General features: G+C 43.0%; 2 protein-coding genes across 9 annotated transcripts; both read left to right on the forward strand.

The window, feature by feature from the left end:
• The first annotated feature begins 4,789 nt into the window (after positions 1-4,789).
• On the forward strand, positions 4,790-76,668 carry LVRN (laeverin). Of its 5 annotated transcripts, XR_011446622.1 has the most exons (22): positions 4,790-5,935; positions 27,475-27,617; positions 29,009-29,148; positions 33,178-33,304; positions 40,160-40,314; positions 41,594-41,707; positions 49,041-49,184; positions 50,176-50,241; positions 50,335-50,400; positions 51,037-51,209; positions 52,780-52,856; positions 53,228-53,367; positions 55,596-55,651; positions 58,975-59,128; positions 60,622-60,716; positions 62,644-62,751; positions 63,942-64,109; positions 64,324-64,464; positions 72,003-72,078; positions 74,898-75,045; positions 76,158-76,317; positions 76,511-76,668. XR_011446622.1 is itself a non-coding variant. In XM_070292483.1 (21 exons), exons 1-20 carry the CDS (start codon positions 5,247-5,249, stop codon positions 75,036-75,038), a joined length of 2,973 nt encoding a protein of 990 aa, XP_070148584.1. In that variant the 5' UTR covers positions 4,790-5,246; the 3' UTR covers positions 75,039-75,045; positions 75,626-76,668. The 5 variants fall into 5 exon arrangements, 4 of the variants coding, with proteins under 4 accessions (XP_070148584.1, XP_070148585.1, XP_069453647.1 ...); XM_070292483.1 differs by having other exon boundaries at positions 75,626-76,668; XM_070292484.1 differs by having other exon boundaries at positions 76,158-76,668.
• Positions 76,549-108,008, forward strand: ARL14EPL (ARF like GTPase 14 effector protein like). 4 transcript variants are annotated; one of them, XM_069597547.1, is made up of 5 exons: positions 76,549-76,634; positions 77,970-78,084; positions 99,399-99,500; positions 101,632-101,771; positions 107,220-108,008. In XM_069597547.1, exons 3-5 carry the CDS (start codon positions 99,408-99,410, stop codon positions 107,440-107,442), a joined length of 456 nt encoding a protein of 151 aa, XP_069453648.1. In that variant the 5' UTR covers positions 76,549-76,634; positions 77,970-78,084; positions 99,399-99,407; the 3' UTR covers positions 107,443-108,008. The 4 variants fall into 4 exon arrangements, with proteins under 4 accessions (XP_069453648.1, XP_069453650.1, XP_069453652.1 ...); XM_069597549.1 differs by lacking the exons at positions 76,549-76,634; positions 77,970-78,084 and adding an exon at positions 83,171-83,892; XM_069597551.1 differs by lacking the exons at positions 76,549-76,634; positions 77,970-78,084 and adding an exon at positions 95,084-95,890.
• Positions 108,009-133,593: the final 25,585 nt, after the last annotated feature.

Consider the following 133,593-nt stretch of genomic DNA (forward strand, 5'->3'; position numbering starts at 1 on the left):
AATATATTTAAAATAGCTAATTTAAAGTATTTGTCTCTTAAGGCCAAAGTTTAAAAGTCCTTAGGAACATTTTCTATTGACCATTTTCACCCCTGTGTATGGGCATATTTTCTTATTTCTTTGGATTTCTCATAACTTTTTTGTTGGAAATATATTTTAAATAATGTGAAAGCTCTGAAAAAAAATATTTTCTTGCTTCCTCAGGGTTTGCTGTTGTTGTTGTCATTTGTTTGCTTAAAGACTTTTCTAAACTAATTCAGTAAAGTCTGTATTCTTTGTTAAAGTAGCCACTGACATCTATGTTCAGTAAGCTTTTTGGTCAGCTGATAGCTGGACAGAGGTTTCCTTGAAAAGCTAGAATCGGTGCGTTCCCCAGTTTTTTGCCAAGGGGTTCTCTGCGTGTGTCGAGGCATCCCTTTAACACTCAGGCAGAGTCGGCAGTTCTGCCACAGCCATCACATCTGCCGAGAGCCGTGCCTCCAGATTAGCCAGATGTGAGTGTTTAGGGCCTTTCCATTGCCTGTCTGAACATGGTCATGTGCACAGCTGAATACGCCCATGTGCCCTCTAGATTTTCGGGAATATGCTGGAGCTTTCAGAGCCCCCTATAGGTGCCTAATTCCTGAATTTTTCTTTTAGGCTTTCTATTGAGCTTAATGTTTGCCTCAATTGTTTGCCCACCCGGGCAGTTGCAATGTTAAACAATCGCCTATTTTTATTGTCAACCACCGCCCCTGGGGAAAGGCTGTTTGCACTGAATCAGCCCCGAGTCAGGTCAATAAAGACAGCCGTGACAGTAGAGTCTTCCAGGGAATCACCAGATGATTCAAATAAATGACAATTCTCTTAGAATGAGGCTTTAAAGGAATTTAACATTGATGGCTGCCAGACTGCTGGTTTTCACCATGATGCCAGGTTGATTTTTAAGTCTACTGCAGAACTGAAGAGAGGAGAATGAGAATAAAGCAAGTTAAAATGCCATAAAGGTTACTGATTTTTTTTTTTTAACTGAAATTCGGCCGTTTTTCTTGAACAAACCCTCTCTTAATGGTTGCAAGCTTTTGGCTACTTTCTTGAGTTCTGAAATAGTTAATTCTGACCATGTTTCCAGTGTTCACATTGGTTTCATGGAGGAGACTTTCAGTGATCCTGGCCCTGCCTTCTTTCTGGATATCTGATTTTTGACTCTTGATCAATTTATGATGTGTTGATTAAGGTCTAAAATTTTCCTGGGAGACCCTTAGGGTCAGTTTCTTTACTGACAGTTTACAACTGGATTTATGGTCTGACTAACCTAGCTTGATTATTTCAAGAGCTTCCCAAAGAGTTTCTCCTTTGAGCCCTCTGTAAACAAGATTCCTTTCACAGACCTTAGTGGTTCTAGTTGGTGACATGGCATGGCCCACTTAGGCAAATAAGGGCCCTGGAGGAGCTTGCAGATGGGAGGTCTATCAGACTTCCTATGCTTGCCTGTCTTGTCTTTCTCTTCCTGCACCATATTATTTTTCATTTAAATAAAAGCTTAAATGAAAGTACTCTGTGAAAGCTGGTGAATCCTTTCAAATGACCTAACTGGGAGATATTGGCAATGGTATGGACATACAGTACAATAGCATGCAGCTATGGAAAGGAACATGAAAGGTATCTGCGGACTGATATGAAAAGACATCCAGGATATATTGTTAAATGAAAATGCAAGGTGCAGAACTGTATATCTGGTATACTACCTTTTTATGTAGTAAAGAGGAGACATACAAGGGTATATAACTGTATTTGCTTGATTTGCATAAGGAAATAATGAAAGAATACAAAAAACCTATTTAAATGAGTAACTATGGAAGTAATGGAAGCAAGATACAATTTTCATATTGTTTTGATTTTGAAACTTATGAATATTCCCATTCAAAAAATTAAAATTTCAAAGTAAATAAAGAAAAAAGGAAAATAAAAACTAGGTCAGGAATGATGCTGAAGCTGAAACTCCAGTACTTTGGCCACCTCATGCGAAGAATTGACTCATTCGAAAAGACTCTGATGCTGGGAGGGATTGGGGGCAGGAGGAGAAGGGGACGACAGAGGATGAGATGGCTGGATGGCATCACTGACTCGATGGACGTGAGTCTGAGTGAACTCCAGGAGTTGGTGATGGACAGGGAGGCCTGGTGTGCTGCGATTCATGGGGTCACGAAGAGTCGGACACGACTGAGTGACTGAACTGAACTGAACTGAACATGTGACCCAAGGGGGATAATAAAGTATTACAGAGGCCTATAATAAATACCAAGAAAAAAAAGATGGAAAAATAATTGACATGCCAAACAATAAACGTAAATAACGAAAGTGAACAGACACAGATACAAGGGAGAAGTTTCACTTGGGTGGCATAAAAAAGGCTTGGATTCTTGCTTAGCTTAGGATTTCTGAAGGGCAGCACTGACAATATTTTAGGTGGAGTATTTCTTCATTGGAGGAGACTGTCCTGTGCCTAGGAAGTTTAGCAGAATTGCTGGCCTCTACCCACTAGCTACCAGTAGCACCACCCCTGAAACATCGTGACAACCAAATATGCCTCTAAACATTGCCGAATGTCCAGGGAAGGGGGACACCAGAAGCACCCCCAGTTGTGAATGACTGCTTTAGCTGATCTGATTTAGCTGATTTTCTGAGCAACTCATTAAAACTTTTTTTTTTTTTTGTAATTTTCTAGTAACTGTTTTCCCAGCAGTTGATCTGGGTTCCAAAACTGCTCTTTCATGGAAATGTCAAATATTGCATATAATAGTATTTTCCAGTCCTTTAAAAATTAACATAAGCATGACTCAATCAGTATGTTATTTTGCAACTTCTTTTTAGCGACATTAATGGTTTATCAGAACTATTTTCCCTTTAATAAGATATTTAAATTGCTCAACCACCTGACATGATTTTATGACTTTTAGGCTTTTTGTGTGGTAGCCAATCTCTGTTTCTTCAATGATATTAGAGGATTGGAAATAAATAATCAGATCCAGGTAGACACTTTTCAGTAGGGTTTTTAATTAAAAATGAGGGGAGGGATAGCTCTAATGTTAAGTAATTCTGTTCCTGACTCTTTTTCTTTTTCTTTCTACTCTTTCCATTTCCTTTCTTCTCTTTTCTATCCTTTGTTTCTTAATCTTTCCTTGGAAGTCTGGAATCCATCAAAATGCTTCAAGAAATTGTCCAGTGAGTGGTAAGGCCAGTAATTAATCAGCTCCATATCTGTGGCGATCCCCATCTGGCCATGACCTACACCCAGAGGGCCTTCCTAGCTCAGTTCAGTTCAGTCGCTCAGTCGTGTCCGACTCTTTGCGACCCCATGAATCGCAGCACACCAGGCCTTCCTGTCCATCACCAACTTCCGGAGTTCACTCAAACTAAGGTCCATCATGAGAAACACTGGGCTGGAAGAAGCACAAGCTGGAATCAAGATTGCCAGGAGAAATATCAGTAACCTCAGATATGCAGATGACACCGCCCTTATGGCAGAAAGTTAAGAGGAACTAAAAAGCCTCTTGATGAAAGTGAAAGAGGAGAGTGAAAAAGTTGGCTTAAAGCTCAACATTCAGAAAACGAAGATCATGGCATCTGGTCCCATCACTTCCTAGCTCAGTAGCTCGCAATTCTGACAGCCTGATGGCGCTAGGTCCTGTCCAGGGTAAGGAACGGAGCTTCTCCCTCACCGCTTCCCAGAATCTTCTGAGAGTGGTGTGCGTGATCCTAATTATTTTTAAATATGATTATTCCCTCTCTGAAGAAAGCAAACCCCACCTGTAATCACAGCACAACCATTGCACAAGCTTGGTGTTAAGTCCCCCCTCTTGTTCCAGAGGTCTTTTTGTTAATGTGATTAATTTCAGTTCGAGTAACTGTGACGATCACAAGGCCCAGGAGAATCACTTCGGGTTACCCCGACTCTGACCTCTGGTGAAAGGGCTTCCTCACTGGAATGGAGATACGGTTCCAAGCAGAAAAGCGAAGACTTTTTAATGGCTGCGAAGAAAAAAACTCTTCATTCTGAAAACACAAAAACATTGAAGGAATCTAAAGATGGGGTATGTCCGGAGCAGAATCTTCACCCACCTCTCCCCCTTCTTCCCCAGCGCCTCCTGGGTCTTCCCAGTTCACTCGAGTGCGAGTCACGTAGGTGGGAACCCGGCTCACAGCACGCGGAACTCCCCCGGAAGCATCCGGTAAATAGCAAACAGATGCCCAGGACGCCAAAGACCTCGCTGACCAAGGCTCCGCCTGGAAACGAGTTCCAGCCGGCTGTTTTCAAGTGGAAAGGCTAACCGCCGGACTGTGCCGTTCCCTGTACTTGAAACCAGTGGGTTTCGAAAGCAGGGCGTCCTCTTGCCCCAGGCAGGGTGTGAGGAGCCAGTCCGAGCTCCAGTACTGAAAGCCCGTCCCCAGCCGTTGCAGAGCCAAGACACAGCTTTATGCCTGGTTTCTTCCCGAAGTAAAGCAGCCTTCACCTGGAGACGCAGACGCCACGCTCGTCTGTCTGTTTCCCCTCTTCCCGCCCCTCCTCCCAAGCTGGGAAGAGGCTCCGGGACACCCTGGACTTTGTTTCCAACCTCGCACTTGTTGCCTGGACCGCGTGAGTCCCGAACTTATCTAGAAAGCTAATTTACGGCCAAAATTTTGGTTCCGGAAGTTAGTTCAGACAGAGGGACTGTCTCTTGGAGGATCATCTCAGAGCGTATCCTCCAAAGTCCTGGTCCGTAAGTCGCTACCTCGGCGCCTAGCTCTAGAATCCCCAGGTGGGGGGCTGCAGGTGTGCAGCCCGAAGCGCATCGCTACTGTCAGGGAACCGAGGGTCCTCTGTAACTCTTTTGCGACAGCACTCGGTACCACACCGGGGCAGCCTCAACAAATCCCATGAATCCAGATACCCCCGTCAGAGATGCCCTCTTTCCAGTCTGGTCCGACCGCGCCGATGCTAAAAGCCTCTTCGGCGGCGTCTTTCGCTGCGGACTCAAGAGGCGCGCGCGCTTCTTTGCGCGCGTCCGCCTCCTCCCCCGGCCCTGGCGGGGGGCGGAGGGTGGGTGGGCAGAGGACCTGGATCCGATTAGCTGGGAGGGGAAGCTGCGGTCCCAACCACTCTCTCGAGTGTCCTCGAGGAGGAGGGAGGGACGGGGCTCGAGAGGAGGGGCAGGGGTCCCATCACTGAGCGCCCAGGCCCGGGGGTCTGGACGCTCACGTCTCCCCAACCCTGGGCCGCGGCCATGGGACCCTCTTCCAGGTCCGGCTTCTACGTGAGCCGCGCCGTGGCCCTGCTGCTGGCGGGGCTGGCCGCCGCGCTCCTGCTGGCGCTGGCCGTGCTCGCCTCGCTGTACGGCCGCTGCGCGCGCGTCCCGCCGTCGGAGCTTCGGGACCGCGGGGCTCCGGCTGCCGCGCCCTCCCTCCCCGGCAAGCAGGAGCCGGCCTCGCGGCCCGGCCCCACTCCGGAGCCCGACGCGGCGGCCAGCCCGCCCACCTGGCGACCCCCGGGGCCCTGGGACCAGCTGCGCCTGCCGCGCTGGCTCGTGCCGCTGCACTACGAGCTGGAGCTGTGGCCCCGGCTGCGGCCGGACGACCTCTCGGCGTCGGCGTTGCGCTTCACTGGCCGCGTGAACATCACGGTGCGCTGCACCGCGGCCACCGCGCGGCTGCTGCTGCACAGCCTCTTCCTGGACTGTGAGCGCGCGGAGGTGCACGGACCCCTGTCCCCGGACGCTGGAGACGCCACCGCGGGCCGGTCATCTGTGGTGGAGACGTGGTTCGCGGTGGACATGCAGTACCTGGTGCTGGAGCTCGGAGAAGCCCTGCAGCCCGGGAGCCTCTATGAGCTGCAGCTCAGCTTCTCCGGCCCAGTGAGCCAGGACACCAGGGAGGGCCTCTTCCTTAACCTCTACACGGACCAGGGTGAGCGCAGGTAAGGGCAGACCGGCGTAGGCCTCATCGATCCCTGGCTCGAGGGCCCCCGCGCAGGCTGCGGGTCTAGCTGCCTCGGGGCGCATCTCTTGGCCCTTCGCAAAGATCGCCAGCCCAGCCCTCGCGACGTTTTCTTCTAGAGTCAGAGGGTGAGCGCCTCCTTCCTCCCATCCCTCCAGAAACTGCTCGGAATAAAAGGCTTTGGAGACTGTGGTGCTTCTTCCGGCCAGGTTTCAGCCCCCATCCTTGCCCATCCAGATTGTTCCTGTCTTTGTCCCTTTTAATTTTCTTGTTCTCTCAGAGAACCCCTTTACCTCTAATTCAGGACGTTCTCTAACCCAGATTATCCTCAGGGCAATGAGTAAACCCCTTGCTACTCAAAGTTTGGTCCACGGACCAGCGATAGGTGTACAGTCTGGGAGCTTGTTAGAAACGCAGACGCGTGGGCCCAGCATCGTCTAAGGGGAACCGAATATGCATTTTAACGGAGGTCCTCTGGTGATCCGCCCGCGTTCGAGTAGAAGCTCGGCGCTGGAGCACCCTTGAGGCTCTTCCTCTTTAGCGTCTTTCTGCGCTTTTCCTGCTCTGTCTCTGTTAACTGGAGGCGCCCTAACTGCTGCTCTTGCAACAGAGACACACGTCCGAGCTGTTTGTGTCATCGCTTTTTCTTTTTTTTTGCCAAGGTTCTCCCAAAACTTCAGAATCACCTTTCATTCCTGCCCTCCCACCCCTGCCCGGCCCTGCGAGTCGTTTTGCTGGTGAGCAGCGGACATCCCTGCTCTTTGACCGGCTCTGTGCCAGCGTTCAAGAAAAGTAAAAGCAATTACGGGGACCTCCCCTCTGCGCCTGCAAGCCCACAGAGTGTACATGTGTGTTCTCTTACACTCTTCTGCGATAGTGTCTCCCACACGGAATGTTTCCAGCTCAAGAATTGCCTCTTGCCACGCTCTGGGACCACATCACTGACCTCAAGCAAGCACCGGGGAAACTGATTTTTTTTTCAAACTTGTGAGCTCCTGCTTCACTCACGTACTCGTGGAGCATTTGCGGTTTATACAACTGCATGTACTTTCCCCTTTATTATTAGACAAAATGTTCTCAGATGTTCTCTGAGGGAAAGAAACCCACTAAATTACCCCCTAAATCTTCTGAACTATTTTCAAAACTTCGAGGGTTTAAAATAAGTTTAACAAGCTGGCCTAGGTGGGTGTGTAATCTGTAAGTTTTGTGTTTTAGGACAGCATGCTTGATTTTTCCTTAAAAATGCATCAGTGCTCGAGGAAAAGTTTTGAAAAGCTTCTCCTGAGGGTCATGCGTTCCTGTACTTACGGGGCTCTGGAAACCTTTTGAAATAACTGAAAAGGGGTTGCTTTTTACACACCTATCTGCCGGTGGTTTCTGCTGTCAGTAAATTTTCAGCTGTTCACCACTCTCTTCCTTCCTCCTGTCTTCATGAGGCCATGGCCAGGACAAAGGACCCTAGCAGACACAGGAAAGGAAAGTCCCCTTTCATTTTTCTCTTGTGCTGCCAGCTCTAGCAGTAACTAGAAACTGTATTTTGAGAGCATTCAAATTCAAATAAGCAGAAATTTTAATGAAGTCCTACAGGTGTTCATAGACCTATAGGTGGGGCTCCGGGACTGTGGCATCTGGGAGGAGCAGTTGCCTGGAAGTTGTTCTTGAGTCTCTGCCTCTGAAACCAGGAAGAAGAGAAACCTGCTGTTGTGTTTGAAGCCAAGGTCACAAAGAACCTGAACAAAATGATGGCTTGTGATGGGGCAGAGTTTGGAAGCCCAGCAGGCTTGAGTCTTAACTGTGTGACTTGAGCGAGTCTCTTCACCTCTCTGAGTTGCCTCATTCATGGAATAGACATAATAACTGTCAGCCTTTAGAATATGAGAGTTGAATGGGAAAGGGGGGATCCTGACTGGTATATAAGCTATGTAGTGGTGGCCACTAGCATTAGCTCGGGTGTTATTATTAGGCACAGTCTCCTGTTATCTAAGCATGAAACCTGCCACGTTACTGGTAGATAAAATTCTAAGACTATTTCTACATGCGAAGAAATTGCCTACTGTCTTCACATTTTTCTTGGGTGTCTCTAATTCCAGTCACAGTGGTTGGGACATGCTTACTTCTGCTCCTAGATGGTCTCTTATCACATTCCAGACAGGCTAATGTTTTTAAATAATTTTACTCAACTCTAAGGGAAGAGAGATGCAGCTTGCATCCCTAGGTCAGGAAAACCCCTGGGAGGAGGGCATGGCAAGCCACTCCAGTGTTCTTGCTTGGAGAATCCCACGAACAGAGGAGCCTGGTGGGCTACAGTCCATGGGGTCACAAAGAGTCTGGCACGACTGAAGCAGCTTAGTGAACACACACACACACACACACAAGGAAAGAGAGAAAGTCAATCTAGGAAATACAGAGAGCATCACTATTTGACACTTGCAAAGTTTAGGGAATGATTTTCTAGCTTCAGAAGTTGCTGGGGATGGCTTCTCCTCATTCTCAGCCTTTATTTGACAGGTGACTTTACGTCTCTGCCATAGGATCCATCTACTGGATGCCTTGGACAGGCGCGTCTTCCACGTGTGGAAGGTTGAGAGCAAGATCCAAACGTTAACGTCCCTCTAAGCAGCATTTCCCAAGCTTCATTGGCTGTATCAATGTTCAGATTTGGCTGTATTCATATGACTCTGGCGGCGTGTGCTGTCACTTCAGTCATAGCTGACTCTTTGTGACCCCACGGACGGTAGCCCACCAGGCTCCGCAGTCTATGAGATTTCCCAGGCAAGAATACTGGAGTGGGTTTGCCGTGCCTTCCTCCTCCAGGTGATCTTCCCTACCCAGGGATCCAACCTGTATCTCCTGCTGCATTGCAAGCAGATTCTTTACTGCTGAGCCACCAGGGAAGCCCATCTCTGGCCATATTATTTGCTTACAAAAGCTTCTTGATTTAAGCATAAATGTTAAATAGATTTATTGAAGCCACTCTGTATCATTATTATAGATGAAAACCCACTTGAAATTTACAGAAAGGAAGGGGCACAAATACAACAAAACAGAACATTGTTAATATGTTCAACCTATTATTATTGCCTGCTGAAGGATCTGAAGCCTTTGAATAGGAAGACTGTTGTCTCTTTGTTAAAAAGGAAAATTAGAATTAGTTGTTCAAGACAAATAACACCAAGCCAATGCTTTCTCTTGACCAAATCAGAATGATTCATAAAAATGAAAAAAGACTGACTTTATCATGTGTGAGCTTGATCTATGTAATAGTGTGTGTGAGGGTTACCAAAAAATTTTCTCCTTCTATGCTTTGGGAAATCTTGCATTGCAGTGTGGTTCACACTTCAAGGTGCATCAGGAGCCCCAGAGGAGCTTGTTAAACATGCAGATTCCAGGGGTACACCCTCAAAAATGCCAGACCAGTACGATGATGCTCATAGCAACTGTTTTCACAGGAGCTATAAGGTAGAAGGAACTCAAGTATCAATTTATGGATGAAGGGAAGAAACAAAATATGGTATATACTCAAACAATGAAATATTTTTCACCCTTAAAAAGGAAGGAAATTCTGACCCATGCTACTACACAGATGAATCCTGAGGACATTATGTAAGGACCTAGAACAGTCAGATTTATACAATCATAAAGTAGCATGGTAGTTGCTAGGGGCTGGTGGCATGGAGAGTTTTTGTTTGATGAATATAGAATCTTAGTTTTGCAAGATGAGAATTCTAGAGACTGGTTGTACAACAATGTGAATGTGCTTAATACCACTCAGTGCTATACTTTAAAATGGTTAAGATGGTGAATTTTATGTTATGTGTATTTTTGACCATTTAAAAATTTCAAAAGCAAAAAATTTCTAGAGCAGTGAGTTTTGAGTGAGGGTTTGGAAATCTGTATTTTTTAGCAATTGCTGCAGATAATCATCTTTTCATGCTTATTTGCCATCTTTATATCATTTCAGTGAAATGGCTCTTCGCGTCTTTTGTCCATTTTCTAATTGAATTTTGTTTCTTTACTGTTGAGTTCTGTTATTTCTTATGTATTCTACATCTGAGTCCAATGTGAGATATATGGCTTACAAATATCATTCTCCTAGTCTGTAGCTTGTCTCTTAATCTTCTTAGCAAGGTCTTTCAGAAAGCAAAAGTTGTAATTTTAAAGAAGTCCAGTTTATCAAAAATGTTTAATAGAACATGCTTTTGGTGTCATGTCTAAGAATTCTTTTTTTTAAGAGAGAGACTTGTTTTTTTAAGAGAAGTTTTAGGTTTAGAACAAAATTTAGAGGGACGTATAGAAATTCTTCATCTGTCCCCTGCCCCAACACATGCATAGCCTCCCCCCATGATCTGCTGCTGCTGCTGCTGCTGCTAAGTCACTTCAGTGGTGGCTGACTCTGTGCCCATAGACGGCAGCCCACCAGGCTCCCCCGTCCCTGGGATTCTCCAGGCAAGAGTACTGGAGTGGGTTGCCATGGCCTTCTCTGCCCGCCATGACCAGGCAATCATTAAAGTGACACTTTTTTTAAAACTGAGGCTGCATCTATAGAAATACATAGTTTACCTTGAGGTTCCCTTTTGGTGTTGTGTGTTCTGTATGTTTGATCTAATATATGATATATCCATCCTTATATTATATACAGAGTGTTCTCACTGCCCTAAAAATCCTGTTCTCTGCCTGTTCATCTTCCCACTATCCACTCTGCCCAGCAACCACAGATCTTTTCACTGCCTGCATAGTCTTGCCTTTTTCATATGCCACATAGGGGGAGTCATACAGCGTGGCTTCTTTCACTTAGCAGTATGCATTTAAGCTTCCTCCATGTCCTTTCATGCCGCAGGAGCTCCTTTCTTCTTAGTGCTGAATAATATTCTGTTGTCTGGATGTACCACAGTTTATCCATTGACTTACAGAAAAGGACATCTTGTCTGCTTCCAACTTTGGCAATCATGAAAAAAAACTCTTATGAACTCTATGGCAGGTTTTTGTGTAGACATACATTTTCAACTCCTTTAAGTAAATACCAAGGTGCATAATTGTTAGGTCATATGGTGAGCATGCGGAGAAGGCAACGGCACCTCACTCCAGCACTCTTGCCTGGAAAATCCCATGGACAGAGGAGCCTGGTGGGCCGCAGCCCATGGGGTCGCTAAGAGTCGGACACGACTCAGCGACTTCACTTTCGCTTTTCACTTTCATGCATTGGAGAAGGAAATGGCAGCCCACTCCAGTGTTCTTGCCTGGAGAATCCCAGGGACGGGGGAGCCTGGTGGGCTGCCGTCTCTGGGGTCGCACAGAGTCGGACACGACTGAAGCGGCTTAGCAGCAGCAGCAGCAGCAAGGTAAGCACGTGTTTAATTTTGTAAGACATTGCCAAACGGTCTTCCAGAGTGGAGGTACCATTCTCTAGTCCCAACAGCAGTGAGAGTTTCTTTTGCCCCATATTCTTGTCAGCATTTGGGGTACCAGTGTTCTGGATTTTGGCCTGTTTTCTAGTAAGTATCTCGTTGTTTTCATTTACATTTCCCTGATGGCATATGAGGTAAAGCATCCTTTCCTATGCTTCTCTGTAGAGTTTCTGTGGTGAGTTATCTGTTGAAGTCTTTGGCTCATTTGTTAACTGAGTTATTTGTTTCCTTTCTAAAATTTATTTTATTCAAGTATAGTTTATTTACAATGTTGTATTAATTTCTGCAGTACAGCAAAGTGATTCAGTTACACAGACATAGAACGGAGTTGTTTTCTTTTTCTTCCTTGGGTGTGAGAGGGACTGCGCTGAGAAGCTTGCAGGATCTTAGTTCCCCAGCCAGGAATGGAAACGAGGCCAAGTCAGTGCAAGTGAGTCCTAAGCATTTGGACCACCAGGGAATTCCCCCTTGTTTTTTGATTGTTGGATTTTCAGGAGTTCTTTGTAGATTTTGGATGACAGTCCTTTTTCAGATGTGTCTTTTGCAAATACTGCCAGTCTGTGACTTGTCCTCTTATTCTCTTTATATTACCTTTCACAGAACAGAAGTTTTTTACTTTCAGTGAATGGTGAAAGGTGAAGTCGCTCAGTCATGTCCGACTCTTTGCGACCCCATGGACGTTAACCTACTAGGCTTCTCTGTCCGTGAGATTCTCCAGGCAAGATTACTGGAGTGGGTTGCCATTTCCTTCTCCAGAGGATCTTCCCGACCCAGGGATCGAACCCGGGTCTCCCGCATTGGAGGCGGACACTTTAACCTCTGAGCCACCAGGAGAAGTCCAGCTTATCAATTATTTCTTTTATGGATCTTGTACTTGGTGTAGTATCTTAAAAGTCATCGCCATACCCAGGGTCATTTAGATTTTCTTCTGTGTTACCTTCTAGGGGTTTTATAATTTTACATTTTACATCTAGATCTGTGAACACTGTGAGTCAGTTCTTACGAAGGGTGTAAGGCCTGAGTCTAGATTCTCTTTTTTGGAGTGTGGTTGTCTAGTAAGAGGTTTTCTTTGCTCCGTGGTTTTGTCTTTGCTCTTTGCCAAAGATTAGTTGACTATATTTATGTGGGTCTATTTCTGGGCTCTCTATTTTAGAAAGCCCAGAAATATTTAGAAGTATTTCTGTTTCTACTTCTGGGCTATTTTATGCCCTTGGCCTATTTGTCTGTTCTTTCGTCAGTACCACACTGTCTTGATTATTGTGGCTTTAAAGTAAGTCCTAATATCAGGTAGTATAAATTTTACAACTTTGTTATTTTCCTTCAGCATTGTGTTGAGTATTCTGAGGTTTTGTTTGTTTTTGCGCCTCACTGTAAACCTTAGAATCAGTTTGTTCTTAACTTGCTAGGATTTGAGTTGGGATTGCACTGAATCTATGGATCAAGTTGGGAAGAACTGATATGCTGATAATATTGTCTTCAAATCTGTGAATATGAATTTGTTTAATTTGTTTAGTTCTTTTTAAAATTTCACACATCAGAGTTTTCCATTTTTTTCTCTACCTAGATCTTATACATATTTTGTTAGATTTATACCTAAGTATTTCATTTTTAGGGGCACTAACGTAAATAGCTGGGCTTCCCTGGTGACTCACACAGTAAAGAATCTGCCTGCAATGCTGGAGACCCAGGTTCAGTCCCTGGGTCAGAAAGATCCCTTGGAGAAGGGAATGGCTACTCACTCCATTATTCTTGCTTGGAAAATTCCATGGACAGAGGAGCCTGATGGGCTACAGTCTATAGGGACTGAATGACTTAACACTTTTACTTTTTCAGTGTAAGTGGTATTGTGTTTTTAATTTCACATTCCATTTTTTTCATTGTTGGTATATAGGAAACAAATTGACTTTTGTGTATTGACCTTGTATCCTGCAAATTTTCTATAACTGCTTATTAGTTACAGGAGGATTTTGTCAATTCTTTTGGATTTGTAGAAAACCCAGATTATGATGTAATCTGCAAATAAGACTGTTTTATTTCTTCCTTCCCAATGAATACACCTTCTATGTCCTTCCTTGACTCATTGCATTTGTAATGACCTCCTGTACAGTGTTGAAAAGTGGCAAAACATCCTTGTCTTGTCCCTGATCTTAGTGGAAAGCTTCAAATTCTCACCATTAATTGTGCTCTTAGCTGTAGATTTTTAGGACTGAGTAACTAACACTTTCAATTCATCAAGATTAGGCAGTCCCTCTCTATTCCTACTTTACTGAGACATTTAGTCATAAATGGGTGTCGGAGTTCAGCAAATGCTTTCTTTGCCTCTATAAAGTGGTGATCATGTGATTTTTCTGTCTGTTGATGTGATGAATTATACCAATAGATTTTTTTAATGTTGAAAGCAGTCTTGCATACCTGGGATAAATCTCACTTGATTGTGGAGCATAATTCTTTGTATGCCTTGCTGGATTTGGTTTGCTAATATTTTGTTGAGGAGTTTTGCGTCTGTGTTCAGGAGGGCCGTTGGCCTGTAGTTTTCTTTCCTTAGAATGTTTTGTTCTAATTTTGGTGTTAAGGAGAGGCTGGCCTCATAGAATGAGCTAAGAAGTATTCCTTCTGTTTCTGTCCTCTGAAAATGATTGTAAAAGAATTGATACTCCTTAGATGTTGCTAGAATTCACCAGTGAATCCATCTGGGCCTGGTGATTTCTGTTTTGAAAGGTTATTAATTATTGATTCAATTTCTTTAATAGATATAGGCTTTCTCAGATTGTTTCTTCTTGTATGAGTTTTGGTAGCTTGGTTCTTTCTAGGAATTGGTCCATTTCATCTAGATTATCAAATTTGTGGGCATAAATCAGTTCATTCCTTATTATCCATTTAACGTCCATAGGATCTGCAGTGATGTCTCCTCTTTCATTTCTGATACTGGTATCAATGTAATGGGATGAATATATACCATAAGGGTTACTTTTTTCTATTTTTTTCCCTTGTTCTTTATACTTATTTTTGTCTTCCTCTATTTTCCTGCTTTTCTTTACTATGTTGGGTTTTCCAGTCTATGAACATGAAATAATTGTTCATTTATTTAAATCTTTAATTTATTTCATCAGCATTTTATTTTCAGCATATAAATCTTATACCTGTTTTGTTAGAGTTTTGCCTAAGTATTTATTTTTACTTGAACAATTATAAACAGTATTGTACATTTAATTTTCATTTTCATGTATCTGTTTCTCCTACATAGAAGTGCTGAGTTTTGTGTACTTATCTTATATCAGAGGACTTGGTGATCTCACTTGAAATATCTAGGAAAGTTTTTTTTTTTTAATAGATTTCTCATGATTTTCTGTGTAGAGCATCATGTCATCTGCTTATACAGGCAGTTTTATTTCTACCATTCCAATACATATGCCATTTCTTTTCCATTCTTATCTTACTTTGCTGGCTGAAATTTCCAGCACTGTGTTGAATAAAAGTGGAAAGAGTGGAGATTCTTTTCCCTAATGTTAGGGAGAAAGTTTTTAGCCTTTTACCATTAAGTATGATTTTAGGTGGAACTTTTTGTGTGTGCCAGAGAAGGCAATGGCACGCCACTCCAGTACTCTTGCCTGGAAAATCCCATGGATGGAGGAGCCTGGACGGCTGCAGTCCATGGGATCGCTGAGGGTCGGACATGACTGAGCGACTTTACTTTCGCTTTTCACTTTCATGCATTGGAGAAGGAAATGGCACCCCACTCCAGTGTTCTTGCCTGGAGAATCCCAGGGATGGCGGAGCCTGGTGGGCTGCCGTCTATGGGGTCGCAGAGTCGGACACGACTGACGTGACTTAGCCTTAGCCTTTTGTATGTGCTCTTTATTAAGATGAAAAAGTTCCTGTTGAGTCATAGTATTTCTGGGTTGCTTTTTTTTTTTTTTAAATCGTGAATAGGTGTTGGATTTTTGTCACACATTATCATTAGCTGTCACAGGATAGGACGTGATGGATTCTGGAGCATACAGCAAAATTAGCCAAAGGGCACCTGAGGAAGACCTCAGAGCAAGACCCTTCTTCTTCCCTTTATGGTGAGCGTGGTTGGCAGTCAATGTGGCACCTAATTTATATACTAGAAATGGCTTAGGCCAGTGGGCCCTGGATTGTGCAAGTTATCTTTGTGATTTATGTGAGACCTGAGGGAATGTAGAATTTTTTACATGGGATAAGGATATTGACTAGGGAGCTAAAGAGGGGCCGCCATGCCAGGGATCAGAGTAACTGTGTTGCAGTGAATGCTGTGGAGTGGTTGTGCAAGGTACGCACAAGCTTCCAGAGGGAGCTGCAGCCAGGCTCAGAGGACTGGCCTTGTGAGCAAGAGCCCAGATGAGCGCCATGCTATCAGTGAGAGCTGCTGGACCTTGACTGTCGTGAAGGAATTGTTTACAAGTCATACCAGTCAAGAGAATGCAGGTAAACCAGCATGGCAAATCCAAGAAGTCCTCTGCTTTCAAGAGATCTCCTCTTTCTCTGCTGACATTTGGGTGTAGGAGAAAGCATCTTAGTTCTCACGTACTTGGGAAATAAAAGATCCCTGGAAGGTAATTTGGATTTTGAATGACTATCCCTGCAAACAAGACTGTTTTAAAATTGGTAACAATGAGTAACCTATAATTGGCAAACTTGCATTTTTTTCCTGTACCAACTTTGAGTACAGGGGTTCCAGAGTATGAAGTCATAGGGCAAGATTGCTGTACATATCTGAGTTTTGGTAAGTAAATTTCGACAATTAGTTCCCTTCATGTAAAATAAAGGTTTCCTCCAACATGAATAAGTAGAGCTTATAACCTTTGGACTCATCCAAGCTTTCTAAACCATTCTTCTCCATGAAACAATATTTCATACCTGTTTCTTCTGACCTTTGGAACCCATTGCAGAGAATACTTAGGCTAAATGCCAGTTTCTCGGCTCATGAAGCTTTACTTAGCCATCTGATAACAGGCATATTATGAAAATTAAAATTTAAAACATATTCTTTTCTTTCCTGGTAAGTATGAGTCACTCAAATGGCCTTGGACTACAGAATGGCTAACAGGTTGCGTTTGGCTGCTTTAAAGATGTAAATTGGTCTTTTCTAAAATGTCTTTCTGAGGGTAAAATTGGCTACAGCAGTATTGAGAATATTAGGGCACCATGTTCCACTTATACCTCTTGAAGATGAACTTGGCCTTCCCTGAGATGCTTGCCCATAATCACTAATTCCAATTAATAAATATACACCCTTTGCCATTACTAGTTATGAGAATTATAAATATGCATCTCTTCGTTTACTGTGTGCAAGATTTATGTTAGGATAGGGTGGACATGAGAAGCATGGAATCTAAGTAACTCCATGAAAAGCAGTTTAAAACCGTGACAGTACAAGAGCCACCTCCTTATTAGCATAAGTAGATTGAGAGGGCTTAGAATGTGTTTAAAAAGCATAATTCAACTGCATAAATGTAAAGATGTTAGTGGCTTTATTCAGTGATGCATAAATCAGGCAGTATCCCATCTGGCAGATAAGAGAAGTGCCCACAGGAGCGCTAAAGAATGAAAGGCGTACTGGCAGAAGTGGGCAGCACAGAGAAGTTATACTGGCAAAGAGCTGACTGTTTACGGCAAGGTCATCTTTCTCCAGGGAACAGCTAGGGTCTATCAGACACATAACCTCTCTAGTGATAACTAGGGTAATTCCAGGCTGAATGGTTTAAAATTCCATTCCTGGGAGAGGCTGAGACTATAATTAAGTATTCAAGTCTTGGTTTGGTAATGTGGGCATAGGACAATGACTCCATCTGGGGCCTGTTCAGTTCAGTTCAGTCGCTCAGTTGTGTCCGACTCTTTGCGACCCCATGAATCGCAGCACGCCAGGCCTCCCTGTCCCTCACCAACTCCCAGAGTTCACTCAGACACGTCCATCGAGTCCGTGATGCCATCCAGCCATCTCATCCTCGGTCGTCCCCTTCTCCTCCTGCCCCCAATCCCTCCCAGCATCAAAGTATTTTCCAATGAGTCAACTCTTCACATGAGGTGGCCAAAGTACTGGAGTTTCAGCTTTAGCATCATTCCTTCCAAAGAAATCCCAGGGCTGATCTCCTTCAGAATGGACTGGTTGGATCTCCTTGCAGTCCAAGGGACTCTCAAGAGTCTTCTCCAACACCACAGTTCAAAGGCATCAATTCTTCCGCACTCAGCCTTCTTCACAGTCCAACTCTCACATCCATACATGACTACTGGAAAAACCATAGCCTTGACTAGATGGACCTTAGTCGGCAAAGTAATATCTCTGCTTTTGAATATGCTATCTAGGTTGGTCATAACTTTTCTTCCAAGGAGTAAGCGTCTTTTAATTTCATGGCTGCAGTCACCATCTGCAGTGATTTTGGAGCCCCCCAAAATAAAGTCTGACACTGTTTCCACTGTGTCCCCATCTGTTATCTTGTTTTTAACAAATAAAATATTTTAAGTTTACTGTGAAGAAAATAGCCCCCTTTTGTTTGAAAAAAATCTGAAGGTCAAATCTACATAGAAACGACAACCCTTGCCTGACCTGCTCATGGCACTTTTGAGAGAATGTGCCCTGCACGGGCCATACCCCAGTGATCTTCTCCCTGTGTTCCCGTTCCAGCTTTCTTTACTATGTACATGATACATCTTTTCTAAAGTTTTACTTTTAACCTCTATGTGTCTTAATAATAAAAATGAATGTATTATCGAAACCTAGTATTGGGTCCTTTTTTTGTTTTTTTATTCTACCCGTTTGTTGTTACCAGGCCCTCTCCCTCCACCCTCTGCATGCTTGCTCAGTCATGTAACCCCGTGGACTGCAGCCCGCCAGGCTCCTCTCTCCATGGACTTTTCCAGGCAAGAATACTGGAGTGGATTGCCATTTCCTTCTCCTGGGTCTTACAGTCTGACAATCTCTGCCCTATAATTGGGGTGTTTAGACTGTTTGCATTTGATGTAGTTATTGAGTTGATTGGACTTAAATCAACTATCTTGCTATTTGCTCTTTATTGTCTAAACTGTTTTTTAATTCTGTTTTTCTCTTTTTTTTTGCATTAAGTAGTTTTTAGTATTCCATTTAATATTAACTCAGCTGATTAATTATGTCCTTTTGTATGTGGTTGAGGTAGGAAGTAGGGAAAGAGGATTGCTCTGAGGTTTATAATATGTGTCCCGAACTTACCACAGGCTAAAGTCAAATAAAATTACTTCTTATATTATGTATCAGTCTTAGAAGCATATCCTTTCATTTTACCCATCCTCTACTTTGGGCTATAGCTGCTACACATTTTACTTTTACATAGGTTATAAACCCCACCATATACTGTTACTGCTTTTCCTTTAAACAGTTAATTGCTTTAAGATAAATTTTTACAAAAGAAAAACATTTTTTAAAATTTACTTATATATATACCATCTCCAGGGCTCTTCATTCCTTTGTGTACAGTTCAGTTTCCATGTTGTATTATTTTGCTTCCACCCAGAAGGCTTTAATATTTCTTCAAGTTTAGGTGTACTGGTGATACATTCTCTTGGTTTGTGTCTGTCTGAAAATGTCTTATTTTTCCTTCATGTTTGAAAGATATTTTTGCTCAGTATAGAATTCTAAATTGGCAGGTTTTTGTTTTTAATTTCAGCAGTTTAAGGATGTTACTTCATTGACTTATGAATTAAATAATTTCTGAAGAGAAGTCTAGAAACTTTAATTTTTATTCCTCTGTATAAGATTTGCTCACTGAGATAAACATATGATTTTTCTTTTTAAATTTGTTAATATGGTAAATTACACTGACTGATTGACTTTCTAATATTAAACTAACTTTCTACTGCCGTGACAAATCCCACTTGGTCTTGATGTATTATCCTTTGTATGCTTTGTTGCAGTTTACTAAACTTCTGCTTGTGATTTTTATCTTTGCTCATGAGACATGTAGACTTGTGGTTTTTACGTTGCCTTACTTTTTCCTTGCAATGTCTTTGTCTGGTTTTGGCATCAGAGTAACACTGGCTTCAAATAATAAATTTGGAGGTATTCCTTTAATTTTCTGGAAAAATTTATGTAGGATTGGTATTATTTCTTTGTTAAATGCTTCATTGCTTTTCACCAATGAAGCCACCTGGGCCTGGAGCTTCTTTGTGGGATGGTTTTTAACTACAAATGTGTTGTTGTTCAGTTGTTTAGTCATGTCCAACTCTTCCTGATCCCATGGGCTGCAACACGCCAGGCTTCCCTGTCCTTCACCGTCTCCCGAAGTTTGCTCAAACTCATGTCCATTGAGTCGGTGATGCCATCCAACCATCTCATCCTCTGCTGTCCCTTTCTCCTGCCTTCAATCTTTCCCAGCATCAGGGCCTTTTCAAATGAGTCAGTTCTTCACATCAGGTGGCCAAAGTATTGGAGCTTCAGCTTCAGCTTCAGTCCTTCCAATGAATATCCAGGACTGATCTCCTTTAGGATTAACTGGTTTGATCTCCTTGCCATCCAAAGGACTGTCAAGAGTCTTCTCCAGCACCACAGTTGGAAGGCATGGATTCTCTGGTGCTCAGTCTTTTTTATTGCCTAGCTCTCATATCCATACAACTGAAAAAACCATAGCTTTGACTCTACAGACCTTTGTAGGCAAAGAAATGTCTCTGCTTTTTAATATGCTGTCTAGTTTTGTCATTGCTTTTCTTCCAAGGAGCAAGCAAGCGTCTTTTAATTTCATGGCTGCCTTCACAATAGAAAATTAAGATCTTTATTTGGACAGATTAAGATGAGGATAGCATGATCAAAATCAATCATTTTGTGCAGGTGTCTTATTAAAGAGTGAACAGTGAATTGAAAAAGACTCCAGTTGCTTTTTATGCCAAGAAATCTGGCACAGTCCTCAGGGTGTGACACATAAGAGAGAAATTGAGTAATATTAGGGAAGAATTTAAAAGTCTCAAGACAAGTGCCAGGCACATGATATCGTTGGTGTCACAGAGAAAAGAGGTCAGTTCATTATCTTATAGAGGTGTTAAACCCATGTATTTTCTGTGGCTGAGTTGTTTTCTCTGGGAGATGGTTTACTCTGCAGGGTTTTAGAGCTTGTTTTTTTGAAAACAAGTGCAACTAGCATATTGAAAAAGCATACCTCATATTTCAGCAAAAGTGCAGTCATTTTTCTCTCACTTTCTCTTTACAGTTTTATCTCCTGCCTGAATCCTCTAATATTATATATATGAAAATGCAGGTACCCTCAGTCATTTCTGACTTTTTGTGACCCCGAGAACTGTAGCCCCGCCAGTCTCCTCTATCCATGGAATTTTCCTGGCAAGAATACTTGAGTGGATTGCCGTTTCCTTCTTCAGGGGATCATCCTGACCCAGGGATCGAACCCACATCTTTTGTGCCTCCTGTATTACAGGTGGATTCTTTCCCACTGAACCACTGGTGGAGCCCCACATGAATGCTCTGCTGCTGCTGCTGCTGCTGCTGCTGCTGCTGCTGCTGCTGCTGCTGCTGCTGCTGCTACTGCTGCTGCTGAGTCGCGTCAGTCGTGTCCGACTCTGTGCGACCCCATAGACGGCAGCCCACCAGGCTCCCCTGTCCCTGGGATTCTCCAGGCAAGAACACTGGAGTGGGGTGCCATTGCCTTCTCCAATGCATGAAAGTGAAAAGTGAAAGTAAAGTTGCTCAGTCATGTCTGACTCAGCGACCCCACGGACTGTAGCCCACCAGGCTCTCCACCCATGGGATTTTCCAGGCAAGAGTACTGGAGTGGGGTGCCATTGCCTCCTATGACGAATGCTCTAGCAACCCATAATTGTCTACTAATTCTTAAGTAACAGAAGATCTATGTTCACTAAGTTACAATCATTATCCAGATGCAAAAAACTTAGAAAATCCAGTCTTGGATGATACTCAAAACTCTGAACTTTAGTTACTATTAAATCTCCCTTTTTCTCTCCAACATTACTTCTCAGAGCTTGGGCTGACTTCAGAATGGAAGCCTGTGGTGAGATAGAGAGCGGTGGTCCTTCCTTCCCGCCACCTCCTATTTTGAGTCCCCCATCTCCGTCCTGAGAGCTGTTGTTTCAACCTCCCAGGTCCTGGGGGGAAGACAGAGGCAACACATGGGGCGGCTTTGACTCAAACCAGTCCTCTCATTGTTTGCTCTCGCTCTGGTCTAGCAGATGCCTTTTTCCCTTGAGATGTCATGTTCCCAGACTCTTCAGAGCTTTCTCCCTGTTTCTTTTTCTCCTACAATTCTCTTGTCCCTGCAGCATTTTTCTCTTATTTCTCTGTTCTGAGGGTCACTTGGGACTCCTTCCTCAGGTCCTAGACACACAGTAATGCCTCTTCAAACTCCTCCAAGTGGCTCTATCGGACAGAACCCAGGCAGTCTTCATACTGGCTCACTGTGTGTGTCAGGGACCACAGCTCTTCCAAGGAACACTCATACATCCCTTGCCCAAGGCTGATGTGGGTGGCAAGACAACAACACTCTCCTGGTTTTGCCTCCAAAACAGTCGGTATAGATTCCTACCTGATAGGAGTTCGACTCTAGCCAGTGTCAATTTCAGCTTTCTCAAGAGTGAATTAGTCCCTCTCTCAGGGCTTTCCTGGGGGGTAAAGAATCCACCTGCAATGCAGGAGACCTGGGTTCAATCCCTGGCTTGGGAACATCCCCTGGAAAAGGGAATAGCAACCCACTCTAGTATTCTTGCTTGTAGAATTCCATGGACAGAGGGGCCTGGTGGGCTGCAGTTCATGGGGTTCCAAAGAGTTGGACATGACTGAGAAACTCACACACACACACACACACACACACACACACACACTCTAAGTCTCTCAGCCTTGGGAAGCACTTTCTCTGCTCTCTGAAGGATTTTTTTCTGCCTAGCTCAGGCTTAGAGAGTAGCTGCCTGAATGCAGGACGACTTGGCAACACAATGTCCCTCCCCATCAAGGAATCTTTTCTCTGATCACTCTTCCCTGACCCTTCTCCTGTGTCCTCAGTGTAGCTGAGAATCCCAAGATTGGCTCGGAGGTTCTTGAGGCCATTTACTTTCAAAATCTTCATAACATGGTTTGGCACCTTTCTTTGGAATTTTACATCTATTATGTTTTGTCGTCGGGTGGAACCTTCAGTTTTAAGATCGTATTACATAAGTAATAAACAAACATGATTCATGGGCCAATCCTTGAACCACAGTCCAGTGGTGTACCATCTGTCTTTACTAAACATTCTGGTTTCTGAGTGTTGTTACTGTGTTAAAAAAAAAAAAAAAATCAGGGCTGGGGGAAAATGCTCCAGAGCATCTTATTTAATCTTTAACCAGCCACGTTTTTTAGCACTTCTTAACTAGAGCTGTAGGTAGACAGCGTTCATGAAATAATTTGGAGTGAAATACTGTACTGAATGGGTGTGTTTTCTATGAGAGTAAATGAATCCCCAAGGGCATTGCGTATCTTGCCTGCTAAGACTTTTTCCAGCACAAGAACGTGGTGAGTCCACAATTCTCTGGCTATACGAGAGGGCGGGAGAGTGGCTTTGCAATACTGAGCCACTGGGAGACAAATTCTCCAAAATTAACTCTCTCCCCAGCTGACCACTCTAAACCCAGACTTCATAGGCACCATAATAACATGGTTCAGTAAGGTTTGCAGGGAGGAGAGGGTGGTGGAGGTTCTATATTCTGAGACCAGGATATCCTCACAGGGTTGCTTGAATCCGAAGCAGAGAGAGAAGGGAAATAAATGTCAACCTCGGGTCCTGATGCGGCATAACCAGATTGTGTGTGGTGCTGGCTGGCCCTGACCTTTGTGGTTAAGAATTAGCCAGAGTGCCTCTATGTTGTAGGGCTTTCCCCTTTTTTGTTTGTTTGTATGAAACCAGGGAGGGAAATAATTGAGTAAAACCCAAGTGTTTTTCTTTCATTTCACTTCTCTGGAGACCTTAATCACGGAATTGGAAGGACTCGCTTGATGGATTTGTTAACGCAGTGACTCCCTAAACTTGTGTCTCCTAGTCTTTTTGAACCTGCAGCTCCTTCGGGTGAGCATGAAAGTTTCCCACCTCCTTGAAGAGTCTGATTTTCTCCCTCCTCCCCACCTTGCCACCTCCTTGAGATCTGCGTGTTTTGGGAAGTCATGGCAGCAGAAAAGATGTTACCAAGCTGCATTTTCTATAGTTTCCATTACAAAAACTACAGGCATGTGTTGGCTTTCCAAATATATAAGCGTGTGTTACATAAGTGAATGTGCTTTTTCACCTTACATTGACTTTTCATGCTGACAGATCACCATTTGTGCAAAGTATCCTGCTATTTGAGAAGGCTCATAGATCTTCTGAAGGTCATGTGTGAAAACTCCCGAGGGGACTGTTTGTCACCACCCCAGATGGCTCAGTCTTGGCCACCTCATGGGCTCTTTTTTCTCTCCTGTTGGAGTCTTTATCTCTGTTGGAATCAGTTTTAGAGCTGTAAGTGGACTTACAGACTCATCTAGTCCCATCCCCGCATTTTACAGAAATGGATGTTCAGAGAGTTTAAGCAGCTTTTCCAACATTACATCACTATGTTTACACGGCAGGTCCTGAGCCATGACTCAGGTTGCTGAATCCCCTGCTCATTTTTTCTTTTTATTGTATTGTTCGTTACTCGCATATTTCCCATCCCCTTTAAAGATACCAACCGATACTACAAAGCAAAGAAATGCCAATGAGGCATGTGGCACACTCGACCAAAATATTTCATATTCTTCTGCATATATTAATATCAAGCTTCCTTTACTTTATAGTAACTCCAAGGCTGAGAAAATAGTTGCTGTGAACCCATATTTTTGCCAAGTTTTAAAAAATCATACAAAAGAAAAATATATAATACCTAATTTCTGGTAGTTTAAAATTAACTGGGGAGACAAACTTGGTTTATATCCAGCTTATGGCCACCTATGATCTCTGGAACTCTTTTTTTTTTTTTTTAATTTACAATGTTATGTTTAATTTCTGCTGTATGGGAAAATGATGGAAACTTTTTAGACACATTTGTAATTAGTGATTTCCACCTCTCCACCCCTAATCTGTAATTTATCCCTCCTTGAATTCGTCTGTGGTTCATCTATATCAAGAACAGTTTGTGAGAGCGGAAGGAGTAGAGAGAATTCACAGATCATTTGTTGCTAAATTAAGTTACTAATAATATAAAGCCTCAATTAATAATGAAACAGAGCTAGTGGAGTTATTTTCTAGAAGGGGAAACTGGGGCTTAGCAAGGGTACATAACTAGTTCAGGGTTATCATTACATAGAGCAGAGTCTTGGAACCGAAGTGGCTGCTGTCAGAGGCTCAACTCCTTTCAGCCCATGAAAGTAAGAGTGTAGTAAAGTTGGAAAAAGCAAATAAAGCAAAATAGGCCTGTTGAAAATTACAGTTTTGTCACTGTGACATTGAGAGCCCATCAAACCAGCTGATGGGAAACGTTTGAACGTGACCCTGTTCTGTGTGCTCTTCCGAAAATTGTGTGAAGTTTCATGTGAGCAGGGCCCTTATCACGGTGGAGGAGGGATTTACAGAGGCGGATGATGGGTGGGCTGAGCTTTCAAGCTATCTGTGTTGAATTCACCTTTTATTTATCTAAAAACTGGTCTGGAACTTCCCCAGTGGGTCCATTGGTTGAAACTTTGTCCTCCAAGGCAGGGAGTGTGGGTTCCATCTCTGGTTGGGAACTAAGATCCCCCATGCCTAATGCCCTAAAAACCAAAACACAAAAACCGTACCATAATGTCGACTAAAAAATGCACAACTGGAGAGTTGCAAGTTAAGTTTTACTGGGGGCAAAGCTCGGGAGACAGCACATCAGAGAGCTCTGAGAGACTGCTCCAAAGAGGCAATGGTGGAAGGTCAATATATAAGATTTTGGTGAAGGAAGAGTTCAATACAATCAAGCGCTTACTTTACAAAAGGCTTTCTGCTAGTCGTGAGGAGCTGATGTCACTATGAAGGGATTTAGTTATTTTCTAGATACAAAGAGATGCAAGGATTTGGATCATGAAATCAGTTCCTGAAAATATCTAACTAAAGATCTAAACTACCATAACTAAAGCTATGACCAAGTTAGCATACTAAAAAGCAGAGACATTACTTTGCCAACAAAGGTCTGTCTAGTCAAAGCTATGGTTTTTCCAGTAGTCATGTATAGATGTGAGAGTTGGACTATAAAGAAAGCTGAGTGCTGAAAAATTGATGCTTTTAAACTGTGGTGTTAGAGAAGACTCTTGAGAGTCCCTTGGACTGCAAGGAGATCCAACCAGTTCATCCTAAAGGAAATCAATCCTGAATATTCATTGGAAGGACTGATGCTGAAGCTGAAACTCCAATACCTTGGCCACCTGGTGTGAAGAACTGACTCATTAGAAAAGATCCTGATGCTGGGAAAGACTGAAGGTAGGAAGAGAAGGGGGAAGACAGAGGATGAGATGGTTGAATGGCATCACCATTTTGATGGACATGAGTTTGGGCAAGCTCTGGGAGTTGATGATGGACAAGGAGGCCTGGCATGCTGCAGCCCACAGGGTCACAAAGGGTCGGACATGACTGAGTGACTGAACTGAACTGAATTGAAAGATTTGTTCCACCAGATTCCCTGGAGCACAGAGTGCCTCACTCCGCCCTGAACTCCCTCCGCAGTTGCTGAAGGTCAGCAGCAGCAGCTGCACAGGGTTCAGTCTCCACAGAGGCATTTGGCAAATCCTCTTGTTGTTCACTCGCTAGGAGGTGCTCTTGGGAAGTGCCAATTTGTAGTTGACAGTAACAAATTCCTTAAAGACTTAAAAAATGGTCCACATTTAAAAAAAGAAGAAGTGGGCCTGAAGCTAGAGTGACATTAGCGTGAGAGACATTAAGTCTCAGCACCTGAGGAGAAAAAAGGGAATTTAGCATCTGTAATTGTCACCTAAAAGCAACTCCCAGGTCACAGAGTCTTGGAAAATGGGCTAACGAGACTGCACATTTCTTCGGAGGAGAAAGCACCCATGGTCTTGTCTCCAGCAGTGTTTACAGAGGGAGAAACTGGCAACCTCCATATTTCCTCAGGGTACTCTTGTTCCTAAGCTTTTCCCTGTAAATCACCAGTCCATTGTGGGATAATGTCACTTTGGAATTTTTCCATGAAGATGCAGGAAGGAGCAGTAAGGATCCGATTGTTGTTCTTGTTTAGTCGCTAAGTCGTGTCTGATTCTTTGCGACCCCATGGACTGCAGCACGCCAGGCATCCCTTCCCTCACCATCTCCCAGAGTTACCTCAGATTCATGTCCACTGAGTCAGCGATACTATCTAACCATGGTATCCTCTGACGGAGACTGATGCTGAAGCTGAAACTCCAGTAGTTTTGCCACCTGATTCGAAGAGCCGACTGATTGGAAAAAGCCCTAATGCTGGGAAAGATTGAAGGCAGAAGAAGAGGGCAGCAGAGGATGAGGGATTCGATAAATCCACCCATATGCAAATGAAAGTTGTTTTGTTCAGTTGGGATATGTCTATATTGTTTAGCACCAAGGGTATGCAAAATAAAACCTTTTAAAATTTCCAACCAGGAAAAAGAAGGAACATGTGAGAAAAAGATAAAAATATAGACATTCTTCTTCTGACTTGCACTTTGGTGGGGAATGAAAGCAATAGGCCCTCCCCAAAGAATTAATCCTAGTTTAAAAAAACCCTTGGTTCTCAAAAGCCTGGCATTGCATATTTGTTCCTATTTAGTTTGTGAAAGGGTTTAAAGGCATATGATGTAATGAAGGAAATGTTATTTTGTGGCTGAAAATTAAAGAGTTCTTTTGTGTTTTAGGTCTTACAGGAAATCTCAGGGGTAGTGAGAACTGGAATATGTGTATATTATGGGAAGGGGAATAAGGAAGATGAGGGGGAAAACATTCCAGCTCCTTTCTTCAGATAATTTTAAGCCATAATCCATCTCTCTCTCTCTCTCTCTCTCTCTCTCTCTATATATATATATGTATATACATATATATGTATATATACACATATATGTATATGTATATATACACATTTGCTTACACTGGTTTAAGGTAAAAATAAGTAGATTTGTCCCCCAAATGTGTTTCAGGGCCCTGTTAGCATCTCAGATGGAACCAACATTTGCCAGGAATGTTTTCCCTTGTTTTGATGAGCCAGCTCTGAAGGCAACTTTTAATATTACAATCATTCATCATCCACGTTATGTGGCCCTTTCTAACATGCCAAAGCTAAGTAAGTAATGTTTTCTATCATCTTGTATCTATATTTTTATATATATACTTATATATTTGTATATGTGCACATATATTTGTGTATTACATGTTTTATATATATGTGTGTGTGTTTAACTCTGTAATAGATTTTACAGCAATAGATTTTCTTGGCAGTGTATTGAGAATGTGTTTTAATTATGGTATATTATAACCAGAGAGGGCGGTCACCTAGGATATGTGTCAGCACCCACATCTTGGCGATGGTAAACCCTGATCCTTTTTGTATTAGGAGCTGGGAACATTGTACTATTTTCATACATTGGTATCCTGTCTGCCCATTAATTTGGGTTTCAGTCTCATAATCATTAATGATAGCAAGCTAGTGGATTTAGTCTAAATCTGGTACATAGATGTGGGTTTTTTGTTCGTTTCAGTTTTTTTTTTTTTTTTCTTGTTTCAAGGTTTGTTTGGTTTTTTTTTTTTGCTGTTAGCTCACAGCACTTTTTTTTTTTCCTTTTGGTTGAATTAGTATGCAACTTAAAACAATTCTGATATTTCTCTTAAAAGTTAAAATTCTTCGTTTTGGGGGGAAACTCAGGCCACCTAACAGCACTGGCCCTGCACTTCCTACCTGCCGGTTTGGCTGCGGGTGAGAAGAGGCTGCCCCCTGTGGTCCCCAGCCCGCCCTGTTATGGACATCAGCCCGTTCACACTGAGCACCTGGCCCACACAGGCCTTTGAGTTTGTGATTTCAGGTTCAGAGACCCCAGCGGGACTCCACTGAGGACCTGCCCCAAGCCTGAGAATGGCAGAATTGTGCCTTCTTGACCTGCCATGGGTCTGGGAAACTCTAGATTAAGTGCTGAGAGAGACGGGCTGGAGTAGGAAACAGCAGTGGATGGAAAGAGAAAGCAGCTCACAGGCCTGACTGACAGCTGCTGGTGGATTTGCCCTCCACCCAGACCGTATTATTCACGGTGCTAATTCAGAACCAGGAATCCAGTCCTTGGCTTGGTGATGGTTTAGTCGCTAAGTTGTATGCGACTCTTGCGACCCCATGGACAGTAGTCTACCAGGCTGCTCTGTCCATGGGATTCTCCAAGCAAGAATACTGGAATGGATTGCCATTTCCTTCTCTAGGGGATCTTCCTGATCAAGGAATTGAACCTGGGTCTCCTGCATTGCAGGCAGGTTCTTTACTGACGGAGCTAGGAGCGAAGCCGGACGCTGTCCTTAGGCCTTCCTAATAGATAGCTGGAAGGCAGAAAAATCCAAGCCACTGAACCGTGCGGTGTAGTTGGGAAGACCGTAGATGCTAGGTCGTCGAACTTGGCAAATTGTTTCAAAGGTAGATAATTGTGTTCCTTATTGCTTATTTACAGTGATTTGGACTAAAATCAATTTCTTTAGGTCAGTCTGAGAAAGAAGATGTGAACGGAAGCAAGTGGACTGTTACCACCTTTCACACCACGCCCCCCATGCCCACTTACTTAGCTGCCTTTGTCGTTTGTGACTATGGACACATCAGCAGGATTGAGAGGGGCAAGGAGGTGAGTGAGGGAGACTCCAGGTGCGGGGACGTTGGTGCTGGCCACGGACCGTTCGCGCCCTCCTTCGCCTCAGGGGCTGGGCCTGCACCCCTCACGGACCTCTCCTGGTTCTTCCCCGAGCCCTGTCACTGCTCTGGGCGAAACACTGCAGAGCGGAGTGCAGCCCTTCCCGCTGGGGCTCTGCGGCGGGGTTTCTATGGAAAGGTTGCGCCTCACGTCCCCTGGAGGCAGGTTCTGAGCCCCCTCTTCCAGGGCCCTCGCTGCCTTTCAGAGCGCAGAGAGAAGAGGGCAAGGGGCCATGCTGGCTTCTTGAAGCTCAGGTTATGTGTTGTGTGCCTTGCCTACACGCTCCTGATGCCAGCTGAGGCAGCTGCTCTGGCTGAAATGCAGGCAGGTTAAGCACCGTCCCTATGAAGGACCGGGCCCGCTGGGTACGAACACTTCCCCAGAGCTGCGGAAATAGGTGCTCTGTCCTGGAACACCTAGTTTTCACCCAGTTGTACACTTGTTACCTAACAATCCTTTGGGAAAATATCAAGGTGACTGTAACAGTATTTTTGGACTGGTTCACTCCCTATGTAGAATGTGGGGTAGGTAGGGCCAGTGCCTTAGGCCCAGTTCTTTCTAATCAGATGGGCCTCATCAGGCTAAGGCTGTCTCCCGGGCCTGTGAACTTCCAGGCTTGTGCCTTTGGCTTGTGCAGATAAGCAAGCTGTAGATGAACCAGCCCTTATCACCGGGGGAGAATTGCTCAAAGTTTCTCCTCCGAAGGATGAACGCACCAGATGCAAAGGACAGCTCATTATCACCCTCAGCTGTTGGCTCCGGCCTGATTTCCCTTATTGAGTAATCACTGCTAGATCCTTGATATTCACAGATAGAACTCAGGCCAAGTCAAACATTCATGACGTGTATTGATAAATCCACTCAGACACGGTGTGGAAGCCTATGCTTTGTACCTGGTATGAAGGAGTGACTTGGAGCTCGCGAGCGATGGAGATGGCCGTCAGCATCCTCGTCTCCGCTGGCTTGTTGCTCTCAATGCTGCTGCACGGTGAATAATTCTTATAAACGGATTGTATGTTTCTTCCTGAAAGGTCACCCTGAAAAGAAAGCTGCCATGGAAGCAAAGAGAAAATGGAACATGCCTAAGAAAGTACTGGTCTTAGCCAGAAAGTTGAAATTTGGGATGAGTTTATCAGTGGAATGTTGTGTTTGGCTATGACTCAGTTCTGGAAAGCTAAGGAATCCACCATATACTCTACAGGGAACCAGACTGTACTCTTGGAATAGCACCCAGACTCTACAAAAAGGACTCCCTAAATAAGAGAAAAAATTTAGCAAAGTTGAAAATGTGGTTCATGCGTGGCACGAGGATCAATATAAGACAATTGCAGCCTTCCAGTGTGAGCTGGTGAGCCCTGAGGGAACTCAGGAGGGAAGAGAATAGCTGTCATCTAGGAGCCGTTAGATGACAGCCCCTCCCTAGGGTGAGCCCCAGGGGAAGCTCAGGACTCACTCCTCCCCTTGCCTCCTCAGAGCAGTTCTCTCTGGTTGCTTGAGATGCTATCTCCCGGGCTTGAAGCCCTAAAAATTTCTGCCATAACTCTCAGCTTTTAGGTTGCTATATTTTTTCACTCGACCGTTATGGCAGCCATGAAGGGACAGGAACCCTCAGCTATCTGGGACCGGCACCCTGTGTTTTCACACCTAGAGCTTCCTTGGGGCTGCTCACCATGGGGAGTGGCTACAGTCTGACGGCTGCTAGTGGCCAGGCGCTCTTTACCTTGCTGTCTTCTCTCGGGGCTCCTCGGCTCGTGCGGGAGGGCTGCAATCATTGACGACTAAAACATCTTCATTTCCTGATACAGCAGGAAATATTCTGTTTCTCAGAAATAACATTTTGGGTAGAATTTATCACACATGTGCACGTGTAAAGATACTTTTCCTTTAGAGGGTGAGGTCTGCTGGGTCTAAGCAAGACCACAGGAACACACTGGTGGGCTAGGTGTGATTTGGAAGGAACTTTTTTTTCAACGTGTTCCGCACATATTTGTGATCCTCATTGCCCTGGCCCTCCCCCACAGCTTGAAGTCATCATTTGCCTCCACTGTGGCTTAGAGTGGTCATTTGTGGGAGGAGCCTTGTGAACTGGAAATTTATATACACACTTTATTACTGCCTTTCCTCCCAAAAGGCTGCAGTTAATATGTGCGTATTATCCTGAACATGGTGACTGTTGCCTCCGCTCAGCAGTGTGGGCTCTGGTTTCGATGTCCTCCTGACCTTGCCTTGGAGGTGAGGGCTTGAGACGGGGCAGGTACCGGGAGTGTAGGGGCAGGACTGAGGCCTTGGGGTGGAGGAGGCTGGAAGAAAGGAGAGCATCCAGGCAGGAGGCTTCTAAAACAGGCGGTTGCATTTTGTGAAAGGGAAGCATTCCGAAGACCTCACGTCATGCAAAAGTCACAAAATGCAAGACAAACTTTCCAGCAGAAATAAAAGCAAAGACAAGTGAGCATTTGGTTGGGGGACAGCAATCTGCAGATATGATGCTGCTTTTGGTTTTCTTCACGGTGTCTCTTGTGTTTTGTAGAGCGCTCTTTCTCAAATTAACTGCATTCACAATCAGGACGATTATCTCAGTTCCCTCCTTGCTAACCTTCATTCTAGAGTTAGGTGTTTCAGACGTGTTTTTAAGCACTAACACCAGCAATGCCATTTAAAAGTGCTCAGATGGTGTTGTTGAAGGAGTACCATGATTTCAAAATAAAATGACAATGGATGGTAAAACAACATCGAATTAGTCACCCAGATAACACAAACAAGTTCAAGCACCCAAACAACAATACAGTCACACTAAACTAACAAAGCATGGCAGAGCTTTCTTTCCATCTGCTACTAACATGGAAGTGTCATATACAGAGGCTATAATTTGCTTACTTCAATAACTGTAGAAGTCATGAGACTTTTGATGCACTTTTTAAAATTAAGGAAATTAACCTTATTTCGAATTTTGAAAATAAGATGGGACTGTTCATGTTTTGGGAGCTTCCCGTGTGGCACAGTGGTAAAGAATCCACCTGCCAGTGCAGGAGATGCTGGTTCAGTCCCTGGGTCAGGAAGATCTCCTGGAGTGGGAAATGGCAACCCACTCCAGTTTTCTTGCCTGGGAAATCCCATGGACAGAGGAGCAAAGAGTTGGCCATGACTGAGCGCACTTGCGTTCATGTTTTTTATTAACAAGTCATTTTAAATCTGCATGATTCACATTTGTTTCATATGTTCTATACTGCGTAACCCCTACTAACTGCACAACTCTGTTTTGAATCACTGGAAATATGTCCTGAAAAGGGAAGCTAGCATCCAAAGGGCCCTTTTACTCTAATATAGAATCCATGCTTTCTGTGGGGGTAGATACCACTCCCCAGGATTTTTTTTTTTTTAATTTATTTTCTATGCATTTTTGGCTGTGCTGGGTCTCTGTTGCTATGCAGGCTTTGCTCTAGCTGCTGCTAGCGGGGGCTGCTCTCTCGCTGTGGTGTGTGGGCTTCTCATCGCTGTGGCCTCTCTCGTTACGGAGCACGGCCTATAGTGCGGCTCCCGGGCTCCAGAGCACAGGCTTGGTAGCTGTGGTGCACGGGCTTAGTTGCTCAACAGCTTGTGGGCTCTCCCTGAATCAGGGATCAAACCTGCATTGGCAGGCTGACCCTTTACCATTGAGCCACCAGGGAAGACCCCCACCCCCACCCCCCGCAACCAGGATTATTTTTGAATTATAGAAGTTTTACACATTATTGCAAAAGATTGAAACAACACACTCTCTGGAGAGTCACTGTTCCCAACTGAATGAGGAGCCTCCAGGGCTTTTCTCATTGCATGGACACATGTAAACATTTTGTCATGCAACTTCTTCTGAAAAGATAACCTTTGGCTCCAGAGCATCAGGAAATCGGAGCAAGCAGGCTGCCACTTTCAAACATCACTGTACATGTTGCGTTTCCTAATCACTGCTTAATTGTTTCTGTCTAGATACGCATCTGGGCCCGGAAAGATGCCATCGCAGAGGGAAACGCAGACTTTGCTTTGAACATCACAGGTCCCATCTTCTCTTTTCTGGAGGATTTATTTAATATCAGTTACCCTCTTCCAAAAACAGGTGAGGTATCTTCCCTTACAATGGGTTTGATTTCCTGTTATGGGTGCTCTAGGTTGAGATCAAAAGATACCTAGATGGGCCTCCAAGGACCCGTTGGCATTTTGCTGTTTTTGCTGTTTTGGAGTCAGCCCTGCTGGCTTCCCATCATTGTCTCCTACATGTTCCTAAACACGCAGAGGCCTGTCTGCTGCTTCTCTGCATGGTGCCGCGTGACTAGCTGGTGCTCAGAGGGCTCCCGGCTTCAGATTCCTCCTGGGTGCTCACTGGCGGCTTACCTCCTCCAGACCTTGCCTTCTCCCTGGCTTTCTGTCCTTTCATCTCATAGTGCAAGCATGCAATGCAATGTTCTGGATCTTTCTAACCGCTTGCGCGAATTACTCCAGTTCCCTTTAGGAAGGTTTTGTTGTTTTTTGCAACGTCTGTTCTTTAGCTGTGAGTCATTGGATTAGAACTTGGGGGTCCCATCAGTGAATTTTTATTGTATAAAATTGGAATCATGTGCGAACAGAATACGATCCTCGAAGGAATATGTAAACATTTTATTTCTCGTAGATCTGCATGGAATGCCCTTAAAATTATGTGAGCTGCTCAGCTCAGAAAGTTGTTCCCTGTTTTTTCTTGCTCGCTTAAGGGTATCATGTCAGTGTGTTTTGTTCCTCTGAAAGGTTATTTAGTTGAAGGCTTGGGGGAAAGTATGCTTGGCCTTTACTGGCAGACAGTGGAAGAAGGTGGGGAGTAAAAATTAGGGCGCTCCAGGCTCCCGAATGCTGCGTAGCCAGGGCCTCTGCCGCTCAAGCCTGGCTGAGGAGGGATGGGGAGTGAAGGAACGGGGGCCAGCTGTGGCCTGCTTGTGGATCCCAGAGGTTATACCTGTCACTTAGAGAGTTGGAGGCAGGGACTTCCCTGCAGGCCAGTGGTTAAGGCTCTGAGTTTTTGCTGCAGGGGGCACAGGTTCGATCCCTGGCCAGGGAACTAAGATCCTTGATCCCACATGCCATGCAGCACGGCCCAAAAAATACTAGAAAAAGAAGGAAAGAAGCAAAGAAAGTTGGCAGCAACAGGAATCTGAGCATGGAGACCAAGTTTCTGGTACTTCTGTGGCCGGAAGATCTCAAAATGACCCTTGTCTAGGCAAGAAAATTTCTCTTTATCTTTATTTAGATAAGGAGAAGTCCAGAGTTATTCTTGATATCCTCGTCTGTCAAAACATCTCCTCCATCCAGTTAGTTGCCTCCTTATTATCTCCACCTCCACCCACTTCTTCCCCATCCCTCTCATTCTCCCTAGTTCATATCACCAAAGTCTCGACCACAACTGACCTTGCTTAGTTTGACCACCGTCCCTCTTGTCTCCTCCAGTTCATCTTCCACACTGAGGCCTGAGGGATCTTTCCAAAGCAAAATCTGATCGTGTTATTGCCCTGTTTAAAACACTTCTGTGGCTTCCCAATGCCCTGGGGATAAAGTCCAAAGTTCACACCGTATCTTTAACAGTGCATCTCTTGCCAACCTCTAGGGGCTCTGACAGTTTCTCAGAGTAGAAGGGCTTCTCTAGCAGCATTTCTGTCCTCTTCTACACTTTCGTCTTCTTCTCCTCTTGGTCAGGCTCTTGCATATTCAGTTTGCGCATCCTGCCATTCCTTTTACCCAACTTGTTGATTCTTGTATTTCTCAACGCAGTGCCTCCTCCTCCAGGAAGTCTTCCCTGACTCTCTCTCTCCCAAGCTTCCACAGCATCCTGTGCATCCCTGTATTCAAGTTCTTGAGCTGCTAGATCCTAATCATCTCTGGATTAGGTCAAGGGCAAGTTGAGGGTCAGGGTCTGGACTGTCCTTTTTTAAATACCTTCTGAGCCTGTGATGCTGCTTTTCTCAGAGTTTTTGTTTAGTTGCTAAGTCATGCCTGACTCTTTTGCAACCCCAGGCTCCTCTGTCCATGGGATTCTCTAGGCAAGAATGCTGGAGTGGGTTGCCATTTCTTTCTCCAAGGGATCTTTCCAACCCAGGAATCAAACCCACGTTTCCTGCATCGGCAGATAGATTCTTTACCACTGAGCCACAAGGGAAGGCCCTCTCTCAAACTAGTAAACAGTAAACATTTTTTTTTTTTTTAGTGGGGGGAAAATATGTTCAATGAGTTCCGTAATTCCATGTAAATTCTGCCTAGATTACCAGCTCCTGGAAGTCAAGGTTATGTTGGCACTTTTTTTTTTTTTCTGTATCTTTCATAGCATCTGAGCCAGTGTTTCTCTATGAGCACGTGTAGGTGGTGCGTAGTCAAAACTGCCTTTTGATGGACAGATGATTACAATAGAGTTTCTCTGTTACTGGATCTTTAAGAGAAAGATGAACTACTGTCTCCTAATTACTTTGACGTTTGGTTGAGTCATTTAAAAACAAAACAAAAAAACTATTATAGCCGCTGGTGGAGTTGGTTGTTTAGGTTGTTATAAGCTTTAAAAGAAAAAGTGACATCATGATGCTTTTAGGAGTAAGTATGGGCAAGGGCACCCCGCTCCAGTACTCTTGCCTGGAAAATCCCATGGATGGAGGAGCCTGGTAGGCTGCAGTCCATGGCGTCGCGAACAGTCAGACACGACTGAGCGACTTCACTTCACTCACATGGGTGTTTAAGTTTTGCAGACTTTTAAAACAGCAACTTCCCTTTTAAGTTTTTATTTTTCTTAACTTATAACCATAAGGCTAATGATATATATGGTACATCTCAGCAAAGTTTGAATTTTTGAAGCAATAAAACTCAAGTACTCTATAAATCATAAAGCGGTGACATGATTACCATAATTAATGAGAATCTACTGAGTAAATGAGAACCACCTACTACTTATCTAGGTGCTCTCTGAATGCAGAAGCAGTAGATGGCAGAGGCTGTGTTCAGGTAGCTGAGTTTGGCAGATAGCTGCTGCTGCTAAGTCGCTTGAGTCGTGTCCAACTCTGTGCAACCCTTTAGACAGCAGCCCACCAGGCTCCCCCGTCCCTGGGATTCTCCAGGCAAGAACACTGGAGTGGGTTGCCGAAATTTCCTTCTCCAGTGCATGAAAGGGAAAAGTGAAAGCGAAGTCGCTCAGTCGTGTCCGACTCTTTGCGACCCCATGGACTGCAGCCTACCAGGCTCCTCTGTCCATGGGATTTTCCAGGCAAGAGTACTGGAGTGGGGTGCCATCACCTTCTCCGTTGGCAGATAGCATCTACATGTTAAAAACAGGAGCAAACAAATTGTGAAGGAGGAGATAGCACTGACTCATAAAGTCAGCATGAAGTCTCAGCAGAAAGAGGCCTGTGTGGCAGAAACCAACACAGTATTGTAAAGCAACTGTCCTTCAATTACAAATAAATAATAAATAAATTTTAAAGAAACAGTGAAGCAAAAAAGAAAGGACAATAAGTGGTAATGGGAGTACCCCAAATATATAAAGAACACCTACAGATAAATAAGAAAAATACAATAGAAAAAAAACAAGTAAAAGATATATGAATAGATGTTATACAGAAAAGGAAACACATGTGGCTAACAAACTTATGAAGAAATATTTAAGCTTATTAAGCAGTCTGAGAAATGAGCACGCAAGGTCACAGTGACAACCTACTCAGTTGTCAAAGAGTAGGCATTCTCACAAATACAAGTGTTAGAAAGTGACACTGTTGAAAGGAATATCAATCGTTACAACTTAGAAAGCTGTCTGTTGTCTTATAATGTTGATCATCAGAATACCTTAGAACCCAGAAATTCCATTCCTAGATATATCTTCAAGAGGAATTTGAGCACATACATGCCAGAAGACATGTGCAAGCATGTTTGAAACTACACTTTTCATACTCGTGCCAAACTAAAAGCAACCAAAGTGGTCACTGATAGAATGGGTATGGGTCATTCACACAATGAAAACCTGTCCAGTAGAATGGGAAACTTCGGCTGAGGCAACTAAGTATGTCGAAAGATAATGGAGCATTACCTGTTGAGGCTATGCAGTGACCTGAATATTTCTTACTATACACTGTCAGCTTCAACCAAGTGTAAAGTCAACTAAATTACTGAGCGTAGCATAGCTAAAGCATTCATGAGGCAGACGTAGCATGGACTATAGCAATGACATTTCTTTCACTAGCAAAGGAAAATTTTGAAACTTGCATCATTCTAGTTTTAGAAGTGACAAATGATCACACTGTAAAAAATTTGGAAAGATAAGGAAAGCACAAAAAGGAGAAGCAAAATCTCTTGGAATGCTGCAATGCAGAGATGACCATGGGTAACGTTTTGATGTCTAGTTTCCCCAGTATCTGTCTTTGTCTCAATTTCCATCTTTCTCTGTATTTGCTTCTTTGTTTTTAACAAAAATGACACCATGGAATTGATACTATTCATTGATTTAAAAAAAAAGAACAATATAAAGCAATATGATCCAGGTAACTGTTCTTTTTTATTGTCATTTTAACGCTTAGACTGCCTACATATCAATTTGACAAAATAATTTTTTTAATCTTCAGTGGTTGAAAATTTGGACTGATTTTTCTTTCTTGAGGGGGAGCAGGCTGCTTTTAAAACACGAAAGAAAACATAAGGAAGTGTTTACAAATATCCATGCTATTTGCCTTAGTAGAAATTGCAAAATTTGAAAGGCTAGGAACATTTTTAAAAGTTACGAAGCGTTTTGCTGGTCTGCTCCAGAAAAACTACTAGTTCACACCCTCACCAATAGGCTATGTGTCGGTTTTCCCATACCTAATTATAAATTCTAGCTGATACTAATTATTATATTTGAAAATGTATTTCATGCATTTGAAAGTTATATCATGGTTTTAATTTTTGTTTTTGATACTAATGAAGCTGAAAATTTTAAATAAGATTTTTGGGTGTTCGAATTATTTCTTTATTGAATTGTTCACATTTTTCCTTTTTGATTCATCAAAGTTCTTTAAGTATTGAAAAAATATTATCTAGTTGTCATATAGGCTGCAGATACTTACCCCAGTCTGTGTTTTGCCTTTCAAATTTGTTTGTGGTGTTTTTGGTGCACTAAAACATTTAATTTTAAAGACACTTAATTTTTTTAGAACAGTTTACGAAAAAAGTGTGCCCAGAGTGTGAAGAATCCTCATATATCTCCTCTCCCTCCCCTTGCCCCCACCTCTAGTTTCTCCTCTTGTTAACATCGTACATTGGTGTGGATTTTTAAAAACTATAGTTGATGAATCAGTACTGATATATTTTTGTAACTAAAGTCCATAGCTTACATTAGGGTTCACAGTTTTTGTTGTACAGCTCTGTGAATTTCAACAAATGCACACAGTGATGAGAGCTTCTCCGGTGAGTCGGCAGTAAAGAATCCTCTTTCAGTGCAGGAGACACAGGGGACATGGGATTGTTCGATCCCTGGGTCGGGAAGATTCCCTGGAGGAGGGTGGCAACCCACTCCAATGTTCTTACCTGAAGAATCCTGGTGGGCTACAGTCCAGTGGGTCGCAAAGTCGGACCCAACTGATTTGACTGAGTACACAGTAGTGACATATGTCTACCGTCACAGCATCAGACGATAGTTTCACTGTCTTAAAAATCCCCTGTGCTCTACCTGCTCATCCCCTCGTTTCCTGCAGTCCCTGACAGCCACTGATCTTTGTACTGTCTATATAATTTTGCCTTTTCCATAATGTTAGGTACTAATGGAATCATACCATGTGTAACTTTTTCTTATTGGCTTCTTTCACTTAGTGGGATTCCCTGGTAGCTCAGCTGGTAAAGAATCCACCTGCAATGCAGGAGACCTGGATTAGATTCCTGGGTTGGGAAGATCTCCTAGAGAAAGGATAGGCTACCCGCTCCAGTATTCTTGGACTTCCCTGGTGGCTTACTTGGTAAAGAATCCGTCTGCAATGCAGGAGACCTGAATTTGACCCCTGGGTTGGGAAGATCGCCTGAAAGAAGGCATGGCAACTCACTCCAGTGTTCTTGCCTGGAGAATCCCCATGGACTATGAGGTCGCAAAGAGTCAGAGACCACTGAGCGACTTTCACTTTTCTTTCAGTTAGTAACATTCACTTAAGTTTTATCCATGTCCTTTCATAACTTAATAGCTCATTTCTTTTTATCACTAAATAGTACTCTGTTGTATGGCTGTACTACAGTTTATTTATCCATTCACCTATTAAAAGACATCTTGATTGCTTCCAAGTTTTGGCAGTTATGATTAAAGCTGGTATAGGCATTCACGTGCATGTTGCTGACTTCAGTTGTGAACTCATCTGGGTAAACCCTTAGGAGCTCAATTGCTAGACTGTATTGCCAACCTGTGTTCAGCTTTATAAGAAACTACCGAATTGTCTTCTGAAGTGGCTGTGCATTTTGCATTCTCACCGCAATGAATGAGTGTTTTTATTGTTCCACGTCTTCTCCAACATTGATGTTTTGTTTTGAACTGCTGTATCATGGTATCTCGTTGTTTTAATTTGCAATTTCCTAATGACATATGGTGTTGAGCATATCTTTATCTGTTCATTTGCCATTTGTGTGTCTCTTTAGTGAAGTGTCTCTTTAGTGAAGTGTCTCTTTAGATCTTTTGCTAATTCTGTAAAGTTCTCTTATTTTTGAGTTTCAAGTGTTCTCTGTATATTTTGGATATAGGTCTTTAATCAAAAGTGTTTAATTTTCATATAGTCAAAACAATTTGTTGTCTGAGCCTGTCTTCTCTATGTCTTTAATGCCTTTCTCCTGCCCCTTAAGTTATAGATATTCACTTGCATTTTCTTTCAGTAATTTTATGATTTCATTTTGAGATGTTGTATCTGGAACTCTCAAATCTTTGGAAAGAGATGATTCATTTTTCCCTCCATTTAAATCCACTTAGATATAATTGCTTTGCCTACTTTTGACAACCGTGCAATGGAAAACTGGGGACTATTGATATTTGACGAGTCATTATTGTTGCTGCAACCAAATGATAAACTAACAGAAAAAAAGATCGTGATCTCCTTTACTGTCTCCCACGAAATCGGACACCAGGCATGTGGTAAAATGTTCTTTCTTATTTCACACGAAAATATTCTCCAGCTTCTGTACCAAAAGCAGCAAAAACTCCTCAAACTCTACCATACAGCAAATTTCAAAAATAACTTGAAAAGTGGTCCAGTGAGTGAAAACAAGGAAGGATCCATGTAATCAGATCCTGGGTGGGTTTGAACTTTTGGTGATAGATCATAGTGATGAGAAATCTCAGAACATTAGCAGGTCGTGTATTCAAAGAGTGAGTAATTGTGTGCCACAAACTTCACTTCAGGAAAAGTAAACCAAGCAGACCTATGATTATCTGCTTTTCATTCCATCTTAAAATAGAGATATTCAAAAGAGACGCCAGAAGATATTCCATTTCATCAGTAGATTGTCACAAACTTTTTTTTTTTTTTTTGCGAGAAGTTACAAGTTAAAGGATTATAGTCAATTTGCTAGTATCACTGAGGTGACGACCATCTAAACTGTGAAATTATCTTCTTGTTATATGGACCCCTAAGAAGTTTTGGAGAGGAATGATTTACTGTGATTAAATTATACCCTGTTACACAGTCAACACATACTTTCACAAGTCTTGATCATCACCCAAAGTGTCATTTTTTATTATAGCCTAAGTGACACGTTGTTTTGGAAAATAGGGTGCTAACTATTAGTACATCACAGCTATTATAAGAATTTGGTTAAAAACCAGGGTGTGGATTTGTTGGTTTTGGAAATTATTGTGTTTTTCTTTCCTGATTCTATTCATCATCATGTGACACTTTCCTTCTGTTAAGCTCAAATTGAAAATAATTATAACTGGACCACTTTGCAGAAATGAGTACTTGAGTGATTCTTACATGGTGCAGATCAAATTATGTCCTTAAAACATAATCGACTGCTTACAGCAAAATTCTGATGTAGTCTGTTTAGAGTATGAGATGCTGTCATTAGTAGGTGTTAAGTGGACATTCAGGCCTTCTCCTTTAACTTAACTTTGGAGTAAAGTGGACAATTTAAGAAATGCTATTCTAGCTTACTTTATTTCTGAGCATCACAGTTTTAAAGCAAAAATTGCTTCCAGTTGTTGGATGTGAAATTTTACAGAAAAAAATAAATGGTTTCATGTTATTAATAAAACAATATGACTTTGGAGTCCTGTTTTCAAGTTTTATCACTGATAGCAAATTACATTTAATTTTGTCTTTGACCTTATATTTATTTAACATGTAATTACAATAAATATTACTTAAATTGAAGTTAAGATTGTTCTTTTTATCCCCAACTCCAAAAGTGGTTTGGAAACTTGGTTACCATGAATTGGTGGAATAATATCTGGCTCAATGAAGGTTTTGCATCTTATTTTGAATTTGGGATAATTAACCACTTCAATCCTAAATTCCCAAGGGTAAGTATGCCTGTTAAATTAATTTATAATTTTTCTTCTAATTATAATAGTAGTCAATTTTCATTGTTGAAAGTGTGTAAAATACAGAAAAATACAGAGGTAATAAATTGCCTGTAATATCAGAGATGATCAATGTTGTCTTTTTGATTTGTTTTCTTTTGTCAGGCTTTTATGATTGTAAATATTCCCAGAAGTGAAAATTACACAGAAATGTGTAATGCCCTTTCTACTTCATACTATATCAAGAGCTTATCCACAGGTCATTAGATAATCCTTGAAAATAAGATTTTTAAGGGTTGCCTAGTATAATCATATAACTTTATAAGATGTGTGTATATGTGTGTGTGTGTATATATATATATATATATATATATATATAAAATATTTTCCCTACTGTTAGATTTTAGGTCATTTTCATTTATTTCTACCTAGACTGACTTTTAAAGCACTTGCAATCAGTAATCTACAACTTTAATAATAAGTAATATGCTATGTTATATTACCCATAATGTAGCTGATATTGCATATGATACTCATAGCTGACATTGTATCTATTACAGCTGATAATCTTTTGCTATGTTGAGTAAATAGTAACATGGAAAATTAATTTATGTGTATGCAAATCTGAATTGAAAGTTATATTTCCAATATTTTATTTAGAGTAGTTAGGTAATGCTTTCAGAATGGCATGATAAAGCTAAATTGATTTAAGTGTTTAAATGTTTAGATTGAATATAATCTTTAGACACAGACCTCATTTCTTCCCAGCAAGTCAGGGTTTCTTCCTTCCTCTCTGTTCCTGCCTCCTGCCATCCCTCTGATGCTCAGAGCTGCTCTTTCTGCTGCTTTTCACAAATCTTTTTCTCCTCTCCCCTCCCAAGTGTTTCCAAGGCTCTACTTCAAGCTTCTTTTCTCCTCTCCATTCCCTTGCTCATTAGAGTGTGTTGACGTTTGACATGCTGATTTCCACCGGTCAGATATGCACAGGCTAAATTTATTCACTTTGAAGGAGAATCTAAGATTGTTCTTTCTATTATTATGAAAGTGAAAGTCCCTCATTCGTGTCCAGCTCTTTGCGACCCCATGAACTATGTAGCCTGCCAGGCTCCTCTGTCCATGGAATTCTCCAGTCAAGAATACTGGAGTGGGTTGCCATTTCCTTCTCCAGGGGATCTTTCCAACCCAGGCATCGAACCAGGGTCTCCCCCATTGCAGGCAGATTCTTTACTGTCTGAGCCATCAGGGAAGCCCATTAATATATTGGTTGTAAATTTTTCCCTCTTTTATGAAAGGAAGAAGATAGTAAGTAGATGATATTTATCTTTTGTTTATTAAAAAGTTGGCAGAAAAAAAAATTGACAGACCTCTCTTGGCCACACAGAAACTTTAAAAAAAAAAACAACTTTTTTTTACCTGTTTGTGAAATTGTAGCTTCTGAGGAGCACTGATGTAGCAGTCTTTTACTGCCCCAGTTCCATGCCACTTTGCAAGTTCAGTTCAGTCGCTCAGTCATGTCTGATTCTTTGCGACCCCATGAACAACAGCACGCCAGGCCTCCCTGTCCATCACCAACTCCCAGAGTCCACTAAAACCCATGTCCATTGAGTTGGTGATGCCATCCAACCATCTCTTCTTCTGTCGTCCCCTTCTCCTCCTGCCCTCAATCTTTCCCAGCATCAGGGTCTTTTCCAAATGACTCAGCTCTTTGCATCAGGTGGCCAAAGTACTGGAGTTTCAGCTTCAACATCAGTCCTTCCAATGAACACCCAGGACTGATCTGCTTTAGGATGGACTGGTTGGATCTCCTTGCCGTCCAAGGGACTCTCAAGAGTCTTCTCCAACACCACAGTTCAAAAGCATCAATTCTTCAGCACTCAGATTTCTTTATAGTCCAATTCTCACATCCATACATGACCACTGGAAAAACCATAGTCTTGTCTAGACGGACCTTTGTTGACAAAGCGATGTCTCTGCTTTTTAATATGCTGTCTAGGTTGGTCATAACTTTCCTTCCAAGGAGTAAGCATCTTTTAATTTGATGGCTGTAATCATATCTGCAATGATTTTGGAGCCCCAAAAAATAAAGTCTGCCACTGTTTCCCCATCTATTTGCCATGAAGTGATGGGACCAAATGCCATGATCTTAGTTTTCTGAATGTTGAGCTTTAAGCCAACTTTTTCACTCTCCTCTTTCACTTTCATCAAGAGGCTTTTTAGTTCCTCTTCACTTTCTGCCATAAGGGTGGTGTCATCTGCATATCTGAGGTTACTGACATTTCTTCCGGCAATCTTGATTCCAGCTTGTGCTTCTTCCAGTCCAGCGTTTCTCATGATGTACTCTGCATATAAGTTAAATAAGCAAGGTGATAATATACAGGCTTGACGTACTCCTTTTCCTATTTGGACCCAGTCTGTTGTTCCATGTCCAGTTCTAACTGTTGCTTCCTGACCTGCATACAGGTTTCTCAAGAAGCAGGTCAGATGGTCTGGTATTCCATCTCTTTAAGAATTTTCCTCCTGCCCTTTGTGAACATCCTACAAAATGCCCACCATCACACAGTCCAGCCACTCTACAGTACCTCTGCTCTTCCTCCCCTGGGCTAGACGTCATTATGTAGATCTGCAGAATGAAGTACTGAAACGTTAATTGACTTGCCCAAGGTCATTTGCCTGGTTGAGGGGAAACTGTGACTACATTCCAGTGATCTGGGTCTAGGCTGAAGATGAGGATAATGATGATAATAAATATTAATAGATAATCAAAAATATTATTTAATACCATTCACTGAGCACTTGAGACTTAAGTGCCTGGTAGTGTGAGTCTAATATATCATCTTAATCATCAAAATAATCCTATGAGTATAGTTATTATTTTTTCTATCTTCTATTGAGGAAACTGAGGGTATAAGTACTAGGTAAGTTGTTCAAGATCTCACAGTCATTAAAGGTCAGAAATGAGATTCAGTCCCAGGTTTCTCTAGCTGCAAAGTCCGTGCCTTTAACCCTGGGGAGAAAACACCTGGTAGTGTGCTCGTTCTCAAGGGGCTTATGGTGTGTGTGAGCGTGTTCATTGTGACGCTTTTCATATATGTGAACTATATATGCATATAGTAAGTCTTAGTCCTTCCATATATGCTACACCTACAACATTGTTCATATCTCTCTTTTATAAAGCAGCATCTGCATGTGGCTAGTGTTATCTGTAACTATTTTTGAAAGCATTTGGTTGTACCCCAAATTACCCCTGTGCTGAGAGTCAATATGGAAAGACATTCCAGTCCTTGAAACAATTAGATTCACCCTTATGTCCCTTATAGACTGTACTAAAAATATCAATCAGTTCAGTTCAGTTCAGTCGCTCAGTCATGTCTGACTCTTTGCAACCCCATGAATCACAGCACGCCAGGCCTCCCTGTCCATCACCAACTCCCAGAGTTCACTCAGATTCATGTCCATTGAGTCAGTGATGCCATCCAGCCATCTCATCCTCTGTCGTCCCCTTCTCCTCCTGCCCCCAGTCCCTCCCAGCATCAAAATCTTTGCCAATGAGTCAACTTTTAATGCAACAAAAATGGCTAAGATATTATCATTTCTGGGAAACATTGATGAAAACATGTTACCAATGTTTTTGAAGCTAAAATGGTAAGATTATCGTCTCATACCATTTAGTTTTATTTTTTTTATCATTGGTTCGTAATCACTGTTTTCTGAGTGTACATTTCTCAATCACTTGTAGAGCTGAGTGAACCATAACCCTTACCAGAAGAGTATCAGATCTTGGAGCTTGAAAAAATTGCCATGAGCTTTGTTTTTGAAAAGCTTAAGGCTTGTTTCAATGGTCTTTAAGAAATCAGAACTTTAGCTTCCTTTGAATCAGTCGTTAGATTGAAATTAAGTAAAGAGCATCACAGAAACATATGCAGAAACATTTCCATTTTTTCTAATTCTGGTCTAATTTCAGCTGAAAGTTATTAACATACAAGATGAATGGGTCATGGTCAAATATTCAGAACATTCCAGTTGGGTTCTTGATCCCTGAAGCTCCAGCTTTAACATTGCTACTCCCTGACTTTTCTGTATCCCTCTTCTGACTGGTCTAAGGAAGCAGCAGATCTCATGAAGGGAAAGGGCACGTAGGGGCCTTGCAACCAGTCAGGTCTTGCTATGTTTTTATGATCACTATAAGCTGAGGCAAGTAGTCGAACACGTGTGAGCATTCACTCCTCACCTGTAAGATAAAGTTTCATGCAGTCATTCAATAGATTGAGTATTTAGTGGGCACTATTGTGACAGCCATCATTTACTAAGCATTCATTATGTGCTTAGAGTGTATTAGGTGAAATATCTGATTCGCCCTTCTGAAGAACTGACGATGATGATATAATTACAGTATATTACAGTATAATTACAGATATAATTACAGGCTAACCCTTATTGAGCATATTCTACTTGCCAGTCGCAGTGCTAAAAATTCTATGTAAATTAATTTAGACCTGATAATAATCCAGTGAGGACAGTGTTCCTCCCATTTTCAGAGGTGAAACTGAATTTCCGAGTGATGAAATTAGTTGCCTTTTGTGAGTCAAACAACCCCTAAGAGGCTGCACTAGGATTCAGACCCAGGTAGCTCGACTCCAGACCCTGTGCTTTCAACTTCAGTGATAGTCCATACAAATTTCATGATAAATACTGTTACATTTCTTAGGATAATCACAGATTTGATAGAAATAGGTTTGTTTTCTGGGATCTCACAGCTTGCATGAAGAAAGAAATGGAAAGTGTACGGATTCACTTCATCCAATCATTATATGCAGTAGCTAGATAATGTTTTTTAAAAAGCTGATATTGCTTTTTACGTAGAGTTTCCCTTCCACAAGACCAGAACAGACTGGGACAAGCATCACCTTATGGAAGGCCCAGAGTAGAAAAACCGAGGAATGTTGAGTAAGAGGTGTTCGCCTCATTCATCAGTTATCTTGTGTGATTGGGAAGAAACCAAGAAGATTATATAAACCTTATGCTAGGCAGGCGCAAGAGAGACAGACAATCCATTCTGAAAGAAAAATATGGAAAAGGTTATGTGTACAAAGGTATTCATTAGTACTTTGTCTATAACAGAAAAAACAAAAAACAAAAAACGACTGGAAACAACTTAAACGCCTACCCAGTAGGGCAATGACTAAATCAGTTATAGTCCATCAACCTGAAGGGGTATTATGCAGCTGTGCATTTGTTTATTTTAGTGTTTTGCTTTTGCAAAAGTTGTATCTTCCCTGAGAGAATCATGATTAAGTTTGGGGTTATTTCTTTCCAATTTGTATTTGTTTCATTTATAATACAGCAGCCATTATTAGGAATAGTTATGAAGATAAGATAGCAAAATTTCTAAATGACTGTGATAATAAGTGAATGAACAAGATGAAAAGTTTTTACAACTGTAAGAATGAATAAATGGGGGAAAAGATTAGAAAGAGCTGGATTAACAGCATTCTAATGGGAGTTATTGCAGGGTGTGTACTTAACGGGTGTTTTTTATTTTTGCTGTTTTCTTCATTGGGTTTATATGAACACAGGAGTTGACAGTGCACACTCTCAAGAGCTCTTAGGTGTTAAATTAATAAAACCTATACTTAACGAGTAAGGTGGGACTTTATGCAGATGTCTCCTGTAAATCTTTGCTACGCAAAGTGTGGTTCTTGAGCTATATACCAACATCAGCATCACCTGTTCATTTAGTAGAAATACAGACCCCAGACTGTGGTCCAGTGGTTAAGTGTCCACGCTTCCACTGGAGCGGGCATGAGTTTCCATCCCTGGTCGGGGGAACTTTTAAGATCCTGCATGTCTCAAGGTGTTGCCAAAAAAAGCCCAACCCCAGCACAGACCAACTGAATTAGAATACAATTTGACAAGATCCCCAGGGGATCCTTATGGACAGTAAAGTTTGACCTGCATTTCTCTAAATGACAGGCTTTCTCATTTTGAGAAAAGCTCAGTTTGATGATAACGTAACCAAAGTATTCATAAATCTAAACATAATATGCTAACTAGAGAGGGTTGGTTGAAACATTGGCAGATGGCAGTGGGGCAGAGTTTGAAAGCTTATCTGACACAGTGGAGGGGTGAGGGAGTCAACCTGGAACTACAGAGAGAATGCCCTGCGAGCTGAGACTTCCCGTGGTTTCCAGGTGCTCGCCAGGGTATATCTCTGCCACCCCTGCGGCGTCTCCATGGCCCTTTCTTTATCTCTGTCTTTGCACGCACCTCTTAATTCTTTGGTCTTCCTTCTAGCTTTCCTTCCGAAAGAAATGACCCTTCTCATGTGACTAAGAGAGATCGAATCTTTCGGAGAGTTCTAGACCTTACTGAAATATAAATAACTGCCAGTTTCTCTGGTGGCTCAGAGGGTAAGGAATCTGCCTACAGTGCAGGAAACTGGGGTTTGATCCCTGGATAGCAAAGATCCCCTGGAGAAGGGGATGGCTGTTCACTCCAGTATTCTTGCATGGAGAATTCCATGGACAGAGGAGCCTGGCAGGCTGAAGTTCCATGGGGTTGCAAAGAGTCAGACATGACAGAATAACTAATACTTTTACAGTAAAAAAAGTTCCTAATGCATGAGCTATAAATTACATCATCCAGTTTGTAGATTTATTTTGATTTATTTCTAATAACTGATATTACTACATCATCATCACTGTGAATTTGTAAATTTGGCATTGCTTTTGGTTTATAAATGTCCATATAAGAGACTGGTAGATTTTAAGGGATTACTAATAAAGTTACCAATAAAACTCTAGAGGATTAAAACCACCTAGAAATGCCGTTCCCTGGAGGACCTGTCTGGATGGTCAGGGACCTCCTTACGTAAGGAATGTGTTGGGTTGGCCAAGAAGTTTGTTCCATCTTATGGAAAAGTCAAACAAACTTCTTGGCCAATCCAATAGATGGCTGTCTTGGAAACCACATTAACTTTTGTAATTGATTTTTCAAATTGAAATAAAAACGGAAAACAAATGGGAAGGAGGGTATCACAGAGTTTTGTTATTCAAGGACTCCTGACTTACTTGGCACACTGTAGCCCAAAGTGAAAGTGAAGTCACTCAGTCGTGTCCCACTCTTTGCGACCCCATGGACTGTAGCCTACCAGGCTTCTCCATCCATGGGATTTTCCAAGCAAGAGTACTGGAGTGCGTTGCCATTTAAGGGCTACTTCTCAATTATTGATTTCTTCCCCTCTTCAATGATAGCTTCTGAAAATATTTTAGGAACATTGAACTTCCTGTTTCTGTGATGCCTCAGAAGTTAGTGTGTCTCAATGTTTTCCTTTTAGAATGAGATCTTCTTTTTTAACATTTTACATGGTGCTCTCAGAGAAGATCACGCCCTGGTGTCTAGAGCCGTCTCCGTAAATGTGGAAAGCTTCACAGAAACCAATGAAATAAATGAGCTCTTTGACTTATTTACTTACAACAAGGTAAAACAGTTTTACATTTATATTCATGCTGCACTCTTGCAGAAAGCTACATAAGATGGGTTCTTTGGGTTCTAGACTAATGTGCTACTACACAATTTTGGTACAAAGACCTTAGATGGATTTCAGAAAATGTGGTTAAATCAGTTCTTATCTAGTAAATGTTAATCTATAACAGGTGCTCAATGCCATCTACCTTTTTTAATATAGACAGACAGCTGGATACTTTTAAGGTGAACTCCTCTGCCTGGTGGAAATTTGTTCCTGTGTCCCTGAAAGAAAAGCACACACCATAAAAGCTGTGTTATTCAGGAGCCTGACTGAGGACTCTAGCCCAGGAGACAGCCTCTGAGTATTCCGAGAAACTGTTGCAAAGAGATAAGGGAGGAGCCAGGATATAGCGGAAGGTTTGGTTTTGTGTTGTTCCTGGGAAAAACATCCGGTCAGGTATAAAAAGACGACTGCTAGTCCCAAGGAACATCCCAAGTGAATACTTTCAGTGCTTTTCTGTGTATGGAAGGATGCCAGAATCTGGGGTCATTGAAAATTTTCTTTAGATATGTATCTGAACTATCTTGGCATTCGTATATTCAAAACAAAGAATGCTTCCTAGTTTTCTCCATCCTGAATCCCCCCTGCCCGCCCCCTACACCACCCAGGGACATTGTCAGTAGGCAGCCACAGCGGCTAATTGCTGATCCTTGTAGAACTGGAACAACAGGCAACATTTATTTATTTATACCTGTCTTGTGAGTATCTCGATTTAAAAAGTTTTCTGTACCCTGAATTCTTATACGTAGGACATTTTCTCATCTTTTATCTATTAATTAGTGACAGTTTATTTTATTAGCACATTTTGGGTTAACCCAGACATTCAATTGAGGTATACGACGCAATGAGGAGCACAGCCCAAAATCTTGCATGCCAAAATGGAATGTGTCAGTATTTAGATACTGAATTTTGTTCAAATAATGGACAACTTCTTATGTCTTAGGGAGCGTCTCTGGCCCGGATGCTTTCTAGTTTCTTGAATGAGAAAATATTTATCAGGGCACTTAAGGTGAGTTTACAAAATTGTTGTTACCTAAAGACAGTAAACATGGATTGCTTTGGCAGGTTATTCATCTTAACCTTACCTTTTCTATTTTAACAGTCATATTTGGAGACTTTTTCTTACGCAAATGCGGAGCAAGATGATCTATGGAGACATTTTCAAATGGTAATTCTCACTCTCTGCCGTGTGTTTGCTGGGTTGGGCTATAAGATCGTGAGGCCACGTGTGTGTGCTGATGCCACAGGAAGACCACCTTCCCATGTCTGTGACACTCCTTTAAGTCAGAGGTTACTTCTTTAGTTTTCGCCACTGCATTTCCAGGCTTCCCTGGTGGCTCAGAAGGTAAAGAATCTGCTTGCAGTGCAGGAGACCTGGGTTCAGTCTCTGGGTTGGGAAGGTCCCCTGGAGAACGGAATGGACATCCACTCTAGTATTCTTACCTGGAAGATCCCATGGATGGAGGAGCCTGGTGGGCTACGGTCCACGGCGTTTTGAACACAACTGAGCGACTACTAACACACACACTATGTTTCCAGTGCCCAGAATAGAGCCTGCATGTATTAGATCCATAAAAATTGTGTTCTGTGATTGAATGAATGAGTGAAAGGATGAACTAAGGAACCACTCATATATACAGAGATGAACAGAATTAAATTTGGTCCAGAAATTCCCCACTGGGTTTTACTCTATAAATGAGAAATACAATTGCTATTATTGATAGTTTCTTTTAGGAGTTGGCTACCTCAAAAGATTTGGATGGTGAGTAACCGCTTTTGTGATGATTTTTTTTAAAAAAAACAGGCCATAGATGACCAGAGTAAAATTCTTTTGCCAGCAACAGTAAAAAGCATCATGGACAGTTGGACACACCAGAGTGGTTTTCCAGTTATCACCTTAAATGTATCCACGGGCGTCATGAAACAGGAGCCATTTTATCTCGGAAAGGTTAAAAATCAGACTCTTCTAACCCACAAGTAGGTAGATTTGCTCCTGTCTTCACCTTCCTTGGGGTTGAGCTCTGATCAAAAGGAAACCAGCCTATGGATGAGGACGCATAACTCCCACTGGATACACACCCCTCCATGAGATGACTTGGGGATGGTGACGCGGTGCTCCATGCCGGATGCCACTGTGTGCTAGGACGGGGCAGAGCCCTGAGGTCCTGAGCAAGGCCAGAGACCTGCCTTAGGGATTCTTGCAGTGTTCCTCCCCTGGGATTTAGGGCCACAGCCACAACCAGAGCTTTGAGTGCTAGGCATTCTTTTCTGTCGTTTAGACAGAGGTAATGAATTACTCAGAATCCTGTGTGAAAGCCAGTGAAATAGAATCTGAGTGGCCTTATGTTAATTAAGAGAAAAGGGGATATGGTTGCCAGGTCGTCTTCCCTGCTCTAGAAATGGAACTGAATGGTGACTATATCCTTGAGGAATAATTCTATGCATGTATGCCCACACATGAACGTGTGCTTTTGTAACCATACGTAAAATGTTAGAGTTATAGATCCCAAATTCAAACCTTAATCTTATTTAAAATCTGAGTTTCAGTTTCCTTATCTATGAAGCAAATGCAATAATACAAACCCCAGGGGATTATTGTAGAAGTGAAATGAGATAGTAAGTATACTGTGGCTTAGCATTCATCACTTTCTCCTTCCGTTTCCTTTTCTTTCTTAACTTATTAGGTAGTTTTCAACTGTTTTTGATAAAGGGTTTGATTCTCAGATCACATTGTATTAAGTATAAGCACAAATGAGTAATTTATTTTCATGTACCATCACCCAGAAGTTTCAGGTTGTCCCACTCTTTCTTTAAAACTCCAGGGGAGGAAATAGACCTGCAGGTCCCTTCTCCCTGTGACATTTCATGACTTTTGAGAAGAGGTGGCCTTAGCTATCATATGAACAAAGACTCTCAGTTCAAAGTCTGAGAAGCCAGACGTGCGAGCACTTGAGCAAGATTGGAAATATTGTCTAAATTCCGAGTAATGTGTGTCTTCAGATGACTAATGTCCCCCTCGTGGTCAATGACTTCATCCAGGTCACATCCACCAACACGGGAGGAGTGCCAGCATTCAGTGAATATGAATAATCTGGCTGATTGCTGTTCACTTTTCGAACTGGGAGACAACTTGAGGTGGAAAAGCATTTTGAAATGTTTGTCATGCTTTTTCTTCTTAAATGATTATTCAGTTTTCTTGGCACAGATAGCTTGGGTATGTCTGCAGCATTTGAATGACCCCTGAGTAAGGCCAGATGGCTATAATTGAATATAAACAGGCCTTGAAAATTTCAGATACAGGAGAACCTTAGAAGCTACCCTGAGTTGCAAGAAGAAGCAAATCTGTGAGGCACAAGAGAATAAATAAATAGCCAAAGCTGGCTTGTAAAACAGCAGTGAATAATTCTAAGAGCAAAGTCCTGTATATCCACAAGGAATGACTGAAGAATTTGAGTTCTTTTATTTTATCATCTTATTTAATATTGGCTCAAAGCTTTTATTCTTATGTGTGAACAATAACTGAAGTTTCCACTTTTTTTCCAAAAAGTGACACATGGATTATACCTGTTCTTTGGATAAAGAATGGAACTACACAGTCTTTAGTCTGGCTAGATAAAAGCAGCAGTAAGTAACAAATTTTTAAAAATACCTTCACATATATATGCAAATATATGTGTGTATATATGTATATATATACACCCCACACACATATATATAAAAGCAGAGAATAAAATATTAAAATGTCTAGCTTTTGAATAGCTTATTTAAAACTAAAATATTATATCATTCTTGTTGAACATAGAGCTTTAAAGAAACATTTCTAATCAAAAGACATTGTATGTGAAAAAATATATGGTAAGATCAATACATATTTTGGAATATCTTTACTTTTTGTTTTACTGGATTGCTGTTTAGAATTAAGAGGGCAAAGTAAAACATGTAGTGAAATATTTTTAAAATGTACCAGTTCAAACTGTTCATGTACTTCTTTGCAGAAGTATTTCCTGAAATGCAAATTTCAGATTCTGATCATGACTGGGTGATATTAAATTTGAATATGACTGGATACTATAGAGTTAACTATGATGAATTAGGTTGGAAGAAATTAAATCAACAGCTTGAAAAAGATCCTAAGGTAAGTTTTATTTTTATACCTTTTATTGACTATTGTTAATACTGTACTCTCTAGAATTTATAGGCTGAGCTTTTATTAACCTGACTGGTGGGAACCTGACCCCTTTGCCACCCCTCATACCAAGGCATGCTGGATTTTTTTTTTCTTAGAAAAAAGAGGTTTTGGTTGAATGTATTGTGTTTTTGAACATTTCTCTCACTTTTCCACAGTAATTTTGCCTTTCTAAGTGAAAATCAAAATAATTTCCAGTTAACTGTTAACTTTGTGATCTTAGGCAAGTTACTTAAATGTTCTGCTTCAATTTCTTCACTTTAAAATGGGCATAATATCGTATCTTTCTTATTCCTTATGAGAATTAGAGGTAATGTAAGTAAACGAATTGTCTAGGGACTTTCTCAGTAGTCCAGCGGTTAAGACACTATACTCCCAATGCAGGGGACACAGGTTCAATCCCTGGTCAGGGACTAAGATTCCCCCGTGCCACCTGGTGTGGCCAAAACAAAAAACTTTCTAAGCCCATAATAGGTGCCAGTACATAAATGCTAGAAAATGTTAATTGTCTAAAAATTGTATTTTCATCTTCTGGCCAAGGAGATAATTTAATTCACAAGATAGCAATAATAATCCAATATCACTTTAAATTGTCAAATAACTAAATTATTATACAATATATAAAAATTAAAATATTGGCTAGCTCTTCTCAGTCAGACTTGATTTGGTTGAATTAAACCAAATCTCCATTAGTGGAGATGGATGCTGGCTTAGAAGTCTGTAGAGTTGGCTCTGCTGTGAAATCTGGGGCAGCTCATTTAGACTCCATTTGTAAAACTAGTGTGTTGAACTAAAAGATGTCTTAGGTGTCTCTGTCATCAGAATTTCTGTGAGTCGCCCAGTGAGTCTGGCAAAAGAGGCAGTGCACAGAGCTGGCCGAGCTTGGCTTCTGGGTCAGATCAACTTGCGTTCATACTTTTGAGCATCATTTACCAGATGTGTGACCTTGGGTCTCTTATTTAGCCACTCATGCCTTGGATTCCTTGTCTGTATAATAATGGGTATAATGGACCAATGTTACAAGCTTGTTGTGAAGAGTAAATAAGATGATGTATGTATGATGTTTAACAGAAGCCTAACCCTATTCAGGCATTTAGAATGTGATCAGTAATTTTAAAAGATTTATCATTGGGCTTTTGAATAAAGTTACAAAAACCAGCTGTAGAAATACTTTATTCAAAAATCTTTTTCAGAGTAGCTAAAATTTTTTAAATTTCTAAGGGCAGTCTTAGCTGTGGAAACACTAGGTCATGCCATTATAGCAATGATTTCTTGAAGCCCTTGTAGATTTTACTTACTGAAAACCTGAAATCAGTTATTCCTACAACATAATTGCTGAGCAAACAAAACATTTCTACTATTAATATTAATCTAGAAAATGTAAGTATTATTATTACTGCCAGAAAAGATATGTGACTACTGCCAAGGAAAGAATTAAGCTTGGCTTGTTCAGATGCTCAGAGGGATGCTGTGAAGATAAATCTTCTGAGACCACATATATATACTTGGCGGGGGTGGGGGGTGGGGTGCTGCTGTTGAAGGAATGCTGTAGGAAACCTGGGGACTCTTGGGACACAAGCTGAGATAGTCTTGTGGCCTCGAAGTGCCGGGGGGTTCAAACAGGAGCGTGAGAAGCTAGGCTGGCAGTTGACTCCTTTTCAGGATTTTCAGGATTCAGAGGGCTCTGTTGGTGGTGCTGTGTTGAATTACTAAACTCTTGAGAAGAGAGATACCACTGAAAAGAGCACCTCAGCAGTGCCAAAATAGTGCTAAGTAATATTTATTTAAGGCTTTCTATGCCAAAAAGTCCCCTGACAACAATTTGGACATTGTGATACAATTAATGTATACTTTTTGTTTCGGAGAGGCCCCTTAAACTTGGCTTCCTGTTTTATTTTTTAATATGCTGTTTTTCACAGAGTATTTTGGCAGAACTCTCAGCCATATTGAAGCCATATGATTGATGTCCAAAGGGATCGCTTATCAAAAGCAGATGTATAATAAATAAATTATGGAAATTATCCCTAGAAATGATCATTTCTCTGTACATGAGATAATGCACATGAAAGTGCTTTGTAAGCAGCAATGATCTTGAAATGTTGTTATTATTTTGAAAGTTATTTTTCTACTAAAAATGTTCTCATCTTTTCCTGAGCGTTTTTGGATCTCATCTGCAGGCTATTCCTGTTATTCATAGACTTCAGCTGGTTGATGATGCCTTTTCCTTGTCTAAGTGAGTATATTTTCTTCTCTCGTCATTTAACAGTGTAGCTTGAGAAATTTACAAAAATAATAACCTCATCCCTACGAAGCTGGCTCTTTAGTTTATACAAGCCTTAACTTATTAAGATTAGGGTCAAATTCTGTGGTTATTATGAAATTTTATGATATAAAATTTGCTGGACAACATGAATGGACCTAGAGAGTGTAATTTTGAGTGAGACTGAGAAGAAATATCATATTACATCCCTTACATGTGGAATCTAAAAAGAAATGATACAAATGAACTTACTTACAAAACAGAAAGAGACTCAAGGACCTAGAGAAAGAACTTAACGGTTGCCAAGGGGAAGGATGAGGGGAAGAGATAACGGCGTTCGGCACGCACATGTACACATTGCTGTATTTAAAATAGGTAACCAACAAGGTCCTACTGCATAGCACATGGAACTCTGATCAGTGTCATGTGGCAGCCTGGATGGAATGGAGTTTGGAGGACCTAGGATACATGTATATGTATGGCTGAATCCCTTTGCTGTCCATCTGGAACTATCACAACGTTGTTAACTGGCTATACGTCAATACAAAAGAAAGGGTTTAAAATTTTTTTAAAGTTGATGGAATATGCAACAACATGGATGATCCTTGAGGACATTACGTTATGTGAAATAAACCAGTCACAGGAAGACAAGCACTGTATGTTTCCATTTATATGAGCTACTTAGAGTGGTGAGAATCTCAGACAGAAAAAGAGTGGTGATTGCCGAGGACTGGGGCGGGAGGGTGGGGGGCATGGGGAGACCCTGTTTAAGGGGTGCAGAGGTGCAGTTTCACAAGATGAGAAGAGTTCTCTAGATGGCTAGTGATGACAGTTGGACATTATAAATGTACTTTTAAAAAATTTTATTGGAGAACAGTTGATTCACAGTGTTAGTTTCTGCCGTGCAGCAAAGTAAATCAGTTTTACATATGAATGTATTTAATACCAGGGAACTGTACACTTTAAAGTGGTTAGGAAGACAAACTTTATGTTATGTGTATTTTGCAGCAATAAACAATTTTTAAAAAGACAATTCAAAAAGGTCATCATCAGGAAAGAGCAATAACATCTACTACAAATAAAAATGAAAGCCGCAGGATACAATATTTTTTATAACAATTTGACAAGAAGGAATAGATGTTCTTTGTCAAGTCAAAATTTGGTGGTTAATTATATGAAAGTCCCATGTATTTTCGATTAGATTAACTTTGGTAAAATAAGATTTAAACTGATCATGGAGAAATTTTGAAAGGCTCTTAAGGGAGCAGCAAAGAAAATTTAAAGTTTTAAAGGGAACTCCTGAGGGGAAGGGAGGGATAGACTGGAGTTTGAGATTGACATGTACACACTGCTATATTTAAAATAAAATAAAATGCCTTTCTGTGATAAAAAAAAGGGGGGGAAGCCCTTAAAGGAAAACCTTTAGAAGGATGCAGTAGAGATGATGTAAATAGGAAAAAGTAATAGTGTTTAAATATTTATAGGATTATTACAAAAGGTATAAGAATCATCATTTTAAAATCTAGATCGAGTGAAAACTTAGGTAACATACATGGAGTTCAGACTTGGATTTGTAAAGACTGTTAATGTTCAAATGGATAAATTTAGGAAGATTATGAAAGATATTTTCATATCATTCTAAGATATTGGAAGTTAAGGAAATAAAGTAACTGATTTATCCAAAATAAAGAGTTTCTGGAAATAAATAGACTACCAATTAGGACTTTGAGTGATTTTTGCTACCCAAAGCTAATGCCTGTATATATAATTTTAATGAGCCTATATTCTAATGTATTACAGAATTATTGATTTCATTGATAGTGGATTTACTCTACTGCTAAGTTTCTAACCAGGGAAATGAATGTATGTTTAGAATTTAAATTTTTAGACAGTAAAGTTAAGGAGTACACATAATAAATTATCCAGGGTATTCTCTCTTTGCTTCACCTGTTGTATTTCTTGAATGAATGTCTGCCTATTTTATCCCTCCTTTTTTTTCCTACTTTTCCCCTCTTGACGTAGAGCACATTTCCCCACCCCCTGCTTCACTGAAGCATTTCTCTGAGATCACCATGAGTTTGGTGTTGTTAACCACACCCTCCTGCAAACCTCTTGTTTGACTTCCTGAGACTGCAGTGTGCAAATGTGGTTCCCCTCCAGTATCTGACTTCTTTTTCCAGCTGCCCTGAGCATCTTTAAGGCCAGTCATGCTTATGTTATTTTCTTCTATCTTTCCTCTGAGTAATTCTTGCCTTCTTATGGTTTCAGTGGTCATTTTATTATGTATATGTACAGTGCCCACCAGATATAAGGTATTCAATAAATGTTTGTAAAGGATATGTTGATGACTTCTAAATCTATGTATTTACTTGTCTTCTCCTGTCTTCTGTTCATCCTGAGGTTATTTAAATTCAGTACCCAAAGTGCTGAACTTTATTTTGGCCTCTAAATTGCTACTATCAATCTCTCTTTGTCAAAGGTACTACTATTCTTCCCATCTCCCCCACTTGAAACATTAGAGATATCCTTGACCCTCCTGTCTCTCTCCATCTCTCATCCAGTCACTGTGTCTTATCTATTCATTCTGGGGATCTGGGGAATGTCTTTTGGATTCTCACCTCACTCATCACCTTCATTGTTTCCTTGCTAAGTCAAATTTGCATCACCTTTTGCCTGGCCTGTCACCTTAGCTTCTAGCTGTTAGTCCTTTAAGAATTCTGTTCTGTCTTCTGCAGCACAAACTGAAACAAAGTTTTAAGGCATCAGTTTCATGATGTTACCCTGATTGTTTAAATACCTTCCCACCAAATGTAAATTCTTTATCCTGATAGTCAACCCTCTCCACACTTTTGACTACCTATTAGTCCCCATCTCTCAGTACACACCGAAGAAATTCCCTGCCTTGGTTAAGTCGGTCTGCCATGAACCCCCTCTTTGTCCTAACTGCCTTCCTCTATCTTTCTGCTTATTCCAGTCCTATTCTTCCTTCATTCTTTTTTCAAGTTCCTCCTCCAGAAAGCCTTCCCTGTCCCTCCCATCACATACCTATATTTTTCTTCTTTGCTACTTCATTGTATTCATTGACCTTGAATCTATCAAATTGAAGTGGAGAGCCTGTCAACATTGCTTGGGTTCCACCGTATCAACGAGGTGGGACCTTTGCCCTCTAGCTTCTTGGTTTCATATACCTTCTTGGAATCAGGCACTGAATCGTGTAACAGACATGGAAAGTGTGCAGATCATTTAGCAAAGAAAGGCTTTTTTGAATCTTTGTTGTTTTTTTAAAAACCAAACAGAAACGATTATATCGAAATTGAAACAGCACTTGATTTAACCAAGTACCTTGCTGAAGAAGATGAAATCATAGTGTGGCATGCAGTTTTGATGAACCTAGTAACCAGGGATCTTGTTTCTGATGGGAACAACTATGAAATATATCCATTGTTAAAGGTAAATTCATTCTTTGTGAGATGGTTTTTAAAAATAATTCTTTCGTTTCATCTTCCTTCCATATTTTAGGTAGCACCTGTGAAACTAGTCTTTCCCCAAATAAGAGCCTGTTAGTTCTGTATATATTCATTTTCTTAGGAATAGTTGCTTATTCTTAAAAGAAAATACCTTGGTCATAGATCTGCCCTGGGAGATGTATGTGAGAGAAGGTACTGTGTTCTTGCTGAGGTGTCAGTGTGTCTTAAGAAACCAGAAGTGGATGGAAGCGATATACTTTTCTTTTTTATATAAAGAAAGGATAGTGTCTATTAACAACTGTTTTCCTAAAAGATTATTGGTAAACAGAATGACTTTTCACAGTTCTATATCCACAATTTATATACTCTGATTTATAGGGCCAGCCCTTGAAACCAGAGAGCCATGTTCTAGAAAAGTAGATATTTTGAAGCTGCTTTTGATATTGGGAAGAGAGCTGTGGAAATCAGAGTCAATGAATGAAGAAATGACTGTGCCAGCTTGTCCTTATAAAAGGGGAAAATAGCATCAATAAAACAGGAAGTTTCCGTTATTAGGTCTTTAACAGTGATCCGGTGATCATAAGATAGATAGCATAGGAAAAGCCTAAGCTTGGGTGCAGCCCCTCGGAGATTTGGGGACCACACGCAAAATAGCAGGTGTGTTAGGTAAGGATTTCAGGTGAGTTTCCAGGGCCATCTGAGAGCAAAATCACAAGCACCTTGGAGTTCCAGACTTTCTTTGATCTAGTGTCTAAAGTGCTGATGTAAATGTGCTTGAATGTGGGCATAGTGACCAATAGGATGTCTGTGGGATGTCTGTGGGGTTGAGGTGGCTCACTGAAGACATCTGATCTTGGACGGTGAGTAAAGAAGTAAAAGCTTACACTTATTTTTTTTGTTGTTTTTAAAGAATTTCAATGAATAATACTGTTCTGAGGGATGTAAATATATGACTGTAAAAATGCTGTTATTTACCAGCCAATAGCTCAGTTGAAGAAATCTTATTTTGCATCCAGGGTTTACATTTGTCCAAGGCATAAATCAGTGTTCCTTGTTTTCATATATACACATATATGTGTGTGTGTGTGTGTGTGTATATATACACACTAAGCATGAAAGTTTGAAAGTTTCAAGGTAGAACATTTGTCTTATATTTTTTCCCCTTTTCTCCCTCTATTTTAAAGACAACTAGAAATTTTGGGGTGATAGCAGTGAGACTGGCTAATACTGATTAAGCTCCTACTCTGTGCCAGGCACTGTGCTTACACAGATCATGTTGTTTACGTATCACTTTCTTATGAAGAAAGTGAACCTAAAATGTTAAAAAAAAATCAATTAAACATTTAGTAACAAATGAAGTTTATTTCTGAAGAAATATCTGTCACCTCTCTGTTAATGTCTTTTCAGACAAGGGAAAAGCAGTGCAAATTGAGTGTTGTGAGCAGAACTAACTAATATTCTCTTTATTGTTTATAGAAGTATCTGTTGAAGAGACTTATCTCAATATGGAATACTTACTCAACCACGATTCGTGAAAATGTGACAGCTTTGCAGGAGGACTATTTAGCTCTGTATGTACTTTCTGAACAGTGACTATTGAATTAAATGATTCTTATTAATGGACAGGTTTCCAGATTCATAAAATAAGATCCTAATAGTTAACGATTCACTGAGAGATTTGTGTGCAATTTGAGAATAGTAGCTTTGAGATTGGTGAGCTACATACATCTTAATGGGAAATAGTAGTTAGGGATCTTAATTTACCTGCAAAGCACATACGGGTACACACAGGAGTTTATAGCTTTATATTCTCAACTATTATGCTCCAGGTTGAAATCTTAAGTAAGTTGTACTTTTGGTGAAAAGTTGTGCTAAGCAAAACCAGCTGGTACAAATGAAGGGTATCGGAAGGCCACAGAAGAAAACATTCCACTCTGTGTATTATTGATGAAACAGGGAAAAGTTCTATTATGTGTGTCAAATAGAAATTCTAACATTATGCAAATATGATGAGGGAGGTTGATGACTAGTGATCAAATCATCAAACATCATACAGTGACCTGTATCAATCATCGGTGTGTGAGCATGAGCAAGTGTTGTGAATGACATTGGTTTGGTGGGGGAGTAAGCCATAATGCTAGTCTGGGAAGGGGGTGAAAGGCAAGACAGGGCTGCAGGACCCTGTGACAGAAGGTAGGCTGGGCTTCCAGATTTGAAGAGGGGATTTGTGATCAACAATGAACGGTGCAGGAATTCCATCTACAGCTCTAGTCAATATCAGGCTGAAGTCAGTTAAACCAAGCAAAAAATACAAACTACACAAAAGGTGATTATTCTCTCTCACGAGTTCCCTTCTAAAAGGGGAGAGATTTTAGCCTAGAGAGTGTGACTAGAAGGACATGGCGTTGGATTTCCAGATGGATGGAAGACAGGGGGAGCTGGAATGGAGAGTGGATAGGCAAGTGGATAGGTGAGCAGAAAGGCCCAACCAGGCAGCACCTTTGTTAACCAGCTGTGGCCTTGGCTCTCCTACACTGGCCTGAAATGACCTGTTTTTTGTAGCATCCTGGGGCCAACCTCGGGAGTTAGATTGTGCTTCCAGAGAATTCCTTCTTGCTGCTGCCAGCTTGGGAAGGGTGGAGAGAGGAGTGAATGTGTAGTGAGTGGTCAGAGCTGTCTCTCAGAAGCCTTCCACCCCTGTCTTACTACTACTGCTTATCAGAAGGTCAGGCCAGGCAGAGAGCAAACCAGAGGGAGGGTGGAACAAAGGAGATTTGGCTCTTGTATTTTCTGGAAAACTTCTGACCCTTCTGAGTTCCTTTACCTCTGACTCCAAACTGCAGAGTGTGAGGAGTCACACGTCACACTTACCTGGATTTATCATTGTTCCTCTCCATGTTCTTTTGAACCTACTTTCTTTGCAATCGTAACACATACCTCTGCTCAACTATAAAAACAAAACAGAAGCCTCCGTTCCTTTTCTGGGGATGACATTAATAGCTAGGAGGGGCAGAGGGAAAAATGGAAGCTGAAACGAGGGAAGGCATAGCATCAGAGGAGAGAAATAAACCATTCCCTCTGTTTTCATGTGTAGAGAAAGAACTTTATTTTTAAGTGTATTATATCAGGTACTCTAAAGTCATTTTCTAAAATCTGTAAGCCAATTGTTGTATGAGAGAGAAAAAATAAATTGATAACAGATGTGGTGTGCGTGTACACCATGTGTGTTTGAGGGAGATGAAGGATGGCAGTAATTTATTTCATACCTTCAGAAAAATACCAGTCTGAGAGCTTATTTGGTGCCTGAGAGCGTCTCAGCAAATATTTCCCTGAACCTTAAATATAGTTGCCATCCACAAAGGCTATTTTTTAACAAACCTGATATTATTGGAAGGATGTTTTTAAAATACCCATCTTTTTATGAAACACATATTTTTGGAAGCAGAAAAATATAAATGTAGTAATGAAAAATAAATGTTCTTTGACTTTTCCTTCAAGAATATTACTGGAAAAAGTTTTTGGAACTGCATGTTGGTTGGGTCTTGAGGACTGTCTTCAGCTGTCCAGAGAACTCTTCAGAAACTGGATGAACCATCCAGAGAATGAGTAAGAGTCATATTATAATTGCTCTTCTTTTTGCCCTCTTTCAGCACCAACAGTGTCTCTCAATGTTTGATGCTTTTACTCTGGAAAGGAACATTTTGTTTTTACTTACATAATCTCTTTCTCTTTTTATTTTTTTTTCAAATATCCTTTAAAAACAGATACACACACAGAATTGTCTCATGAAGGTCTGTGCATAACAATCAATTCAGTCCAGTCACTCAGTTGTGTCTGACTCTTTGCGACCCCGTGGACTGTAGAACGCCAGGCCTCCCTGTTCTTCACCAACCCCCGGAGCTTGCTCAAACTCATGTCCATTGAGTCAGTGATGCCGTCCAACCATCTCATCCTCTGTCGGCCCCTTCTCCTCCTGCCCCCAATCCCTCACAGCATCAGGGTCTTTTCAAATGAGTCAGTTCTTCGCATCAGGTGGCCAAAGTATTGGAGTTTCAGCTTCAGCATCAGTCCTTCCAATGAATATCAGGACTGATTTCCTTTAGGATAGACTGGTTGGATCTCCTTGCAGTCCAAGGGACTCTCAAGAGTCTTCTCTAATACCATAGTTCAAAATAGATCAGAATTTATACACTGAATTCTCACCCAGGACCTCTCATTACCAGTACATTCCCTAATAAGCACCTGTGCTTATTTAGGTTGTACTTTATGGTTATTTATTCATACATATAAAAGTGCATCTCTAAGTTTTCAGCTTCATTGACAGCTGAGACCAATACTCAGTCATTTTGGTGTCATTATAGTACCTTGAATATATGCCCTCAGATGGACTCTTAGAAAAGGTGATAATAATATATGAAATCAAACAGAATTATCAACATACACTGTTTGTACTATTCTAATTTGTTTCTCCCTCAAATCTCCTTAGTTTCTAAACTAATTTGATGACTTCAAGATATTAGTGTGAGTGACAGTTTTCACAGTTGCTTTTCTAGATTCCAGCTTTTGATATTCATATCTGAGATGGCGGACATTTTTCTAGATTTATACTTCAGTGTTCTTGCCTGGAGAATCCCGAGGACGGCGGAGCCTGGTGGGCTGCCGTCTATGGGGTCGCACAGAGTTGAACACGACTGAAGTGACTTAGCAGCAGCAGCATAGGTCTAAATATGTGACAACCTAGATTAACATGTAACTTAACTGCTATGAAAAATATCATTGCATGTTGTGTCTTACAGAATACCTAATCCAATTAAAAATGTTATTTTATGTTATGGCATTGCTTTGGGAAATGATAAAGAATGGGATTTTTTGTTAAAAATCTACAATAATAACACAAAGGAAGAAGAAAGGATTCAACTTGCTTACGCAATGAGCTGCAGTAAAGATCCATGGATACTTAACAGGTGATTATTGTAACTTAACTTGAAAAAGTTCTTGGTGGAGGAATGCAATTAATAAACTAAAGGGAGAAAAACAGACATGAGCTAATGTAAGAATTAATATGAAACATATTTATGCACCACTAACTTAGAACCATATGGGATTTTTAACTCCACTTATATTCTTTCTATTGAATAATTTTTACATATTTATTTTCTGCCAAACACACTTTTGCAGATATATGGACTACGCCATCACTGTGTCTCCTTTTGCTTTTAATGAAACAAATGTCATCGAGGCTGTTGCAGAAGCATCTGAAGTTGGCCGATATGTTGCAAAGGACTTTTTAATCAACAATTGGCAAGCTGTGAGCAAAAGGTGAGGGGGAAATGTGAAACCACCCTTTTCTTCATGTCTTCCAGCTGGTGAATGGCTCAGGTTTAGTCTGGCCAGGTCCCTAAAGGCCTTCACGTTGCCTAGAAAATCGGTTATTTTTCCTGCATTTAGTCTCACCACACACCAGCTTCGTGGAAGATAAGATCACTTATCCTTGGTTTTGGCTTTCTTTGTGAATGTAGTTTTGCATGAGATATTTATCTACCTCAGTTTCCCCATTTTGCCCACTAAGAATCTTGTCTTCAGAGACACAGATTAGAGTAAGTCGTGTGTTTTGGTATGAGTGTACACTTTTCATTTTGTTTTGTGAAATACATCGCCGTATCTTTAAGAAACAACATATGCAACATCTTACTACATATGCTTGGATGCTGAGCTTGCGTCTTTTGTCAGATTCCCTTCATATATTTAGGTTCCATATTATTGAACATTTTGTGTTTTTCACCTTTTAAGATTAAATATGCTTGCTTCATAGCCTGTCAGGTAAAATAGACATTGAAATGCACAAATCAAATAGCTTGCCTTTAATAATTGCTTTTTTTAGAACATGACTCAAGCATACGTTCCTTTTTGGAGGGGGAGGGAATGAAGCTATTTTACTGATGGTCTTCGGCGACCATCGAAGGGCAGGACAATGAGGTTCAGCGCCCTTCTCCTGGCTGAGACCTCCCCAGCTTCACAGTCTCTGAAAGCCTTAATTAACCATGCCTTCTTAAAAGCCCAGAATTAAGACCCAGCTTCACATTGCTTCCCAGGCTCAGTGCTTCCTAGTGCCGGGCACTGGTGTGTATTTGTAAGTGTTAAGGGTCTTTCCTATTGTGTCTGAAGGTGACATGGTGCCTGTCAGTCCAGGGTCATATCCACACTCAGACAGGGGAGCACAAGCACATACCTGCCCCTTTCTAATGTTGCATGCCTAGTCTAGTCTGACTCTTTGCAACCCCAGGGACTGTCGCCCACCAGGATCCTCTGTCCATGGAGTTTTCCAGGCAAGAATACTAGAATGGATTGTCATTTCCTCCTCCAGGGGATCTTCCCAACCCAGAGATCAAACTCAGGTCTCCTGTATCTCCTGCAATGGCAGGCAGATTGTTTACCACTGACTCGCCCCCGCCCCCGCCCTCGGGAGGTAGAGCTTTGTAATCACCTGGAGTGTCTGATACATCTAAAGGCTTCCAAGCCCACCTACTCCTTAAAAATCAGAATCTGTCAGAATAGGGGCAAAATCTATACCTTTTGACAGTCCCCTGAGTGACCCAGGTGTAGTTTAACAAGGAACCAACTGGCACCAGATTAAAAAATTAACTAAGGCTGCATTGCTCAATACACTGGCTACTAGCTAACATATGGCTGTTTAAATGTAAATTAACTGCAATTAAATAAATTTAAAATTCAGTTCAAGGCAGTTGTACTAGCCTTGTTTTAAGTGCTCAGTGTGGCCAGTAGCTACCGTAATAGACCAGAGAGCGTTTCCATCCTGGAGAGAATTCGATTGCACAGCACTGCTCTATGGGGTAAAACAGCCCCTCGGTTCATTTTCCCTCTCTTTCTATACCATACAAAGCACATCTAACTAGTGAAGCTCTTGCAAATGGCTTGATCAACCTATGGGAAAGATTGCTCTTAATTTAAATGTGTTTTAATTTTTATCCCTCAGAAGAATTTTTTTCTGCATTTGGAGAACAGAAGCATGTTTGCAATACTCTAAAAAGTCCATTGTCTAGTAATTTATTTAAATGATCTAACTATATTAAACACAAGTATAGAAGGACTTCCTTTGTTTAAAAGAACAATTCTAAATGGATATTTCGTCATCCCTGAGTTCTTAGAATAATAAATGCATTCACTTTTAACCATGGCTTAAATTTTTTTATCTTTTAACAAAATGCTATGCTCATAAAATAGATGCTTTTTTTTCTATTTATGATAAATTAATCTCAGTTCACTTGCCCATTCTACAAAACTTCTTTGAGACTTGAGTTAATTTGCCTTCTACATCTAAAAGATTTATTTTTAGGATTCAATTTATAGTCACCAGTCTTGCTGAATTTTGAAAATGATTTTGAATAGTAATAATGTATGCGGATTATAAGAGGACATAAAAGTTCAAATTAATATTCAAATGTTTTCTACATTAAAATGGCACCAGGATGCTTACCTTATTCTTTGTATAGCAGAATATTTACTTCTCACTTATTAAACAGTTATATTTGACACAAATAGTTGTGTCACCAGTCTTCATAAAATGATATGAGACAAGTAAACAAATGCTATGACAAATTTAACATTTATCATATTTAAGTGAACAGGATTTATTCTGAATTTGCTAAAATGTGACTGATCACTTGTGAGTTAGCTTTGAAACTCGTGTTTCTCCAGAGTGTTTCAGTTCAGTTCAGTTCAGTTGCTCAGTTGTGTCCGACTCTCTGGGACCCCATGAATTGCAGCACGCCAGGCCTCCCTGTCCATCACCAACTCCCGGAGTTCACTCAAACTCATGTCCATCGAGTCAGTAATGCCATCCAGCCATCTCATCCTCTGTCGTCCCCTTCTCCTCCTGCCCGCAATCCCTCCCAGCATCACAGTCTTTTCCAATGAGTCAACCCTTCGCATGAGGTGGTCAAAGTATTGGAGCTTCAGCTTTAGCATCAGTCCTTCCAATGAACACCCAGGACTGATCTCCTTTAGGATAGACTGGTTGGATCTCCTTGCAGTCCAAGGGACTCTCAAGAGACTTCTCTAACACCACAGTTCAAAAGCATCAATTCTTTGGTGCTCAGCTTTCTTCACAGTCCAACTCTCACATCCATACATGACTACAGGAAAAACCATAGCCTTGACTAGATGGATTGTTGGCAAAGTAATATCTCTGCTTTTTAATATGCTGTCTAGGTTGGTCATAACTTTCCTTCCAAGGAGTAAACGTCTTCTAATTTCATGGCTGCAATCACCATCTGCAGTGAGTTTGGAGCCCGAAAAGATAAAGTCTGACGCTGTTTCTACTGTTTCCCCATCTATTTGCCATGAAGTGATGGGACCAGATGCCATGATCTTAGTTTTCTGAAAGTCACTGAGCGTTATTCATGGAAGATACTGACAAGCCTTCTGTAAACAAGGGAGGCAGTAGCCCAATCAGTTTGGGAACTACTTTAACTCTCTCAAATTCAATTCTCAAATTGTGTATGTTAGCATCACAAAGCTCCGAGAAGCCCTTCAGAAGGAAATCTAGCATCTAGCCCAGCGTCTTGTCACTGTGATCCTGCTTTGTACTGTCTGTGCTGACATAAACTGTCATTCTGCCGGTACATCAGTTGTTCCAAAACAAAGACAGATGAGAAACTAAATTCTCTCACCCTCTTATCTGGAACTGAAACTAGACCAACCTTTATTTATTGATGGCCCACTAGTTAAGTTTTAGGCCTTGGTTAAAAAGTTGTATGAAATGGAAGAAGTTGTATGTGATCAACTGTAAGGCTTTTCTGGTAATAAATGTTCTAGTTTTTCTATGCCAAGGCACAGTTGGTTCAAGCTGTTGTAGGGGTTATAAAGTGATGAAGACATGGTGTCTGATAAATATTACAGAGGACAGATGGAAAGGGCTCTGGGGATTGAGAGAAGAAGGGGGCTTGAGTTGGAAGAAACCCCCTTCTGTGTGGAGAGGAGGACACCAGTAAATGCTGGGAGGGCAGGGCTGAGAGTCTGACTGGGGACAGGCCTGCATAACTGGCTGGAGCGTAAGGCCCTGGAAAGTAGCAGGTAGGTAGGGCTGGCCAAGCGAAACAGTTGAGACACTGCCAGTAGCAGTCCAGGAATGTCTGTTCCCAACTGAGCCCAGGGAGCCTGATCTGAAAGTGTATGTAGGACTATTTGCTTGAGCACAATGGTTTGCTCTTGCTTCTCTCACTCCCCTGTTCAGGGCTCTGTACCGGCAGTCACGGGCCATTTAGTTCATTGTTAGCGAGAGATCTTTTGGGTCCTGATCCCAGTGAAGGAGCTTCCATTAGCCATAAAGACATCTTTCAGGTTATAGAGAAGTCATTATATATACCTGCAGCTGTGGACAGACCCTATGAAAGAACACGTAAATAGCCATAAAGCAACACGATTTTTTCGTGATGTTTCGTTGGATGCAGTAGAAACGTTATTTGTATTATCCTTGTTACCTTGCTTTTGGCTTTTATAAAACAATGTAGACTTTGTGGCCTATAGGAAAACCCTAGTTTTACTTGAATATAGAATACAAAGTATCATCTGTTTCAACCTGAATAAATCTTACCCTCTTCCTCACCAAATGCTTAAGTTCTTCTCCAGAGAAGTTTTTTAACTTCCCAAAACTTTGTGCCATTTTATTTACTTATTTAATTTTTTTTGTGCCATTTTAATTGGCAGCACTTTTCTCTTTCATTTTTTGATTGCTCCAGTTTATTTCTTTAAATGTATTATTTATTATATGTAACAAATATGTTTAATAATAATATATGAATTATAATAATATAAATTATGTATATGTTGGCTGAGCCACACAGCCTGCAGGATCTTTGTTCCCCCACCAGGGATTGAACCCCCTGCAGTGGGAGCATGGAGACCTAACCACCAGACCAGCAGGGAATTCTCTCCAAATGTGTTACACTGGCTGAAGTCTTAAGCTTAAAAGCTTACACTCATTTTAACTTTACTCTGTTCTATTTCATGATGGGGAACATGGAGCTGAAAGGGTTAGATTGGAACAACCAAGAGAATTAAGATGTTATCAGAGTGGCATGCTGAGGCACGGGAGGGCCCATTCCCATCGCCTGTCACTGGGTCATGCTGGATGCTTGAGTGCCTCCATGCTTGTTGCAGGAAGCCAGATGTGGCAGGAGAAGGGATGGGAGAGGAGGACGGATGCGAGAAAGGAGGGAAGAGGAAGGCGTGTAAGGTGAGATGGACTAACATTCCAAATCACCCTGGCTAGCCCTGAATGTTGGAGAAGGCGATGGCAGCCCACTCCAGTCCTCTTGCCTGGAAAATCCCATGGGTGGAGGAGCCTGGTGGGCTGCAGTCCATGGGGTCGCTGAGAGTTGGACACGACTGAGCGACTTCACTTTCACTTTTCACTTTCACGCATTGGAGAAGGAAATGGCAACCCCCTCCAGTGTTCTTGCCTGGAGAATCCCAGGGACGGGGGAGCCTGGTCGGCTGCCGTCATGGGGTCGCACAGAGTCAGACATGACTGAAGCGGCTTAGCAGCAGCAGCCCTGAATGTTACCAGTTTCTTGAAGGGGCAGTCATACCGACTAACACTGGGTCCTGCCCTCACGTCAGTGCCCTACTGGCAGATAGACTGTTTGTAACATGTATTTTTTTGTTGAGTGCTATTTCAGAGAGATTACTCTTTCAACAGGAGTAAGAAATCATCTGTCTCAAAAATATCTCCTCTTTAAACTTTCAAGAATAGGAATGAAGAGTGCTGTGTACCCTAACAGGCGCTTCAACACACATCATCGCATTCAGTGTCCACACCGACGCTTTTAACTGTATGTGATTCCCCATTTTGACAATTTATAAGTTGTCCCAAGGTGTCTTCAAACCCAGCTCAGCTTTTAGCATAGCTTTTCTCTTTATTTGGTAGAAAAATCACACATTTAGCAACGTAAGTAGTTTTCTTCTATTTCCTACCTTTTTTTTTTCTTTTTTTAAAAAAAATTTTATTTTTACTTTATTTTACTTTACAATACTGTATTGGTTTTGCCATACATTGACATGAATCCACCACGGGTGTACATGCGTTCCCAAACATGAACCCCCCTCCCACCTCCCTCCCCATAACATCCCTCTGGGTCATCCCTGTGCACCAGCCCCAAGCATGCTGTATCCTGCTTTGGACATAGACTGGCGATTCGATTCTTACATGATAGTATACATGTTTCAATGCCATTCTCCCAAATCATCCCACCCTCTCCCTCTCCCACTAAGTCCAAAAGTCCATTATACACATCTGTGTCTTTTTTGCTGTCTTGCATACAGGGTCATCATTGCCATCTTTCTAAATCCCATATATATGTGTTAGTATACTGTATTGGTGTTTTTCTTTCTGGCTTACTTCACTCTGTATAATCGGCTCCAGTTTCATCCATCTCATTAGAACTGATTCAAATGTATTCTTTTTCATGGCTGAGTAATACTCCATTGTGCATATGTACCACAGCTTTCTTATCCATTCATCTGCTGATGGATTGTTTCCAGGTCCTGGCTATTATAAACAGTGCTGCGATGAACATTGGGGTACATGTGTCTCTTTCAATTCTGGTTTCCTCAGTGTGTATGCCCAGCAGTGGGATTGCTGGGTCATAAGGTAGTTCTATTTGCAATTTTTTAAGGAATCTCCACACTGTTCTCCCATTTCCTACCTTTTATTTTTTAAACTCAGTTTCTTCGTAAATTTTGTCAAATTTCTTGAGTCATTTCACAGGCTTTTTATACCTGGCCAGCAAAACTGAAGAGCTAAGAAACATTTCTTCTTTCCCCATAGAAACAGGTTTGCTTGCCTGAATTATATGTAGACGGTCGCTTGTTCTCCACTGTGCTGAAGTAGATTCAGTGTACCTTACAGCTGGGAACTTGAAAAAGGACGAAAGCACTGTCCTCTTCCACCTTCGTCACACAGATGCCAATGTTAATGCTCACAAATTTTAGTTTCAAGTATTCATTTTGGGAGTAAGTCAGTCGTGTGAATCAGCTATGAATAAGACAATGGTAGTTCAATCCTTTCTTGTCCATTCCATTATATTAACCTATTTTAATTTTCCTTCTTTTTTAACGCATCCAAAAGTCTTTCTTTGCTTTTTTAACCACAGCAGCACTCTGAGCAGGTATGTATCTGCTGTCTTTCCACAGCAATGCTTCGTGGCTGTTTGTCAGGCAGTTCTTGTCAGGTATTCAGGGTCACTAAACTAAAAGGGAGGTTTCAGTGGCCAGGCCTCTTGAGGGAGCTCAAGGAAACCCAGAGTACTTAGCCATCAGGGAGCACCAGCATTTTGAGAATCTCTGAAGATATGGATCCTCTTTTGAAAAAGCACAAATAAGAAAGTTTCAATAAGCTTTCATGGTATTTAAGTCAGAGCTTCTGAAACTGATTCTATATTAACTACATTTTTAAGGAATGTACATTGAATATTTCCTTGTTCTCTTTTAAATGTTCTTAATTTGGGGTGTGTGACATCTATTCTAACCACTTCATTTTAAAAGATAAATGCAGTTGCTGTTACTGTTTTTAAGAAGAGCTTTTTACATTTATATGAAACTTTTAAAACCATGTGTTACATAAATCAGTATTTAACTGTAATTACTTCTTTGTGCTAATAGACTTTTCTACAGCATGAATTTTCTATTAAAAGATGAAGCTAAACTACTTTATATATGTTTTGCTTAGATTTGGGAGAGAGGGATTAATAGGGACTGTATACTTAGCATTTACCTGCTGTGTAGCTTTGTCTTACAAAACATTTTCCACTCCTGATTAGCGGTTTGTTGCTTTGTAGGTATGGAACGCAATCATTGGTTACCCTACTATATGTAATCGGGAGAACCATAAGTACAGATTCACAGATCTTAGAGGTAAGTAGTATAGATAGTGTGAATTATGATAACGTAGAAGCCATTTTTATGTAATTTGGAGTTGCTAAAATTAAAAATAATAAGCTTATCTGAATTGTTACCTTCTGTGCTCTATCGGTGCTATTATCGCTGTGCAGGAAATGTCTTTTAATTCTGCCTTGCTCCCGAAATAGAGACCATTCTTATTCATACTGCTGCTAAGTCGCTTCAGTCGTGCCTGACTCCGTGCGACCCCATAGACAGCAGCCCACCAGGCTCCGCTGTCCCTGGGACTCTCCAGGCAAGAACACTGGAGTGGGTTGCCATTTCCTTCTCCAGTGCATGAAAGTGAAAAGTGAAAGTGAAGTCGCTCAGTCGTGCCCGACTCTAGCGACCCCATGGACTGCAGCCTACCAGGCTCCTCCATCCATGGGATTTTCCAGGCAAGAGTACTGGAGTGGGGTGCCAATGCCTTCTCCGATTCTTATTCATGGAGGGTTGGATTTCACCATTTCACATCTGAGTCATTGCAACAGAGTGCGGCCTCAGCACCCTGGTCCTGTCTTCCCTCCGTCCCATTGCCCTGCTCATCGTAGTTCTCACAAAAAATGTAGAAGTCTTTTCATTAGCTCACAAGACCCTTCATAATCTGGCTGCCTTACTCTCCATCTTAAGTTTTGCCTTCTTCACGAACTGTTTCAGAGAATAAGAACATAGGCACCTCTGCACACATTTCCTTTAGTTACACCATTCCACTTAGAAAATTTCTTAAATTATGTCGTTGTACATTTCCTAGATTTCAGAAACAGTCTACCTCTGTCTCATGGCTTCTTCATGCCTGTCTTTGGCTGGATAATTCCTAATCATCGTTTCAGACCCTGCTCCAAACACATACTCTGGGACACTTCTAATTAACTGATTGACACCCTCTCCTCCATGCACCCAAATCATCCTATGTAGTTGTTACTGTGAGAGAGGAAAAACTGATAATTCCTGGAGGAAGGATCTTTGCTTGGGTTTTGGCCTGCCTGAGACTGAGCTGTCAGGACTTAACTTATCAGGGATTCCCCAGACAAGAGAGTGAGGGGCACACCCAAAAATGCTGAAGTGGCAGCTCCTACAAGCAAAACTGAGTTTGTGTGTTGATCTCTTCAAAAGTGCCTCAGTTCAAGTTTATCTCTACAGAAGCCGGGAAAGTGTTCCCGTTGTTATTGAATGAGTGAGTGAAGTTTGTATAACTTTAGCACTCCTCAAAGTTCCAAAAGTATTCAATCACTGATGGTTCATTTTTTTTAAATGCAGAAATGGATTTAGTAGTGGTTCAATTATTGCAATTTTGAACACAAGTAAGTTAGCTCCCATGAATATCCTTATCAAAAAGCTGTTCATGCCCAACAGTCCTGTTTGTATCAGGTCACATGGTAGTATCGAAAATAATTACTAAAAAAGGAAAATGAAAGTCACATGAATCCCTTTTCCCCTCCATACCAGCAGTTTTTATCCACTCTCACATCTCTTGATCTGGTCTTTCTTCTCTTCTCTGCTGGAGCCTGGCCTCTCTCGTGCTCTCAAGCGCCTATGAAGCCCCCCACAGTCCCACACTCCTCTCCCGCCCCCTGCAGACTCAGTCTGGGACAATGCTGCTGGCATGTGGCTCCCACTGCCTGGCAGGAATGCCCAGGTGTGGGGAGGAGAGAGAGGTTTGCTTTTTCCCCTCAATCTACTTTATCCTAGAACCTTACTTTTCTTCTGCATTATATAGTTAGGCATGACAACCCTATTGTTAATTAATTTCAAATATATTAAAAGTTTAAGTGACCTTTTGTGAAGTGTGTTGGCTCACTGGTAAAGAATCTACCTGCCAGTGCAGGAGATTGGAGTTTGATTCCTGGATCAGGAAGATCCCCTGAAGAAGGAAATGGCAACCCACTCCAGTATTCTTGTCTGGAGAATCCCATGGACAGAGGAGCCTGATGGACTTTAGTCTGTGGGGTCACAAAAGAGTCAGACAAGACTTAGCGACTAAAAAACAGGATCAGTTCAGTTCAGTCGCTCAGTCCTGTCCGACTCTTTGCGACCCCATGGACTGCAGCACGCCAGGCTTCCCTGTCCACCACCAACTCCCAGAACTTGCTCAAACTCATGTCCATTGAGTCAGCGGTGCCATCCAACCATCTCATCCTCTGCCGTCCCCTTCCCCTCCTGCCAGGAGGAGAAACAGCAGGGTACACTATCATTTTATGGTAACGTGTGTTCTGAGTTCTTATCCAATAACACAGAAACAGACTTTTGACATATATCTTATCCATCGCTTGGCATCTGGCTTGTATGTGATATTGGAGCAAATGTTCTTATAACTGAATGCCTGACCTGACTCAGTGAAGGAGTTTAGCCAATGGACGATCCACTATAAGTACTCGTAAGGATAACGTTTTTAAAGGAACAGATGCTATGTACTGGGTTTGCGCTTTGGAAATTACATTATTTTTGAGAAGAGGGAAGGTCTCTCTGTCCACAAATCTGGTCTAATATCCAACACGAATCAGGAAGTCTTTGTTGAAGACCTACTGTGTGCTGCTGGGGGAATAGAGCAGCAAATAAAGTAGACAAATTTTCTACTTCCTGGAACTTCCTCTCTACATCGGCTTCTTCAGGACAGGCATATTCTTCGTCATATTTTCTCAGTTGCAGTCTCCTCAGGGACACACACTTCTGCTCATTCCAGCTGCCATTCATCCGTTTGCAAGATCACGCTACTACCTCACATGAGCTGTGTCTTGCTGTGTCTAAGTGAGAAGCCCAGCGGCACTGATGGGCTGACCATCTATTTGTTCTTCCAGCTGCAGCAGTTTTGCAGTAACATGTTGGAGGAGCACCAGAGACTCACAGTTCAGGCCAAGCTACAGACAATAAGGAACGAGAATCTGAAAGGCAAAGAGCGAAGTGCCAGGATAGCGGCGTGGCTGCGGAAAAACACGTGATTTACTGGTGACTTTCGGCCTTTCACTTGCATATTATAATGTGCTCACAGTTTTGTCTTCCAATATTCTTGGAGTCTGGAAAACCCCACGTTTTGTTGTTTGCATTTCAGTCCCATGTGCTGCTCAGAGTCCTGTTCCTCCCATGTTGTCGCATTTGGCTCTGTGGCTCAGCGACTGTTGGGGATTTGGCCAACCGTGCTGCATTTCTGGGGAAGATTTTGCTTCATGTCAGGCTACAAACCACACAATTTACTTTAAATGCCTTGGAAAAACAAATTTACCTTGCAAAATTTCGCTTACTCTTGTTGTGAAGGCCAGTGGAATATTACATCATTCGGTAAATGAGAGCATTCTTTTCTGAGGGAAACACAAATTTGCAATTCTAGGGTTTATTTAGTTCAGTACTGAAAAGAATAATCAGCAAATGGCACAACAGCGTAATGAAATAGAAACCAGAAAAGTAATATTCACTGGCAGACAGAGAAAGCCAAAGAAATGCAACTTTTTAAAAGAGCAATTTTATGAGCCACGTTAAGTGCCCCAGAGGCAAGAAATGAGTCTGCTCCTGCCCCTGTCTCTCCCCCCAGTGTCTGCTGCGTCGCCTCACACTTTGCTGGCTACTGAACCTCCTGGTGTCACAAAGAGACCGGGTCATAGCACCCAGGAAGTCCCTGGAGGACCGCTGTTGTGGAGACCAGATGGAGACCACGGCTCTGCTGAAGCTCTGGACTGTATATTTCACCTGTGGGATGGACTTTCAGCCAAAGTGTAGCCACAAAAATAGTGATGTCAACAGACAAACAGCAATTATAGGCTCATCTCTGGTGCAAAGGAAAATGGTCAAATAAAGAGAAATAGAACTAACGGTTTAACCAGAGCATCATCATCTTTACAACTTTTCACTCAGGGGGATTAAGTTCGAAATGGGGTTTCAATTGGCCAAATTGAACTTGTTTGTAGTCTGGACAACTTTAAATGTTGTCATCAGTCCCCATGTACAGAATTAGCTCAGTTTTGTTACCTCTGATTTAATCAGGACCGCTAAGGCAAATCACCCTACTCTAGACTTTGTGTGTCTACTGTTTTAATTCTTGTTTAATTTTGATTTTGTTTTTACAGAATGGGGTAAAACTACACATCTCCTATCTACCTCAGAGTGATGCTGTAAAGACTAAGGATTATGTCGATGGAAAACCTCTATTTTTTAAAATTGAAAAGAAATTGGAATATAATTGCTTTACAATGTTGTGTTGGTTTCTGCTTGCCACATGAATCCGCTGTATGTATGCATATGTCTCATCTCTCTTGAGCCGCCCTCCCGCCCCTCTAGGTCATCACGGAGCACCAAGCTGGGCTCCCGGTGTTACATAGCAGCTGCCCTTTAGAAAAAGCTTTTAAATATGTCATATAAGCTCAAGGCAATGTGATCTAAGGGTTTTTTTTTTTAGCTCACTTTCATATTCACCTTACAGGAAGATTCTCCCTGCAAGGGAGTGGGAAACTATGGGGCGTGAGAACAAGCCAAAGCTGTCTGCGCAGACTTGATGATGAATTGTGGGTCCAGGAGACTGTTCTTTAAGTTCAGCAATTTAAAATGTAAGCAATAAACTGCCTCCATGGCTTCGAAGTATCACTGTGCACTATTGCCCTGGGTTTTTTTAAATGTGCATTCTCTATTTCCGGTGTCTCTCCCAATCGTCCGGCACATCTCTCCATCACCGTGTCACGTATCCTCCCCACTGCTCTCTCCTCCTCTCCTCTCCTCTCCTCCACTTCCACCCGCTCTCTCCCCTTGGGTTCCCCTGTCCTTCCCCCTTTCCAGGCATTTCAGCTGTCCTTCCACCTGCTTGTCCATGTCCCCCTCTCCTTGATCTTCCTCCCCTCCTGTGCTCTCACTCCACCAAGTGTACTTGGACGCTGGTGCCCGGGGGTCCGAGTGGGCCCTGACGCCTGTTAGTAGGTGATGCCAAGCCCACCAGAGGAGCACACCAGGTTCTTCAGACCATTTGTTGACCAAGTCCTATTATAGTATAGCTTCTGTAGTCTTTACACAGCACTGAAAACGTTTATTCAAACCAAATGCCCAAATATTTTGCTGATAGTCCTTCCTCTAAATATGAACAAGAGTTTTGAACAATATACACTTTCTTGTACTTGGATGAAGCCAGTTACTCCAGATAAGCATTTTATTACATTTTATTAAATCGTACCTTATATTTAGTATAAAAAGAAGTAATTATTGGTTACTGTGATAGCAGTAAGTCAGGCAGTGACACCGTGGCAGATTTGTCTAAATGATAGAAATACTTTAATGACCAATGAACCAGCTTATCTGCTAGCACCACAGCCGTAACACAATTTTTTGACCCATCCAGTTTGCTTTGTACTGTTCATCCTAAAACAGGTTCATAAGATATGCAGTGTATTCGTGATTTTTTTCAATTTGACAATCAGAAATTAAAGTTTTCCTTACAATCTTATCGTTTTTTGCTCCTCAGACCCATTTGGTGACTTTCCATTGTTGACCTTAAGTGAAAGAACAAATGTCTTAGTCTTGAGGACTCTGGATGCTCCGTAACTTAGATCTCTGGGGCCAGTTTGTACAGCAATTTATTCTGAAGAAGGAAGAAGCAAAACGGGCTTTTAAAAGCCCTGCTTGATTACTTTTCCTGTTTACTCCAGTAAATGCTATCTTTTTTTCCATCCAGACTCTAGCAGGATTATCTCAAGCTTTAAGAGAGGCTTAAAAATAAATATAACTGCTCCTTTGTATAAATGAATTATATACAGTAGTCAGCTTTAGAAACTACACATATATTGCCTCCAGCCCAATCTTCTGTCCAATTACACAACATTCAGCAAAGATGTTCTTCACTGTACATGTGTTGAAGAGTTATTTGGACTCTCCTTTCCCCTTCCTTTCATAAACAGGTCAGTCCTAAGAGTGAGGCATCAACATCAGTGGGAGCTGAGGGGCAGCTGGAACAGGGTGTAAGAGCTTGAGTAGGTGAAGAGGGAATCCAGCCAGCAGGGAGCAGCTTGAAGGGTGAGTAGAGCGGTCACACGGTGCAAGGAGCTAGCTTATGACACAGACCGTCAGAGCCCAAACAGGGTGAGAGTCGGGGAGTCCCACAGTGGGGTGGAGAGAATGTTCAGATTGGAGGGGGGTTCAGCATAAGGTATCAGTGCCTGAGGAGAAAGAGGAAGTCGTTCTATGGGATGGGGGGCAGGCAGAGATGGAAGCATGGTTACCACTGGGGTATGGATCAAATAAGACACTTTACAAATGACAGTAGGGTGCAGATTTCTCACTGCTGGAGAAGGGAGTTGCCGATAGGCAAAAGGAAAAACCAGAATGAACACTTTGTTGTTGGATTGAAATTGAATGTATTGATGGCGGTTCTCAGTAACTGGATAGATTTACACACATGGCTTTCCAGGTGGTGGTAGTGGTAAAGAACCCGCCTGTCAATGCAGGAGATATAAGAGATGCGGGTTTGATCCCTGGGTTGGGAAGATCCCCTGGAGGGGGGCCTGGCAGCCTACTCCAGTATTCTTGCCTGGAGAGTCCCATGGACAGAGGAACCTGGCAGGCTACAGTCCATGGGGTTGTAAACATCCATGGTCTCACATAGACACAAAATTAAACAAGTAGAAAAATTTTTTTTCTTGTGATGAGAATTCTCCATTTACTCTCTTAACTTTCATATATGATACATATAAAGTAGTGTTAATTATATTTATCATATTATACATTATAGCCTTAGTATTTATTATCTCTGAAAGTTGAGATAGTTTATCTTTTAATCATATCTTTAGAATACCTTCAGGTAACCACTCCATCCATGCCACTCTCCCCCATCCCCTACCTTTGGTAATCATAAAAATCTGATCTCTTTTCCAGGAGTTGGTTAGTTTGTTTTTGAAGTATATGCTTAGTCGCTTAGTCCAATTGGACACTTTTGGACCCCATGACTATAGCCTGCCAGACTCCTTTGTCCATGGGGATTCTCCAGGCAAGAATACTGGAGGGGGTTGCCATGCCCTCCTCCAGGGGATCTTCCCAACCCAGGGATAAAATCCAGGTCTCCCACATTGCAGGCAGATTCTTTACTGTCTGAGCTACCAGGGAAGCCCATGAATACTGGAGTGGGTAGCCTATCCCTGCTCTAGGGAATCTTCCTGACGCAGATATCGAACCAGGGTCTCCTGCATTGCAGGCAGATTCTTTACCAGCTGAACTACTGGGGGAAGCTCATGTTTTTAAAGTATAATTTACTTAAAACACTATGAGAGTTCCTGGTTCACAACATGGTGATTTTATATTTCTGTACATTACAAAATGGCCACTACAATAAGTCCAGTTATGATGTCACCATATGAAGATATTATAGAATTATTGACTATATTCCCCATGCTGTGCACTTCCTACCTGTGACATTTATTTACTAGCTGGTAGCTTGTACTTCTTCATCACCCTTACCTATTATTCTCCTCTCCAGTATTTCCTTCCCTCTGGCAACCACGACCTGTTCTCTTTATCAGTGACCTTGTTTCTGTTTCCTTATGTGGGTTCTGTTGTCCTGTTTTCTAGATTCTCGGTCTAAACTAAATCATACATTATTTGTTTCCTTTTGACTTACTTCTCTTAGCATAATACCCTCTGGGTACACCCATGTTATTGCAAAATGCAAGATTTCCTTTTTTTGCAGCTAATATTCCATTATATGTATATACACCACGTATTCTTTACCCATTCATTCAATAATGGGCACTTGGGTGTGTGCGCGCTCAGCCGTGCCCCGCTCTTTGTGACCCCATAGACTGTAGCCGGCCAGGATCCTCCATGGGATTTTCCAGGCAAGAATACAAGAGTGGGTTGCCATTTTCTACTCAGGGGTTCTTCCCTACCCAGGGATTAAACCTGTGTCTCTTGAATCTCCTACATTGGCAGGTAGATTCTTTACCACTGCACAGTTGCTTCCGTATTTTAGCTATTGTAAAAAATGCGGTTATAAAGGTAGCTCAGCTGGTAAAGAATCCGCCTGCAATTCAGGATACCCCGTTTTATCCCTGGGTCGGGAAGATCCCCTGGAGAAAGGCATGGTAACCCACTCCTGAATTCTTGCCTGGAGAACCCCCATGGAGAGAGGAGCCTGATGGGCAAAAGTTCACGGGGTCACAAAGAATCAGACATGAGTGAGCCAGTAAGCGCAGCACACAAACATAGGGAACATATATCTTTTCTAATTAGCGTTTTTACTAATTAGAACAGGGAGGGGCCAGGGCTAGTACCAGTCCACCAATGGACACGCTTGGGGGGTGGGGGTCGCTGGCTGTGGTGCCCTGGGGTAGTGGGGGCTAGTGCCAGGCCTCTGGTGGGCGGGGCTGTGTCCTGACCTTGCTGTGACCCCCCCGGGAGTTCAGGGGGTCCTGCAGCAGCCGGCCTGCTAATGGGTGGGGCTGCGTCCCTTCCCAGCTGGCTGCTCAGCCCCAGGCCGTCAGAGCCAGTGCAAACTGGCTGGTGGGTGCGGCCTGGACCGGCACTAATACGCTGGAGGCAGCGCCCTGAAACGGTGTTTGCCACCTCCAGCGTCCTCGTGGCGGGACGGGCTCCCACAAGTGGCTGCTGACAGTGCTTATGTCCCCGGGGTGAGTCCCAGCTGCCTCCTGCCCCTCCGGGAGGCTCTCCCGAGATCAGCAAGTGGGTCTGGCCCAGGCTGCTTTCCCATTACCGTCTGTGCCCTGGGTCCCCGAGAGTGCGAGATTCTGTTTGCGCCCTTTGAGTGGAGTCTGTGACCCACGGCCTTCCGGCCTTCCTGAAAGTACGCCCCGCTGGCCTTCAAGACACGTTTCCCGGGGGCTCCTCTTCCCGTGGCGTGGCCCCTGGCTGACGAGCCCGGCGTGGGGCTTGGCTCCTCAGCCTCGGGGAGAGCCCCTGCAGTGGTGACTGCCTTCTCATGGGTCAGTTGCTGGGGCGGGGCCCGGGACAGCTGGTGCTGGTAGTTCTGCGGGGACACGTTGGGCTGGGCCTCGGGGACGGAGCGTGGGTGGGGGGCCCTGAGAACTGGAACCCAGCAGCCCCCGCGGCGAGGAGAACGCGTTGCTGCAGAAACAGGAAACAGCCGGAAGGCGCACGCGCGCTCGCCCCGCCGGCCTCCTGTCGCCCGCCGGCGCCCCCTGTCGGCAGAGTCAAACTGGTCTGCAGAAGCGGGTGCTAACGTCTCACCGCGGGGGCGAGACGGTGGATTTGGAGCTGAGAGACGGCCGCTTAGTCACCCGCTCAGGTCAGTCTGACTGTTGTGATGTTAGCACCCGGGGAAACAGGCTGAAGGCCCCAGTGCCGGGAGAGGCGGGCGTGTGTGCTCAGCCGCCTCAGCCGTGGCTTAGACTCTTCAGGCTCAACTCTGAGACTGAACTCTTCAGTCCCGTCTTCAGACTCCCTGCCACCCCATGGACTGCCGGCCGCCAGGCCCCCTCTGTCCACGGGACTCTGCAAGAACCCCGGGGTGGGTAGCCATTCCCTTCCCGACCCAGGGATCGAACTCGCGGCTCTTCCGTGTCTCCTGCGTTGGGAACGCGGGTTCTTTACCACCTGTGCCACCGACAGCAGACGTCAGTGCGTGGTGTTTTTTTAGGGCCCACCGGCGTCCCGGGCCGCACCCGGACTGGACCTAACATCTGCCGGTTCCGAGGCAAGCCTCGGCCTTGCTTGCCTCACCGCTCCAGGCGCGGCCGACGCGGTGGCTGCCCTGTCAGGGAAGCACCCCTCCCCAGAAGTCAGAATTTAAGACCAGCTCATTTACTGCCAAACCCTGTTTACTTCGGTGTTTGTGTTTTGACTGTCCGCTTGAAAGTGAAAGTCGCTCAGTCGTGTCCGACTCTGCGACCCCAGTCCATGGAATTCTCCAGGCCAGAATCCTGGAGTGGGTAGCCTTTCTTTTCTCCAGGGCATCTTCCCCATACCAGGGATTGAACCCAGGTCTCGCGCACTGCAGGCGGATTCTTTACCAGCTGAGGTATCAGGGAAGCCCCTGACTGTCAGCTTGGAACATGGTTAATATGCTGAGAAGCCACAGGTGAAACCTCTTAATCCATGCCGTCTTCCGTTAGGGAAGGCACAAACCTGTGCCTCTTACGTCTCCTGCATTGGCATGGGAGTTCTTGACCACTAGTGCAACCTGGGAAACCCTAATCCACAACCTTACCATAAACCAGACAGCGTGGCTCAGACGGTCAAGAACCCACCTGCAATGCGGGAGACCTGGGTTGGGAAGATCCCTTGGAGGAGGGCATGGCAACCCACTCCAGTATTCTTGCCTGGAGAAACCCCATGAAGAGAGGGGCCTGCCGGGCAAAAGTTCATGGGGTCACAAAGAATCGGACATGACTGAGCCAGTGAGCACAGCACACAAACATAGGGAGCATGTTTAGTTCAGTTGCTCAGTCGCGTCCGACTCTTTGCGACCTCAAGAATTGCAGCACGCCAGGCCTCTCTGTCCATCACCAACTCCCAGAGTTCACTCAGACTCATATCCATCTCATCCTCTGTCGTCCCCTTTTCCTCCTGCCCCCAATCCTTCCCAGCATCAAGGTATTTTCCAATGAGTCAGCTCTTAGCATGAGGTGGCCAAAGTACTGGAGTTTCAGCTTTAGCATCATTCCTTCCAAAGAAATCCCAGGGCTGGTCTCCTTGCAGTCCAAGGGACTCTCAAGAGTCTTCTGTAACACCGCAGTTCAAAAGCATCAATTCTTCGGCGCTCAGCTTTCTTCACAGTCGAACTCTCACATCCATACATGCTTGTATCTTTTCTAATTAGCGTTTTTACTAATTAGAACAGGGAGGGGCCAGGGCTAGTACCAGTCCACCAATGGACACGCTTGGGGGGTGGGGGGTCGCTGGCTGTGGTGCCCTGGGGTAGTGGGGGCTAGTGCCAGGCCTCTGGTGGGCGGGGCTGTGTCCTGACCTTGCTGTGACCCCCCCGGGAGTTCAGGGGGTCCTGCAGCAGCCGGCCTGCTAATGGGTGGGGCTGCGTCCCTTCCCAGCTGGCTGCTCAGCCCCAGGCCGTCAGAGCCAGTGCAAACTGGCTGGTGGGTGGGGCCTGGACCGGCACTAATACGCTGGAGGCAGCACCCTGAAACGGTGTTTGCCACCTCCAGCGTCCTCGTGGCGGGACGGGCTCCCACAAGTGGCTGCTGACAGTGCTTATGTCCCCGGGGTGAGTCCCAGCTGCCTCCTGCCCCTCCGGGAGGCTCTCCCGAGATCAGCAAGTGGGTCTGGCCCAGGCTGCTTTCCCATTACCGTCTGTGCCCTGGGTCCCCGAGAGTGCGAGATTCTGTTTGCGCCCTTTGAGTGGAGTCTGTGACCCACGGCCTTCCGGCCTTCCTGAAAGTACGCCCCGCTGGCCTTCAAGACACGTTTCCCGGGGGCTCCTCTTCCCGTGGCGTGGCCCCTGGCTGACGAGCCCGGCGTGGGGCTTGGCTCCTCAGCCTCGGGGAGAGCCCCTGCAGTGGTGACTGCCTTCTCATGGGTCAGTTGCTGGGGCGGGGCCCGGGACAGCTGGTGCTGGTAGTTCTGCGGGGACACGTTGGGCTGGGCCTCGGGGACGGAGCGTGGGTGGGGGGCCCTGAGAACTGGAACCCAGCAGCCCCCGCGGCGAGGAGAACGCGTTGCTGCAGAAACAGGAAACAGCCGGAAGGCGCACGCGCGCTCGCCCCGCCGGCCTCCTGTCGCCCGCCGGCGCCCCCTGTCGGCAGAGTCAAACTGGTCTGCAGAAGCGGGTGCTAACGTCTCACCGCGGGGGCGAGACGGTGGATTTGGAGCTGAGAGACGGCCGCTTAGTCACCCGCTCAGGTCAGTCTGACTGTTGTGATGTTAGCACCCGGGGAAACAGGCTGAAGGCCCCAGTGCCGGGAGAGGCGGGCGTGTGTGCTCAGCCGCCTCAGCCGTGGCTTAGACTCTTCAGGCTCAACTCTGAGACTGAACTCTTCAGTCCCGTCTTCAGACTCCCTGCCACCCCATGGACTGCCGGCCGCCAGGCCCCCTCTGTCCACGGGACTCTGCAAGAACCCCGGGGTGGGTAGCCATTCCCTTCCCGACCCAGGGATCGAACTCGCGGCTCTTCCGTGTCTCCTGCGTTGGGAACGCGGGTTCTTTACCACCTGTGCCACCGACAGCAGACGTCAGTGCGTGGTGTTTTTTTAGGGCCCACCGGCGTCCCGGGCCGCACCCGGACTGGACCTAACATCTGCCGGTTCCGAGGCAAGCCTCGGCCTTGCTTGCCTCACCGCTCCAGGCGCGGCCGACGCGGTGGCTGCCCTGTCAGGGAAGCACCCCTCCCCAGAAGTCAGAATTTAAGACCAGCTCATTTACTGCCAAACCCTGTTTACTTCGGTGTTTGTGTTTTGACTGTCCGCTTGAAAGTGAAAGTCGCTCAGTCGTGTCCGACTCTGCGACCCCAGTCCATGGAATTCTCCAGGCCAGAATCCTGGAGTGGGTAGCCTTTCTTTTCCCCAGGGCATCTTCCCCATACCAGGGATTGAACCCAGGTCTCGCGCACTGCAGGCGGATTCTTTACCAGCTGAGGTATCAGGGAAGCCCCTGACTGTCAGCTTGGAACATGGTTAATATGCTGAGAAGCCACAGGTGAAACCTCTTAATCTATGCCGTCTTCCAAGGGGTCTTCCGTTAGGGAAGGCACAAACCTGTGCCTCTTACGTCTCCTGCATTGGCATGGGAGTTCTTGACCACTAGTGCAACCTGGGAAACCCTAATCCACAACCTTACCATAAACCAGACAGCGTGGCTCAGACGGTCAAGAACCCACCTGCAATGCGGGAGACCTGGGTTGGGAAGATCCCTTGGAGGAGGGCATGGCAACCCACTCCAGTATTCTTGCCTGGAGAACTCCCATGGAGAGAGGACCCTGGGGGGCTGCAGTCATGGGGTCACAGAGAGGACAAGATTGAGCTGCTAAGCCAGCTAACCAGCCAGGCAACTCTTAGAAATAACAAGCAGTGCTTCAGGTAATATGTTGTTCAAAACAAAGGGGAACTTTCTAAAAATAATTTCTTAAAGCTAAATTTAGACTTGCATTGAAAAGAAACTCTAGGCGAATGCATTTAAATAGGTTGTAAACATTATTTAGTCAGATCTTTATGGAATTCCAAAAGTTCTAAAAAAAAAAAAACTAGTTTCTTGCTGTCAGGTCCCTTTTTGCACGGTTTATAATTGCATTTTGCAATATAGATGGTACAGAGAGTACAGCTTGAGTATTTTATTGATACAAGTAAACTTTATTGATACAAATGAATGTGCTTATCCAAGAATATGGTTACATTTCTAACGAAAGCTTGCTTTAGCTACAACGCTGATTTCCCGTAGGTTGCTTAAACCATGGAAAGGATTGTGAAAAGGATTTTAAATCATAAAAAGGATTTAAGTGAATCCAAAGTTAATTCAACATAAATTTTAATTGCAGATGTCAAATGTGTGGAATGTATGAGTATTGAATTTATTGATGCATTTTGAATGTCCTTACTGATTTTTTCTTTTAAAAGCAATTAGTGGCTTTTTTGGGCTTGTTTTTATGCATGTTTCCATTTCAAAGCGGAAACTCCCCTCCTCTGAGGAGAATGGTAAAGTGAAAGTACTGCATTGCCCTTAGGGGGTTTCTCTAGGGCTTCTTAGAACTATTTGATGGATTGCATAGCTGTTGATTAAGTATAGCCTATGCTTGATTATGGCAGCTCCGGGTTCCGGGGTGGGGAAACTTGGACAAAGAGTAGGCTCAGGATGGCTCTTGTCCCTAACCCCCACTCCAGTTAGAATAGCTAGAGTTTTATTGGCTCAATATATTGGGGTTTACTCTGAGAAAAATCTAAAAAACAGTGTGAAAACTGATGGGACTCTACAACCTGCAAAACCCTTTGCAGGTGTGACATCACGTTGACACTCTATAAATCATCTTATGTCGCAGCCTCTGGAAGGTCCATACGCCCCCTCTTTATAGTCTTCTTCCTTTCCTTTCCTCCTTGCCTTTGGCTGTAGAAGAGGGCAAACAGATTACTTTCGAGGAACACAAATTCTAGAGCCAGCGTGCACGTTGACTGATCTGTGGTCACCAGGAAACGTCCCCTCCACATGCGCTTTCTTGAAGCAGTAGGGTTATCATTTTTTATTAATCTATTTTAATTCTGGATTGAGGTTTTGCGCCATCTGCTGGACATATTTTGCCACACTGCAAGAGAACATTTATTCTCAGAAGTGTTTTTTGAAATATTACTTCAAAAAAATTGTAAAAGGCATGTTTATTACAGGAAATGGATAAGTGTAGGAAATAATATAGCTTAAGACAAAGATTCAGAGATAACTACTACTAATATCTAGCAGTTTTTTTTTTTTTTTAATACGCATGAGAATATGTCCCTGGAGTAGGAAATGGCAACCCACTCCAGCTCTAGTATTCTTACAGGGAAAACTCCATGGACAGAGGAGTTTTGGTGGGCTACAGTCCACGGGGTTGCAAAGAGTTGGACACGACTAAGCACACACAGCCTACGAATATGTCATCATTAGGTTTGATTTGTGTTTTCTGGGGTTTTGTTTTGTTTTTATTGAAGTAGAGTTCGTTTACAGTGCTGCGTTAGTTCCAGGTATACAGCATATACATATACACACACGTATGTGTTGTTTTGCAGATTCCTTTCCATTATAGGTTACCACAAGCTTCTGAAATAGTTCTCTGTGTTATACAGTAGGTGGTAGTTATTTATCTATTTTCTGTACAATAGTATATATGTGTTAATCCTAAACTCCCAATTATCCTTCCCACTTCCCCTTTGGTAACCATAAGTTGTATTTCTATGTCTGTGAGTCTGTTTCTGTTCTAAATAAGAAAAAAATTTAAGTTTGAGTTCCGCACTCTGCTCATTTGGGTGGCAGCTGTTGTAAAAGGAGAGGGCACTTTGCAGAGATGAGGTTCATGGGGTGGGAGTGCTCTTGGGTTCTATTGTGTGTGAACCTTAAGGTTTGCTTTGCGAGTTATGCGAGACAGGGATCTTATTACCTTTGAACTTACCTGGGCAGCGTGGGAGGGGGTACGGGTAGGGGTGTGGGTTAGACCCTGGGGAAAGTGTCTTTTATTGCTTGGATTCCCAGGAAACAGCTCCCTGAGTTGCTAGTCCAGTGCGGCACTGCTCCTTTATGGCAGTGACCATGTGCTGAGCCCCAGTGTGCTCACGGCCATGACATACGCTGCAGAACTGAAGAAGTCTTACTCTCTCCTTGCTTCCAACAGTTCTTGTAGTATGTCGATATTATTTATTTACATAAAGCTCCATTATCAGCACAGCTATATTGGGACTATATATCGTTTATAAATACAAAAAATGATGCTCTCTTGTCCTTCCTAATTCTTTTCATCTTAAAGTTTGAAATTAAGATTGCCAACTGTATGTTTTTTGTTTGAATGTTTTCCTATATTTTTGTGTATTCTTTTGTTTTTAGCCTTTTTGATATATAATTTAGAATATTATGCTAGCAGATACAAGAGTTTTATTTTTATTAAATGTGTCAGTATGTTAAAAAGGAAAATAAATGAAGAAATCTGTTGCTTTGAGATAAGTCCAGTGCCAGAGACCAGTATATAGACAACTGACTCTGACACAGGGCTTCCTTGGCAGCTCAGTGATCGAGAATCTGCCTGCCAGTGTAGCAGACCCAGGTTTGATCCCTGGATCTGGAAGATCCCCTAAGGAAATGGCCACCCACTCCAGTATTCTTGCCTGGAGAATCCCATGGACAGAGAAACCTGGCAAGTTATAGTCCATGGGGTCACAAAGAGTCGTACTCACTTTAGCAACTAAGCAACAACTACAACACAAGCTTGGAAACACAGAAGCAGGGTGCTGGCTCTTAATTGCGCAGCAGGACTGAGGAGAGGATAGTGACATTCAGTGCCAGGTTAACGGAAGGGTGCAGTGACCGTGAGGCTGGAAGAGCAGACTTAGGTCATGTATCAAAGGGTGAGGATCACAAAACTCCACCGCCGTGGCGGAAGGAAGGTGACACGGTGTAAGGCGATTTTAGGAGGATGACCCTGGTAGTCATGTGTGGAGATAGCAGGATTGAAGGCAGATAAACTAGGCTAGGGCCCCAAGCTGGCCTGTTAACTTTGTGGAGTATGAAACAGAGATGAAAATGCCTTATTCAATGTACTTAGGAATCAGAGTAAAGTAGAAAATCACATCCCATGACTAATTACTGCTAAATAAAGTAAAATTTGGACCCAATTGTGAAAGAAATCTGAGAGCAGATAAATGTTCTGTGGATCTGACTTCCCCAGTGGCTCAGGGGTAGAGAATCTGCCTGCAGTGCAGGAGACCTGGGTTCGATCCCTGGGTCAGCAAGATCCCCTAGAGAAGGAAATGGCAACCCACTCCAGTATTCTTGCCTGGAGAACTCCATGGCCAGAGGAGCCTGGTGGGCTACAGTCCATGGGGGCACAAAGAGTCAGACATGATGGAAGCGACTGAGCATGCAGCACTGATGGATCCTTAACAATATGCGGAGCCTTCCAATACGAAGTAGCAGACCCTAGGGGAAGCTGGAAACCCTTCCCTTAGAATTGAAAGCCTTCAATAGTCTTCCAGTACATCCTTGGCACCTGAGCGACCAGGAAAATGGGGCAGAGTGTGGAGACACGCGGAAGCAATGCTTGCTGTTGGAGTGGTAGGATGGGGGAGGCAGGGTGGCAGTCAGCCGTGCAGTTCCTAGTCTTGATCAGTAAAAGGACCAGGGACATTCCAAGTCAGGGGAATTGCAAGCCAGGAGCACGTGCAAAGCCAGAAAGAATGGCCTCCATGCTATGACCAGAGGTAATCAGAAATTATTAGAATGGGACCTCTGCAAAGGCATTGGGGGAAAAAAACCAAATTAACCGGTGAAGAATACACAGCAGAACACATACACCATAAAGAAAAGAAAACATGAACAAATTTCTCCATGGAATAAAAAAAAGTTTTGGAAGCATTCCTCTTTGAAATGAGAGGTCAAATCAGAGATAGCACTCTTTTAAAGAGATGAATCATGTCTTATTTGTGTTTTCATCTTTCACAGGGTGCCTCACCAGTATTTAATCAATGCTTGCTATGTGAGTGATTCAAAGAGCAGTCATAATAGATCCCAGTGAGCACCTCCAGTGATAAGCCACTGGTCCTAGTTCAGGTTATCAGCTTCATTCACTTCTGAACCTTCATGTTGATTCCCACTAGGAAGTCTTTGCTTTCAAAAGTATGACTCAAGAGTTTCACAACGGAACAGTACCTTAATCAAACGATAACCTTCAATAATGGTACCAGACAGTAAGGATTCATCTCATTGGGATCCTTCCAGTAGAGGCTTAGATAAACCCACTGAAAGCCTGTTGAGTAGCTGCTGAGAAAGATTCTAATGCATTTAGGAAGTTAAACTAGAGAGTTTCCTACTGCAGCCCCTTCCTCGATGCTCCTGACTCTCAAAATCAGTGACTGTTTAATTACTTTATAAGCCACATCCTGTATCACATTGGGTTTATTAAAATTATTTGGCTGCAAGTAACAAATTTTGTTATATACCCTTCTTTCTCACATGAAGGTAGTATACTTTCTTACATGAAGGGTAAATACTCATTTGTGCTATTTTTTTTTTTCAGTTAATAGAATATTCTGGAAATTACATCATAAAGATCTTCCTCATTCTTTTTCACAGCTGCATAGTAGTCTGTGTTTACAGTACATGTGGCTACATCATACTTTGTTCAACCACTCCTGTATGTATGGACATTCCAGTATTTCCCAGTTTAAGAAATACTACAATAAATAAGTTTGTGAGTGGTGTTATTTTTAAAGTAACAGTTGAACTCTTGAACAGTGTGGGAGTTGAAGTGCTGACCTTCTACAGTGGCAAAATTCTGATCATAGCTTGTAGCCAGACTTGCATATCCAGAATTCCTCTGTGTCCAAGGTTTCTCAGAATCCATGGATTCAACCTCCAGCAGATTTAGCTATCCGTGAATCGTGTGTGCCTGTGTTCTAAGTCGCTTCAGTCGTGTCTGACGCTTCGTGACCCTATAAGCTGAAGCCCAGCAGACTCCTTTGTCCATGGGATTCTCCAGGCAAGAATACTGGAGTGGGTTGCCGTGCCCTCTAGGGGATCTTTCCAACCTAGGGATCGAACTCTCATTTCTTACATCTGCTGGATTGGCAGGCAGGTTCTTTACCACTAGCATCACCTGGGAAGTCCGTGGATCATGAATATAACTTATGAATATAAAGGATTTTACACTCCAGGAATTAACAGGTAACTGAGAAATGTTTTACTGTGTGAATTCTTAATTTTAAAAAAGCAGCCAATTGTGAATTACCTCCACTTAAGCTCTAAAATACCAGAGAACATCTGAAGAGAGAAAATTATTTTCTTAGTCAAAGTCATGTCAAAGTGCAATACATTCAGGACTAGGAACTTTAGCAAGGTATAATTCACTTTACAAAATACTATCTTCCATCTTTTAAAATCACATTGTTATCTGTTTAAAAAATCATGTAAAGTTCCTCTGAAACTTTGCTAGCTACATGATTAGTTTGCAATGCTTTAGATTTTTTTTAACCAGGTCTCCCTTTTATTTTTTTTAATTGAGATGTGGTTAATTTACAATGCTGTGTTAATTCAAGTGCACAGTGATTCAGTTATGCACATATACTTTTTCAGATTTTTTTCATTATAAGCTATTGTAAGATATATAGTTCCCTCTGCTATTAAAAATATCATTAGATTTTGCTTGAGGAACTTGAAAATTATACAGGAAAATAATTTTGTGTAATTTATATCTTTTTAAAATTGAAGAAGTAAGAGGAAGCGATAACTTTTGAACTTGTGGCACACATTTCTTAGCACTTAAATTTTTTTAAAAGATTCTCAGTTGGGACTTTTCTTGGTTGACCGTAATCCATATCCTTTAGAGGATTTTCCTTCAGTTTTAGAGGATAATCCCTTGTATGTGGCCCTTGATGGATGTTCTTTCTGTAGCATCTTGTGTGGTCAGATCAGTGAAGAGTACGTTCTCCTGTTATGCATGTAAGAACAAAGCCAAACCTTGACCAAAGATGTATTTTTGTAAGGTGTGATTGCCTGTGAAAAAATCTGGTAGGATTTTTACCTGATTTGAGGATTGTTAATCCTTAACTGGCAAGATGGAACTGGCAGTTCTTTCATGACAAGATGACGTATTTTTAATGGGCAAAATTTACTATGTAATCTCAAAAATACAGCCTTTGCCTTATGGTTATAAAATTCAGGTCAGAAATACCTAATTCTGATACCACCTTAAGGTTTTACATCACTGCCAAAGGGATTGCAAGCTCTTATAACTAAGATTTTGTTTCCCTTTTCCTTGTTTTTGTGGCAAAAGTTATTAGGAGTGAAAGGATGGTTTTTACCATGTAATTCAGAAATGAACGAGGCACGTGTTAATCTCTCTGGAAAGTGGTTATAATGACTCACATCACAACATCTGAGTCCTGGTGACGGAGGCGAATGATTAGAGGACTGTAATTTAGAGATAATGTATGACTTAGGCACAGCTTATAAACATGGTTTAGTTTCTCATTGAGAAGTAGGCACTCACAACACAGTTTTTTACTAAATGGTTATTAGCTTAAATGTATATATATACATTTAGATGCAATACTTACTGTGTAATCTCAAGAATATAGCAGTTACTTAATGGATATAAAGTCCAGGTCAAACGTACTTAATTCTGACACCACCTTCAGGTCCTGTATCCCTGCAAGATGCAAGATGGGTTGGAAGCTCCTGCAACTGACAGTTTTGTTTCCCTTCTTTGTTCTTTGCAAGATTACTCTGTGTGTGTTGTGTGATAGTCACTCAGCCACAGTCCGACTCCACAGTCCAGGGACTGTAGCCCACCAGGCTCCTCTGTCCATGGAGTTCTCCAGGCACGAATACGGGTGTGGGTAGTCATTTCCTTCTACAGGGGATCTTCCCCACCCAGGAATGGAACCTGGGTCTCCTGCATTGCAGGCAGATTCTTTGACCATCTGAGCCATCAGGGAAGCCTTTACTACGTATATGTGTCTATAGTATATATATTGGTCTGTTTACACTGAAGTATAAAAATAGCTAGGAAACAGTTTACTGTTAACATTAGTTGAATATCTGAAGTCGAGATATAACATTCAGCAGTAGAGTTAAATTGTGGATTCTTGATTCATTGCTTATTGCAGATTGAAGATAGGTCAGCAAATGAAATGGTCATTGCCTGATTTTACATGATTTTAGATAGACTCATGGCAGAAGAGATAGGTAACAATTAACCCACCCTCCAGCCCCTCCGTTTTTCCACCTCTCCTCTCAGCCACTCTGACAAAGCGTTAAATTGTAGGAACACCTTAGGGGCCTTCTGACTTTTCCCCCAGAGGGTTCTGCAGTCTCTCAGCAAAACAAAGGAAACCAGGAAGTACAGTTTCTCTTTGTCCGCTATTCTTCTCTTCTTTATCATCCAAACGTAAAGGTATGTGTGCTTTCTCTTTCCCACTGCTTTGGCTTGGCAAGGCAGCTCTCATTGCGAAGTAGGCACTCACAGCATTGTGAAAATCATCACTGGAAAGACCCTCCTTTTCAAGTGATGCTCCTGAGTCCCTCTGAGGCTGGCGAAGGAGAGGTGAAAGCAAGCCACAGGATGTCGATTCTGAATAGATACCACCACAGTCCATGTGGTGTAGGAAGAGCAGAAGAAAATCAGGGTGCTTCTGTTGCAGAGCATCGTAAAACAAAACCGAAAACTAAGGAATGAGCATACAAGGGCCTTAGGAAAAAGGACCTCCACACTTGAAATTTGGGATGAGGGGTTCTGAAGTATGTTTACCAGGACACATTTGAAGGCATACTTAGCAGCATCAGGCTGAAATGGCCCAGGCTGTTGGTCTCATAGACCAGTTTTCTTCTTTCTTTGCTTTCCATTGATGGGGCAGAGTCATCAGGCAGACATCTTTTTTTTTTTTTTAATCCTTAAAATTGCAAGGAGGAGTATAAATGTGTAACTCAAGAAATCTAGATAATGAGTGAGGTGTGAACCCTTTAGGGGCTTTGGTTTCATTCAGAATGACGACAGAATGCAGCCTTCCTGGCACTAACAAAAAATAGAATGAAAGCAACAGTATGGTCGCACAGCTTATCATATTCTCTTCTGAGTGCATTTCACATTACTTTATGATAGCTGTTTTCACATTATTTTATACTGGGCCATTTTGCATGTGTATGTGTGGCAAATCCAGCAATAAAAATGTTCCTAGGAATCATTATACACTGCAAATAAAGTTGTTTCTAAAGCATTAACGTTGTTTTAAAAACACTCTGAAAGACTTGGATCAAGGTAACTTTTAATTCTTATGGACAAAGGGCGAGGGAGATTTTGTTGGAGATATTGAGCAATTTTGTGGCTCTGAATACAACTGAGTCAGCCAGGAGGGAGCAGCAAGGAAGTGGCCTAAATTGATCACCAGCACCAAAGTTGCTGCTTTTCCCGAATAGGTCCCTGGTGGAATTTGGCTCTCCTGTCAATTATCTCAGTGATCTGTCATTTTCACCAAGAATGGGAATTGAGGCTAGAGACAGAATGTGATTAAGATAGCTTGACTCTCTTCTTCAAGGGCATTGAATGAAAACATGTGTGTGTTTTCCTTCTAAATGTTTCCTGAGGAGTGTCTGACTGAGAGCGTCTCTGAATAAACCCCTTTATCTGCTACTGAGTAAAAGTGGAGACCAACTTTTGAGCTAGAGCTTGAACTGAAGACTTTTCTTTCCTCCCTTGGAAATGTGAAAATACCCTTAGGGATAAAAGTAGAAACAGCTTTACCTTGTGCAAGATACCATCAGCTGACTTCAACCATACCGTGTTGGAGGCAACCCGAAGAGAGTTAAGTGCTTATGGTGTGAGTCATTGCACTGCATTTCCCTCGATGACGGGTGCCTGAGAGTGAGCAGAAATGCGGGGCTCAGGGCCCAGCGCAGTTTCTGGGGTGACCTAATTCTGGAGGCCTCCACAGAGTGAGAAACTTGCCAGGGTGTATGGATCTGGAGTTTAAAGGTAAACACAATTCCATCATGCTGGCTCCTGTGTACGTCGAGTAGTACTAGTGTGTGTGCTCAGTCGTGGCTGACTCTTGGCGACCCTACTGCAGCCCGCCAGGCTCCTTTGTCCATGGGATTCTCAAGGCAAGAACACTGGAGGAGGTTGCCGCTTCCTCCTCCAGGGATCTTCCCAACCCAGGGATCAAAGCCCTCTTGCTCTGCATTGGCAGGCAGATTTCTTTACCACTGGTGCCACCTGTACATATGAGTCAGCTGTTAATACCTCATCTGATTCCTAACCTGAGAAGCTGGAGGAAAGCCTGTCTGTCCAGGGCTCTTCCCAGGCAGCATTTTCTGAAAGGATGTTTAAGAGTAATCTTACCTGTCTGTAACTTTCTTCTTTTCAGCTGACTTCTGAATCTAATCCTGAGGTCAGTTACGGCTCATGTGTCTGAGATAGGAGCCTTTCCCAGCACATCTTGGAGGTGTGTGCTGGGACAGAGAGGTGGAAGGAGGCGGACTTGAGTTGATGTAAATGCATCTTCCCCGGTTCCTAGTCCAGCTTTCATTGAAAAAGCTCCGTGTGGCTCAGGTTGATTATATCCCACCACTAAACGATACCCTGTGGTCATCATAAAAACAAAGCTTGAAGCAGTGTAACTTCCTGAAAAGGGCTTAGTTTAGGGAGTCAGACAAATCTGGATTTTAAATCCACGTGGCTTACATGATCTTTCTGGGCCTTAGTTTCCTCATCTGTAAAACAGGGATAGCAGTATCTAGTTCAGAGTGCAGTAGTGGAATTAAATAATATATGTAGAATGGTGGTTAACAAAGTGCTTGGCACATAGTAGGAGCCTAATAATTAGCATTATTAGCATGATATTAATGAAATATTTATTGAGTACTAGCTGTGTACTGGAGAAGGTAATGGCACCCCACTCCAATGTTCTTGCCTGGAAAATCTCATGGATGGAGGAGCCTGGTGGGCTGCAGTCCATGGGGTTGCTAAGAGTCGGACACGACTGAGCAACTTCACTTTCACTTTTCACTTTCATGCATTGGAGAAGGAAATGACAACCCACTCCAATGTTCTTGCCTGGAGAATCCCAGGGATGGGGGAGCCTGGTGGGCTGCCGTCTCTGGGGTCGCACAGAGTCAGACACAATTGAAGTGACTTAGCAGCAGCAGCTATGTACTGGGCTTACCAGGTGGCTAAGTGGTAAAGAATCTGCCTTTCATTAAAGATTCAGAAGATGCAAGTTCAATCCGTGAGTCGGGAATATACCCTGAAAAAGAAAACAGCAACCCTCTCTAGTATTCTTAATCTTATTTGTGTCGTGGATGCTTTTGGCCAGCTCTTGTATCTATGGACCATTTCTCAGAATTTTTTTTTTTCCAGAATAATGTTTTTAATCATACCAAAAAAAATTTATAAGGTTACAAAGAAAACCAATTATATTGAAATACACTTCCTAAAATGTTAAAAAACAATTTATGTTGGTGATATATGTTTTATTGGGGCTTCCCAGGTGGTGTTAGTGGTAAAGAACCCTCCTGGCAATGCAGGAGACATAGGAGACATGGGTTTGATCTCTGGTTTGGGAAGATCCCCAGGAGGAGGGCATGGCAACCCACTCCAGTATTCTTGCCTGGAGAATCCTATGGACAGAGGAACCTGGTGGGCTACAGTCCGTAGGGTTGCAAAGAACTGGACAAGACTCAGGTGACTTACCATGCATATGTTTTGTTATTAATGTGTCAAATGAGATCTGCCATCATTTTGAAGAGATGATGAGTCTCACTAACATTTTGACATATTCTCAACTATAATGAATTATAAAAAACTTCTGTCAAAAATGTGACTAACACTATTGTGGTTTATTGGTTGCCTTATAATAAAAGGAAATATCAGAATTTCAGTTAAAGGTGAGTAAAAATAAAGAGATACTCTTTATTCATCCCAAGTTCAAGGGCCCCTTGCTTTCCTTCTCTGGTTAGGAACCCCTGCATGGGAAATGCCAAGCAGAGGAATAAATGGAGTTCTGAACCATTTTATTACTTTTCCTAGGACAGGTATTTTGGATTCCAACTAAAATCCAATTATAGTTTTAGGACCTGGTGGAATTCTACTAAAAATTCCTTTTGCTTTATTCAGAGTAAGAAGGAGTAAGTTTTACCCTAATCTAATCTATTTGTGGAGACCTACATTTCTGTTGGAGGAGACTCTTGAGAGTTCCTTGGACTGCAAGGAGATCCAACCAGTCCATTCTAAAGGAGATCAGTCCTGGGTGTTCATTGGAAGGACTGATGCTGAAGCTGAAACTCCCAATATTTTGGCCAACTCATGCGAAAAGTTGACTCATTGAAAAGACCCTGATGCTGGGAGGGATTGTGGGCAGGAGGAGAAGGGGACGACAGAGGATGAAATGGCTGGATGGCATCACCAACTCGATGGACATGAGTTTGAGTGAACTCCAGGAGTTGGTGATGGACAGGGAGGCCTGGAGTGCTGCAGTTCATGGGGTCGCAAAGAGTTGGACACGACTGAGTGACTGAATTGAACTAAACATTTCATGAAGGACTTAAAGGTATGTTGGGTTGAGGATTTGCATAAAATACTCATTTCTCCCAATGCAGTTAAATGGATGCTCTTTCAGAAGATGTTCTTGCTTGCAAAGATGATCATAAAGTCATGACTATTCCCATATGGAAGAAAATTTGTTACATGAAGAAGCTCGAAGGTTTAGGACCCCTCTGGGGGCAGTTTTCTTGAGGAAGCTTCTAACTGAGCCCAAGAAAGAAAGTATTCTTTGAGGATGAGAGTGATGGGGAGGCTTCTTGGAATAAAGAGATAAACCAGAGTTTAAGGGGAAGGCTGGAATTAGGTAAGCCATGGGAGGGGTATTAACAGGACTGGGTAGCTCAGTAGCTTTGGCCCAAGGGAAGGAATGTGGGGAGGTGAGCCTAGATAGGTCACCAGAGTCCATTTCGATGAACCTTCACTGATAGGGCAGGCATGTGGGATGTTATTGGCAGAGAGGAGTCACTGAAGTCTTCATAGGAATCGGATTAAGAATATCAACATGACCACAACATTCTGGGTAAATTTAGGGTAGGAAGGAATTGTGGGCAGCCCTTATAGGATGAGATGGCAAAACTGAGTGAAGAAAATTACACCTATCCTAACCGCCTGTAATTTCCTAAGGACGATTCATCTGGAGAACTTATTAATTATTGCTGATCATCACGATTTTCATCCGCAAGTGGTCACCCCAGTAGGGCTGGCATCTGATAAGGAATTGATCAGTTAAAAAATAGCTCCGCATGGTTTTATATCCAGATAGCTTGAGAAATGCTCCCCGGGAATGTCTAGCTGATGAGATGTGAAATCGCATGGGACAGTGTCAAGGCAACAGCTGCACGTGACCAAGCGAAGCAGGCAAAGTGGAGTGTATGCCATGCTGTCACAGCGAAGGAGAGCCGGAACTCAGCCTGGACTCGACTCCACTGAAGTAGATGTGGGAGCGAGATATTAGAGGGTTTTAGGGGCGTGTTGAGCACATTGAGTAATTCCAAAGCTTGCAAATCTCTGTGATTAGGCTACCTGTGTTAACTAACTGGCGCTCACTACTCCACCAATGAGTGAGTTAGACTTCTGCCTTCTCTCAGAGACTGGCAAATGGGTGCCTGGTCCTTCTGGAGCTGATAACATTTCAAAGGGATAGTTCATAGTCCTTGAGAAAGACCTTCTGGGCTTGTAAAACTGGCCTTAGGAGGCTGGGAAAAGATTTACATCTCAATGGAGTAGAGAAAGAATTCACAATGACACATTTTCTGAAGAAAGGATGTAAGGGAGGTCAGGGCATAGAGTCAGAAGAAGGCGGAAGTTTAGTCAGACTGGGGTGAACACTATGCTCCTCTCGTCGTTACTGCTATTACGATTGCTGTCTTTCGGGTAGTGTCTACCTGACTCACTGGAAAAAACCCTGATGCTGGGAAAAAATTGAAGGCAGAAGAAGAGGGCTCAGAGGATGAGATGGTTGGATGGCATCACTGATTCAATGGGCATGAACTTGGGCAAGCTCCGGGAGATGGCAAGGGACAGAGAAACCTGGCGTGCTGCAGTCCATGGGGTCGCAAAGAGTTGGACACGACCTGGTGACTAAACAGCAATAACTACCTGATACAGAATGGAAAAGAAGAGTCAATGTTAGGAATGTTAGGAAAGAAAAGTCAACGTGACTTCTCACCCACCGTGGGAACTGGAGAGGGGATACAAAAGAGTGGACAGTCCACGTCTAGTGGCCCTAGGCATGGGAGAAGCAGAGGTGTTGGTGGCACTGGGATTTCTGGTTGGCAGGCAGAGCGGTGGTGCGGATGGACTGGTCACAACTGAGCATAACCCTCAGGTCCTTTGTTAGAAACAGCGCCCTGCTCCCAGCGTGGGTGGTTGACGAGAGAGGCGGGAGCCGCATGGTCCTTTCTGGCAGAACACTGCAGAGAAGCTCAGAGGGTGGATTTGTCATTGGCACCGTGTGTTAGGGTTACCTGAGATGCACGCGTGTGCGCGCACACACACACACACACACGTGTGCCTGCAGAGACATCTTGTACATATATTGAAGTGTTTCAAAAAGTAAATTACAGGCATGTAAACAGCTGAGTTGTATGGAAAACTGATTGCTCCCATTTACCACAAGTTGTGTTAGAAATACGTCAGAAAACTTGAGTGAGGAAGTTGGGGCTTTTGGAGGCAACCCGGGCAATGATTTCAGAAGATGTGATAATGAAACCATGGGAGCAGAGATGTTCGCAAAGTTACTGAGGATGTGTGTATGATATTAACACATCTTACTGTTTTTCAAGGAAGTAAGTGTAAGTGAGGGAAGAACCCAGGTCTAAGAATTTCTAGTCCTCTTGAGCAGGAGTGGATGGCCCCAGGGTTGCCTGCTCCTGCGAGGTCTGCGATGCTAAGAACTGTCAAAGGTACTTTGCTTATTGAACACCAGGCCAGAAAGATGTCAGTAAAGCATTCTGGAGAAGTCAGATGCAGGATTTAAGAGTGAGTGGTAAATAAAAATTAAGAACCAGGAAAGCAATGGTTTTTCCAGTAAGTCTGGATTTGAGAAGAGAGTAAGATGGTAGGGAGAGAGCAGGAAAGTAACAGGGTTAAGTTACTTGGAATATGTGATGTTAATGTGTTTTTATTTTTTCCAATTACTTCTCTGTAGTGATCAGAAATGAGTGAACAATCAGGAAAAACCAATTCCACCCAAGAGAGACCTGCAGGTCAAAGTTCTGAGAAAAACAGTCAGATTGGACAGAAGCAACTGGTATGGCACATGGATACTATGATACCGTGGGATCCGGGGAGTTCTCAACGTGTGGAGTCTCTGAGTTGCCTTGGATTTGGGTGGGAAGGTGGCCCCATCAGGATTCCACGGGCAAGATCTCTGCTCCCTCATTTACATCCTGCTCACTGCCAGGCTGCTCTCATCTCACCTGTCCCCTCTGTGCCTCTCAGTTCCCAGTGTCCTGTGCAGTAAAGTCCTACCCTTGGAATAGAATAATTGTAGAGAATATGGTCAAGTATTTTCATTTAACAAATCCTTGTGTTTTTTCCCCATGATATGCTATCCTGGCTCTAAAACTTGGCCCATGTTAACACACCTAACCCTTAACACAAGATACTATTAATCCATTCTGCAAAAGGAGAAACTGAGTCTTAGAAGTAGGAATGTTCTTAAAGCACCCCAGTAAGAGTGGCAGAGCCAGGGTTTGAGCAGAGACATCTAATTCTTTGTTGTGCTACGGAGACTAGTAGACCATGCTGAGCTGTGTTTATTGCACACCTGTACCTAAATATGGAGAAGGCAGGGGCACCCCACCCCAGTGTTCTTGCCTGGAGAATCCCAGGGACAGGGGAGCCTGGTGGGCTGCCATCTATGGGGTCGCACAGAGTCGGACATGACTGAAGCTACTTAGCAGCAGCAGCAGCAGCATCATACCTAAGTATAGAATTGTTTCCGAAGGTTGATTGTAAAAGAAAGCCATACAAACCAACCAAAATGAAATTTAAAGAAACATGCCCATATTATTTTAGAGTGACTAGACTATTTCTTTAAAAAGCCTGAGGTTCTGTTACTAATTTGTTACATTGAAAGCTTCCCCTTGGTTTAGAAATGTCCTTTCATATATGTGTTAGCCTGAGTGTTTGGGGGCAACTCAGATTACTTTCTTCTAACAGCTTTTGAAAGAGCATTGCCTTCCCTCCTGATAATGTGTGCTGCATGATCAGAACTAGTTCTCAGGATTGATTAAAGCATATTTATTACTTTCCTTTCCAGTTCGTCGTTGTTTAGTCAGTAAGTCGTGTCTCACTTTGATCCATGGACTGTAGCCCGCCAGGCTCCTCTGTCCATGGGATTCTGCAGGCAAGAATGCTGGAATAGGTATCTGTCCCCTTCTCCGGGGGATCTTCCCAACCCAAGGATCAAACCCATATTTTCTTCATTGCAGGCAGATTCTGTTCCTGCTGAGCCACCAGGGAAGCCTCAATTTCAAATTACGTGTTTGTGTTAGTCACTCAGTCATGTCTGACTCTTTGTGACTCCATGAACTGTAGCCTCCCAGGCTTCTCTGTTCATGGGATTTCCCAGGCAGGAATACTAGAGTGGGTTCCCATTTCCTTCTCCAATTCAAATTATAAATATCCCCAAACAGGTATTTTGAGAATTTCCACTAACACGCTAGAAAGGCATTCAAGCAAGAGTTTTCTTCTTGCAACCTGGCTTTGACTGAGAGAGGATCCCTCAGGCGGCTGTATTCTACTTCAGTGTCCTGGGCAGTGAGTTCGGAGACATGCCTAGAGCAGCAGTCCCCAACCCTTTTGGGACTCAGGACTGATTTCATGGAAGACAATTTATCCATGGACTGAGGCGGGGGGAGGGACTGGTTACAGGATGGTTCGAGTGCATTACACTTATTGTGTACTTTATTTCTGTTATTAATGACATCAGCTTCACTTCAGATCATCGGGTATTAGACGCCAGAGGCTGAGTGCCGCTCTGCTGAGCTTGGGGATGGAGGGCTCTGGGTGCTGTGCTCTCACTGTGTTCTGGACACTTTGCCTGGAGAAAGGGCTTTTACTTCATCCCCACCAGTTTTGTGATGCCAAGGGGTGTTTTCCAGGTTTAAATGAAATTCTTCTGTTCCCCCTTCTTTTTTATTTTTCAATTATATGTAGCTTTACACTATGTATTTGTTTATTCAGAAAGAATGACCAATATGAAAAATTTTACATCATCTTTTGAAACTAATCAGATTAAACTGTTCTTTCTCTAGGTAAAAGAGCTGAACTGTCATGTTGATATGGTAAAAGTTACAGAAACTTCATCTTGATGCAATGTAAAACAGATAAAACTATCAGATTCTTACTACTAATACATTTTATTTGTTTCATAGCAACAGATAGAGCGGCAGTTAAAATGCTTGGCATTTCAAAATCCTGGACCACAGGTGGCTGACTTTAATCCTGAAACAAGGCAGCAAAAAAAGAAAGCACGAATGTCGAAGATGAATGAGTATTTTTCTGTAAACTCCAAGTAAGATCAAGATTTATTATATTTGATCTGTGGGATTATAAAATGCGTGAGTTCTCCTTGACAAAGTAATTACAGGTTGTCTCTGTTTTATGATTTAAAAATGTATTTTCCGTGTTCACTTCAGTAGCATGTCTACTAAAAATGTATTTTCTAAAGTACAATATCACCCCATATGTCTGGAAGTTAGCAATTTCAAGAAATAGCCCGTAATCCCCAATTAGGCATCAGTTTTTTAAAAACATGCTTCAGAATTCCTTGCACCGGAGTAATAGATGTAGTATGAAAGATGATTAAAATTAAGACAGTTATATAATTATGAAGGGCTTCCCAGGTGGTGCTGTTGGTAGAGAACCTGCCTGCCCGTGCAGGAGTCTTAAGAGACCTGAGTCATGGAAAGATGGCATTTCCAGATGGAAGGCCCTCACTGCATGAGGCCTGAAATAGCCTTTCCATAGTGCCACGACAGTCCTGGCTTGACTGTGGGGACAAGAGAACTCCCCTGCCCAGCCTGGAGCCGACGGGAGAGCCAAGAAAGGGCAAGAAGGCGGCTTACCTCCTCACTTTCCTGTCATATAAAACGGTAGCCCACCAAAGTTCAACCCCTGAGTCGGGAAGATCCCCTGGAGGAGGGCATGGCAACCCACTCCAGTATTCTCGCCTGGAGAATCCCACGGACAGAGGAGCCTGGTGGGCTACAGTCTACAGGGTTGCAGAGAGCTGGGCATGACTGAAGTGATGAAGCACATACATGGCATGCAAGCTCTAGGTGGTGGTTCAGGGGCTCCAAAGAACTCTGGTCCTGTGTGTCTTGGTGCAGGAAGAATTCAGTGAGAGGCAAAAGAATAGGATGCTTGGAAGGGTTGTGGGCAGGCGAGAGGGTGCCAGGCCCCGAGAACTTTGGTGGGCTACCGTTTTATATGACAGGAAAGTGAGGAGGTAAGCCGCCTTCTTGCCCTTTCTTGGCTCTCCCGTCGGCTCCAGGCTGGGCAGGGGAGTTCTCTTGTCCCCACAGTCAAGCCAGGACTGTCGTGGCACTATGGAAAGGCTATTTCAGGCCTCATGCAGTGAGGGCCTTCCATCTGGAAATGCCATCTTTCCATGACTCATTGTTTTCTGTGTGTCCAGAGAGCACGTCCTAGGGATCATTAGCCTCCCGGGCTCCCTGGGCAGGGTGTGGGTCTTGGCCGCCACCGTTCATTGTTTGGGGGCATGCCTCATGCTCTTGTTACGCGGTGCTGTTGCTAAGCAAGCCTGCTCAGTTTTGCGGGGAAGCCAGCCAGCTTTCTTCAGTGATCATTAACTTACAGGGGTCTTCCATACTTCTTTCTTCATTACAGTCCTCTAGTGAGGCTGACAGTTTAATCACTTACTTTGTCCCTTTATTCCATCCCTTTCAAATAGGAGAAATAATATACACATAGGAATGAATTCAAGTATCAGAAGGGCACAGAAGTATCATAGATTCAATTATTGCTAGCACATCAGAGGCATAAATTAAGAAGACCATAAAGAAAAAGATTGATAATATTTGACTGCATTAAAATTGAGAGTTAATGCCCTTTGCAAGATACCCTAAAAATAATGAGAGAGATATCACACAGTAGAAGTTATTTCTGAAGGAAAAGATAACCATCCTAAGAGAACAATGAACCAAACAGTGTATAGGTATTTATTTCATAGAAGAAAAGGCTTTCTCAGCCAGTAAAGGAGCTGCCTGCAATGCAGGAGACCCCAGTTCGATTCCTGGGTTAGAAAGATCCCCTGGAGAAGGGATAGGTTACCCACCGCTGTATTCCTGGGCTTCCCTGGTGGCTCAGTTGATGAAGAATCTGCCTGCTATGCGGGAGACCTGGGTTTGATCCCTGGGTTGGGAACATCCCCTGGAGGAGGGCATGGCAACCCACTCCAATATTCTTGCCTGGAGAATTCCCATGGCACAGGAGATTGGTGGGCTATAGCCCACAGGGTCACAAAGAGTCTGACACGACTGAGCAACTAGACACACACACACACACACGAAAAGGCTAGTGAACACTCAGGATGCTGAAGCCTCTTTATTGGAAGCGTTGCACTGCCCAGGTGGGTAAGGAGTTTAGTCTTCTGATATCACTGCTGATGAAGCCATGGGACATGAAAAAGTGTAAAATAGGACAGCCACTATTTTAAAATAACTTGCATTGCTGCGTGTGTACCTTACGACCTAACACCTCCACTCCTGGGTGTATATCCTGGAAAAACCCATACATGCACAACAGGATACATGTTCAACAAACTCATCTCTGCAATAGCAAAGAAAATAAAGCAGTAATAGTCCAAATGCCTATCCATTATGGAAAAGATAAGTAGCTGGTATAGTTGTACAGTGGAATACATATAGACGTAGAAATATTTGAACATAGCTACATGTGCTACCATGGATGAATCTTAAATCATGATATAGAATTCAAAAAGAAAGTTATAGAAGGGAAAATGCAGAGTGCTTGGAGATACATACACATATGGCATCAGTCAGTCAGCTCAGTTGCTCAGCCGTGTCCGACTCTGCACCTCCATGGACTGCAGCAGGCCAGGCCTCCCTGTCCATCACCAACTCCCGGAGCTTGCTCAAACTCATGTCCATTCAGTTGGTGATGCCATCTGACCATCTCATCACCCTCTGCTGTCCCCTTCTCCTCCTGCCTTCAACCTTTGCCAGCATCAGGGTCTTTTCCAATGAGTCAGTTCTTCACATGGCCAAAGTATTGGAGTTTCAGCTTCAGCGTCAGTCCTTCCAGTGAATATTCAGGACTGATTTCCTTTAGGATGGACTGGTTGGATCTCCTTGCAGTCCAAGAACCTCTCAAGAGTCTTCTCCTACACCATAGTTCAAAAGCATCAATTCTTCTGCACTCAGCCTTCTTTATAGTCCAACTCTCACATCCATACATGACTGCCGGAAAAACCATAGTTTTGATTGGATGGACCTTTGTTGGCTAAGTAATGTCTTTGCTATTTAATATACTGTCTAGGCTGATCATAACTTTTCTTCCAAGGAGCAAGTGTCTTTTAATTTCATGGCTGCAGTCACCATCTGCAGTGATTTTGAAGCCCAGAAAAATAAAATCAGCCACTGTTTCCCCATCTATTTGCCATGAAGTGATGGGACCGGATGCCATGATCTTAGTTTTCTGAATGTTGCATCTGAATGATGCATGTGGCATCACAAAAAGTAAAATAAGGAGATGAGATTCCTTTTGGCCAAGTGGAGGGATGCAGCCGGTGGGGCATGAAGATGTCGAAGACGCGATGCTCCTTCATTAAGCTGGGCGGTGGGCACGTGTGTTTTATTGATCTGCGCATGTGTGTCTTGTACAATTTTGTACCTATGATAGCTTTGACTCTCACAGTGGATAGCGTCGGTGGGCAGGCAACTAGGATCCGTCTGACGTCTGCGTTGTGGTGGGGAGTATTTGGGTGAAGGCACAGGGAGGACAGAGGCTGAGCCGGGCTCTCTGCCGGCTGCGTGACTCCCCATCCCTGTCATTCCCATAATAGAGTCTCCATCTCCTTGGCTGCTGACACCTACGTTTCCTGTTGGGGGTAGGCACTTTCATTCCTCAGATGAAATGCTTCCAGTGTAAGTCCTCACTGGAAGGCTGTCCTGCTAAATTGAGATGATCAGGCAAATCTGAGTAGTGACCCTTGACCTTCTCCGCTAACAGGAAGGGAGGTAATGCTTGGGGACCAGGGGTGCAGAAGGTCAGAGTTTCACAGCCTTGTCTGACTTCAGCTGGGAATAATGGATACAGGCCCTACATAGGTACTTCGGTCATTCTCAGAGTTTGAAGCGGCTGCATATTGAAGGATTTATTTCAGAACAGGTTGGTCTTGAGAGGGTGGCAGAGTCCTGGTGGAAGACTTTTGCTTCCTGGACTTGTTGTAGAGGCTGAAGGCATCAAGCGGATGCAAATCGCGAGGTAGATCTCTAGTGTTCTCCACTCATATAGAATTTCCTGCCTCCACACTGGGTGAAAAACGGAAGGAGACAGGGACAGAAGCCATGGCCTCAGGAGACGGTTAGCAGAGGAGTCTTCAGTTTGCCTGTTTTTGTTCTTAGTAATGTCAGAATAGTAACTAACAGTTCTGATGCTTATCTTGAGTCATTTGAAATGTGAGTGTGTTCACTACAGTGCTTTTTCTTTTTTTCTGCTGCTGCTAAGTCACTTCAGTTGTGTCCAACTCTGTGCAACCCCATAGACGGCAGCCCACCAGGCTCCCCCATCCCTGGGATTCTCCAGGCAAGAACACTGGAGTGGGTTGCCATTTCCTTCTCCAATGCATGAAAGTGAAAGGTGAAAGTGAAGTCGCTCAGTCGTGTCCGACTCATCGCGACCCCATAGACTGCAGCCCACCAGGCTCCTCCATCCATGGGATTTTCCAGGCAACAGTACTGGAGTGGGGGTGCCACTGCCTTCTATTTATTTCTGGCTGCACTGGGCCTTTGCCGCAACACACGGGCTCTCTCTGGTCGCAGCGAGCGGGGGCTGCTCTCCAGCTGCGGTGCACGGGCCTCTCACGGCAGTGCCTTCTCTCGTTGCGGAGCACAGGCACTACGGTGCTCACGCCTCGGTCGTTGTGACTGCCAGGCTTCGTCGCCCCACAGTGTGTAGGATCTTAGTTCCTAGACCAGGGATCAAACCTGGGTCCCCTGCACTGGCAGGCAGATTTCTGACTACTGGACCACCAGGGAAGTCCTTCTTCCTTTTTTGTAAAAGTTGGCCACTATTTTAAAAGTCTTTTATCTGATGTACTTATTAATTTGGGGCTATATGGGGCCTTGGTTGCTGTGTGGGCTTTTCTCTAGCTGTGGCACTCGGGCTCCGTAGCTACGGCTCACAGGCTCGAGAGCACAGGCTCAGTGACTGTGGCCCACCATCTTAGTTCCATGATGGGGAATCTTCCCGCATCAGGGAAGGAACCCTGTCTCCTGCGTTGGCAGGCAGATTCTTTACCACTGAGCCACCAGGTGAAGCCCAGTTTTAGGTGTATGGAATGCTTCTTGTTAAGAAAGAAAAAAAAAGAATGTAATGTAGTAGAAAAAAATCCCGTTACGAATGGTTACATTTCTAAGTGAAGTTTTGTAGAAGGACGCTTTCAGTAGCTTTCAATCAGCTGCTCCTCACAACTGGCTCCAGTTGGCTGTCACGCCCTCCCAGCGTGCTGGGAGGATGGAGCATCACTCTGAGTGGCGGCCTGACTGTGTTGGTTAGGGAGTGTATGGACTGAATTTCCCAGGGCATGCTGCCTGAGTTGGTGATGGACAGGGGTCGCAAAGAGTCGGACACGGCTGAGCGACTGAACTGAACTGAAAGTTCTGAAATGTGGCTGGGTCATCTTCAGGGTTTTGCTTCTTCAGAACAACGGGAGCTTATTTTGGCAGATGGCTAGCGGCATTCTCTTCCTCTGCAGAGTCATGAAGAAGTATGACAAAAGCGGCAGGCTCCTCTGCAACGACGCGGACCTGTGCGACTGCTTGGAGAAGAACTGCCTGGGCTGCTTCTACCCGTGCCCCAAGTGCAACTCCAACAAGTGCGGGCCCGAGTGCCGCTGCAACCGCCGCTGGGTCTACGACGCCATCGTCACCGAGGCCGGGGAGGTCATCAGCGCGCAGCCGTTTGACATCCCCGACTAGGACGCAGCCCTGCAGGCCGATCGCTTTTCTCTTCTTTGCATTTAAGCCAGCTTCTGTCTCCTGGGTGAATTTTAGGACTGGGGGAAACAGTGTTTAAAAATGTAACGTGAGACTCCTGTTCTCCGGAAGCCACAGAGCGGTGTGGAACCGCCCCCCTTCTCCAACCTTCCTGCTCTGATGTCTCAGATTCCTCCCCTGGTAACCCAGGAGTGAGGCCCGGGGTGGTTATCAGTACCAGCACCTCCATCACTACTCCGCTCTCAGATTAAAAGTCCCTTTCCCCTTTGTTGGGACCTTAGAAGAGGGAGTGTGAGGATTTTCAGAGTTCTGTAGCTGAGAGCTTGTCTTGACATAGAACGTAGAGTCATACATTCATAATAGTTACGCTTAGGCTCTTAGCCATCGCCAGTTCTAGATCGGAACTGCTCTTTGGATTGATGTGGCACTGCACACCCGTAGTCTCATTTTCTGTTGTTACTGTTTTAATAACACTAAAACTTGTTAATACTTGGCATTGTATTAAAAATTTGTATTTTACATGGAAACAGGACTTGAACATCCTAAAAGTCAGCAGTTTACGTTGTTTTTTCTTTTCAGGATCAGTATTTCAGAATATTTTTTCAAACGGAGAAAAGTTATTCGACAAAAGCATATTGTTGTGTGTTGGCTAACTGAGTGGTTGATACCTGACTGACTAGATGCATGATGTGGGTTTTTTCAGTTCTGATACATGGCAGGAAGTTTATAGAGACTTGGACTCAGCTTGCTTTGAATTCGTCTTTCTGACGCCTGTTTACTGACTCAGTGGTTCTCATCCTCAGTGTGCATCAGAACCGCCTGGAAGCTGGGTTATACGGTAGAGCTTTCTGCCCCACCCCCGTTTCTTATTTGTTAGGTCTGGGGCAGAGCTCAGGAATTTGCATTCCCAGGTGAGGTTGATGCTGCTCCTGTAACCTGCAGTGTTACTTTTCAGTTGTGTGTTTTTTTCCCCTGCATAATCAAAAGTAGTTATTACTGCACAGTCCCCATGCCCGGCAAGGTTCATGATAGTTCTGAACTTGTTACTTAACAGTAGGTTTTGGGACTGAAGTAACAAAAATCCTGCAGGTCAGGCTGTGATGCCAATATTCCTGTATATGTAGCAGGAAAACTGACTCTTTCACAGAATTTACTGGGTTTTCCAGACTCAACTTTGTGCTCTATGCTTCCAGCCATCCGGGCATATAGCCAGAGGAATTCCACTTCGCTCCCTTTTAGGGTGCCTCCCTAACATGCCCACACCTCCCCAGGTAGCAGGTGATCGGTTTCCCTTTCAGTTCTTCAGCTTGGACCCAGCCATTCTGGGCGGCTCACCTAGGGAATGTTCCCGGAACAAGCACAGGGAGGTCGGGTGGGAGAGGTGCAGAGCTCTTCCTACCTCGTGCCCCCCACGTTTCCCATTTCCAGGGTGTGGGGGCTCCAGGCCACACCCTGGAGTGATCTCCCTCCCACTGTAGCTCTTCTCTCTGTGTATGCCATCAGGGCTGGAGTCCTGGGTGTGTGGAACACTACTAGTCCAGATGGCTACAGGTCAGAATTCAAGAGAACTGTAATTTTTGCTAAAATACAAAATTGGAAGGGGAAGGGGAAGCGCTGCTAGCGTGGCCGTGGCGGATGGCAAAAGTGGTGCAAGGGAGGCTAGGATGGGAGGGTGGGCCAGGGAGCAGGAAGACGGAAGGCCTGCGTTCCGGAAAGAGGATAGGGTAGCGGGGCGGAGAGCCAAGAGCACCGAAGCCGAGAAGCCGGAGCCTGGGTCCCAGAGAACAAAACTCAAGTCCACCTGGCTTCCTCCACCTCATCCCATACTCTAGGTGGGCAGGACGACAAACCGAGGCAGGACGTCTACTCGCACCCGGAACGATCCCCTCCCACACACCGCCCTTCCCGCCGGCCGCCGCTCCACTCTGGGTTGCACGTGGACGGAGGGTCTCGGAGACAGGCGACCCCCGCCGCCGCCGTCCGCCTGCAGGCCCCGATCCCCGTTCCTCGAGTGAGTTCCCTGCGGCAGTGATTCAGACCCCTGAGACCGGGACCCGCGCACTCCCCCTGGCTCCGGACTGTCTCACCGCCCCCTGGTCACCTCCCTCTGGTCCTACAAATGCGCCCACTCCCCGCCGCTTCTCCCGAAAGCCGTTTCCAGCCGCTCTTCCGAGGCCTGCTCGCCCACCCGCCCAGGTAAGTGAGGTTAGGATTGTTTCTATGACATCACATACGTCCCTGATTGGCCTGATTGTAATCTCAGGCGGTGCGTTTACTAGTGTGCATTCCTGAGCGCCCCCCATCCGTCCCATACCTTATCGGAATCAGAGCCCCCAGGGAGGAGGCTTGGGAATCCACACGTTAAAACAAACGCCCCCAAGTAGGTCTCATGATCAGGTGAGTCTGAGAGACATTACTTTACCATGTATACATACACACACACACATATATATATTTAATTTAAAAAATACTTTTTATTAATATACACGTTATTTGGTAAGGTCAGATTTAGAAGACTTAAGAGTCAGCATGAACAAGGTAAACTACTTTTCAATGATAAAGATTTGAAATGGGGAAATAAATACTGAACTGCTTCATATTAACCTCCCTGTTCAATTTGTATCTGTATCTGGTCCAGTGACAACTGATTTTCATATTAAAAAATAATCAGGCAAATTGACATTAAACTGTCTTTCCCTTTTATTTCATCTTGTCCTATCGTCTTAAACATTAGATGAGAGAATCTGATTTAAAACATGTTGGCAGATTACGTTGGCAAATTTTCCAAATAAAGCAAAAAATAAATGCACATATTCATTAAGCAGATATCTCATGCTGCTCTTATGGAAGCCTAGTAAAATCTTTGATGAAGTCCCTTTTTTGTAAAGCAGTAAAGCAGTTTATTTCATCTTGATCTAATGCCAATTCAATATATTTTTAAAAAGCCTTTTGCAATCGATTATTGCAAAAATAAATTGACATGAATTGTCAGAAACTTACTTTGTAAGTGTCTAGTTCTATCACAGACTGAACAAAGTTCTTTAGTTATCTGAACTAAATTCAGATTAACAAGGAATAGAGATCTGATTAAGGAAACTGTCTTGTCAGTGTAATAGGGTTTTTTCTCTTCTTGGTGATGCTTCAGTGTTGACCAGTGGGTCTTCATGAATATGTATAGAAATTGTAAGGAAAGCTATTTCATAGGTTGTTTAAAATACAGACTGAAGGATTTAAAGGCACTCATCCCTCCTCTATACGACGATTTATTCCACGCCAGGAGAATGTCATATCACATCAATTTGCGTAATGGTTTATCTGAGTTTGATTTGTAAGAGAAAGAATCCGTACCTCCCCCCACCCTGCAATACGAATCCTGGATGCAAACTCTCAGAAAAATCACTTAAGCTCTCCTTTATATATTTATTTACTTGTGGAAAGTGAACAATGCCAACTTGGATATTTTGTGGTTATTGTGGATTGTAGTTCTCTAACCATCCCCATGGAAAAGAAATGCAAAAAAGCAAAATGGCTGTCTGGGGAGGCCTGACAAATAGCTGTGAAAAGAAGAGAGGCGAAAAGCAAAGGAGAAAAGGAGAGATATAAGCATCTGAATGCAGAGTTCCAAAGAATAGCAAGAAGAGATAAGAAAGCCTTCTTCAGTGATCAATGCAAAGAAATAGAGGCAAACAACAGAATGGGAAAGACTAGAGATCTCTTCAAGAAAATTAGAGATACCAAGGGAACATTTCATGCAAAGATGGGCTCGATAAAGGATAGAAACGGTATAGACCTAACAGAAGCAGAAGATATTAAGAAGAGGTGGCAAGAATACACAGAAGAGCTGTACAAAAAAGATCTTCATGACCCAGATAGTCATGATGATGTCATCACTAATCTAGAGCCAGACATCTTGGAAAGTGAAGTCAAGTGGGCCTTAGAAAGCATCACTATGAACAAAGCTAGTGGAGGTGATGGAATTCCAGTTGAACTGTTTCAAATCCTGAAAGATGATGCTGTGAAAGTGTTGCACTCAATATGCCAGCAAATTTGGAAAACTCAGCAGTGGCCACAAGACTGGGAAAGGTCAGTTTTCATCCGAATCCCAAAGAAAGGCAATGCAAAAGAATGCTCAAACTACCGCACAATTGCACTCATCTCAGACACTAGTAAAGTCATGCTCAAAATTCTCCAAGCCAGGCTTCAGCAATACATGAACCGTGAACTCCCTGATGTTCAAGCTGTTTTTAGAAAAGGCAGAGGAACCAGAGATCAAATTGCCAACATCCGCTGGATCATGGAAAAAGCAAGAGAGTTCCAGAAAAACATCTATTTCTGCTTTATTGACTATGCCAAAGCCTTTGACTGTGTGGATCACAGTATACTGTGGAAAACTCTGAAAGAGATGGAAATACCAGACCACCTAACCTGCCTCTTGAGAAATCTGTATGCAGGTCAGGAAGCAACAGTTAGAACTGGACATGAAACAACAGACTGGTTCCAAATAGGAAAAGGAGAACGTCAAGGCTGTATATTGTCACCCTGCTTATTCAACTTATATGCAGAGTACATCGTGAGAAACGCTGGACTGGAAGAAACACAAGCTGGAATCAAGATTGCCGGGAGAAATATCAATAACCTCAGATATGCAGATGACACCACCCTTATGGCAGAAAGTGAAGAGTAACTCAAAAGCCTCTTGATGAAAGTGAAAGAGGAGAGTGAAAAAGTTGGCTTAAAGCTCAACATTCAGAAAACGAAGATCATGGCATCCGGTCCCATCACTTCATGGGAAATAGATGGGGAAACAGTGGAAACAGTGTCAGACTTTATTTTTTGGGGCTCCAAAATCACTGCAGATGGTGATTGCAGCCATGAAATTAAAAGACGCTTACTCCTTGGAAGAAAAGTTATGACCAACCTAGATAGCATATTCAAAAGCAGAGACATTACTTTGCCGACTAAGGTCTGTCTAGTCAAGGCTATGGTATTTCCCGTGGTCACGTATGGATGTGAGTTGGACTGTGAAGAAGGCTGAGCACCGAAGAATTGATGGTTTTGGACTGTGGTGTTAGAGAAGACTCTTGAGAGTCCTTTGGACTGCAAGGAGATCCAACCAGTCCATTCTGAAGGAGATCAGCCCTGGGATTTCTTTGGAAGGAATGATGCTAAAGCTGAAACTCCAGTACTTTGGCCACCTCATGAGAAGAGTTGACTCATTGGAAAAGACTCTGACGCTGGGAGGGATTGGGGGCAGGAGGAGAAGGGGACGACAGGGGATGAGATGGCTGGATGGCATCACGGACTCGATGGCCGTGAGTCTGAGTGAACTCCGGGCGATGGTGATGGACAGGGAGGCCTGGCATGCTGCGATTCATGGGGTCGCAAAGAGTCAGACACGACTGAGTGACTGAACTGAATGTTTAATAGATCTGCTACTTAGTGACCATTCATTTGTACATTCGAGTACATCCTGGCTACCAGCTACTTTACTGGGTGCTAAGGATACAGTGGGTAAGAAAAAAATTCATAAACCTGGCATATATGAAGTAGAAAGAAAACGCAGGCTGCATAAACTGTGTCGTTCCTCAGATCCAAGGTCTCTATCCAGTCTGCCTTCCTCTCAGTTTTTCAGAGTCCTCCTGTATGTGTGTGTCTAACCTTTTCACCTGTTCTTCCTTAGAGAAATAGGAAAATGTCTGTCCACCCCATCTTTTTGGAGGTGGGAGTCCCTTGTGGTCTTTGATACAGAGATAATGCTCATCTCACAAAAGGAGTTGTGGATTCCTCTCTCTCTTTTCCTTCTCTGGGAGGCTTTGTTTCAGATGACTGTGGTTTCCTTAAATGTTTGCTGGAACTTACCAGTGATACCACTGAAGCTGAGCTTGGTTGGTTGGTTTTTATAAGAAGGTGTTTAATAACATATACATTTGTAAAAACAGTTATAGTCTATCCTAATGTCAATTTTGGAATTATCCGTTAAATCTGAATTTTCACATTTGTGAACATAAGTTTGTTCAAAATAAACTCTTATTTATCATTTTTCACTATAAAATATTTCCCCAAATTTTAATTATAAACTGTTCAAAGGGTGGTACAGACCAATATCTTTGAATCAATTCCTTTCTCCTAAGTTAGTCTAAGTTGGATTATAAATATTCTAACGCACACAGGTATGATGCAGGAAACGGAAGCTGTCTGTTTAGTGGCAGCAATTAAAAAAAAACTGCCACCGGAAATGTTTCCCATCTCTTTCCTAAGTTTTATCTGAAGCCTGACCTAAGAGGTCTGAGCCAGACCCGTTCCTCTCTGTTTCTTCACCTATAACCAGTATGCTCCCTGCAGCAGTAGCTGAAAAAAAGTGTTGCTACAGCTCACAGAATGTCTCCACTGAAATAGAATACAAATGAGCTAGCTTTGCGGAGTTACTGCAAACGAGCCCCGGAGAAGAGAGAAAAGGAGGAATGGAGGGAGGGAGGGAGGAATGCTGCTTTTTTGAACTAACTGAGATTCAGAATCCTTCTAGCTTTGAAAGTTCTCTAATGTACTTGGCATCAGAGTAGCATTAAATTATAGGATTTCTACAATTTTGGCATATATTCTCGGAAGATGAGGTTCATTTGCATTTTGTGGTTTTTAATAGTCCTCTTTCCTGAAAGCTTTGTAAAGTCATATGCCTGGTTTTGGCTCCCTCTGCTGGCCAGTCCTATGTTCTTTGTAAGTTTTACACAGAGAACGAAAACCAAGACACCACTGCGGAAACAGATTTGGGTTTTTCCCCTGCAAAGTTTATCGCGATTTTTCAGTTTAATGCTTCCAGCTCTATGACAGTCTTTCAATTTTGTAACCACATTTTTATGCTGGTGCTTTCTTTTCCTTCAAAGTTATAATTGAAAAAAGGCTACATTTAGCAAAAACATAAAGTTTAGAAAGTATTTCAAATAAAAATGTGTGACTCTGCTTCCGTGACTTTTTCTCAAGCTATCTGTGGTGAAGGTGCCAGTTATGCAGACTGATGCCATTGCATGTACCATGGCAGCGAGAATAGGTCCAACAAGCTCCTGAGCTGCTCGCCATTTCAACTCACCATCTCTTCATCATCTGAGCAATGTTTCCCTCTCTTAGAAAGGATAGAGGTCTCCCAACACAGAGAACTTTGACAGTCTGACTATGTCCCCTACCCCAAATCTTCATTACAACTTGTATTCTTTTCTTGCCTCTAGTTTCTCTCTTGCCAAAGATGTGATCTCTGGACCCCATCTCCCCTGATTCTTCTGGAGCCCCACTGTATTAATTGTTATTTCTCTTTCTTTTCTGTATCTCTGCACTCTCAATCTTTGTTAGCTTTTCACGATCAGCATATAGACATGCTTGTATCTGTTACGGTTTTTGAACTGCAAACAGTCTGGCTAATCTAAGCCAAAAAAGGATCCACCACGTGTGAGGTAATGTACAAGAGCCCACTTTGGAAAGAGCAGGTTCTTTGTGGAGCTGGGGAGCAGTGCCCAGAGGAAGGTGACCTCAGAACCAATTGGCAGGAGCTCGCTGAGCTGGGAGAAACAGCTGAGTTGTCAGGAGTTATAGCAGCCAATAAAGGGGACAGAAAGGAAAGGATTAAGTCTTTAATCACTTACTGAGATGGCAGTATGCAAGGGGCTGAAACCAGGCAAAGTTCCACCCCACTGTCACCCTGTTCTCTTTCCTCCATAGTGGAGGGTCAGGTGGTCTGGGCAGTCATTGGAGGGCATCTTAGCATCCACAAGTCCTGAATAAAAGGTTCCTGAAGTTTTATGGGCCCTGGGATGGGGTGTGAGAGGACTAGCAGTGGATGAATACTGGGTATTGAGTCAGAGTAGGGGAAGATGTCTTCAGTTCAGTACAGTCACTCAGTCGTGTCTGACTTTTTGTGGCCCCATTGACTGCAGCACACCAGGCCTCCATGTCCATCACCAACTCCCGGAGTTTACTCAAATTCATGTCCATTGATGATGTCGATCGGTGATGCCATCCAACCATCTCATCCTCTGTTGTCCCTTTCTCCTCTCGACTTCCATCTTTCCCAGCACCAGGGTCTTTTCCAATGAGTCAGCTCTTTGCATGAGGTGGCCAAAGTATTGGAGTTTCAGCTTCAACATCAGACCTTCCAATGAACATTCAGAACTGATCTCTTTTAGGATGGACTGGTTGGATCTCCTTGCAGTCCAAGGGACTCTCAAGAGTCTTCTCCAACACCGCAGTTCAAAAGCATCAATTCTTTGGCGCTCAGCTTTCTTTATTGTCCACTTCTCACATCCATACATGACTACTGGAAAAACCATAGCCTTGACTAGATGGATCTTTGCTGCCAAAGTAATTTCTCTACTTTTTAATATGCTGTCTAGGTGGGTCATAACTTTTTTCTCAAAGAATAAGCATCTTTTTATTTCATGGCTGCAGTCACCATCTGCAGTGATTTTGGCGCCCCCAAAAATAAAGTCCCTCACTGTTTCCACTGTTTCTCCATCTATTTGCCATGAAGTGATGGGACCAAATGCCATGATCTTTGTTTTCTGAATGTTGAGCTTTAAGCCAACTTCTTCACTCTCCTCTTTCACTTTCATCAAGAGGCTTTTTAGCGCCTCTTCACTTTCTGCCATAAGGGTGGTGTCATCTGCATATCTGAGGTTATTGATATTTCTCCTGGCAATCTTGATTCTAGATTGTGCTGCCTCCAGTCCAGCATTTCTCATGATGTACTCGGCATATAAGATAAATAAGCAGGGTGTCAATATACAGCCTTATGTATTCCTTTTCCTATTTGGAACCAGTCTTTTGTTCCATGTCCGGTTTTAACTGTTGCTTCCTGACCTGCATACAGATTTCTCAAGAGGCAGGTCAGGTGGTCTGGTATTTCCATCTCTTTCAGAATTTTCCACAGTTTATTGTGATCCATACAGTCAAAGGTTTTGGCATAGTCAGTAAAGCAGAAGTAGATGTTTTTCTGGGGCTCTCTTACTTTTTTGATCCAGCAGATGTTGGCAATTTGATGTCTGGTTCCTCTGCCTTTTCTAAATCCAGCTTGAACACCTGGAAGTTCATGGTTCATGTATTCTTGAAGCCTGGCTTGGGGAATTTTGAGTGTTACTTTGCCAGTGTGTGAGATGAGTGCAATTGTGTGGTAGTTTGAGTATTTTGGGGATTGGAATGAAAACTGACCTTTTCTAGTCCTGTGGCCACTGCTGAGTTTTCCAAATTTGCTGACATATTGAGTGCAGCACTTTCACAGCATCATCTTTTAGGATTTGAAATAGCTCAATTGGAATTCCATCACCTCCACTAGCTTTGTTCATAGTGATGCTTCCTAAGGCCCACTGGACTTCACATTCCAGGATGTCTGGCTCTAGGTGAGTGATCACACCATCGTGATTATCTTGGTCATGAAGATCTTTTTTGTACAGTTCTTCTGTGTATTCTTGCCACCTCTTCTTAATATCTTCTGCTTCTGTTAGGTCCTTACCATTTCTGTCCTTTATCAAGCCCATCTTTGCATGAAATGTTCCCTTGGTATCTCTAATTTTCTTGAAGAGATCTCTAGTCTTTCCCATTTTATTGTTTTCTTCTATTTCTTTGCACTGATCACTGAGGAAGCCTTTCTTTTCTCTCCTTGCAATTCTTTGGAACTCTGCATTCAGATGGATATATCGTTCCTTTTCTTCTTTGCTTTTCCCTTCTCCTTTTCACAGCTATTTGTCAGGCTTTCTCAAACAGCCGTTTTGCTTTTTTGCATTTATTTTTCTTGGGTCATGGCGTAGAGTTCTGATAAAATATGATCCACTGGAGGAGGAAATGGCAAACCACTCCAGTATTCTTGCCTTGAGAACCCCATGAACAATATGAAAAGGCAAAAAGATAGGACACTGAAAGATGAACTCCCCAGGTTGGTAGGTGCCCAATAGGCTACTGGAGATCAGTGGAGAAATAACTCCAAAAGGAATGAAGGGATGGAGCCAAAGCAAAAACAGTGCCCAGCTGTGGATGTGACTGGTGATAGAAGCAGGTCCGATGCTGTAAAGAGCAATATTGCACAGGAACCTGGAATGTCAGGTCCATGAATCAAGGCAAATGGGAAGTGGTCAAACAGGAGATGGCAAGAGTGAACGTCGACATTCTAGGAATCAGAACTAAAATGGACTGGAAAGGGTCAGTTTAACTCAGATGACCATTATATCTACTACTGTTGGCAAGAATCCCTTAGAAGAAATGGAGTAACCATCATGGTCAACAGAAGAGTCTGAAATGCAGTACTTGGATACAGTCTCAAAAATGACAGAATGATCTCTGTTCGTTTCTAAGGCAAACCATTCAAAATCACAGTAATCCAAGTCTATGCCCTGACCAGTAATGCTGAGGAAGCTGAAGTTGAGTGATTCTATGAAGACGTACAAGACCTAGAATTAACACTCAAAAAAGATGTCCTTTTCATTAAAGGGGACTGGAGTGCAAAAGTGGGAAGTCAAGAAACACCTGGAGTAGCAGGGAAATTTGGCCTTGGAATGCGGAATGAAGCAGGGCAAAGGCTAACAGAGTTCTGCCAAGAGAACGCACTGGTCATAGCAAACACCCTCTTCCAACAACGCAAGAGAAGACTCTACACATGGACATCACCAGATGGTCAACACCAAAATCAGATTGCTTATATTCTTTGCAGTCAAAGATGGAGAAGCTCTATACAGTCAGCAAAAACAAGACTGGGAGCTGACTGTGGCTCACATCATGAACTCCTTATTGCCTAATTCAGACTTAAATTGAAGAAAGTAGGGAAAATCACTAGACCATTCAGGTATGACCTAAATCAAATTCCTTATGATCATACAGTAGAAGTGAGAAATAGGTTTAAGGGACTAGATTTGATAGACAGAGTCCCTGATGAACTATGGATGGAGGTTCATGACCTTGTACAGGAGACAGGGATCAAGACCATCCTCAAGAAAAAGAAATGCAAAAAAGCAAAATGGCTGTCTGAGGAGGCCTTACAAATAGCTGTGAAAAGAAGAGAAGTCAAAAGATGTCTTCAGGATTCCCTAAATGCTGGATGAAGCACAAGCTGGAATCAAGATAGGCTGGAGAAATATCAATAACCTCAGATATGCAGATGACATCACCCTTACAGTAGAAATCAAAGCAGAACCAAAGAACCTCTTGATGAAGGTAAAAGAAGAGAGTGAAAAAGCTGGCTTAAAACTCAACATTTAGAAAACTGAGATCATGGCATCCGGTCCCATCACTTCATGATATATAGATGGGGAAACAGTGGAAACAATGACAGACTTTATCTTTTTGGTCTCCAAAATCACTGCAGATGGTGACTGCAGCCATGAAATTAAAAGACACTTTCTCCTTGGAAGGAAAGCTATGACAACCTAGACAGCATATTAAAAAGCAGAGACATTACTTTGCCAACAAAGGTCCATCCAGTCAAAGCTATGGTTTTTCCAGTAGTCATGTACGGATGTGAGAGTTGGACTATAAAGAAAGCTGAGCACCGAAGAACTGATGCTTTTCAACTGTGGTGATGGAGAAGACTCTTGAGAGTCCCTTGGACTGCAAGGAGCTCAAACCAGTCAATCCTGAAGGAAATCAGTCCTGAATAGTCATTGGAAGAACTGATGCTGAAGCTGAAGCTCCAATACTTTGGCTGCCTGATGTGAAGAGCTGACTCATTGGAAAAGATCCTGATGCTGGAAAAGATTGAGGGCAGGAGGAGAAGGGGACAACAGAAGATGAGATAGTTGGATGGCATCACCGACTCAATGGACATGAGTTGGAACAAGCTCTGGGCAATGGTGAAGGACAGGGAAGCCTGGTGTGCTGCAGTCCATAGGGTGGTAAAGAGTCGGACTCGACTGAATTGAACTGAACTGAACTGAGCACTGAACAATAACAACAACTGCCCAAGGTCTCAGATAAAGAGTATAAGGATTGAAGAAGGTCCTGGGGCTAGGAATGCAAGTGTGCAGAGCACGGGGTCTGAGAATTCTTGACTGCCACACCCTCAGAGATGGCGCTGACTCTTCCAAGGTGCAGAGGGCGACCTTCTGCTGAGGCATCCATGGAGAGCTCTTGTAATTGCCCATCAGTTCAGTTTAGTTCAGTTGCTCAGTTGTGTCCGACTCTTTCTGACCCAATAGACTGCATTGTGCCATGCTTCCCTGTCTCCAAGGGACTCTCAAGAGTCTTCTCCAACACCACAGTTCAAAAGCATCAGTTCTTCGGCACTCAGCTTTCTTTATAGTCCAACTCTCACATCCGTACATGACTACTGGAAAAACCATAGCTTTGACTAGATGGACCTTTGTCAGCAAAGTAATGTCTCTTCTTTTTAATATGCTCTCTAGGTTGGTTGTAACTTTTCTCCTAAGGAGCAAGCATCTTTTAATTTCATGGCCTCAGTCCCTAGTCATTGCCCATGATCAGGCCTGAAAGGTCAACATAGGTTTTTTAACCAGGAGCTGGACGTCTCATCACTGTGCAGATGAATCAACTCTTAAGCATTTTTTTTTTTCAATCCCTGGGGAAAGTGTTGAACTGTCCTATGCTGCTAAGTTGTTTCAGTCGTGTCCAACTCTGTGTGACCCCATAGACAGCAGCCCACCAGGATCCCCTGTCCCTGGGATTCTCCAGGCAAGAACACTGGAGTGGGTTGCCATTTCCTTCTCCAATGCATGAAAGTGAAGTCGCTCAGTCGTGTCCGACTCCCCGTGACCCCACGGACTGCAGCCCACCAGGCCCCTCCATTCCTGGGATTCTCCAGGCAAGACCGCTGGAGCGGGTTGCCAGCAGATCAGAAACCCACCCAGGGTAGCAGCCCCACCAAAACAGCATAGGATGAGAGAAGGGAATTGGCTCAGATGAAATCGGGGGCTGTTGCAAAAAAAAGATATAAGGGAAGCCAAGCATGTTAACTCAGCATCCATGTACTACCCATGCTCAAGTCTCTCCCTTCTTAGAAAAACCAAAGCAAAAACCTATTACAGAAAAGTCTGTCTTTCATCCTGTCTGTTTACCCCTCCCCTTTTCGCCAAAACTGAGCTTCTAGCAATAATATTCAACACTTTGGCTATTTCTTGGTTATTTATTTACTCATTTCTCAACTCGCTGCTATCTATTATCAGCTCCGCCTTCCCCCTAGTCAGCCAACACTTCCCTTGGCAAGATCCCCAAGGACCGCACTGTGGTTAAAGCACAGGGACCTTTACCTCTTTATTTTGGTATTTGACTCTGCTGACTCTGGTCTGCTTGTTGAAACCATCTCTACCCTTGTTTCTTTCCCCTTCCTTCCTTTCCACTTTCACCCGGACTCTTTTGTGGTCTTTTTCTTGTTCTTCCATCGCAGAGTCTTCAGCCCCCTTGCACACTCCTTGTTAGATGCAGGCATTCTCCACCTCTCAGCAGGACCGAGGTTGGGAGTCTCAGGTCTTGAGTTAGTACGTGTGGTCCCAATCCTGGCTCTACCTGCAGCTCAGTGAGTCACTGTGGGAAAGCCACTCCTGAGTTTCCTTATCGGTGAGAGTGGACCTGCCAAGAGGGTTGTTGTTGGTTTTAATGAAACAATGCTCGCAAAGCATTTAAAACAACACTGGGAACACAGTAAGAGTCACTTGACAAATGGTGGCTGTCGTGTATTCAAAACGTCTACCCTGCCCCATGCTCACGTCACCCCTGCACCTTTTTGCTTTGTATTTTCTTTTATGAGACCTCACATTGGTTACCTCAGTTTGTAACTTCCTTATCAGGAAGGCTGTGCCTTTTGGACAGCAGATCCTTAGCACAGCGCCTGGCACATAGAAGATGCTGGATAAGTGCAGGTTGGGTGAAGGTGATAGACATGGGTTACATGCTAAGGGGAATATGAAGGTAAAGTTGGCGTGCTTATGAAAGGTCCTCTGGGTTTCCTAGATAGTAACATAAATTGTTTTCATGAATGGCTATCATTTTTATTTTTTTGGTCCCATCTGACAAATATCCCGAACACTTGTTCAAATAAAATTCAAGAATCTATCAGTTAAGAACTTTTCCTTTCCTTTGTCTCCCTATCACCATGACCTTCACTACCATCATCATTACCATCAGAATTGTCTTCAAGTACCTGATGTAATCACTGAATAATAATCTTGAAAATTTGTCCAATAAGAATCCCTGCTGCAAGGGTGAGATGTATGGAAAGAGTAACATGGAAACTTACATTACCATGTGTAAAATAGAGAGCCAATGGGAGTTTTCTGTATGGCTCAGGAAACTCAAACAGGGGCTCTGTATCAACCTAGAGGGGTAGGGTGGGGAGGGAGATGACATATGTATACTTACGGCTGATTCATGTTGAGGTTTGACAGAAACCAACAAAATTCTGTAAAGCAATTACCTTTCAATAAAAAAATAAATTGGAAAAAAAAAAAAAGAATTCCTGCTGCAACTTAGATTCCCCTGGAAGTAGAATCCGATCTTCAGTTAGCATGCAGGAAGTTGGTTAAGAAAGGTTCTTGAATTCAACACTTAGAATGGGATGGGAAGAAAGCAGGATTAGCTGGAGGGAGAGGGTGGACTGCAATGCAGACAGACCACGCACTCGGCTGGCCCCAAGAAGCTCTGCAGCTGAAATGGTTCTTTGACATTGTCCCTGTTTGACCTCGGGGAGACACAGTGGTGTGCTGGAGCTGCCTCCTACTAGCTCCAGAGAGGAGAGCTTGCATGCATCCCTCCTCAAATATGCATTCATTGACAAAACTTTGATTTGAAACAGGCCATGATAGGAGTATTTACCTTGCCAACCAGAGCAAGACCCTGTTTTACTCACAGTGATTCCCTCCCATCAGGAAGCTTCCAGAAGCCTCTTATCCTCATTTATCAGAGGGCAGGCAAAATGAAAACCACAATCACAGGAAACTAACCACACTGATCACATGGACCACAGCCTTGTGTAACTCAATGAAACTATTTGAGTCATACCGCGTAGGGCCAACCAAGGCGGACAGGTCATGGTGGAGAGGTCTGACAAAACATTGTCCACTGGAGAAGGAATGGCAAACCACTTCTGCATTCTTGCCTTAAGAACCCCATGAACAATATGAAAAGGCAAAAAGATAGGACACGGAAAGATGAAGTCCCCAGGTCGGTAGGTGCTGAATATGCTACTGGAGATCAGTGGAGAGATAACTCCAGAAGGAATGAAGGGATGGAGCCAAAGCAAAAACAGTGCCCAGCTGTGGATGTGTCTGGTGGTGAAAATAAAGTCTGTTGCTGTAAAGAACAGTATTGCATAGGAACCTGGAATGTTATGTCCATGAATCAAGATAAATTGGAAGTGGTCAAACAGGAGATGGCAAGACTGAACTTTGACATTTTAGGAATCAGTGAACTAAAATGGACTGGAATGGGTGAATTTAACTCAGATGACCATTATATCTACTACTGTTGGCAAGAATCCCTTGGAAGAAACAGAGTAACCCTCCTAGTCAACAAAAGAGTCTGAAATGCAGTACTTGGATGCAATCTCAAAAATGACAGAATGATCTGTTTGTTTCCAAGGCAAACCATTCAATATCACAGTAATCCAAGTCTATGCCCCAACCAGTAACACTGAAGAAGCTGAAGTTGAGTGGTTCTATGAGGAACTACAGACCTTTTAGAACTAACACCCAAAAAAGATATTCTTTTCATCACAGGGGACTGGAATGCAAAAGTAGGAAGTCAAGTGATACCTGGACTAACAGGCAAGTTTGGCCTTGGAGTACAAAACGAAGCAGGGCAAAGGCTAACAGAGTTTTGCCAAGAGAACACAATGATCATAGCAAACACCCTCTTCCAACAACACAAGAGAAGACTCTACACATGGACATCACCAGATGGTCAATACCGAAATCAGATTGATTATATTATTTGCAGCCAAAGATGGAGAAGCTCTATACAGTCAGCAAAAACAAGACTGGGAGCTGATTGTGGCTCATATCATGAACTCCTTATTGCCAAATTCAGACTTAAATTGAAGAAAGTAGGGGAAACCGCTAGGCCATTCAGGTATGACCTAAATCAAATCCTTTATGATTATACAGTAGAAGTGAGAAATATATTCAAGGGATTAGATCTGATAGACAGAGCCTGATGAACTATGGACGGAGGTTGATAACATTGTACAGAATGCGGTGATGAAAACTATCCCCAAGGGAAAAAAAAAATGCAAAAAATTGTCTTCGGAGGCCATACAAATAGCTGAGAAAAGAAGAGAAGTTAAAGGGAAAGAAGGAAAAAAAAGATATATCGATTTGAATGCAGAGTTCCAAAGAATAGTTCACTCACTTTTTGAGTGAACAATGCAAAGAAACAGAGGAAAACAATAGAATGAGAAAGACTAGAGATCTTTACAAGAGTAGTAAAGATCCAAGGGAGTATGTCATGCAAAGATGGGCACAATAAAGGGCAGAAATGGTATGGACCTAACAGAAGCAGAAGATATTAAGAAGACGTGCCAAGATTACACAGAAGAACTATACAAAAAAGATCTTAATGACTGAGATAACCATGATGGTGTGATCACTCACCTAGAGCCAGACATCTTGGAATGTGAAGTCAAGTGGGCCTTAGGAAGCATCACTGCAAACAAAGCTAGTGGAGGTGATGAAATTCCAGCTGAGCTATTTTAAATCATAAAAGCTGATGCTGTGAAAGTGCTGCACTCATCATGCCAGCAAATTTGGAAAACTCAGCATTGGCCACAGGACTGGAAAAGGTCAGTTTTCATTCTAGTCCCAAAGAAAGGCAGTGCCAGAAATGTTCAAACTACTGCACAATCGCATTCATTTCATATGCTAGCAAAGTAATACTAAAAATTCTTCAAGTGAGACTCCAACAGTACCTGAAACAAGAACTTCCAGATGTTCAAGCCGTATTTAGAAAAGGCAGAGGAAACAGAGATCAAGTTGCCAACATCCGTTGGATCATGGAAAACGTGAGAGAGTTCCAGAAAAACATCTACTTCTGCCTCATTGACTGTGCTAAAGCCTTTGACTGTGTGGATCACAGCAAACTGTGAACAATTCTTAAAGAGATGTGGGTACCAGACCACCTGACCTGCCTTCTGTGAAACCTGTATGCAGATCAAGAAGCAACAGGTAGAACTGGACATGGAACGATGTACTGGGTACAAACTGGGAAAAGAGTATGTCAGGGCTGCATATTGTCATCCTGTTATTTAACTTACATGCAGAGTACATCATGTGAAATGCTGGGCTGGATGAAGCACAAGCTGGAATCAAGATTGCCGGGAGAAATATCAATAACCTCGATATGCAGATGACACCACCCTTATGGCAGAAAGTGAAGAATTAAATAACCTCTTGATGAAGGTGAAAGAGGAGAGTGAAAAAGTTGGCTTAAAACTCAACATTCAGAAAACGAAGATCATGGCATTGGGTTTCATCATTTCATGACAAATAGATGGGAAAACAACAGAAACCGTGACAAACTTTTCTTTTCTTGGGCTTCAAAATCACTGCAGATGGTGACTGCAGCCATGAAATTAAAAGACGCTTGCTCCTTGGAAGAAAAGCTATGACCAGCTTAGCATACTAAAAAGCAGAGACATTACTTTGCCCACAAAGGTCCATCTAGTCAAAGCTATGGTTTTTCCAGTAGTCATGTATAGATGTGAAAGTTGGACCATACAGAAGGCTGAGCACCAAAGAATTGATGCTTTTGAACTGTGGTGTTGGAGAAGAATCTTGAGAATCCCTTGGACAGCAAGGAGATCAAAGCAGTCAACCCTAAAGGAAATTAGCCCTGAATATTCATTGGAAGGACTCATGCTAAAGCTGAAGCTTCAATACTTTGTCACCTGATGCAAAGAGCTAACACATTAGAAAAGACCCTGATGCTGGGAAAGATTGAAGGCGGAAGGAGAAGGGGACGACAGAGGATGAGATGGTTAGATGACATCACTGACTCAATGGACATGGATTTGAGCAAGCTCTGGGAGATGGTGAAGGACAAGGAAGCCTGGCGTGCTGCTTTCCATGGGATCGCAAGTGGTCGGACACAACTGCACAACTGAACAAAAACAACAGGGACATTTACATTATAGAAGTTGGAGACAGGTTGCCCTGAGAATTGGAAGTGACCTTGAGCTGTTCAGGTAAGGAGATCCATGGAGAAGCCTGACAAGCTTCTTAGCAGCTGGGAGAATATCACTGTCCTATGTGGGGAGGAAATGGGCTACACAGCACAGAATTCCTCCCTTGCCCCCATGATCTAGAGATGCTGATCTGAGAAAGCCCAGGAGATGATGATTTTTCTAAGTTTTATACCTGTCATTTTAACAGCAATATTTCCTTTATAATTCAAAAAGTTGCAAATAGTTAATTGTTTTTTTTTTTAAAAAATAAACCTCTTCTAGAACAGTTTTAGAAAGCAGAAAAATTGCAGATACTGTGCAGAGAGTACCCCATACCCAATCTCCCCAGTTATTAACATCTTAGGTTAATACACCATATTTGTTATAATTATTGAACCAACTAATGTTACAATTAATGTACCAATACTGATACATCAATATTAATGAAAACCCATACTTTTTCAGATTGCAAGGGAGAAACTACTCAATTCTAGATATAGAACTGAGAATGGGCAGATTAGATTTGATTGGATTGTCCTATATGAACACAACAATGAGGAACCTGGGTGAAGAATCAGACGAACCCCGTGTTGTTGTGCGTGGTTCTAAGGAGGCAGCTTAGGGCCTCTCTGGCCATTTGGCTGGTTAGAAGCACTGCTTTGTCTTGGTAACGCTACTCTGACTGTTCCTGGAGGATAATAACTGTGCCGTCTGGTCAATTTATTAATCTAAACACACAGTATAGAGAAAGCTTTTAAAAATCTTGTGTAAATAACAGGGAGTTACACTGAAGAGACATATGATTGCATTTGCTTCAAATGCAATTAGTATTCATAACTGTTTTTGGACTTTTCCTTGAACACAAAAATACCTTAAGTACATTTTATGATAATTAATAAATTAATATTACAAATTACCATGAGAATGATGTTTATACTTGCATCAAAGTATTTTTATTGATATGTGACTCTTTCAGTAATATATTAAAAAATGACTTGAATGTGTAACCAATTCACTTTGTTCTCATATTTTGAACAATAACTTTATTGTTTTCATATTATTAGAAATTCAAGCAGTACAGAGAAGTACAACGTAGAGGGTAAAACATAGAAAACCTTACCAACCTGAAATAATACTGTAAACATTAGCCAAACCAAATTCCAGCAACCTCTAGATGGGTGTTTTTCGAGGTCTCAGTCTATATGCAGTTTTTGAAAGCTATATATGGCTATATAGAAATAGTTTTATCAAAGTGGATAAGGAAGGAAGAGAAAGGGAAGAAATTTCAGATTGGAAAAGTTGTTTCTTTAACAAAGTCGAATATTCCTCTAAGGCAGAGGTCGCAAACTCAAGCAGCTTTAGGACCAATGAACCAATGACAACATGACTTGTGAAGTGAGCTATGAATAGTAAATTGTTGGTATTCTCTTCAAAATGAAAAATCTCTCTGATTACATTGGCAATTCACCACTGAGTAGGTCAAAGAAAATGAAGAAGTAAAATATTTCCGCAGTCCATTAGCCATAAGCAGCCGACAGCTCTCTAGGCTGTTACCCTTGCAAAGATTATTGAAGGCAGCAGGAGAAGGGGACAACAGAGGATGAGATGGTTGGATGGCATCACCGACTCGATGGACGTGAGTTTGAGCAAGCTTTGGGAGTTGGTGATGGACAGGGAAGCCTGGCGTACTACAGACCATGGGGTTGCAAAGAATAGAACATGACTGAGCAACTGAACTGAAGAAGTTACAGTCAATTTATTTTTTAAGTAATTTATTTCACTTAAGGTAGAATTAACTGATACCATGCCATAAAAGATTAGGAAACTAGTACTCTTAAAACTTTATTTCATTTATTTTTTGCATTATATAAATTAGCTCTTTTATCTATAGATTAAATTTATGCTTTCAAACATTAAAATATTTAGATTTAATTTCATAAACATAATTCCCACTTTAGCTCTTGGTTCTAAATGGACTTAATGTTCACTGCATGTTATCACATTTTCATTCCTGTACTCTTTATTTTAATAATCTCTTGGTTGGCTTGTTTTTAACTATCAGGTTTCCCAAAAAGAACTCATGAAAACTATAAATACGATTATATTTGAGAATATCTGACTTTTGCTTTAATAGCCAAATAGCATTGTGGCTGAAAATTATATGCTTTTCTCAAAATTTGCAGACATTGCTGTGGAAAAGTCTGTGACTTGTTGACTTCTTTCCTCTTGTGACTTAGTTTTTTCACCTAGATTCCTGAAGCACGTGTTCTTTATCCTTGGAGTTTGATAATTTCAGCAGAATTTTTCCCAGCATTATCATTCTATGTCAGGTTCTTCCAAAATACAATTTTAGTCTTTCACCAAAGTACAGACTCAGCTTCCCCCACATTATAGGAGTATGTATTCATTGTGATCATCTCATAGAGGGGAGATGGGCTCCCCAACCCAAATTTGGTTTTCTGTTGAGACTGATGGTATCACACATACACTCCAAGAAGACAGGAAAAGGCTTATCACTCACAACATGAGGCTTTCTGGGGTGAGCAGGACACGCTCCCAACAGGTCCAGAAATGGAGATAGCAGGGGAGGTGGCTGGCTTGGGGCTTGATGGTGTTTAGGGAGGGGGGACCAGGAGGAGAGTTCTACACAGTCAGGGGCTTGTGCAGTTTGAACGTCCTGCCAGTGCCAACGGAGGCAGGGATGGGCCTTCCTCATCAGTTTGCCCAGATGTGGGTCAGAAGGGAAGGGGGAGAAACGGGGCTTGAAAACTGTCAGCAGTCAAGAAAAAAATGGAGTCAGACTATTACAGAGGCCGAATGTCTCTGTCTGTCTTTATCGGGTTCTTGCTCTGGGGACACAGTTACCCTCAGGTTGACTTTCCTTTGTTCTCAGGCTCTCCTTTGCATTTGCTATGAACAGCCCTTCCTTTCTGTCGCTAGTTCAATTTGCAATTGTATCCAGTCTGCTTCTTCCAGTTTCTGATTTACATTTTAGGAAACCACGTGCTTTTAGTCCTCCATTTCTTTCTTCGACTTTGCGATGCCTTTTACACCGAATTTTGTTGTTTCATCAGGTTATCTTTTAGCTCTTGTTCCACTGAATTCATTTTTGTATTAAGTTCTGTCTTGAGCAAGCACACGGCAGCCGGCATTTTCTTCTGTTAGGTTATATTTTATCCTAGATTGAACTTTTCATCTGTTCCTTGTATGTAGTATGCCCATTTTCCCTGCTTTATCGGCCTACTTTTCCCCTCCCCGAGGGTCACTAGAAGGCTACTTCCTGGGGGTTCCTCCATCGCCCGTGGAGCCCTGATTCTGCCTTCACGGATGTGTGTTCTCTAAGGATGTCGCATGATTCCCCCTGGCTGACAGCTGGCACAGTCCCCACAGCCTCTGCTCCTCCCCAGGCTGGAGACTATAAAGAGAATTCTGGCTTGTGGATACCTTCTTTTCCTAGCACTGTTTCAGCAGTTTGGGGATCACCTCTAGGATGCATGTTAGGCAATACAGATCCTCGTTCTTGTCTTGGCAGATGCTTATTTCAAGTGTTTTATTAAATGCTGCGTGGTGCTTCCCTGCTTGATTGCTGTTGATGGGTGGATTTTTTTTTTCCTGTCTATTTGTGGTATTTACTGTTTTTATGACAAACCTAGATAGTATATTCAAAAGCAGAGACATTACTTTGCCGACTAAGGTCCGTCTAGTCAAGGCTACGGTTTTTCCAGTGGTCATGTATGGATGTGAGAGTTGGACTGTGAAGAAGGCTGAGCACTGAAGAATTGATGCTTTTGAACTGTGGTGTTAGAGAAGACTCTTGAGAGTCCCTTGGACTGCAAGCAGATCCAACCAGTCCATTCTGAAGGAGATCAACCCTGGGATTTCTTTGGAAGGACTGATGCTAAAGCTGAAACTCCAGTACTTTGGCCACCTCATGCGAAGAGCTGACTCATTGGAAAAGACTCTGATCCTGGGAGGAATTGAGGGCAGGAGGAGACGGGGACGACCGAGGATGAGATGGCTGGATGGCATCACGGATTCGATGGACGTGAGTCTGAGTGAACTCCAGGAGATTGTGATGGACAGGGAGGCCTGGCGTGCTGCGATTCATGGGGTCGCAGAGTCGGACACGACTGAGCGACTGAACTGAACTGAACTGAACTGATCCTTTACTAATCATTGAGTAAAAGAAAGTCGGCAATTGTGCCTCTGTGGGTGTGTCTATAAGGGAAGCAACATCCAATTCTTTTCAAGTTGTGCTCACTGATGGAAAATGACTGAAGAAACCACTCAGTGTTTCACACATCCTCTGTGTAAATATCTGTCCTGTTAATGGCACAGGTCTCTGAGAGGTTGAGTGGAGGAAATTAGGTGCAAATGAAAAGGAAGAGGTGATAATTTGAAATGGTTTTCAACTTTGAGAATAGACTAGAAAGGGGATCTGTTCATATATCACAAAGTATATATATATATATTTTTTAAGTTTTAATAAAAATTTCCCTCCTGTTCCCTTCCCCACTCTCCATTCAGTTAAAGGTGGGTGAACATAAATACCGTTTGTGGGAACAAATGTGGCCTGCGCCCTTGATACTATTCCTTCTGTTTTAAAAAAATCTAATTAATGAGTTTATTTTTGGCTGCACTGAGTCTTTGCTGCTGTGTGTGGGCCTTTGGGTCACAGCAAGTGGAGGCCACTCTGTCACAGTATGCGGGCTTCTCATTGCGGGACCGTCTCTTGTTGTGGAGCACGGGCTCTAGGCGCGGGGCCTTCAGTGGCTGTGGGACCTGAGCTCAGCAGCTGTGGTGCGCGGGCTTGGTTGCTTCGCAGCATGTGGAATCTTCCCAGGCCAGGGATCGAACCTGTGTCCCTGGCACTGGCCGGCAGAGTTGATTCCACTGTACTACAGGGAAGTCCAATACTTTTCCTTCTTTTCTTTTTTTTCCTAAGCTTCCTGCTTGCTTTTCACCTCACATCTTGGTATGCAAATACTCAAGGAATAGTTTACATTTATGCTTTCTTGATTCCTAATGTATCTCACATTAAATAGGAACATGCACAAAACCAACTCATAAATTAAAATATGTGACTTTAATACTTCATTCCCCTGAGAGTCTGGGGAGAAAATATGGAAACATTACTTGTTTACCATCTAGAAGGTTGTTTTTCCCTTACACCCAACCGATTCACTTTTCACTTGTCAGGCAAATGCTGAAGACAGAGCTAAAAACAGGTCTAGAAAGTGTGACTGAGGCTGGTGTGGAAATGAGGAGGTGGCGGGAAGGAGGAGAACTGGGCCAATGGCTTCTGCAAGGGACTGTTCCAAGCAGCTGAATGTGGCTTTTGTGTTTGCTCATCGTCTGGGGATGGGGCATGGGTGGCGGGCAGTTCTCGTCCTCTGCCAGGATGTGACTCTAAACAACCTTTGATCGTGAGTTGTAGGACTACAGGCTTTCACATTGTTAAGGACCTGGGCCAAATCCTTAGCTAACCCATAGCCAGAATGACTTGGGTTGTAACAAAATGCTTGTACCCCTCAATTTGATGATATATATCAAGAGTTTATTTAAGCGGTCATTTCAGCTAGACTGGGCTCCTCAGGCTCAGATACTGTTCTAATGGCTGAGTAGGTATTATCCTTCCTCCAAAGATAATCATTCACATCTGTGGCTGGGATGGATTTGGACTGGATTCCTTGATGTAGCCAAGGTTGACTAAATTGTTGGAGGAGACTTCTTGGGGGGAAGAAAGGCCCACACTTTGCCTCTACTTCGCTGAGTGTTGAAGACATACCTCATGCCTAGTGGGGAGAAGAAAATTGTTGGAGGAGACTTCTTGGGGGGAAGAAAGGCCCACACTTTGGTTCTACGTCGCTGAGTGTTGAAGATGTACCTCATGCCTAGTGGGGAGAAGGCAGCTGCAGACTAAGGCTACAGTGCAGGACACTGCCATGGGGACCTTAAGAAGGAGGGGCTCCAAGGTCTTCCCTGGAGGTCCAGTGGTTAAGACTCTGCTTCCGATGCAGGGGACACAGGTTCGATCCCTGGTCAGGGAACTAAGATCATATGTGCTGTGCAGCCTGGCCGTGCCACCTCCCGCCCGCCCCGCCCCCGCCAAAAAAAATGGAGGGCCTACTGGGACAAAGGTCATACTGAGTTCTCAGGACACAGGGCAAGGCTGTAACCAATCTCACTCCAACCTGTGCTCTGATACATTTTGATAAAACAACTAAGCACACGCGAATAGAAAAGTTGCATCAGTCAAAATGAAAAATCGAAAGAGCTGAAGCACTCAAGGCCAAGCAGCTCTTGCGCTGAGATTCTGCTCTAAGAGTAAAACTGTCTTCAAGTTGTATACCTCCAGAGAAGGAAGGCTTACCCCACTGAGTCCCAGGCTTCAGCCTGCTGCTGATTTTCTCAATAACGTGACCCCAGAAATGCTGAATTACTCCTGTGATCTTAAAGCCCCTGCAACTTGCTGCCAGGCTTGGCGGGGCAGGGATTGGAAAGATCTCTGAAGTGAGTGTGGGCAGGCTTTGGGCTGTAGGCTTTTTCGTACAGCTCCAGGACTCACTTCCTACTCTACCCAGCTGGCGGGAGCTCTGGATTTTCCAGTGGCTGCCTAGACGTTCCAGGTGACATATCTTAGAGTTCCAGGGAGGTGTGAACCATTGGATAAATCTGGACCAAAATAAGACAGCAGATTGGAGAGAATTTGCAGACAAAAATTTCCCCTCCACTGCTCTCTCTTGGCTATTGCAATATACAGTACCTTGGTTCAGACGGTGAAGAACCTGCCTGCAACGCAGGAGACCCAGGTTCAGTCCCTGGGTCAGGAAGATTCCCTGGAGAAGGAAATGGCAACCCACTCCAGTATTCTTGCCTGGAGAATCCCATGGACAGAGGAGCCTGGTGGGCTACATGGGGTTGCAAAGAGTCGGACACGACTGAGCAACTAATATTTTCAACCTTTTAACTTTCAAGACAGCAGACTGGAAAGAGTTTGCAGAGAGAAAATTTTGCCGCCACTGCAGTCTCTTGGCTATTGCAACATACAGTGCCTTAAAATCGTTTCTCTCAGAAATAAGCCAAGTTTTATCCAAGTCACGACATCAAAGAAGAAAGAAACAAAGAAGCTAGGTTTTGAAGCTGTGATAAGCTGGATAACATGCCACCTTGTATCGGCTTGCTTCCTTCTTTTCTTTGCCCTCATTCCTAGTTCCCTACAGGTACAGCCCCCAGTGAAACACCAGCATGCAACTCAGGTTGCTTTCTAGAGAACCCAGGCTAACACAGAATATAAAAAAGAGGTGAGTTTGGCAGAAGTTTGCAATAGAACCAAGAGTGTGGAAGCAAATTTGGGGTACTGAGCAGGTTTAATAGACATAATAGATCAGGGGCAGCAGATCGAGACTCTGGGTCCATCATAAGACGGGTCGACGGGTCGACAAGTTGTTGGGGCTGGGAGAAAGTGCGGTTATGGAGTTATGCCTCCAAGAGGTACATTTCATGTTCTCCAGCAGGTGGCAACAGGAAGATAACTACCAGGACTTTTCCATGTAGTTTTGGATGTGTATGCCTATACTCCAGAGATTACAGAAATATTGGCTCACAGTCTCATTGTGGGGATGGAATTATTCACTGCATTAAGTCTTTATAGGAAAAAGAAGTAATAAGAAGTGATCACTCCATCAGTGAATATGAAGAGAAATAATATCAGGGTCTTCTGTGTCCACTGGACACTCTTGCTAAACCTTTGGAAGTCTGTGCTTCGTTTTATACGGGAAACTAGAGCGATTCTCGCACATACAAATCAGGCTGTTGAATCCCCACCACAGCCTGGGCCCCCGAGGTTTTTCTCGCCTCCCTTTTGCAGATCGGGAACGGGAAACTTGGTGCAGTGAAGTGCTCTGTTCCAGGTCACACAGGTTCAGGGCTCAAGCCACCCTGAGGCTCTTTGGCTCAAAACCCCTACTATGGTTTCGAAGGGAACTGAGGAGATT

Source organism: Ovis canadensis, chromosome 7 (assembly GCF_042477335.2).
Source record: "Ovis canadensis isolate MfBH-ARS-UI-01 breed Bighorn chromosome 7, ARS-UI_OviCan_v2, whole genome shotgun sequence".
Lineage (NCBI taxonomy): Eukaryota > Metazoa > Chordata > Mammalia > Artiodactyla > Bovidae > Ovis > Ovis canadensis.

Excerpts from the sequence above, each read along its gene's own strand:
- LVRN (XM_069597545.1), top strand. The coding sequence starts at position 5,247 with ATGGGACCCTCTTCCAGGTCCGGCTTCTACGTGAGCCGCGCCGTGGCC. Across the intron at positions 40,315-41,593 it reads CCCACGAAATCGGACACCAG|TGGTTTGGAAACTTGGTTAC; the intron begins GCATGTGGTAAA and ends CAACTCCAAAAG. Across the intron at positions 72,079-76,157 it reads CAGATTCACAGATCTTAGAG|AATGGGGTAAAACTACACAT; the intron begins GTAAGTAGTATA and ends TTGTTTTTACAG.
- ARL14EPL (XM_069597547.1), top strand. The coding sequence starts at position 99,408 with ATGAGTGAACAATCAGGAAAAACCAATTCCACCCAAGAGAGACCTGCA. Across the intron at positions 99,501-101,631 it reads AGATTGGACAGAAGCAACTG|CAACAGATAGAGCGGCAGTT; the intron begins GTATGGCACATG and ends TTTGTTTCATAG. Across the intron at positions 101,772-107,219 it reads TATTTTTCTGTAAACTCCAA|AGTCATGAAGAAGTATGACA; the intron begins GTAAGATCAAGA and ends CTTCCTCTGCAG.